Source organism: Gopherus flavomarginatus, chromosome 5 (genome assembly GCF_025201925.1).
Source record: "Gopherus flavomarginatus isolate rGopFla2 chromosome 5, rGopFla2.mat.asm, whole genome shotgun sequence".
NCBI classification, from domain to species: Eukaryota; Metazoa; Chordata; order Testudines; family Testudinidae; genus Gopherus; species Gopherus flavomarginatus.
Genome location: NC_066621.1, coordinates 7,744,040 through 7,888,218, shown reverse-complemented (window position 1 = coordinate 7,888,218; position 144,179 = coordinate 7,744,040). Strand labels below are relative to the sequence as shown.

At 42.7% G+C, this 144,179-nt stretch overlaps 1 protein-coding gene across 1 annotated transcript; it reads left to right on the top strand.

Moving 5' to 3' along the window:
* Positions 1 to 14,637: 14,637 nt before the first annotated feature.
* Positions 14,638 to 16,885, top strand: LOC127051700 (uncharacterized). Its single transcript, XM_050954366.1, has 2 exons — positions 14,638 to 15,281; positions 16,314 to 16,885. Exons 1-2 carry the CDS (start codon positions 14,732 to 14,734, stop codon positions 16,883 to 16,885), a joined length of 1,122 nt encoding a protein of 373 aa, XP_050810323.1. The 5' UTR covers positions 14,638 to 14,731.
* Positions 16,886 to 144,179: the final 127,294 nt, after the last annotated feature.

The following is a 144,179-nucleotide window of genomic DNA, read 5'->3' as shown; positions in this document are numbered from 1 at the left end:
ACCGCGCTGCTGGCATGGCAAGCTGAGGTTGCAGGGGAGGGGGAACAGCAAGGGAGGGGCCCAGGGCGTTTCCCTGGCTGGGAGCTCAAGGATCGGGCAGGATGGACCCACGGGCTGGATGTGCCTGCTAAACCAAGGGTGGTGAGTTCAATCCTTGAGGGGGCCATTTAGGGATCTGGGGCAAAAACCTATCTGGGGATTGGTCCTGCTTTGAGCAGGGGATTGGACTAGATGACCTCCTGAGGTTCCTTCCAACCTGATATGCTATGATTCTATGTGGCCTGTGGGCCATAGTTTGTCCACCTCTGACCTAGCATAAACTTTCAGCAATTACCCTAAAATATCTTTCATGGGAATCCAGGTACACCCATATGTGTGTGTATATATATATATATGGTACATGCCTTGCCTATGAGAGTTTTCTTACCTCTAAATAATGTAACTTGGGCAACCATTAAGGGTAACTGAATACCATTTTATTTAATGTGTTTAGGACACAGATGTAAAATTAAGTATGAAAATAGTTCCATGAGCATATCCTGTCTTGTTACACTGTCTCATATCAAATAATTACCACCAACAGAACCATTTGAAACATAGAGGAACAAATGAAATCTTGTTTTATGCTTGGTTGTAATAACTCCCTCTGTTTTGTGTTCCATAATACAAGTATCTTTCTTGAGCAGACAAGATCTATCAACATTTAAAATTATATAATTTACTTATCCTGTGGGAAAAATGCTAATTAAAATATGACCATTCTGTGCAAGAAATTTAAAGAAAATGCTCAAATAGTAAAAATAGCTTCCTGATGGGAACACATTAAACACTGAATTTAAAGGCTGGTTGGCAGTATCCACTGCCAGCTGCAAAAACATGCAGTATTAAGTTGGGAAACATATCAGTGGCACTTAGGAAGAATATATTAGTAATGCATCCTATTTGTACTTTAAAGTGCATCTAGCCAAAATTCTTCTTTCAGTGTTTGTTAATGAATGAGGCAACATGGTGGTGAGGTAACATTATTGACTTTAGTGGGATTACAGCCGCAATGTTGTTGTTCCATTATGTTAAGCATTATTCTTGTTGAGACAAACTCTATAAATGTTAGCTCTTCTTCTTCTTCAACTGTCTGCGGTATCTCAGAGATTACTACTGCCTCTAGAGAGGATGGAAGACTGTGTTTGTCTCTGAAAATTAAATTGTCAAAACTTTCTGGAAAACATTATAGAGGGAAATTACAAGCACAAGGTTAAGATTTTGTGTTTTAAAAGTTATTAAAGGGAAATATTTGCCAAGTCATCATCAGCGTGAAAATGGATTATTTCCAGACGCTGGACCAATTCCATCCCTATTGTAACTAAGGAGATTTAAAGTAAGTTATAGGTACCAGGATATGGTCCTCCATTCAAGACCACCTGCATAGGATCATAAGAGCATGGTTTTGTATCCCTGTCCATCCTGGCTAATAGCCATTGATGGACCTATCCTCCATGAATTTATCTTGTTCTTTTTTGAACTCTGTTATAATCTTGGCCTTCACAACAATCTCTGGCAAAGAGTTCCACAGGTTGCTTGTGCATTGTTGTAGAATCATAGAATATTAGGGTTGGAAGAGACCTCAGGAGGTCATCTAGTCCAATCCCCTGCTCAAAGCAGGACCAACACCAACTAAGTCATCCCAGCCAAGGCTTTGTCAAGCCAAGCCTTAAAAACCTCTAAGGATGGAGATTCCACCACCTCCCTAGGTAACCCATTCCAGTGCTTCACCATCATCCTAGTGAAAGATATGAAGATATGTGTGAAGATATACTTCCTTTTGTTCATTTTAAACCTGCCGAATAGATTTGGAGGGTGTGAGGGAGATTCCCAAAGCTGAGCCATTCCTTTTAGGTGACAAATCTGAGGAACTGTCCCAGATTGAGGCATCATTAGAAGAAGTTTCTGGAAGAAATTGATAAACTAAACAGTAATAAGTCACCAGGACCAGACGGTATTCACCCAAGAGTTCTGAAGGAACTCAAATGTGAAATTGCAGGACTGCTAACTGTAGTCTGTAACCTATCATTTAAATCAGCTTCTGTACCAGATGACTGGAGGATAGCTAATGTGGCGCCAATTTTTAAAAAGGGCTCCAGAGGTGAGCCCGGCAATTACAGTCTAGTAAGCCTGACCTCAGTACCAGGCAAATTGGTTGAAACTAGAGTAAGGAACAAAATTGTCAAACACATAGATGAACATAATTTGTTGGGGAATAGTCAACATATTTTTTGTAAAGGGATGATATCATACCTCACCAATCTACTAGAATTCTTTGAGGGGGTCAACACGCATTTGGACAAGGGGGATCCAGTGGATATAGTGTAATTAGATTTTCAGAAACCCTTTGACAAAGTTCCTCACCAAAGGCTATTAAATAAAATAAGCAGTCATGGGATGAGAGGGAAGGTCCGCTCATGGATTGGTAACTGGTTAAAAGATAGGAGACAAAGGGTAGGAATAAATGGTCAGTTTTCAGAATGGAGAGAGGTAAATAGTGGTGTTCCCCAAGGGTCTGTACTGGGACCCGTCCTATTCAACATATTCATAAATGATCTGAAAAAAGGGGTAAAAAGTGAGGTGGCAACTTTTGCAGATGATACAAAACTGCTAAAGATAGTTAAGTCCCAGGCAGACTACGAGGAGCTACAAAAGGATCTCTCAAAACTGGATGACTGGTCAACAAAATGGCAGATGAATTTAAATGTTCATAAATGCAAAGTAATATACATTGGAAAACATCATCCCAACTGTACATATAAAATGATAGGGTCTAAATTAGCTATTACCACTTAAGAAAGAGATCTTGGAGTCATTGTGGATAGTTCTCTGAAAACATCCACTCAATGTGCAGCAGCAGTCAAAAAAGCAAACAGAATGCTGGGAATCATTAAGAAAGGGCCCTAGATAATAAAAGAGAAAATATCATATTGCCTCTATATAAACCTATGATACGCCCACATCTTGAATATTGCATGCAGATGTGGTCGCCCCATCTCAAAATAGATATATTGGAATTGGAAAAAGTTCAGAAAAGGGCGGAGAATCAGGTAATGCAGGTCTAGTTCTCCCCTGCTACCCCACCCAAGATGACTGCTGGAAACAACTAAGACTGAATAGGGGGAAAGAACGGGGCTCAGGCTGGAAGGGTGTCTGGCCTATGAAGAAGATTATTAGAACCACATTTAGGGTGAAAACTCACATGTAACCAGTTTCTTTGGTGTATTAAGCTTAGTTTGGGTGCTCTGTTTTATTTTCTTAGGGATTGTCTACACTGGCACTTTACAGCACTGTAACTTACTCACTCAAAAATGTGAAAAATACCCTCCTGAGCGCAGCAAGTTTCAGTGCTGTAAAGTGCCAGTGTAGACAGTGCACCAGGGCTAGGAGCCGCACTCCCAGCGCTGGGATCTATTCCCCTTATGGAGGTAGGTTTTTTATTGCACTGGGAGAGCTTTCTGCCTTGACGACCCAAGCCACATTAAAACGCTGCCGTGGCAGAGCTTTAATGCTGCTAGTGAGGACGTGCCCTTAGCAATCAGCCTTGTTCTGTCTGCTACCTCCTTAACTACTTAAAATACACCTGTTATAGTGAATACATTTATTTCTGGTTTATAATACAGCCCAGTTTATGTGATTTGTAAGTGTGTGTGTGTGTATGTGAGAGAGAGAGAGACAGAGAGAGAGAGAGAAATTGTGCATACCCTCTTCCACATTGAGGGAAGGGTCAAATATAGTATCTTTGGGTCTGTACTCCAAGGGAGGTGGACATCTGAGTGCTGGAGCAAGTCTTTTAAGCTGAGCCTTCCCACAGCTGATCTGCAGCTGGATGTGATCCTGCCTGTGTGTGTGTTAGAGAAGGTTTTCAGAGCCTGGCTCAGCAAGACAGGTAAAAGGGGGCCCAAGCTGGCAGAACAGGTAGACTCAGTGGTATCTCAGCACATCAGGTGACTTCCCTAGGGGTCTGAACTGCCACAGTTGGGTTTTTAATATTTAACCATTTTAAAAATTGTTTTATTATGGTTTTGATTATGTTGTTGTATAACTTTTTTGTGTGCGGTAGGTTGGGCCTTTTTTATAAATGGAAGTATTTGGGGCAACTTTTTAAAACTGTGATTTAAAATGCATGTAGAACAGGAGTCCTTGTGGCACCTTAGAGACTAACAAATTTATTTGAGCATAAGCTTTCGTGGACTACAATTCCTGATGTGAGATTTGTGTCCATTAATTCTTTTGCATAGAGACTGTCCGGTTTGGCCAATGTACATGGCAAAAGGGCATTGCTGGCACATGATGGCATATATCACATTGGTAGATGTGCAGGTGAATGAGCCCCTGATGGTGTGGCTGATGTGATTAGGTCCTATGATGATGTCACTTGAATAGATATGTGGACAGAGTTGGCATCTGGCTTTGTTGCAAGGATAGATTCTTGAGTTAGTGTTTTTGTTCAGTGATGTGTGGTTGCTGGTGAGTATTTACTTCAGGTTGGGGGGTTGTCTGTAAGCGAGGACAGGTCTGTCTCCCAAGAGCTGTGAGAGTGATGGATCATCTTTCAGGATAGGTTGTAGATCTTTGATGGTGCGCTGGAGAGGTTTTAGCTGGGGGCTGAAGGTGACAACTAGTGGTGTTCTGTTATTTTCTTTGTTGGGCCTGTCTTGTAGGAAGTGACTTCTGAGTACTCATCTGGCTCTGTCAATCTGTTTTTCACTTCAGCAGCTGAGTATTGTAGTTTTAAGAATGCTTGATAGAGATCAGGAAGCATAACACTCAAAAACTAGTAGGAGAACCCTTTAACCTATCTGGTCATTCAATGACAGACCTACGGGTGGCAATTTTGCAACAGAAAAGCTTCAAAAACAGACTCCAGCGAGAAACTGCTGAGCTGGAATTGATATGCAAACTAGATACAATCAATTTAGGCTTGAACAGGGACTGGGAATGGCTGAGCCATTACAAACATTGAATCTATCTTCCCTTGTAAGTATTCTTACACTTCTTATCAAACTGTCTGTACTGGGCTATCTTGATTATCATTTCAAAAAAATTTTTTTTCTCTTTCTTAATTGGCCTCTCAGAGTTGGTAAGACAACTCCCACCTTTTCATGCTCTCGGTATACGTATATATATCTCCTCAATATATGTTCCATTCTATACATCCAAAGAAGCGGGCTATAGTCTACGAAAGCTTATGTTCAAATAAATTTGTTAGTCTCTAAGGTGCCACAAGTACTCCTGTTCTTTTTGCGGATACAGACTAACACGGCTACTACTCTGAAACCTGTTAAAATGTATGTGTAGTTTTGCACACATACAAACTCTGGTCCATGTGCGCAAATCCGGACTTGTGTGCATATGTATGTGCATGTATAAATCTGGTTTATCTGCATGCAGTCTCCAGTGCATGTACACTGAGCTGGGTATATGCAAAAGTGCACGTGCAGTTTGTCACATGCTCGTCTGAAAATTCAGCTTTGAGTAATTATTAAACATGGACAGAAACGAGCTTTTACATTGAGATCTGCTTATTTCTGTACACCAGCTTCTCCACATTGGTATGCCAATGTGTCTGACCTCTAGCCTTGAGGGACCACTTCTAGGTATCAAAAGGGAGGCAAGGTTTATTCCCTTTAATTTCTTGGCTTTTCTAATGAGACTAGTAACAAGGATTGTAGTTAGTGTTGGGTGTGGTGTTTATTACACTGTGGACTTTGATTGATTAGGAATTGGCATGAGACGACTAATTCAGTTTACAGAGGCCACATAGTAGCCAATGAAAAATAACACTTTTCAGTCACTCCTAACCTTGTCTAAATTTCAAATTAGTACTCAAAGGGTGAAAGACTCCATTCCCATTGCCTTTCCTTGACTTTTCTAGTCCTCAGTAACTATAGATGATGTTTTGAATTGAAAGTTTAATTTGGAAAGTGGTCCTGTATTTGATGCCTCGACAGGTGGTCTGGTGCTCACACCATTCCGTGTTGTATTTCTGCTGCATTACTTTGGTCCCTTTAGGCCTCAGTGAAGACTGCAAAGGTTCACTAACCTGCATCCACTCCACTGTGGGCTGTAATCTTTTCAGATCTCATGTGTAAAAAGAGTTGGACCTCATCATTATTTTGATTAAAGATTTCTAAGAAAAAGTAGGAGTGGTGGAACACACAACTTTTCTATACTAAAGTGCTATTTTATCTCCTACAGAACCTTTCTCTGCAGGTCTGGCTTTACTTCTCTCCTCACCAACCCTTTCATACAACCATTTCTGATTTATTGATGAATTTACTTTACATGTGTTGATTTCCTTTAAAAATTAAAGAATACTACATGCAATTATTACATTAATGAAATACTGAGAGTAAGGTTTTAACTGCAGAAAATTAGGAAGTCTAAACTTTGGTTTCCCACAGCACCCTTAACCCAACTCGTTGCATGTACAATATCATCTCAAAATTGTCTTTCATTACAAACTCCAGAATTCTGGGCAAGGTAGTGTGGTACACTGTGAAGCAAATAATACAGTATGGAAGTACATAGGAACCACAAATGTTTTCTGTAATCATAAAGGCACATGTAATATAATTCTAAAGTGAAAAGTCCTATTGTGACACATGCACAAGGGAATAGAATTAAGGATTCTGTGGAAATCATAATATTTTCTAATTGTGGTGCAATAAAACTGCAACCTCATATTAATGTTTATGCACTTAGAAGGAAAATACAAACAAAGTTGCTCTCCATAGTTATTTTTTTCTTGGCACAAGTTGCAAAGTTATCTGCCTCCTAAGGACAATGTGTTTTTATTATATAAAAAGGAACATCCTATGGATATGCTCAATGTCTTCAATATATTTTAAAATATTCTGAACTATTTCTGTAAGTACCTGGAATTTCACCATAAGAACGTGAATCAATGCATCACTTAGAAGTTGTTAATGTTCTCATTCTATCTCCATATTCCCAGTTCTCACACTGAACTTTATCAGCTCATTTCCTTTAATTTCCTGTTCTTCAGTTTGGACATGTGCTTTTGTGAGGGTTTACTGAACAGTTGTATATGTTGATGTTGGACTCTGCAAACCCACTGGCAGCTGCAGCTTGCTGATGGAACTGTTAATTTTGACAGTAAATGGATTGTTTTAAACAAATGTATCTCCAAGAAGTCTCAAGGCTGAGAGATGGGATGGTTTAGTGGCTTATCGTGACAGCTTTGCTGTCACAAGGCAATAAACAGAAATGTACACCTTTTTGGTAATCCACTTATGCTTAGGCCTGATCTACACTACGAGGTTAGGTCAAATTTAACCATGTTAGGTCGATTTTATAATGAATGCGCCTACACAACCAATCCCTTTCCACTGACCTAAAGGGCTCTTAAAATCAACTGCTGTACTCCTCCCCGATGAGGGGAATAGTGCTCAAATCGACCTTCGCGGGTCGAATTTGGAGTAGTGTAGATGCAGCGCTGTTCAATTCAATGGTATTGGCCTCTGGGAGCTATCCCAGAGTGCTCCAGTGTGACCACTCTGAACAGCACTTTCAACTCCGATGCACTAGCCAGATACACAGGAAAAGCACCAGGAACTTTTGAATTTCATTTCCTGTTTGATCAGCATGGTAAGCTTAGCAGGACAGGTGACCATGCAGTCCCAGAATTGCAAGCGGGCTCCAGCATGGAGCGAATGGGAGACACTGGACCTGATTTCAGTGTGGGGAGAAGAATCTGTGCAAGCAGAACTCCGATCCAGCAGAAGAAATGCTGATATATATTCCAAAATCGCACAGGGCATGGTGGAGAGAGGTTACACCAGGGATGCACAGCAGAGCCATCTGAAAATTAAAGAGCTCAGGCAAGCCTACCAAAAGACAAAGGAGGTAAATGGTCACTCCAGGTCAGGGCCCCAGACATGTCGCTTCTATGATCAGCTGCATGGCATTCTAGGAGGGGACCCTTTCAGTATCCCAACACTCTCTGTGGACACCTGCAAGGTGGCAGCCTCATGCAACATAGATGAGAATTTTGTTTAGGAGGAGGAGAATGTGCAGCAGGCAAGTGGAGAATTCATTCTCCCCAACAACCAGGAGCCAATACCCTCCCAGGATGTATTGTTCCCCGGCCCTGGAGGCAGAGAAGGCACCTCTGGTAAGTGCACATTTGTAACAATGTACTACAGGGGTTAAAAGCAATTGTGTTTAATGTTTGATTTGCCCTGAACAATTGGGCTGCATTCCTGGCCAGTACAACTAATGGAAAAGTCTGTTAATGTGTCTGGGGATGGAGTGGGAATCCTTCAGGGACATCTCCATGACCTCTCCTGGAGGTTTCTGGGGAGGGCTGCCTTATTTCATCCTCCAGGGTAGGAAATTTTACCACACCAAGTCAGTACCAAGTGGTCTGGAATCATTGCAGCACAAAGCATGGCAGCGAATGGTCCTGGGTTTTGGTTGCATTCATGCAACATTCGGTCTTTATCTTTCTGTGTCAGCCTCAAGAGAGTGATATCATTTATGGTCACCTGATTGAAATGGGGGAAGTTTTGTAAAGGAACAGTAATTCCTTCTGTTTGGTGATCCCCAACACATTAGATCCCAGGCATGCTGGGCTGTTTGCACTTGGCTAAAAGGATCATCCCAGAAAATAGCCATGTAGGGGAGGGAGGTGTGGGTGTGCTGCACATCCAGTCCAAAACCGCAGCCCCTCCTTTTGAATGGCAAACACAACCAGCATTGGTTGCTATGGGAAAGGACGGCGCTGCAGTTTGAAACCATTCCCATGTGTTATGAATGTGGAAGAAGTCAACCCTACATACCATTTGACTTACCATGGCTGCCTGCAAACCGAATTCTGTTGCCCAGCCATGTGTGATGTGTCATCATATTGGCAGGCGCTCAATATAAAAGGAAAAATATGACCTTGTATCTAAAACACGTTTTGTCTGCTGTGAATTGCTTGATTCACTGTGAAAGAGTCTCCCTTTTGTTCTCAGAAATGTCTCTTTTTAAAAGTCTACTTTCCCTTTCTCCCTCACTCCCACAGCTGCAAATGCTTCTATGCTCCCCACAACAACTCCATCCCTGAGGTTATCGCAGATTAGAAGGCGAAAAAAATGCACTCGTGATGACATGTTTTCAGAGTTTATGTAGTCCTCCCACACTGATAGGGCACAGCTGAATGCATGGAGGCATACAGTGGCAGAGGCCAGGAAAGCATTCAGTGAGCATGATTGGAACATGCAGGAGGGGATCTGAGGCTAATAGGGGAGCAAACGGACATGATGAGGTATCTGGTAGAACTGCAGGAAAGATAACTAGAGTTCAGACCACCCCTGCAGCCATTGTGTGACCGCCTGCCCTCATTGCCAAGTTCCATATCCTCCTCACTCAGATGCCCAAGAATGCAGGGAGAGAGGGGGAGAGGATAGAGGCTCCGGGCACCCTGCCACTCAACTCCAGGGGATGGCCCAAGCAACAGAAGGCTGTCATTCAAACAGCTTTGGGATTTGTAGTGTGGCTACAATAAACAATCTGGACTTGTCCTTCCCTCCTCACTCACCCCACCCCGTTATCAACCCTTTTGTACACCTGGTCTTCCTTTTACTAGTGAGCATTGTCAGTGAACTCAAGTTTTTTTAATAAATAAAGAATGAATGGATTCAGAACAATGGAGACTTTATTTCCTGTGCCAGCTGTGGTCAAAGGGGTGGTGGTGGGGATTGGCTTACAGGGAAGTACATTCACCAAAGGGGGCAGCTTTGCATCAAGGACAAGCACACACAACTGTCACACTGTAGCCTGGTCAGTCATGAAACTGTTTTTCAAAGCCTCTCTGATGCACAGTGTGCCTCAGTATCCTCTTATAATTGCCCTGGTGTCTGTCAGTTCAAAATTGGCCACCAGGTGATCTACCTCAACCTCCCACCCCGCCATAAATGTCTCCCCATTACTCTCACAGATATTATGGAGCACACAGCAAGCAACAATAACAATGGGAATATTGGTTGTGCTGAGGTCTAACCTAGTCAGCAAACTGCGCCAGTGCCCTTTTAAACGTCCACAGGAACGTATTATAACTGTTTCCTTAGAAGGAATCTATGGCATGTATTTTTTGTAGTCCACCTATTTATTTAGATATTTCCTTACCAAATCCACTGATGAATACAATTTGTTTCTGGAGGTTACCACTCTTCAGACATATCTGTGGCACTAATTCTTATACTTAACAACCAGTAAGACTTGCACAGTCTTTAAAAAGCTACATTAAAATTCTGGACACCAAACAGTTTAATTACAGCAAAGACGCCTATCAGCATGGTAGCGTTTTAACAGAAGCCCAGCTGGCAGCACATTTTAAAAGTAAGAAACGTGGTGGAGTTTTTCCCTTCCATTTTTTTATATTTTTTGTATTTTGTGGATGTACATGAACGTGAGCCACAGCTGCAATGTATCCATTGAAATAACTTTGTTCAATGTGGCACATATTACATGGAATATAGTGCAAAGTCCACATTAAATTCCTGCATTGAAGATGTCAGCACATCACAGCTTTACTAAGTGTCTGCAATATTGTGCTGCCATTTTCAGCTATCACATGTAAGTCGAATATCCAGATCACTTAGCTTTGTTAACTGGTTAGGTGAAAATGTTAAACCCTAAATAAACTAACAATTTCATATCAGTGAAAATGCCCCAAACTCTACCCTGGATCTAACTGTCAGAAAGAGAATTAACCACCAGCTCACGGGCCTAATTGTGCAAAGTGCTCTTTGGAAGCTGAGGATGCTCAGCACCTTTTCAGAGTCACTCAGAATCTTGCAGATTTAGGCCTTTAAGGCCCAGTTTTCCTTTTATTGAAGCTGCTAGCATAATTCCAATTGACTTCATAGTGGGTGGCAGATTCAAGCCCCAATTCTCCAGCAAGCCAATTACACCAGTTTACAAGCCCTAAACAGCTGAGTTCTGTGTACTCACCAATGTTTTATGTGACTGTAGGTGATGGTGGGCTTAAAATGACCTGTTATTAGCATTTAATTTTCCACATTGAACAATTTCTTTGGGTCTTTTGCTCTGACAAGGATTTAATTCCCTCTTTAGTGACACTTCTAAGCAGTGCCCTCTGTTAATCATTTACAAAAGTTATGACCATCTGATTTAGTTGTTTCTATTTTTCCTCTGATTATTCAGTAAACATTACATGACAGGCCTGTCCGATCTTTTCTAGTGTGCCAAAACCCCTCCTGTTAACTACTCTTTCACTGCCTGCTTGTTTCTGCTGAGGGAAGTAACATATGTTTTAAATATAATGCAACAGTTACCTTGAGAAAAATCAAAAATAGCAGAACAGTACCAGAGAAAGGTTCAGATAAAAGCTGAGTTCCTGGAATCATGGATAAAGCTACAATTTTGTCATGGTTATTATTAGTAAAAGTTGTGCATAGATTAGGCAATAAACAAAAAATCACAAAGCAGTGACCTGTCCCTGACTTTTACTAAAAACATCCCTGACAAAATGGGGAGGGAGGAGGGTTGAGCACCCTGCCCCCCCCCACCTCAGTGGCTTGGAATTGCAGGGACCCTGGTGTCTGGGAGGGGTCCCCCTGCTGCCCTGCGGGGCTGGAGCCCCTGCCGCCTGTGATGGCAGGGAACCTGTGGTGGAACCCTTGCCAGCAGCGGAGGCTGGGGAGCTGTGGTCCCACCCACTGCCTGCGGCTGCTGAGCTGCTCTGGTGTCTGCCAGTAGTGGCAGCTAAGCAGCTGCAGGGGGGACCCCTGCCGACAGCAGTTGGGCAGCTCATGGGTTGCCACTGATGACAGTGGCCAGTCAGTTGCAGGGGGTCCCACAGAGGCTGGGCTGCTTGTGGGGTCTCCAATGTCATGGAGATTCCTGGAAGTCACAGATTCCATGACCTCCGTGACACAATCTTAGCCTTAATCATGGAATAGGAAGGGGGGCAAAATTCAAATAAAGTTGGGAACAGAATTAATTAGATTCTACCTCTCTAGGAGGCTGCTTGTAATATCATACAAAGAGACTGAAACAATTTTTTTACAAATTTTGCCACTGGTTGCAGAGACAATCCATCATTTTATAATGTAAATCTCAAGCACGTGGTGAAGGTCATTTCAGATGTCTGACCCTTTCACTTTTTTTAATTTTCCTTCCGTTAATTGAGTGTAGGTGGTAATCACAGACGTGCCAAAAAATCCCTGATGGGACAACATAATAATTTGGTGATAGCATACAAATGTCAGGTTTCAGCAAATTAATCCCAGGATAGACACCCGGATGTGTGTATACCAAATAATCTAAACTAAAAAATAACACTTTAATCTGCATAACGATGACTTAGTAACAGATGCCAGATAAATCCTCCTTTAACCCCAGGACAAACAATCAGTGTCTATTACACAGAAAACTGAAAAATGCTAAAGACGTTGAATATTTCTAAATCAGTGCTCTAACTTATTTTTATAATCATAATCACACATTACAAAATACTAGATATTCCTTTGAAATACTGATATAGTTCAGGACAGAAACAAAGAAGCAAACAAACTCAGGAACAAGCAACTTTGGATACCGTGAGAGCAAGCTGGTAAGGTTGGTGAGCCTGATGGTGCTTAACCCCTTGCAGGATTAGTGCCTCAATGAGTCAATCCATAATGTTCTCAGTATTTTATTCAGATGCTGTTTCAGGCAAAAGAGAAGGAAATGGTCTGAACAATATTACACATGTGGATGTTGCAAAGATACCAAATTAAGATGTAGATACTTGGTACTGGACTGTAGGTCACTGGTATTTTTTAAATCTCCTTTTTTTACTATGGGTGAAATTCCCTCTGTGCAAAGGCCCGACATAAGGCCTGTGTGCTGTTTAATTCTTCATTCAACCCTCAGAATAAGGCTGAATTTCTGCAGAGAGAGAACTTTCTCCCTGTGTACGCTATTCACTTGCATTTTGTTTTCTACAGTATAATGAATAGTCTATGCTGTCTGTGCATCCATATCCCACTTCTAGGAACTCTCTTCTCAAATTCACAAATTTCAAAGTACAAATTGTTTTCCATGGAAAGGAAATGATGTTTGTAATTATTGCACTGAGCTCACCTGGGATCTGTGGGTTATTTGCTTCATTCCAACCTACTACAATTAATTTAAATTGCTTATTCACAACAAGAATTTTCTTTTAGAAACCTACAAGCACCAGTAAAGTCTTCCATTAAAAATATGGTTGCCTTCATTTCAGGGTATGCATTTCCATAACATGGCAAAATGTCTATTGCAAAATGGTAGGTTATAAAGGCTTGCATAATGAGAAATAAAAATGTTCTTTCTACAAAAACTAAACTGCAGCATAATAGGCCACCTTTTGATGGCCTTTCAACTTCTGATGGACAGTTAATATGTTAGGGCATCTCCTATTAGTAAATAATTCCCATAGTGATGCCCCTGAAGAGAAAGATAAGGTACACTGACAACCCATTGAAAAACTAGAACAAAATGGGATTTCTATCAAGTACCTTAGCAACTCCTGAAATCAATGATCTGCTTCAGCATTTATCCTCAGGTTGTGTCACTTTTAAACATTATTGCTCATTTATTTTATTGGTTCTCAATTTTAAGCTGAATGTCATATGATGCATACTGTCTATACGCTCAAGGAATTAATTTCGGATAAATATTTCTAATAAACACTCTCTGCAGAAAGAAAAAGCAGGAGACCCAAATTTTAACTGCAATGGGATATTATTAGAAACACAAAAAGGAAACTGAATACATTAATTAAAATACCAGACAAAACCATAGCAAAAATTTCCCAGGCCAAAACTCCCAGGAGACATGGACTTAAACTCAACCCAGTCCTTATAGAATTCATACTCAGACCTACAAAATTAATGATAACTTAATGTCCCCAAAAGATGACTTTCTACCCATGACAATTAATAACATTTTGCATTTATATAGTACAAAGTGATTTACACACAGACTTACTAAATAAAAATTAGTTCTGTTGATTTCAGTCTATGTATCTTATGACAATTTACATCAGTCAAAGATCTGCCCCTTAAGAGGCATATTTGCTACACTGATGACTGATTTTCATATCACTAATCTGGGATTTTTTGTTTTATTTTATTTAAGTTTTTCCCTTTGAGGGATTCTTTTAAAATCTTTTGCATCACAGAATTTAGGAGCTTACTCTTTCTGTGTTCTGTTCTTCTGGCAAAGTGTGTGAGCTCTGCAAAATTAATAGCTCCAGAATTTTTCTTTTCCCTTTTCTCCCTTTAATGGAGAACATTGTACTCTTAGGCCTGGTCTACACTACGCTTTTATACCGATTTTAGCAGCGTTAAACCGATTTAACGCTGCACCAGTCCATACAAAGAGGCCCTTTATATCGATATAAAGGGCTCTTTAAACCGGTTTCTGTACTCCTCCCCGACGAGAGGAGTAGTGCTGAAATCGGTATTACCATATCAGATTAGGGTTAGTGTGGCTGCAAATCGACGGTATTGGCCTCCGGGCAGTATCCCACAGTGCACCGTTGTGACCGCTCTGGACAGCAATCTGAACTCGGAGGCACTGGCCAGGTAGACAGGAAAAGCCCAGCTAACTTTTGAATTTTATTTCCTGTTTGGCCAGCGTGGAGAGTTCACCAGCACAGGTGACCACGCAGAGCTCATCAGCACAGGTAACAATGCAGTCTCCTGAGAATCAAAAAAGAGCTCCAGCATGGACCGCACGGGAGGTACTGGATCTGATCGCTATATGGGGAGAGGATTCTGTGCTAACAGAACTCCATTCCAAAAGACGAAATGAAAAAACATTTGAAAAAATTTCCAAGGCTATGATGGAGAAAGGCCACACCAGGGACTCAGTGCAGTGCAGAGTGAAAGGTAAGGAGCTCAGGCAAGCCTACCAGAAAACCAAAGAAGCAAATGGAAGGTCCGGGGCAGGGCCGAAAACATGCTGCTTCTATGCTGAGCTGCATGCAATTCTAGGGGGGTCCGCCACCACTACCCCACCCCTGTCCTTGGATTCCGAGGTAGGGGTGGTAATCTCAGCCATGGCTGAGGATTCTGCGGACGGGGAAGATGAGGAGGAGGAAGAGGAGGACGAGTTTGCAGAGAGCACACAGCACTCCGTTCTCCCCAACAGCCAGGAGCTTTTTCTCACCCAAATGGAATTACCCTCCCAGCCCTCCCAAGCAAGTAGCCCAGACAATGAAGCCATGGAAGTGACCTCTGGTGAGTGTACCTTTGTAAATATAAAACATGGTTTAAAAGCAAGCGTTTTTTAATGATTGATTTGCCCTGAGGACTTGGGATGCATTCGCGGCCAGTACAGTTAATGGAAAAATTTGTTAACATGTCTGGGGATGGAGCGGAAATCCTCCAGGGACATCTCCATGAAACTCTCCTGGAGGTACTCCAAAAACCTTTGCAGAAGGTTTCTGGATAAGGCAGCCTTATTCCTTCCACCATGGTAGGACACTTGACCACGCCATGCATGTAGCAAGTAATCTGGTATCATTGCATGACAAAGCCTAGCTGCGTATGGTCCCGGTGATTGCTGGCATTCAAGCAACATCCGTTCTTTATCTTACTGTGTTATCCTCAGGAGAGTGATATCGTTCATGGTAACCTGGTTGAAATTCAGGAATTTAATTAAGGGGACAGAGATGGCCATTCCTACTGACCTGTTTGCCTGTTGCTTAAAAGAAATCCTTCCTTGCAGGTAGCCAAGTGCGGGGAGGGGAGGGGGGGGTAATGGTGCTGAGCTTTTTCGCGTTTGGCTAGCAGGGATCTTCCCTGCTACCAGCCACGCGGTGGTGGTGGAGGGAAGGAGGGTGATTAGTAGTGATCTTCCATGATACCTGCCACGCGGTGGGGGGAGGGATAAAGCGATTATCCCAGAGAATTGGATGGGGGGGTGGTTTCTGCTGCTGCATGTTAACAGGAAAGAAGCATCACTGAACGGGCTTTGCTTGGTATTTGGGAAAGGAGGGCACTGTGTATATGAAGGCTGCAGAAGCCGAAAGACAAAGACTTACCATGACTGCATGCAAGCTGAATTCTGCTGCCTGGACCTGCATCTGTGAGATCTCTAACACCAGAGCCGCAGGCACTCAATATTAAGATGCAAAATGCGACCTTGTAGTGAATTCACATGTGCTATGTAACGTGAATAGTGTTGTTCACTGTGAAAGAGTATAACCATTGTTCTGTAAAATGTATCTTTTTAAATGCTTCTCTCCCTTTTTTACCTCCCTTGTGCAGCTGCAAATTTTTCAAGCCTCCCTACTCCATCCCGAAGGCTATTTCAGATAAGGCGGAGGAAAAAAAAGACACGAGACGAAATGTTCTTGGAAATCATGGAAGTAACCCGCAATGAAAGAGCTCATCTGAATGAGTGGAAGGACGTGGTATCAAATTACAGGAAAGATGCCAGTGAACGTGAGGAGAAGAGAGACGCTCGAGATAAGAGGTGGCGGCAGGAAGATCAATGGTGGCGGGATGCAACGCTGGAGCTGCTGCGTGATCAAACTGACATCCTCCGACGTCTGTTGGAGCTTCAGGAAGAGCAGCAGGGTCACAGAGTGCCGCTGCAGCCCCTGTGTAACCACCCTCACCACTCACCATGTTCCATGTCTTCCTCACCCAGACGTGTAAGAACGCGTGGGGGAAGGCTTTGTGCACCTGCCCACTCCACCCCTGTGGACAGCCCAACCAAAAGGCTGCCATTACTTTGCAATATTTTTAGTGGCCTTTTCCTTCCCTCCTATCCTCCTCCCAAACCACACCCGGGATACCTTGTCAGTTCTCTCCCTCTTTTTATAATGACTTTTTAATAAAGAATACATGATTTTTAAACAATAGTGACTTTATTTCCTTAAGCAAGCTGTAATCGAAGGGTGAGGGTGGGTTGCTTACAGGGAATGAGTCAATCAAGAGGGAGGTTCATCAAGGGGAAAAAAACACAACAGTCACACCGTACCCTGCCCATGATGAAACTCGTTTTCAAAGCTTCTCTGATGCGCACCGCTTCATGGTGTGCTCTGCTAATTGCCCTGGTGTCTGGCTGTGCGTAATCAGTGGCCAGGTGATTTGCCTCAGCCTCCCACCCCGCCATAAAGGTCTCCCCCTTACTCTCACAGAGATTGTGGAGCACACAGCAAGCAGCAATAACAAAGGGGACATTGGTTTGGCTGAGGTCTGAGCGAGTCAGTAATGTGTGCCAGCGCACCTTTAAACGGCCAAATGCAAATTCTACCACCATTCTGCATTTGCTCAGCCTGTAGTTGAACAGCTCCTGACTACTGTCCAGGCTGCCTGTGTATGGCTTCATGAGCCATGGCATCAAGGGGTAGGCTGGGTCACCCAGGATAACTACAGGCATTTCAACATCCCCAACTGTTATTTTCTGGTCTGGGAAGTAATTCCCTTGCTGCAGCCGTTTAAACAGAGTAGTGTTCCTGAAGACGCGAGCGTCATGAACCCTTCCTGGCCATCCCACATGGATATTGGTGAAACGTCCCTTGTGATCCACCAGCACTTGCAGCACCATTGAAAAGTACCCCTTGCGGTTTACGTACTGGGTGCCATCTATCGCCCCCCCCCACAGTTAGGGAATCCAATTGCAGCAAAGCCATCCACTATGACCTGCACGTTTCCCAGAGTCACAACCTTTCGTAGCAGCAGCTTAATGATTGCTTTGGCTACTTGCATCGCAGCAGCCCCTACAGTAGATTTTCTGACTCCAAATTGATTCCCTACTGACCGGTAGCTGTCTGGTGTTGCGAGCTTCCAGAGGGCTATTGCCACTCGCTTCTCAACTGTGAAGGCTGATCTCATCTTGGTATTATGGCGTTTCAGGGCAGGGGAAAGCAAGTCACAAAGTTCCATGAAAGTGCCCTTACGCATGCGAAAGTTTCGCAGCCACTGCGAATCGTCCCAAACCTGCAAAACTATGCGGTCCCACCAGTCTGTGCTTGTTTCCCGGGCCCAAAATTGGTGTTCAATGGCTAGAACCTGCCCCATTACCAGCAGGATCTCCAAAGTGCAGGGGCCTGCGGTTTGAGAGAATTCTGTATCCATGTCCTCATCACTCTCCTCGCTGCTCTGCCGTAGCCGCCTCCTCCTCACCTGGCTTTGCAGATCCTAGTTCAGCATAGACTGCACGAGAATGCGTGAGGTGTTTACAATGTCCACGATTGCGGTCTTGATCTGAGCAGGGTCCATGCTTGCTGTGCTATGGCATTTGCACAGTTCAGCCAGGAAAAAAGGTGCGAAACGGTTGTCTGCTGCTTTCACGGAGGGAGGGGTGAGGCTGTACCCAGAACCACCGGCGACAATGTTTTTTGCCCCATCAGGCACTGGGATCTCAACCCAGAATTCCAAGGGGCAGGGGAGACTGCGGGAACTATGGAATAGCTACGGGATAGCTACCCACAGTGCAACGCTCTGGAAATCGAGGGTAGCCTCGGTACATGGACGCACACTGCCGAATTAATATGCTTAGTGTGGCCGCGTGCACTCGACTTTATACAATCTGTTTTACAAAACCGGTTTATGTAAAATCGGAATAATCCCATAGTGTAGACATACCCTTAGTAAAACTGTAAGGCAAGTTTTCATACTTTGTGGATGCACCTGCTAAAATTCTGGACAAGTTTCTTTTTCATAGAGACACCATGAGTTTGCGTCAACTGACAAAGCACTGTTCATACTCCATATGATTTATATGTTTATGCATCTGCTTTAAAACCAATTAGCTTCGGTGAAAATTTACTCTTCTGAGGCTCTGAATATAAGGAGATACACTTACTACTTGAACAGGGAATTTCTCGTGTCAGAACAAGATAAGTTTTACTTTAGAGTATCTTTTCTTAACCAAACTATCCCTTTCAGTTTTGTGTTCTGCAAATGTAAAGTTTAAATAAACTCAGATTATTTTAGTGACACAGGTTTATTATGACTTATTCAAATATGATTTGCAATTCCCTGGTATGGTATTTCAGCCATCCGTTGCTACTAATTCTATTTAAACAAACACACGACATTAAACTTGTTAATAGAAGAGGATGGAGGTCTCAGCATACTATGGTCCAAACATAGAAGAGAGTTCTCTAATGGAGATCGAAACACTTTTGTCTAAATCTTCTTCTTCATTTATTTTCAATTAACAGAATGTGTACTAACTTCAGTGTCATGACTAAGAATTTGAGATACTAAATTCCAGTAATAAGAGAACAGGAGCTGGGTTGTGTGGGATGGAAGTAAATATCCTACAATAAGAGGAAAAAACAGTTACTCATCTTTTGTAACTGTAGTTCTTCGAGATGTGTTGCTCATATCTATTCATAGAATTATAGAATATCAGGGTTGGAAGGGACCTCAGGAGGTCATCTAGTCCAACCCCCTGCTCAAAGCAGGACCAATCCCCAACTAAATCATCCCAGCCAGGGATTTGTCAAGCCTGATCTTAAAAACCTCTAAGGAAGGAGATTCCACCACCTCCCTAGGTAACCCATTCCAGTGCTTCACCACCCTCCTAGTGAAAAAGTTTTTCCTAATATTCAACTTAAACCTCCCCCACTGCAACTTGAGACCATTACTCCTTGTTCTGTCATCTGGTGCCACTGAGAACAGTCTAGCTCCATCCTCTTTGGGACCCTCCTTCAGGTAGTTGAAAGCAGCTATCAGATCCCCCCTCTGTAGACTAAACAATCCCAGTTCCCTCAGCCTATCCTCATAAGTCATGTGTTCCAGCCACCTAATCATTTTTGTTGCCCTCCGCTGGACTCTTTCCAATTTTTCCACATCCTTCTTGTAGTGTGGGGCCCAAAACTGGACACAGTACTCCAGATGAGGCCTCACCAATGTTGAATAGAGGGAAATGATCATGTCCCTCGATCTGCTGGCAATGCCCCTAGTTATACAGCCCAAAATGCCATTAGCCTTCTCGGCAACAAGGGCATGCTGTTGATTCATGCAGCTTCTCATCCACTGTAATCCCTAGATCCTTTTTTGCATAGCTGCTGCCTAGTCATTCGGTCCCTAGTCTGTAGCAGTGCATGGGATTCTTCCATCCTAGTTGCAGGATTCTGCACTTCTCCTTGTTGAACAGCATCAGATTTCTTTTAGCCCAATCCTCTAATTTGTCTAGGTCCCCTTGAATCCTATCCCTACCCTCCAGCGTATCTACCACTCCTCCCAGTTTAGTGTCATCTGCAAACTTGCTGAAGATGCAGTACATGCCATCCTCCAGATCATTAATGGAGATATTGAACAAAACTGGCCCCAGGACCGACCCTTGGGGCACTCAGCTTGATACCAGCTGCCAACTAGACATGGAGCCATTGATCACTACCGGTTGAGCCCGATGATCTAGCCAGCTTTCTATCCACCTTATAGTCCATTCATCCAGCCCATACTTCTTTAACTTGCAAGCAAGAATAGTGTGGGAGACCATATCAAAAGCGTTGCTAAACTCAAGGAATATCATATCCACTACTTTCCCCTCATCCACAGAGCCAGTTATCTCCTCATAGAAGGCAGTTACGTTAGTCAGGCATGACTTCCCCTGGGTGAATCCATGCTGACTGTTCCTGATCATTTTCCTCTCCTCTACATGCTTCAGAATTGATTCCTTGAGGATCTGCTCCATGATTTTTCCAGGGACTGAGGTGAGGCTGACTGGCCTGTAGTTTCCTGGATCCTCTTTCCTCCTTTTTTTTAAAGATGGGCACTACATTAGCCTTTTTCCAGTCATCTGGGACCTCCCCTGATCGCCATGAGTTTTCAAAGATAATGGCCAATGGCTCTGCAATCACATCCATCAACTCCTTTAGCACCCTCGGATGCAGTGCATCCGGCACCATGGACTTGTGCTCATCCAGCTTTTCTAAATAGTTCTGAACCACTTCTTTCTCCACAGAGGGTTGGTCACCTCCTCCCCATACTGTGCTGCCCAGTGTAGTAGTCTGGGAACTGACCTTGTTCATGAAGACAGAGGCAAAAAAAGCATTGAGTACATTAGCTTTTTCCACATCCTTTGTCACTGGGTTGCCTCCCTCATTCAGTAAGTTGCCTGAAGAAAGCCTCATCCATCTCATCCTCCTGGTCTGGAGGTCTATAATGACTCCCACCACCACATCACCCTGGTTGCTCACACTTCTAAACTTAATCTAGAGACTCTCAGGTTTTTCTGCAGTTTCGTACCGGAGCTCTGAGCAGTCATACTACTCTCTTACATAGAATGCAACTCCCCCACCTTTTCTGCCCTGCCTGTCCTTCCTGAACAGTTTATATCCATCCATGACATTACTCCAGTCATGTGAGTTATCCCATCAAGTCTCTGTTATTCCAATCACATCATAGTTCCTTGACTGTGCCAGGACTTCCAGTTCTCCCTGCTTGTTACCCAGTCTTCTTGCATTTGTGTATAGGCACTTAAAATAACTTGCTGATCATCCCGCTTTCTCAGTATGAGACAGGAGTCCTCCCCCTTGCGCTCTCCTGCTCGTGCTTCCTCCCGGTATCCCATTTCCCCACTTACCACAGGGCTTTGGTCTCCTTCCCCTGGTAAACCTAGTTTAAAGCTCATCTCACTAGGTTATCCAGCCTGCTTGCGAAGATGCTCTTCCCTTTCTTCGTTAGGTGGATCCTATTCCAGTCAGGTGTGTGTGCGTGCCACATGCACAGCTGTCGGAAACTTTTCTCTAGCAGCTACCCAAATTGTGTTAGGGGGCTCAGAGGTGAGGGTCCGCAGCTCAGACATGTGTCATGCCTAGGTGATAGCCACCAGAAAAGCTACTTTCCAAGAGAGGTAAAGGAGTGAACAAAAAGCTAAAGGCTCAAAAGGAGGGACCACGAGCCGGGAGAGGACTAGGTTAAGGTCTCAGGCCAAGATGGGGCACTTTATGGGGGATGTATCTTCTCCAGACCTTTCAGGAAACGTCCCATGATGGGGTTAGTGAACACCAAATGTCCAGAAACACCTGGGAGAAAAGCCAAGATGGCCGAGAGGTGGACTTTGAGAGAACCAAATGCCAGATTCTGGTCCTTTAGGTACATAAGGTAGTCCAGGATACAAGGAATGGGAGCCTGGGATAGGAGCACCTGCCTTTGGGCACACCAGCTGGAGAATCTCTTCCATTTCACCCTGTATGTGGCCCTAGTAGATGGTTTGCAGCTTTCCAGAAGTACCTGCATCACCGGCCGTGAGTTGGAGAGACTGAAGGTCTGGCTGAAGGAGGCTGCTGTGGTCCTGTGTACTGGGGTCGGGAATGAGAGGTAGCCATATCAGTGACTAGACCGATAAGTCCCTGGCGTTGGGGTACCAGTACTGGTGAGACCAGGCTGGGGCTACCAAAATGATGTCCGCCTTGTCCTTGCAGATTTTGAGGAGCACTTTGTGGATCAGTGAAAATGGTGGGAAAGCGTATAGCAGCTGCCTGGATCATGGGATCATGAACGCATCCACGACTGAGCTTGGGCTGTGGCTCCTGAAGGAGCAAAACGTCGGGCACTTCCTGTTGACCCGTGTGGTAAACAGGTCAATTTGGGGAAACTCTCAACTGCAGAAGGAGTGGATGATGTCCAGGTGAATCGACCACTCGTGTGTGAGGAAACGTATGCTCAGAATGTCTGCCAGCACATTCTGAATGCTCAGCAGGTATGAAGCCCGGAGGAGAATGGAGTGGGCTAGGCAAAATTCCCACAGTAGGAGGGCTTCCTGACAGAGAGGAGATGAGCGGGCTCCACCTTGCTTGTTTATATAAAACATAGCTGTGGTGTTGTCTGTCAACACTGCTACTTACTGGCCCTGTAAGCACATCAGAAAAGCTTGGCAGGTGCGGCAGATCTCCCTGAGTTCTTTGATGTTAATATGTAGAGCGAGTTCCTCTACTGCCATAAGCACTGAGTTGCTGAGGGATGGTCAGCACTGTGTCCAGACTGTCGTGGCCTGGGGGATACACAGAAGCGAGCCACACCTGCAAGAGTCTGAGTCACAGCCTGGCGTGTTGAGCCACGTATGTGCAGGATGCCATATGGCCTAGCAGCCTGAGACACTGTGGTTGTAGGGAAGCTGCAAAGGTTGCTGATTATCTGTGAGAGGGCCAGGTGACACGTCTCTGGCAGGAACGCTCTCACTTGAGTCACATCCAGAATGGCTCCAATGAACTCTATCCTTTGAGTTGAGGTGAGCACTGATTTGCTGACATTGAGTATGAGACCTAATTGGTCAAACATTTCTCTGACTATATTCACCTGTGATTCCACCTGCTGATGGTAGCGGCCCTGGAGGAGCCATTTGTCCAGGTAAGGGTAGACATGTATGTGGCAGCGGTGGAGAAAAGCTGCTACAACCGCCATGCACTTGATGAAGACACATGGTGCTGCACAAAGCCCAAATGGGAGGGCCGTGAGCTGGTAATGCACCTTGTTCACTACGAAGCGGAGGAACTGTTTGTGAGCTGGGGTGATAGATATGTGAAAATAAGCGTCCTTCATATCAAGGGCGGCGTATCAGTCTCCTGGGTCCAGGGAAGGGATGATTGTGCTTAGGGAGACCATGCGGAACTTCAAGCTGACTATGAACTTGTTGAGCTCCTGCAGTTCCAGAATGGGCCTGAGGTCCCCTTTTGCTTTGGGGATGAGGAAGTATCAGGAGTAGAAACGCTTGTTCTGCTCAGCAAACAGACCCTGGCCATCAAAGGGAAGGTCCTGTAGGGTCTGCTGGACCTCTGGGGGAAGGCCAGAGGACTGGAGCCAAGCACTGCACCTCATTGCAATCCCAGACACCAGAGTATGTGCTGCAGAGTCCGCGGCATCAAGGGAGCCTTGGAGGGAAGTCAGGGTGACGACTTTACCCTATTCTGCAATGGCCCCCAACTCTGCTCGTGACTTGGAGGGAAGGAGCTCCTTACATTTGAGGATGAAGGACCAGGAGTTGTAATTGTATCTACTCAGAACGGCAAAGTGCCGAAGTGTCCTGCCTTAGGGTCCCCGGCCCTGATCTGGGTGCCTCAGATGCCCTGATACCCAGTCTGAGCGAAGGGAGGGCAACCTTGAGCGAAATGGCCAAGGGAGAGCGGTGCAAGACTGCACCAGAGAAACATATTCCTCCCATGGGCGGGATGCATGCCGTGAAGTGTAGTGGTGCCGTGATGTTGATCGGTGCCGCAATGCAGAGTGGTGCTGCAGTGGGGAGTGATGATGGGGTGTGGAGTGGTGCCCCGGCATGGAGTGGTGCCACGGCGTAGAGTGGCGCTGCAGCGCAGAGTGGCACCGAGGTGGGAGGCGGTGCCACAAGGTAGAGTGGTGCCGCAATCGAAAACAGTGCCGAGGCCAGGAGTGGCGCCGTGACGGGGAGCGGTGCCTTGAGCAAGAGAGGTGCCGCGTTGGGGAGCAGTGCTGCGATGAGAAGCAGTACCATGACATGGAGCAGTTCAGTCAGCCTGGAAGGTGAACAGCGTGTGGGCTGAGGTTGGTGCTGAGAGTGATGCCACAAGGTCACAGAGCAGGACCACAACTTATCCGCTGATAACCACCTTGAATGGGAGCGGCTCTGAGAGTTGGGGCTCTGGGACCAGTGCCACGAGTCAGACTGGTGACGTGAGTCAGACCAGCATGGGGCATAGGTGGGGTGCCGGGACTTGGAGCGGCGTTGGGACTCAGAGCAGCGTCTGAATGGTGCGGAGATTTAGGTCGGATGGACCCAATATGGCAGGCTTGCCTCTAGATGGTGCCATGCTCTGAGGGAGTGGAGACTTATCCCTCATAGTGGGAGACTTAGGTGCCATCATCTTGATGAGGTGCCTAGTGGCTTCCAAGGTGTCCAGGGTGGAAGGCATCATAACTTCTCCTGCACGCAGCTGCGGTGAGTCCAGGAAAGTAGAGATCCCAGGAGAGACAGGGGCCTGTGTTGGCTGAGCGCGGCCCAAGGGTCTGCCAGCCATAGGCCTGTCCCCTGCTCCATCCCCTTCTGGGGGTGCAGTAGCTAACTCGCTGTGGGGATTTCCCTTTTGCCTGTTTCCTGTGGGCAGCCGGGGAATGAGAGCGGTGCTGGGGAGAACATTTCTGGGGTCCAGGGGACTGGTGGCCCCTAGGTTGGCATGCTGAGTCCTTTTTCAGACCGCAGATGGTACTGCAGCAGGAGTGTTTCGCACTGAGGAGCTAGGGGTCAGGTCCTCCTATGGACGGAGGGCTAATTGCATAAGGAGTTGCTCTAGGCAAATATCCCTCTCCTTCGTGGTGCGAGGCTTGAAAGCCTTATAGACCTTACACTTGTCCTATTGATGGGCTTCTCCCAGACACCAGAGGCAGGAGTCGCGGGGGTCACCCATGGGCATATGCTTAGTGCAGGAACTACAGAGTTTGAAGCCCTAAGATGGCATGCCCCAAGACCCAGCAGGGCACGTGTTGGAGGGGGAGCCCCACCCCAACCTGCTAAGTAATGAGACTACAATTAACAATGAACTAAGAACTGTGAACTATTAACTAACAAAAGGAACTATTTACAGAGAGTAACAGAAGAGCTAGGGATTAGTGGGACACTTGAGTGCAAGAGGCCACTGTTGCAACAACTGGCACGGGCAGTAAGAAGGAACTGAAGGAGGGTTGGGCTGACAGGGTCGTATATAGAGCGCCATACCAGTACCACTCCAGGGGGCTCCACAGCCCGACGGGTAGCTGCTAGGGAAAGGTTTCCGACAGCCGTGCACATGGTGCATGCATACACCTAGCTGGAATTGACATGAGCAAGCACTCGAAGAACTTTTCTTGTGGTAAATTGGATTGGAATCTGTTGCACACAAACGTCCAGTTATCAATTATTTTGCTGTCTCCATATCAAATGAAAGTCTGGCTCATACATTTTCCAAGTTGAATTTCTTGCACCCCCGCTTCTGGGGTTTTCACCTTTTCTATTGCTGTGCGAGCATACAGTTGTGAGAGTCTTTGTCCAGAATCAACAGACATGAATCCAAACCCAGCAGAAAGAGATCAGGGCTCTGAGCAGTACTTAATTAGTCATTTGAGGTATCTAATAAGGCATGTCTGACCTTTGCATTTAAGTATGAAGAAAACATCAAAGAGGATGTCTTGCTTCTCTAGCCTGGAGAATGTGCATTCTAATGTGGGGATAATATTATTTACTGACCTCACAAGACAGTTGTGATGATTGATTATTTAGGGCTAGATTTTGCAATTTCTGCACCGCCCTGGGTTGGGAAAGGTAAAGAGCTCCTCCCAGGACATAGGGGTGTGTGCTGGCTGTACTGCACACACCCCTATGGCACTGAGGAAACGGGTTTGCTCTCTCATGGGCACAAGGACTGACCACAGCAGAAGCTTGCTCAGAGACAGTGCCCAGGCTGAGAGGTTTCTTTTGTACCCCAGTCTAGCCCTGGATATTTTCAGAGCATTATATGTACATGCAGATCTCTCCAGGGGCTGAAGATGTAGTGTCCCTCACATCCCTGGTTAATCTGGATATTTGTCCCTTCCAAAATTCAGCTACACCTGGACCTCAGCAGCTGAGTTCTGTTTCTTCTTCTGCAGGAGTCTGGTACTAACTTGACAATTAATGTAAAGTCTCTCAAATCATCCGATTGTTCTTGTGCAGAGCGTATGATTGCTGTTGTGAGGAGAAATCTATATTGGGAGTGGAAAACTATTCCAAAGGCTCAGCCCAAAATGCTAACCAGACTCTGTCTGCAAGTGAAAGAAATCCACAAATGTATCATATTAGTTGTTTGTTTAAAAAAAAAAAAGATTTTTCAGTCCACACCTATTGTGTTTCTCCTGTTTATTTCCTAATAGACATTTAAGATAAAAATCAAATGGTAAGAACTAGGGAACTTACCTATAAATCATGTAACTGGCCATTGTCTTTCAAAAGTAACTAAATAACAGTCTTTGGCCACGCTTACATTTTTAAAAAGAAAATGTTCTTCCACCAGAGCTGAAGTAACATGCATCTTTTCATAGATGCTTTAATTGCCACAAGGGTCACAGGGTCTTACCATGCTAATGACCCTTACTATTATGCTTAAATCCTTCAGAAATGGATGGGACCACCAAGGAAGTGCTGGAGCATCGTTCCACCCCATTACAGCTCACATCAAGCACTGCATGCTTAAACCTGGCTGCTGTGGCTCTGTCATTATACCCTCTGTGTGCCTAGAGCAGCTGTCTCCATGCTAACATGGGAGTATGCAGGAACCCATGGATGAGTGGCTTACTTTGTTGTACTCCTTGTTTACTTTGGGCATCTCTGCTTGTCAGGTTTCAGAGTGGTAGCCGTGTTAGTCTGTATCAGCAAAAACAATGAGGAGTCCTTGTGGCACCATAGAGACTAACACATTTATTTGGGCATAAGCTTTTGTGGGCTAAAAATCACTTTATCAGATTAGTTGCATCTGATGAAGTGGGTTTGAGCCCACAAAAGCTTATGTCCAAATAAATGTGTTAGTCTCTAAGGTGCCAGAAAGACTCCTTGTTGTTTCTGCTTGTCAGGTACCCTGTTGGGGGATAGTGGGAAGTCCTAGTAGAGAAGTCTGATCATCTTCCTCAGGTGAGAGGAAACTTTTGGAAAGCAGACTGAGGGCTATGATCGGTAGAGGAGGACTGGGGAGGCTGAGAGACCCTTTAAAGCTGGCTCTTTTCCCAATGCAGTCTGCTGACAAAACTCAGAATATGGAAGGCTGATGCAGGAGAGAGGCCTAGAGACGCTGTATATTCCCCTCTGGATTTTAGAGTTTGAGGTTTGAGGCATTTTAAAGGTTATGTCCTGCACTGTAGCTCCCTTGGGATCTGGCTGCCTAGAGGATTGTTTTCCTTCTCACAAGAGGCTGAAGACTGTGTGAATAGTTGAGAATTTTGTAAATGGTCTGGAAGTAAATGGATGCTCCCGTTTTCATGTAAACCTTGGAGTTTTTAACTGCTTTCACTCAGTTGTTTAGCCACTAAGATTCCTGAGCCAGTCTGCCATAGGGGCAACCGGATTGGTTCATATTCATAAAAGCTGGGCTACATGCTAAAATCCGTGCAATGGCAGTTTACCGAACACTACAAATATTCTGGTTTTATTCTTCATTTTAAAGAAAATTTGATAGTTGAAAGACATGTGAGCATGGGGATTGGTCCTGCTTTGAGCAGGGGGTTGGACTAGATGACCTCCTGAGGTCCCTTCCAACCTTGATATTCTATGATTCTATGTAAGTGGGGTGAAATATTTAAAGAAAGGTACTGGAGATGACCCTTGAATTAGCAAGAAAGTGACCCTAATTCCTTTGGAATGTAGAAATAATTTCTTTTTGCCTTGATGCTCAATATAAACTGGCTTGAGTACTAATTTTATTTATTTTCAATACAGGAAAATTAGAGCTGGTTGGAAAATTTTTCTTGACTGGAAATGGCTTTTTAATTTAAGTTATTTTGATGAAATTTCATCTGAAAAAAATCAAAATAAAGTGTTTTAATAATGTTGAAATTGTATGTTAGACAGTGACAGGACATTTTAATTTTTAACTTTAAAATGAATTTTCTAAATGTATGTCCTTTTATAATATTTTTAAAGTAAACTAAGGTCAAAATCAGAACAAAATGTTTCCATCAACCCAAAACAACATTTTTTTTAATTTCATTTGTGGGAAATCTTAAAATTTCTTGTTTCCATGCCATTTCAGAATGAAAAAAATTCAAAATCGCAGAATTCCTCACAAAACATAAAATCCGGTTCCTGTCATTTCTAAATAAAATATATACTCCAATAGTTCCTGATAACACAAATAAATTTGTGAAGTCCTCATCCGCTAATAAGGGCCTTAATAAACCAAAAACTGGCTAAAAGTCAGCTCTTTTGACATTGTTTGAAGCACCTCGCCTGCATTTTACCTAAATTAGAAGGGAATCAGCACTGTCTTTGACTTAGTAGTATATGAAAGAAAAGATACCTAGCGGTCCTTATCCATCCAATGCTTCCTGGTTTTCCCTCTGAAGATGTAGTTCCTGCACCACTATCACATCTAGCCATTCTTTTTCTTACATATTTGATGTTACCACAGTTTTTCCTTTTTAATTAATGATTACGCAGTGTTTCTCAACCGATGAGTTTCAACTCTCAGGGAAGTCAAGAAAGGCAATCTGTGGGTTGAGAGGTGGTGAACATTTTATTACAATGTAAAGCAAAGAAAATCTCATTCCTCAGCTCCCTGTACTTTCTTTCCCCAGTGCAGAGCCTTGTCCATATGAATTAAATTATTTCTGACTGTTTTATGTGTGAAAACTGGTTCTCTTTGTTGACCTTCAACAAATGTTTGTGAAAATAATAAATATAAAAATAAACTGGAGAAAGTGCTAAGAAAGAGTATGTGAACATTATCTGCATAGATTTCAGAGTGGTAGCCGTGTTAGTCTGTATCAGCAAAAAGAATGATGTGTACTTGTGGCACCTTAGAAACTAACTCATGTATTTATTTATTTATTTACTTAGTATTTATTATCTGCATAAAATATTAATGGGATTCTGTTAGCCTTCATCATCTCTAGGAATCTTCTCAACTAATTCAGAAAGAACAGTAGAGAAATATATTTCTGATTAACTGCCATTTCACTTATGGAGGAACATTGTGACTGTGTATGAAAGTTTCAGGGACTTCTTGGCAGAATCTACCTGCAGTGATCCTGAACATGCTAGGGATAGCTTAGCATGCAAATAGTTTCAATGGAACATTAAAGGATGATGGAAACACAGATGAAACAAACTGTGGAAGACCAGCAATGACATGGTTAATCCTGCCCAACACAAAATGCAGAGAAAGATACTCTTGAATCAATGTTTGCCTTTTCTTCCTTAAGGTGTCCACATAATTCTCTGTTAATGTGCCACATAATAATTACTCCTCTGAAAATTGACCTGTCTCTGGCAACTGACCAAGACCTCTAGCAGACTTAACTAATGAGTGGTGTACCATCCTGCATGCTGCAAGTTGAAGGGTAACTTGGTCACATCCTATAATTAACTGGGGAACAAATATTTAATAATGAGCTCTTCAAAATAACAGGCAAGGCTATAAAAAGATCCGATGGCTGGAAGATGAAGTTAGACAAATTCAGACTGGAAAGAAGGCATACATTGTTGACAGTGAGAGTAATTAACCATTAGAATAATTTATCAGGTGTCATGGTGGATTCACCATCACTGACAATTTTTAAATCAAGATTGAGTGTTTTGTAAAAGATATGCTCTACTTCAAAAGGAATTATTTTAGGGAAGTTCTGTGGCCTGTAATCTACAGGAGGTCAGATTAGATAACCAAAATGGTTCCTTCTCGCCTTGGAATTTATGAACTGCAACTGAAATTCAAACCCAGAAACTTTGGGGCCCCCATAGTGAATGGTTGCAAAGGGGCCTCCCTCTGTCATGTGAATGGGGAGCCATGTATTAGCTGTAGGTTTCTCTTTGCATAGCTTAAATGGGAAGAATAGGACATAAAGGGAATAGGCCACAATAAGAGTGAACAAATATGTAATTTATTAGAAATAAATATTTCTTTCTTGTGTCTTTAAGAGTTTTACATACAAAGGAGAAAAAGGTTGCTCATGCCTTTTTCAGCAGTTGTGGCAAGCAGCAACACTATTTAAAATGGGGGTCCAAAAGTACACAGCTCCTGGGCAGCTTTAATTAACTAGCTGGTCTATTAATTTATGTTACTGATAAATTAGGAAAAATATCAAACAAAAATTAGGTAAACTTGTGAAGTGGTTTCAATGAAGAACTCATAGAAATCAGTTCCTTACAGTCAAAAGAGAGGAAACCTTGCTCTCTGATTGGTGTTAAAACAGTCATGTGGCATACTAAAATGTTTGTGCCAGTGGAAAGGGTAGTGCATTCTGGGTGAATTACAGGATAGTCAGATCAAAATTTCAGCTTAATGTTTTCATGAACACTTTCTGTACTCCATTTAGATCTGGAAGGTTACAGGCTGACATAGTTTTGGATTTTTTATGTTGTGATTCTTTCCTCTTAGGATCTATGCCCTAATTGTTCTGGGAAACTTGTGACCTCTGTATTTTTAATTACAAGATATAATTTTTTCCATGGCAACCTATTTTTATGTCACAAATACAGTATCTGTCAAATCATACACATTCCCAATGAAAAGTTGAGGACTTCTACTGGGATACTGTCCAAATAAATAGAAACACCCGGCAGTTCCAGAAACTATAGTATAATGACACACAGCAAAGTAGTATTAAAATACAAGTGTTACCTGCACAGTTTAGGGCTTCCATCCTCTACCCTCCCTGGTCCTGGGGTTCAATGTCCCTCTACAGATTGGCAGGATCTTTTCCGAGTGAAAGAGCCTTTATACAATAATATCCTTCACTTGTATATATTCACTAAGCATGCAATGCTCACCTCTCCCAATAGGGCAGACGAGCTTCTCCCAATGGCCAGTCAGAATTAGATTGTTCCAGGCTTTGGCTTCTGCATGGAATAGTCATGCAGGGTATCGAGTTCTGGCAGCTTTGGACTTGGTCTGGGTCCCAGAGTTAGGTTCCAAAGAATTTCCTTTAGATCCCTGTTTATGTAGTTGAATTTAGGTCCTGCTTATCTGTACCTTAACCAATCATTTTTACTGAAGTATTATTGAACAATTCTTTAACCAATCCTTGCGTGTTCACCCCTACATACAGGAACCAATTCAAATGTGAAATCAGTTATGCAACAGACAGAAACAATTGAAGGTAAAAAAAAGGGAATTATATATTTCTCAACTGAAACTATTGATAAGTGGTTCTGCCGGACAAAGTGTTATCTTGAAAAGCTTTTCTATAAACATCTTAATATCTGTCTCACTGTTGATCTGGTCACTGTTGGTGCTATACTTCTTTAGGGCTGGAATGCTTTCTTAACAACCAGATATTCTGTTGTTTTGTACAGTTTAGATGGGATGTGACTCTGCATTTTTAGCTAATGGCTACTGCTGCTTCTCATTGCAAAAAGGCCTCAGGCAGATGGACCGTTGGTCTGACCTAATATGGCCATTTTTATGTTATGTTCTTGTGGCTCACAGATGGCAGCTCTCCCAAATGAACCAAAAAGGAGCCTCCCCAGGAGGTGACCTAGTTGGAGCTATGCTGACCAAGAAGATGCTTCTTGCAAGAAGCCTGGGAAACAAGCGGGAAGAATTTGAAATCCTGGCACAGTCAAGGAACTATGATATGATTGGGGTAACTCACATGACTGGAGCCCTGTCATGGATGGGTATAAACTGTTCAGAAAGGACAGGTGGGAGACAAAAGATGGAGGAGTTGCACTGCATGTAAGAGAGAAGTATGATTGCTCAGAGCTCCAGCATGAAACAGGAGAACAGCCTGTTAAGAGTCTTTGAGTTAAGTTTAGTAGAGGCAAGAGTAATGTATGGTGGCATCTGCTATAGACCACCAGAGTGGGAGTATGAGGTAGACGAGGCTTTCTTTGGACAACTAACAGAAGTTTCCAAATCACAGGCCCAGGTTCTCATGGGGGGCTTCAATCACCTTGACATCTGCTGGGAGAACAATACAGCAGTGCAGAGACAATCCAGGAAGGTTTTGTAAAGTGTTGGGGACAATTGCCTGGAGCAAGGAGGAACCAACTAGGGGTCATGCTCCACTTGATCTGCTGCTCACAAACAGGAAAGAATTGGTAGGGGAAGAAGAAGTGGGTGGCAGTGTGGGCAGCGGTGACCATGAGATGGTTGAGTTCAGAATCCTGACAAAAGGAAGAAAGGACAGCAGCAGAATATGGACCTTGGACTTCAGAAAAGCAGACTTTGACTCCCTCAGGGAACTGATGGGCAGGATCCCCTGAGAGGCTAATATGAGGAAGAAAGGAGTCTAGGAAAGCTGGCTGTATTTTAAAGAAACCTTATTGAGGGTGCAGAAAGAATAGCAAATATGGCAGGAAACCAGCTTGGCTTAACACAGAAATCTTCAGTGAGCTTAAACACAAAAAGAAAGCTTACAAGAAGTGGAAACTTGGACAGATGACTAGGGAGGAGTATAAAAATATTGCTCGAGCATGCAGGGATGTAATCAGGAAGGGCAAAACACAACTGGACTTGCAGCTAGCAAGGGATGTGAAAGGTAACAAGAAAGGTTTCTACAGGTATGTTAGCAACAAGAAAAGGTCAGGGAAAGTAAGGGACCCTTAAAGAATGGGGAAGACAACCTAGTAACAGATGAGGTGGAAAATGCTGAAGTACTCAACACTTTTTTTGCCTCAGTCTTCACAGACAAGGTCAGCTCCCAGACTGCTGCACGGGGCAGCACAGTGTGGGGAGAAGGTGAGCATCCCTCAGTAGTGAAAGAATAGGTTAAGGACTATTTAGAAAAGTTGGACATGCACAAGTCTATGGGGCCAGATCTAATGCATCCGAGAGTCCTGAGTTGGCTGATGTGACTGCAAAGCCATTGGCCATTATCTTTGAAAACTTGTGGCAATCGAGGGATGATTGGGAAGAGGCAAATATAGTGCCCATCTTTAAAAAAGGGAAGAAGGAGAACCTGGGGAACTACAGACCAGTCAGCCTCAACTCAGTCCCTGGAAAAATCCTGGATTTTGAAGCACTTGGAGGAGAGGAAGTTGATCAGGAACAGTTAACATCGATTCACCAAGCGCAAGTCATGCCTGACCAACCTGATTGCCTTTTATGATGAGACAACTGGCTCTGTGGATAAAGGGAAAGTGGTGGACGTGATATATCTTGACTCTAGCAACGCTTTTGATCTGGTCTCCCACAGTATTCTAGCCAGAAAGTTAAAAAAGTATGGATTGGATGAATGGAGTATAAGGTGGATAGAAAGCTGGCTAGATTGTCAGGCTTAACGGGTCGTGATCAATGGCTCGATGTCTATTTGGCAGCCAGTATCAAGTGGTGTGCCCCAGGGGTTGGTCTCGGGGCCAGTTTTGTTCAACATTTTTATTGACTTGGACAATGGGATGGATTGCGTCCTCACTAAGTTTGCAGATGATACTAGCTGTGGGGGACAGGTAGATAGGCTGGAGGGTAGGGATAGGGTTCAGAGTGACCTAGACAAATTGGAGGATTGGGATAAAAGAAATCTGTTGAAATTCAACAAGGACAAGTGCAGAGTCCTGCACTTAGGATGGAAGAATCCCATGCACTGCTACTGGCTGGGGACCAACTGGCTAAGTGGCATTTCTGCAGAAAAGGACCTGGGGATTACAGTGGACTAGAAGCTGGATATCAGTCAGCAGTGTGCCCTTGTTGCCAAGAAGGCTAACAGCATTTTGGGCTGCATTAGTAGAATTGCCAGCAGATTGAGGGAAGTGATTATTCTCCTCTATTCAGCACTGGTGAGGCCACATCTGGAGTATTGTGTCCAGTTTTGGGCCCCCCACTACAGAAAGGATGTGGACAAATTGGAGAGAGTCCAGCAGAGGGCAACAAAAATGATTAGGGGGCTGGGGCACATGACTTATGAGGAGAGGCTGAGGGAACTGGGATTTGAGTGAGGGGGAATTTGATAGCAGCCTTCAACTACCTGAAGGGAAGTACCAAAGAGGATGGAGCTCGACTGTTTTCAGTGGTGACAGATGATAAAACAAGGAGCAATGGTCTCAAGTTGCAGAGGGGGAGGTTTAGTTTGGATATTAGGAAAAACTATTTCACTAGGAGGGTGATGAAGCACTGGAATGGATTACCTAGGGAGGTGGTGGAATCTCCATCCTTAGAGATTTTTAATGCCCAGTTTGACAAAGTCCTGGCTGGGTGATTTAGGTGGGGTTGGTCCTGCTTTGAGCAGGGGGATGGACTAGATGACCTCCTGAGGTCTCTTCCAACCCCAATCTTCTATGATTCTAGGCTCTTTGCATGTTTCACAAACATTCTGCAGATATTTGCATTTTATCTGTGTAGCATTACATACATAATGAGACTTTTGCAGGCCCATAAGATTTTAAACTTGCTATTAAGTGGATGCCAGAAACAGGATTACACATCAGACTATCTACAGTTCCTAATCCTAAACCCCATAATATTTGCATAATTTTACGTGGATGGATTGATGCTTTAGTTTGGAATAGTCTCAAAAGAATTTACTCTCCAAGAGATCTGCTTCATTGAACAGTGTAGAGAACCTCATTGAACCTAATTCTTGCTTTTGTCTGGAGCAAAGGAACGCCATTCAATGTTGTACTTTGTCACTAAACAGCCTCTTCCTAGAAAGTACCATTGCCTTCTCTGTTCCAGTCTCAGATTCTCCTCTCTGCAGAGTTAAAATAATGATATTCAAAGTTAAAAAGAAAACAGATACCAGGCATGGTAATACTTTGTCATATGGACTTTTTCACTTTGTCCAGAACTCTTATAGTCTGTCCAGCATGGAATCCAGCTGCGCACAGTTACCAAAGGTAATTGATATCCCAATTCAATGGGATAAACTTGCATTATTTCTCTGACAATTGGTGATACCCCCATCCTTCTGAAATTATATTTGTTAGCAAGAACACTTAATAATGGGATGCTCTTGTTAGTTTAGATATGCCTCAAAGGCCATCCGTAAAAAGTGATCTCTGAGTGCCTTGTCTCTGGATTGACTGGCTGGCTTTCTTGCACTGAGATAAAGTACAAAAAGATGGGTCATCTATCACTTCTGAAATAGCACAGGAAGCTAAACTGGTGAGCCTTTTTGGTAGAACTCCACAAATCTGCTTGTGGAAAACAGACTTTCAGTGAAAGTCTATGTTACATGAGATGTTTGACTATTTAAACCTAACAAAGAAAAAAAGTGTAGCAAAAAATTATGAAAAGAAGCTAGAATATACTGACTCAGAATGAAGATATATCACTAACAATGACCGCTGAGATTTTATGCTTTTGAAAGGAGAAATAAAATAGTAGACTGATACATTGAACTTTGAGATTCTTGCTAAAATATTATAAAACATTTGTTTACCTTGGTCACATAGACCTTCCTAAAAGAGAGTTTATTTGTTCCCTACCAGAATAGCACCTAAAATCAACACAGCATTTTGCATAAAAGAAAACAATTTAGATTAGAATATCATAGGAATATATTTCCCATCTTTAATACTGCGATTTATGACAAGTGGACTGGCAGAGAAGGAATGACGATCTCGGTAACATGCTAAGCCTCCTTTGGAGGTATGCTGGATCTTAATTCCTAACTAGATATTTATGAATATGACCAATCAAAATATTGGAGAATTACCGTCTGTGATGTACAGAGATTTCATATAAGCTTTAGACTAAGCTTTAGGCTGTTTTCAACATGGTCTACAAAGATCTTACAGAAGCAACAACAAAAGGTCCTTAACACAGAAGTGTTAAGCACATGTGTTGTATGCATGTTGATGAATAATCTTTGGTTTGAAGTTAGGTCCTGTTAGAGCTCTAAGGCTGGTTTATTGCCAGTATTTCATATGGCTCATTCTTATGACCAAGACCTCAGGCTTTTCCTCCTTAAAACAAGGAGGGAAAAAGTCAAGTGGAATACATAAAGAAAATGAAATTAACAAAGTTGCCAGTATAGACCTTTTTTGTTAAACGATAGAAACATAAATTGAGTTTATGCATTTCAATCTTGTACAGCTGTAATCAAGTCTAAAGAAAGGGCTGTAATATAAAAATTCACAATGGAGTCTTTTTTTCCTTACTGGTTTTAAAGTACCATGGCTAATTCAGAGGAGGGATACATGTATGCAAGAGCTTTCAGAATGCTGATCTGTACTTTTATGAATGTAGAAAATGCTATTCATCTGTATTTAATGAGAAGTGTTCGCTTTTTGAAGTCTATGAGCCCAACTTGCTGTCATGAAAAATTCTAGCCAGGAGCTATGAAACTGTTGCACTGGTTATTTCCTTTCACTGCTTTCTATTTTGTATAGTAAAACAGTTTCTCAGAATAATTAGAAATGATCTGAAGCTAAAATCATGGATTCAAGCTCTGGATCAGGATCCAAACTTAACACTCTGTACTAGCTGATGCAAAATATCAGATCAGAATCCTCCCAATTTGAACCCAGACCGTACCAACCATCAAGGAATTTGGATCAGGATTGGTGTTCACAGCTCAAACCTCCCACTGAAAAGGGCTGACTTCAGAATTCAGATCTAGGATTTGTGGCTGGGCCCATCTCTAACCTTTCAGTTACTTTACTGAGCTATCTTATTCTGTAAATGTTGAATAGACAAAAAAAAGTTAATAATTTTAAATTACTTTTTCCTTATGGCTTAAAATAAGCTGTTAGAAATGGGAAACGATCATTTTCTGGTTCTTTCTTTTATTGAGTAAGAGAGATTGGTTTGCTGCTCACGAGCATCAGGTTATTGCCATTTTACAAAACAAAAAAGCAACATTGAAGCATTTGATTTATTAAAACATCTTAACTGTTTACATGGATTTCGCAAACAGATACTGCATTTAAAGAAGCAAAAAAAAAAATCAAATTCTGATCATACTAGCAAAGATAGTGTCTCTAAACCTACAAACCAGAGTATACTATTGGTGGTTATAGATTTGTAAACTGTTGTGTGAAGAACTCCTGAAAAAAAGATGCATACTAACTCAGCCTCAAGGTAAAATACCATTCTTGTCCTGTCGCAGAGGGGTCCTCTGTGCCTTAACACTGCTACCACTCATCTGGTCCTGAAGGTGGGCAATGCCACATTTTTATCTCTGTCGCTGGTGAGAAGCTGAGCTCAAGACCTCTGTTTTCCCATGTTACTGGTAGTTCATTTGATTGTCACAGTGGGATGTCCCCTCTGTAAAGATTTTCACACCATTTTGGTTTTCCTCTTTGATGTTTATTATGCCACTATCCAAGACATTGGTAAAAAAAGCTCCATCTCTTAAAAAAAAATTATATCATGTCATTAAGGGAAATTCAGTAAAGCATTTCCTGTTCCAGACTGGAGTCTCCTGAAAAACATTCCATCCTTGACATTTTATAAAACTAAAGGGCTAGAGGAAGCAAATAATCAGGAGTAATGGCATCATGTCTGTAAAATCTCTTCTGTACAAAAGGAGCTGATTCAGAGCACTGCTAGGTGCAATGCAAATACAGATCTTTTCCTGTCGCTGGTTGCCAGATCATCAGAAGAATTTTTACTTGTTTTCTTCCCCTTGGAACATTAAATGGGGGAAATGGAAAAAACTCTAGTTTCAGGGCATGATTCTTCCTTTCCTGGCACCTTGTGTCACCATTTACACCTATCCAAAGTTGGTATAAAATGCTGCTAAACTGGAATGGTTATGTTTTATATCCACTTTGCACAGGTGTAGATGATAACACAAGGTGCCAGGCAGGAAAGTCAAGCCTGAGATATGATCTGAAAGTTCAGATCAAATGAAAGATCCTTTAGGAGCAGTTCCATGTGAACATAGCACAATGAGCCAAAGATATTTCCCATGTACAACCCAATTTCCCTTAATTAAGGTGATTCTATGAAATACGGTGATGGCTTACATCATCACAAGGTGTAAGAGTATACAAAGCTGACTATAAAGAACATCCAATTCTAGAAATGCAGAACACACTGTACACGATATATAGAATCTCTTTGCAATAAAAAATGGCTTATAACGTATTCAGGAGCAACATTTAAACAGAAGTTTTACTTAAAATAATAACATCTAGAGATAAAAAGACCTATTGGGACACACAATCCATTTTCCTGCCTCTTGTGTTTTCTATTGCCTAATATTCATCATCCGAAAAGACAATTCTACCGTCAATTCTATTCTATTTAGGATCTCATGCCATGGCTATTGCTGTGGTAGCTGAGCACCAATCTAACAGAGTTTGCTGTCAGAAAGGCTGTTCTGACATTCAATTTAAATTTTCCATTTCTTAGTTTAATCCAGTTCCTCCTCCTACAGTCACAATCCTTTTACTTATGCTAAATAATTCATCTTTTACATGAATATTTAAATTGTTTAGATATTTGTATGTCATATGTTACCGTATCCCCCAGTAGTTGTCACGTAACTGAGCTATAAATATTTAACACTCAATCTTTCTTTGTAAATTGGTGCTCAGACCCTGGTCATTTTTATTGCTCTCTGCTCTCTCCCCAGTTTGTCTGTCTTTCTGATAATCAGGTGCTCATCATCTCTGAATGCAATATTCCAGGTGCAGTTGCCACAGAATTGTTTACAGAGGAATGATTGCCTCTCTGCCAGTGCATATGCCGCCCAAATTTACACTGATCTTCTTTGCTGATAAAGGTCAGGCAATAAGTTAACTGCAGAGTCTGAACTGAAACCAGAAATTGACTCTACAGGGAAGCAATGTTTCCGGTGGTTGGTTCAGGAAACACAGTATTGTTAGAGATATGGGACTGGAAGGGCCTTCTGGGTCATTGAATCCAGTCCCCTGCTATCTCAGGCAACTGCATCATATCAGCCTGTTCATAAATTTATTAAGCTCCATTTTATCACTCCTTTGATGGTTAGAAACATTTTTCTAATTTCCAGCCCAAATTTATTCATGGCTAGTTTATCTTTATTTGTTCTTGCGCCCACATTGTCCTTCACTTAAATAGCACATCTCTCTCCCTAGTGTTTACGGTGTCATGTGTTTACAGAGAGCAGTCATATCCCGTCAGCCTTTGTTTTGTTAGGCTAAATAAGCCAAGCTCTTTTAGTCTCCTCTCATAAAATAGCTTCTCCATTTCCCTGATCATCCCAGTTGCCATTCTCTGCACCTGTTCCATTTTGAATTCTTCTTTCTTGAATATGCATGACCAGAATTGTACATAGTATTCCAGATGAGGTTTTACAAATCCCTTGTACAATGTCATTAATACTTCCCTGTCTCTACTGGAAATACCTTGCCGAATGCATCCTATGATCACAATTGCTTTTTTTTTTTTTTTTTTTTTACAGCTGCATCACATTGGTGATGATAGTCATCCTGCAGTAGACTAATTGTAGTGAGGCAGAGGGGTGGATGGGCACAGCTAACCCTGCCCTGCCACCTCTGCAGGATGTGCAGGGAAGGGCAGGCAGTATATGAGCAGGACCCTGCAGCTCATTTGAGGCTGGACCAGGGAAGAAGGCAGACATCCCTCCCAGGGAGCTGAGCCCTCAGCCCTAGGAGATTGAAGACCTCAGGGAGAGACTGGAGGAACGGTCACCCGACTGAGACTGAGTCAGGTCCCAGCAGCAAAGGAGCAGCACCAGCAGGAGCTGGTAGGAGGTAGCCCAAGGAAACAAGACTTTGGTCTGGTTGTGCTGCCAGGACACGAGGCAGCGACTGCATGTTTCCCACTTTTTCCACGTGGTGGGATCACCAGTCACTTCTAGGGCCCTGAGTTGGGACCTGGTGGAGCAGGGTGGGCCTGGGGTCCACCTACCCCCAGCCTCGTAAGCGGGGCTGGTTGCATGCTAACCTTTAGACTGTTTATTTGTTCAGCCCTCAGCTTAGAAGGCCAGAGCCATAGACGCTTATTGGTTGCTCCAGCCAGGAGGCCAGAGCCTGAGACTGTTTGTTTGCTGAGGTCCACCCTAGAAGGCCTGAGATATAGACCGCTTGTTAATGTGCTGAACCCTCGCCCAGAAAGTTGAACTGTTAATTGCACAGTTGTGCAACCGCAAGTGAGGCTGCCAATCACTTCACCTGGCGGGTGTATCGATCCCCCGATATTGACACAGGGATATAGCCCTAGCCCGGTGGCTCAAAAAGCTTACACTAATACACCCAGGTATTTCTCCTCCTCTTGTTGTTTCCAACTGATGAGCCCCCAGTTTATAGCAGAAATTCTTGTTATTAGTCCCTATGTGCATGACCTTGTGCTTTGTAATAGTAAATTTCATCCCGTTAATATTATTCCAGTGCTCTAGGTCATTCATTTCTTCTGTATGATACTCTAATTCTCTTCTGTATTGACAGTGCCTCCCAATTTTGTGTCATCAGCAAACGTTATTAGCATACTCCTCCTTTTTCTGCCAAGGTCATAAATAGAAATATTAAATACGATTGTTCCCAAGACAGATGCTTGGGGAACTCCACTAGTAATCTCCTTCCTGACTAATAGTTCTCTTTTCAGAACATGTCATCTCCTTTTTAGCCAGCTTTTTATCCACCTTACAATTCCGGTGCTAAGTCCCATCTTCTCCCTTTTAACTAATAATTTCCCACATGGTACCATATCATATGCTGTACTGAAGATCTACTGCATTTCCCTTGTCTAAGAAATCATTTATCTTATCAAAGAAAGATATCTCATTAGTCTGGCACAATCTACCTTTGATAAACCTATGTTGCATTTTATACCCTTCTCTTTTTACCTCCCCGTCTTTAATTATTTTGTCCTTCGGAACTTGTTCTAAAATTTTGCATACTATTAAAATTCAGCTAATGGGGTTGTAGTTGCCTGGATCATTTTTTCCCTTTCTTAAATACAGGTGTGACATTTGCAATTCTCTAATCATATGGCATCACCTCTGATTTGATATATTTATTAAAAATACTTGCTATTGGACTTGCAATTTCATGTGTCAGTTCTTTCACTATTCTGGGATGGAAATTATCCAGTCCCTTGAACTGAACACATTGGTTTCCAAATCAGATGTGGTAATTCCCTTGAGCCATCCTGCCTTTGCCCTCATGTACTACATTATAATTCTTCTTGAAGTCTGAGGCAAAATATTCATTTAGTTTTGAGGCCGTGCCAAGATTATCCTTAATCTCTACCCCCTTTGCACTGCATACCAGCCCCACTTCTCTTCTTGTTCTCATTTTATTTATATTTCTGCAGAATCTTTTACTATGTGTTTGAATTTCCTTTGCAAGATCTAACTTGGTTTGACTTTTGGCTGAGCCCTATACTTTTGACCTCCAAGTCAAGACATAGCTTTCTTTGATCAATCCCTTCTTCCATTCCTTGTAGGGGCTCTGCTTACTTCTAATATGCTTTTTTGAGGTGATTATTCACCCAGTGAGGTCTAGAGCTCTTCCCTACAAGTTTTTTTTTCCCCTCATGCTTGGAATGCAAATTTTGGATGACTTTTGCAGTGGGTGTGATATAAATGTGGATTTTAAGAGATGAGTCTAGCCATTTCCCTGGTTATTTAAAATCGTTAACCTGCCCCTTTTTAAACCTAACAATCTCATTTCCAGTGTATTAAATGACTCAAGAGTTAGACAGGATTTCACCATATTTAATATGGTACAGGAGCCAATAAACATATTTTTGTTTTAGGAGCCAAATAGTCATAGAAAACTGGGATTCGGTGTATTAATGTTAGGCTATATATTAGATATAATTTGGCAAAAAGATTATTCTCTATAAAACAGTTTAAGAGCATTTCATCTGTGTGTGCATCTGTGCAGGACAAGCTGTCCAGAGCCTGAATAAATGGTATAAACACCAATAAAGCAAGTACAGAGTCCTGTGGTTCTTCTGCTATACATATGGTAACTAAGCCACATCTTGAGTTTCGATGGCAAATTGTTCCTTTCTGTATATGCCCAGAAAGATACCATGGTTCATAAGTCAATTAACTGCATGTTCCCTATAGTAAATTAAAATTTTGTGTAACAAACTGAGGAGTTACTAAACCAAAGGCCTTCACCAAAACTGCTTTTAAACAGCTTACTTAATATTTTGATATTCACTGTATGTAAATATTTTAAAACTGGTTAAAAAAAGTAATGATCTAAAATAATAATGTCTGGGAATTTTTCAGAGAGCCAGCCCACTGGGGTTTTGTTTTAAATTAGCAGTTTGGAATGAATCAACATACGGTGTTTTATTTTTTATTTTTTAATTTCCTTGTGTACCTAAGAGTTAAATATTTATCTTTGACAGAGGCTTTCTTTCTGCTAAACTGCTCAGGAAGAGCTGTCTTCTCTACAGCATTAGGGCTTCTCTCTGCTCTGTGATAGAGCATACGCATGTATTGTCATATACCATGAGAAATCCAGTTTGGAGCACACTTCTATAGTGATAGTTACTGATCTTCAAAGATATGAAGAAAATCATTGTTTATCACCGAACCATCACTTTCAATGCCTATTGCTGTTTGGTCATGTCTTTCCCGTCCAGCAATGAGCATTTTTTCAGGTGCTAGTATAAAAGTGCTGTGGAAGTCCTTGGTGAAGTTCAGAGTTTTGACTGTATATACCCAGACTTTTGATTGACTAGACTAACTAAATCTGCCTTTAGATCCATAATCAATCAGTGTAGCTAGGTCAAAGTGTCTGGTCAAGCTGAAAGGGGAAAATAGTTTAATGTTTTTATTAAGAAGTGCTCTTAAAAGTTTTGCTGCATCCTTATCCAGTTGTCTGAAGCACTTTCACTAGGAGATTGATGGAAAGTTTCCATGTGATTGAAATACTTCCTAAAATAATATCAGATTCCACTCTGTTGTGCCAAATGTGCTTTTCATCAATGCCAGCCCTGTCTCGTTGCATAGCATGAGGTGACAGAGTAAAACCAATTAGCTTTTCCAACGTATAATGTAGAGTTACACCTACTTGCAAACTTTATAAGAATTGCTGCTACATTCCATAGTGAATGACTCTTCAAGTTCTTTTCTTTGACTTCATATAATTTCAGTGTATTATTTAAACAGTGGTTTAGGGTTACTTTTTAAAATTCTTTGCATAAATCACATCACTATATTAAAGTGCCTCACCAAAAATACAGATTGACTCAGGAATAGAATCCAGAAACTGTTGACACTGTCTGCACATTTTGACAACTTTAGGATTAGCTCATTAATATCAGAGCACAAGTTGACATGTGAGAAGTCTATGCTGTATTCTTTCTTATACTTTTTGTCCAAACGCCCTCAAAACCACCCCCTTGAAAACCTGCCATGAACCAAACTGGATTATCTTTTGAAAACTAGTGCAAAAAAGCAAGAATTTAAAAAAAGATTAATTACTTTTCCGGACATATTTCAAAGCAACAAATTATAGTGCCTCTTCCCTGACTGCCGTGCCTGAGCAGATGTGTCTCATTAGTTGGATGCAAGAGAGGAGAGAGGCCTGGGTGTGTGGGTCACTCACAGGATAACTATGAGCCACCAGTGTGATGTGGCTATGAAAAAGCCTAATGTGATCCCAAGATGTAGTAAGTGAGGCATTTCCAATAGACACAGAGACATACTAGTGCCACTGCTTATACTGCTTACAATTCTGGTCACCCATGTTTGAGAAGTATGAATTTAAATGGGAACAGTTGCAGATAAATTCTTCTAGAATGATCCGGCGGAACGGAGTCCTATCTAATGAGAGGAAAAGCTTGGCTTATTTATCCTACAGAAGAGATAGCTGAAAGGGGATATGATTGTCTATAAATCCATTGGGGCATAAATACCAGAGAGGGTGAAGAGCTATATAAGCTAATGGACAATGTTGACACAAGAACAAATGGCAATAAACTGGCCATGAACAAATTCAGGCTGGAAATTAGAAGAGGGTTTCTAACCATCAGAGGGGTGAGGTTCTGGAACAACCTCCCAATAAGAGTTGTGGGAGCAAACAGGTCAATTGGTTTTAATAGAGAGATGGACAAATTCATAAATATGATTTTTATGATGGGGTTGCTTGTGATGGTAGGTGGCTGGGCTCAGGAGCCCTGGGGCTCACTCACAGTTTATATTTTATGTTCCTAAAAGCTAATGCTTCAGGGTACCAGCTAGCCACCATCAGCAGTCAGGAATTGATCTCCCTCCCCACAGTGTATTCTGGGGTGATTGTTTTGTAGTTTTTTTTAATCTCTATTTTCTGAAGCCTCAGAGATGGCCACTCCTGGAGATGGGACATTGGAAATAGAGGGCCAGGTGTGCTTTACTGGCTGCTTCTTGTTCACATGCTCAGGATCAACTGATTGTCATATGCAGGGTTGGGAAGGAATTTTCCCCCAGTGAGATTGGCAGGGACCAAGAGGTTTTTTGCCTTCCTCTACAGCATGTGGGTGGTGGTCACTTTATCTGGGGGTCTCTCACATAATCATTTCACTGCCATTGCGGGGGTCTCAAGCCAAGGATGCTGGAAGCTCCCTAGAAGGAGGGGGGGCCATCGGCACCTGAACCATGGCCCCACCCCTGCTCTCTCTATCACCCGAGTCCCCGCCTCCACTTCACCTCTTCCCTGAGGCTTCACTCCCCATTCACTCACCCTTAAGGCAGGTAAAAAATGATGTGCCCATGGCCCTCTGGTGCCCCCTGTTCTGTTACCCCTGCCTCAGGCACTGGTGCACCTCAGTACCTCCTATTCTCTGCCTCTGGCACATATCAAGTCTCCTGCTGACTGTAATAGTTTGGTCTAGTTTCAGTTGTTGGGTTAGTATGCCGCTGCTGGGACACTGCTCCCCAGCTGGGAGCTCCAGAGCGAGGAAAGCTTCAGACCCTGCTCTCCAGTGGGAGCTTGAGGGCCGGATTCTAACGACTGGCAGGCTGGATCCGGCCCGTAGTTTGCCCACCTCTGAGCTAAGGCAACAAGCTGCACTATTCCTCTGAAGATTGGAGTTGGCCCCACCCAATGTCAGCAATTCTGGGTCCTGGTTCGGTGGGAAGATCACTTGCCTTTCCTCAGACTCAGTCTCTCTCCTGTGCCCCTTCCCTTGCAAGTACTTTCCCAAACCAGAGTGGAGGTTACTCATAGTTCCTTCACTGCAGGCCCACCTCAGTCAGCTCTAAACACAGCAATCGTCTTTGCCCTGGCTCCAGTGAAGCTACCAACAGCCTCTGAAGCTCCCTGCTCTATCAAAGTCCCAACAGCAGCTTCTGGCTTCCTAGCAGCAGCTCCTGGTATGGACAGAGCTCCATACCAGCAATCTGGCTCCTCTCCCAAAATTGACCCCACCACCGCCTGCTCTCCCTGCACTGCCTGGAGGAGGACGTCTCTCGCTCTTTCCCCAAGGCATTATGGGAGTTGTGGTCTCTAAGGCTAGATTGCAGCACACGGGATCTTCCCAAATGGAACACTCCCAAGGAAGTCAAAGCCCCTCTAGTAAAGGGGGACTACAAATATATGATGCTAACTGCTTGATAGCATTTCGATATTATGTAAGGGGGCTATTGCTCCCTACTGATAGGTATTGGCTTTTTGGTTGCCCAAAGAGGAGCCAGGATCCTGAGACTGACAGTCCCCAGGACCAGTGGGGAAAGGTCAGCTCTCCAAGTCATCCAGCTTGATGGGACAGGCAGATCAATGAAGGAGTCAAGAGCTCAGGGCCCGTCCTCTTTGTGAACTGGGGCTGCCAGGGTGAGTGCTCAGGGCTGGAGCCCCAGAGGGCTGGAGACAGGGCTGAGGGCCGGAGCTGGAGCAATCTGGAGCTTGAGGTAGTGCAGACAAGCAGTGCTGGTGGGGAGTCGCAGGCCAGAGCCAGGATGGTGGGTGCCCGCCAAACCACAGGTACTGCTGGAGCCGAGAGCGGCGAGTGGCAGGGAAGAGCGAGAGGGGCCGGTGGCAGTGAGGGCTGGACTTGGAGGGGGGAGGTGACCCTGACAGGCTGGGAGGGACAATGCTGGGGGGAAGGGTCTTGCCACCTGGAGCATGTGGCTGCCACCAGAGCATTGTCTGACTCAGGGTATCACTAGGATTGCCAGTCCTCCAGGATTGTCCTGGAGTATCCAGAAATTAAAGATTAATCTTTAATTAGATTATGTGGTGTGAGAAAACCTCCAGGAATACGTCCAACCAAAATTGGCAACCCTAGGTATTGCCACAGCACTGCCAGGGTCTGGGAAGGGGCCTGGAAAGTATGAGGGAGATACTGCAAATTTTCCTTGCATCCCAGAGCATCCCCGTGCCCATTGCGTGGGTCCCTGAATCCTTTCCCTTTCTTAGTTTTTCCCTATTTTTTTTATGATTGCTGTTTAATAGCCTGTATGTGGTTTAAACTCAGCGTAGTGACCACTGAGTTGGAAGTGGCCAGTGAGGAGAGAGCATCCTGGAGTGGGGACCCCGTAGTCTCTGTCCTGATTGACCCACAATGAGACTGGGATTTAATGCTCGACCCAGCCCTATCTGGGTTATAAGGACTGTGCTGCACAGAGGAAAGAGGAGTTCTCAAGGTCAGGCAGGCATCTGGGTAAAGGGAGTTGTGGGGAAGGACTCAAATCCTTTTGCCATCCAATTCCACCAGGGCAGTACAGAAACCAGGATAATTCAGCATAATAGTGGGACCATTTTTCTGCTTACTGTTATCTTGTGCATGTGTGTGGCAGCATGTACTACCCCTTTAAGGAACAGTCTGGATCTTACAGCCAAGTCAGCCTTAGGGCTGGGCTATCTAAACAGGAAAAGGAAGCAGAGCAAGAGACAGAGGAGATCAGAAGCCAAGCTGACTGCTACAGGTTTCAGGCCCCGGGTCGCTAGCGTCCCCTGGGCCTTTGGGACTTTGTGTTTTTTTACTATGAGTTTGGTTGCTCCAACTCAAGGCTCTGAGATAACCTTGTTCATAAACCCTTAAATGGCTCCTCCCCTGATCTACTGCCTACGGGAAAGGGAGAAGACCAACTTGCCTGTCACCTAGAGCAATAACAGGACTAGGAACTCTGCTGGCTGGAGTTGATTTCGGGGCCGCCTTAAAAGGGACATGGATTTTTTTGGTTAGTTTGGTTTTGGCCTCCCTCTTCCTAGATCCTGTACAATATGTTCATGTCTTTTGGAAGGTAGTTTTGACAGAAAATCGAAATAATAAACCCATTCTTTAAATATAGTGCCATTCTTTAGAAATGAGCAGAACAAAGATGAAAATATGCTTTGGCCTTGTCCAACTTAACTTAAATCTTTGGAGCTGATACTATAATATGTCTGAGTGCTTCAGGCACAAGAATGATATGCACTATATTTGATATGTATGCACAAGGCAGCTGTTTATCTTTGTTCCTGTCATCAGCTAACTTGCAACATGACACCCAGCCTCTGACAATTCTGTACAATGGGGTTGTGTTTCTGTATGTCCAGAATAGGCAAAGAACCCTATAGAAATGCAAAACAAGGCAAACGTATTCCAGACTGAGCAATATGATTAACAGTCATATTCTTAGTAAATAGTATTGATTTGCTATAATGAAGTTTCTCCAAGTGTTGTACATGATGCATGAAATGGAGGACTGTCAGTCTCTGCACACTGGATGATGCAATTCTGTGTATATATATACACAAACACATACTATGCATATGGTCATATTTTACTTTCATTGTGAACATCACAACCTGTTCATGTGATGTAAAGATTTACAGTGCTGTGCTCTGCTAAAGATCCCATATATCCCTCATGATCTCATGGTCACCCTGATGTGCAGGGGACAATCTGGGGGTGGTTTTCTAGCTCTATGCCTAAAGTCTGGGTGCTGGACAAACACAACATCTTATTTTCAGAGTAGGCTTAGAAGTAGGACTGGGAGATGAGTGTACGTAAAAACCACATCTTTGTCTTAAACAGACCCTTACATCTTGTTTTAGGGCAGGGCTCACTTTTGCTCTTGTGAGAAAGGAAGATCTGCTTTACTGATCTACCATCTAAGAATAATGGAACCAATAGAGTCCCCCTTTCTCATAATTCAAGAGCAGAAAGCATACATGAAACAGGCGATAAGCTTAAATCTGATAACATTAAATATTTTTTACTCAATGTACAATTAACCATTAGATATCATTAGGCCAAGAGCTTCACATAAAGAATCAGCCATTTATACCGATAATGAAAACATTCTGAGTTATTTTACAGAGGATAATATACAAGAGGTATACACTCGCAAGCTTCAGGACAATAGTCTACCTCTAACTTACTGAGGTTCACAATAAACTTCTCTTAAGGGCAGGTTATTCCATAATTGCCTATTATTGTATAGCTTGCACCTTCCTTTGAAGTATCTGGCACTGGCTACTGCCAGGAGACTGGACTCATTGGACCCCTAGTCAGTTGGTTGATCTGGGGTGACAGACACATGGATCAGTGTGGTTAGATCCTCACCTGCAGGAAAGGGGCATATTTTTGTACAAGCTGAAGAAGGCATTTCCTGACACAGACACAGAACAGCAATTTTCATATCTCGGATCCATCTGAGGAAGAATGTTATTCAGCCAATGAACTGTTCTCTTAAGTTCCTGGTGGTTCCATATTGTAACAATCCCTTGTTCGTGATCATGTGCTATCTTCCCTTTGTTGTCCTCAGCATACAGCATCTCCTTAGCATACAGATGGGAGCAGCAATAGAACTGAGCAGGAATACAGCTGGAGCATTGACAGCACCAGTCACAATCTGAGTTCAGCTAATCATGTGGCTGAGTCAGAAGGAAATGAAGTTTCATCACTATCACCAGAACATCCACACATCCCAGACAGTGGAACCATTTTAGGGATGTAGATAGCCTTGTTGTTTTAAGTTGTTTTCAGTTGGGCATAGTAGATGTTCTTACTGTGAGGATTTTTCCATCTACTTCACAGATAAGATTGCTCAGATTCATACCAGAGTGGTAGCCTCTGTGGTGACTAGTCTGTGAGGGTGAAGTGGGAAACAAAACTAGCATGTTTTCTCCTGGGGTTTTGGTCAGTCTCACTCACTAAGTTTCTAGAGGTACTCATGGAGCAAAAGGCCCGTGCCTGAGAGTTAGACTCATGCCCTTCTTTGTGTGCAATCATTTGGTTTATTTATGCTTTCCCTATAGGATCGGAAGGTGCTGGCATCTCTCAAATAAGTGAAAATTAGGCCTTTGCTTGAGGAACTATCTCTCATAGACTCATAGACTCATAGACTCTAGGACTGGAAGGGACCTCGAGAGGTCATCGAGTCCAGTCCCCTGCCCTCATGGCAGGACCAAATACTGTCTAGACCATCCCTAATAGACATTTATCTAACCTACTCTTAAATATCTCCAGAGATGGAGATTCCACAACTTCCCTAGGCAATCTATTCCAGTGTTTAACTACCCTGACAGTTAGGAACTTTTTCCTAATGTCCAACTTAAATCTCCCTTGCTGCAGTTTAAGCCCATTGCTTCTTGTTCTATCATTGGAGGCTAAGGTGAACAAGTTTTCTCCCTCCTCCTGATGACACCCTTTTAGATACCTGAAAACTGCTATCATGTCCCCTCTCAGTCTTCTCTTTTCCAAACTAAACAAACCCAATTCCTTCAGCCTTCCTTCATAGGTCATGTTCTCAAGACCTTTAATCATTCTTGTTGCTCTTCTCTGGACCCTCTCCAATTTCTCCACATCTTTCTTGAAATGCGGTGCCCAGAATTGGACACAATACTCCAGTTGAGGCCTAACCAGCGCAGAGTAAAGCGGAAGAATGACTTCTCGTGTCTTGTTTACAACACACCTGTTAATGCATCCCAGAATCATGTTTGCTTTTTTTGCAACAGTGTCACACTGTTGACTCATATTAAGCTTGTCGTCTACTATGACCCCTATATCTCTTTCTGCCATACTCCTTCCTAGACAGTCTCTTCCCATTCTGTATGTGTGAAACTGATTGTTCCTTCCTAAGGGGAGCACTTTGCATTTATCTTTATTGAACTTCATCCTGTTTACCTCAGACCATTTCTCCAATTTGTCCAGATCATTTTGAATTTTGACCCTGTCCTCCAAAGCAGTTGCAATCCCTCCCAGTTTGGTATCGTCTGCAAACTTAATAAGCGTACTTTCTATGCCAACATCTAAATCGTTGATGAAGATATTGAACAGAGCCGGTCCCAAAACAGACCCCTGCGGAACCCCACTTGTTATACCTTTCCAGCAGGATTGGGAGCCATTAATAACTACTCTCTGAGTACGGTTATCCAGCCAGTTATGCACCTACTTTATAGTAGCCCCATCTAAATTATACTTTCCTAGTTTATCTATAAGAATATCATGCGAGACCGTATCAAATGCCTTACTAAAGTCTAGGTATATCACATCCACCGCTTCTCCCTTATCCACAAGGCTCGTTATCCTATCAAAGAATGTTATCAGATTGGTTTGACACGATTTGATCTTTACAAATCCATGCTGGCTATTCCCTATCACCTTACCACCTTCCAAGTGTTTGTAGATGATTTCTTTAATTACCTGCTCCATTATCTTCCCTGGCACAGAAGTTAAACTAACTGGTCTGTAGTTTCCTGGGTTGTTTTTATTTCCCTTTTTATAGATGGGCACTATATTTGCCCCCTTCCAGTCTTCTGGAATCTCCCCCGTCTCCCATGATTTCCCAAAGATAATAGCTAGAGGCTCAGATACCTCCTCTATTAACTCCTTGAGTATTCTAGGATGCATTTCATCAGGCCCTGGTGACTTGCAGGCATCTAACTTTTCTAAGTGATTTTTTACTTGCTCTTTTTTTATTTTATCTTCTAAACCTACCCTCTTCCCGTAAGCATTCACTATACTAGACATTCCTTCAGACTTCTCAGTGAAGACCGAAACAAAGAAGTCATTAAGCATCTCTACCATTTCCAAGTCTCCCATTACTGTTTCCCCCTCCTCACTGAGCAGTGGGCCTACCCTGTCCTTGGTCTTCCTCTTGCTTCTAATGTATTGATAAGAGACTTATAATAATTATCACTCTGTCTCATGAGATTTATGAGTAGGCCATGGTGAAAGTACATTGGGAGTCCATGGAATCCTTGGATTTCCTTGGTCTCTTTTAGTCTAGTTTTTAGGCCTGTGGCTGGTTGTTTACTGCACTAGTCTTACTGGTGATTAATCTTCTCCTAGGAGATTCATATAAATGCCACTAATGCAGAAGTATCTTGAAGTATAGTGGAAAAGTGAGAACTAATGTTAGTATCTGAAGGCAGAGCTTGTTTAAAGGTTTTTTAAAAAATAAGTTGTTTTACATATATTTCCAGGGCACAATCTCTTTGCAGGTGTTTAATATATCAAACATTTAAATTTAATTTATATTGACTCAATTTAAAATATTACTGTATGTGAAATATTTAATTATTTTTTAAATGTTTTCCTTTTTCGCTTTTATGTTTACATTTTGTTAATACACCTCTACTTCGATATAACGCTGTCCTTGGCAGCCCTGCCCCCCCCACCCCCGGAGCACTGCTTTACCGTGTTATATCTGAATTCGTGTTATATCAGGTGGGGTTATATCGAGGTAGCGGTGTATAAAGCTCTGAATTTTATTCTTTAATCAGGAACTACAGTAATGGTTATTAGTATTCTGTTTTAGACTCCAGTTCACGTCTCAGTATTATCTTGGATTTTGTTGGCAATACATCAAAGGGTTCTGCAATGGGGTGTACACTCCATCCTGGCTCTGAAAGGATTAATGTAAGCATGAGAGGTCAATTAAACCACTTGGCTGCACCTGGAGGGTGGGCCATACCTAATCAAAGATTAGTCCCAGCTGGGAGAGTAGTAGGATGAGGGGGCAGGAAGTTAGTATAAAGAAAAGAAGTTTGGAGCAGATGGGGGCTGCAGCGAGAAACTCTGTGGTCACTCTATTGGTAGTAGGAAGTGAAGAGACCTGCAAAGGAACAGGCAAAAGGAAACTCCAGATAAAGGCTTTGTAGGAAGAAATCCAGGAAGGTGGCAACGAGGAGTCTTGTGGTGTGAATCTTGATTGCTTGTACTAAGATCCCTGGACCGGAATCCAATGTAGAAGGAAGGCTAGATTCCCTACCAGCCACTGGTAGGGCGGTGTGAAACCCCTGAGAAAGGGTGGACTACTGGAAGTGCTGAGAAAAGGGTGTACAGAACAGAGAGAGGCAGACTGGATGGAGGTAATGGACATTTGTAGTTGTTGGATTTTCTGTTACCCTGGAAGGGATGGGACTCAGTGCGACCTGGCTGAAGAACTGAGTCACAAGAAGAGGTGGACCACCAGTGGACTGAAGTGATTCTCCAGGACATGCTAGAGGAGGAGAGCTGGCTGTGCTATGCCCAGCCACAAGGGGGCACTCCAGTGGTGAGTCCATTCTTCTGCTGTTTCCTTTTAGATTAGAGAGGTTTTTTTTTTACCTGAAAATCCCCTTTAATAGTTTGATTATGAAATGACTAACAATCCAAGCTGGAGCAGATAGAATTGTCTAGGAAATTATCTGTCCCTTGCACGTCTGGGACTATATGCAGTGAGGATTGGTTGGCTTGTAGTAAACCCATATTGGGCAAACTCTTATGTTTGTAAGTTACCTTAAGGTTACTCATGTGTATGTTCATAGGATTGCACTCCTTGTCCAGTTAATACAACCACTTAAGTGTAATGTATGTCCAATTTAGTATAACGAAGTATAATATACAGTAAAAACACAAGTTATTGGGATTGCATGCAAATCATTAAGTATCAAAACGTACACAATTAGTGAACAGTGCAGAAAAGACTAATCAAAATGAACGAATTATATACAAGTGAGGTCTTTGTCAATGTATTCATCCTGATCATAACAAACCTACACCATACGTGTCCATATTGCTAACAATTTTTCAGTCAGTGCTATGTTCATTAAGCATTAAATACATGATGAGACAGGAAAACTGAAAAGTGTTCTTTGTCCACAGTTCAAACTTGTCTGAACAGTCAACAAGGGTAGTGACTGAGGGGAACCCAGCATGGTCTGTTTTCAGAACTGTATTTAATATATTCTATGGCTGTCATGTTTGACTTTGTAACTGAAAAGCTGCCAATAATTTCCCCTAAACACTTTAATATTCCTTGAAGAGACACTTTTTAATAGCAGTCCCCAGTCTTTAACTCATGAAAAATGTCTAGGGTATCATCAGCAGTCTTAATTACTAAAGTCACAGATCAACACTCTTCTTTCAGTGAGGACTTGACGGCCTGTTCTTTTTCAAGTTTCCATTAACTACCGGTAATAACACCCTTCCCCCCCGCCCCCCGCCTACGCGGTACTGAGCCTCCCACTGAGTCGCATGCATAGACCCACCCCATATTTTAAACTTTTTTCTATGACCCTAAGAAGACCCGTATAGTCTCATCTAGTACTTTTCTTATGTTTATTTCTTTCATTTGTCCTATTTCACAAACTCCATCAATAATAATGATGATACTTATGACACATAATAGTCTACGTATTCAAGGCACTTTGCAGACACTACATGATTATTTAGTAACAGAGGTGTGCTGGGCCTCTTCCTGTTTTTCACTGGTGAACAAATATACTAAGGATTACGGTTGAACAGCTGTTGTAACAGAACCACTAAAGGCCAGGATATTCCTGCAGTCTTTCTTCATGCTAGAAAATACTCCCTTGCGTTGTTTGATGTTTCACAACTGGGGGACCTGCAGCTTTTGAATATGCCATTGCCCCTTTGGCCATTTAGTAACCACAATTAGGTGCAGGCTAGCTTCCATGTGAAGCAGAAATGAGTGACGCAGAATCAGGATATTTTCTTAGTGTTTTTTTTTTAAGAAAAGCACACCCGTCCTGTTTGAACAGCAGCAGGAACAAAATAAACTGGCAGCCCTCTTTTGTAGGAGGAACTCCAGATAAGGCACTCCTTCCCCAAGTAGCAGCACCTTTTTGCCCCTTTTTTACTCCAGGGACCAACACAGATTCCTTTTGCTCGCTCACTCCAATGGCTGAACTCACACCCTTGTTTCTTCCCCTGGCCCCTGCATTTGGAAGCTGAAAAACCCTGTTAGCTTCATACTTTTTTTGCTGCCATTTAGTATCCAGAGATGAGAGTGGATCAATTAACCTCTCAATAGTTCTTAATGACTTTCTGGGTGGTTACATACACTGCACCTACTCTTTCTAAAGAGAATTTCTCTGTGAGCGACCACCTCAGTGGCCCCTAGTGGACAAGCCATTAAAATAGTACTGTATTTCAGGGCCGGCTCCAGGGGTTTTGCTGCCCCAAGCAGTCAAAAAAAAAAAAAAGCTGCAATGGCTATGGTGATCTGCGGCAATTCAGCAGGAGGTCCTTCACTCCAAGCGGGAGTGAGGGACCCACCGCTGAATACCTGAACGTGCCTCCCCGCTCTGGAGTGGCCATCCCAAGCACCTGCTTGCTAAGATGGTGCCTGGAGCTGGTCCTGCTGTATTTATATGTTACAGACCTCTCTTGGATAAACCAGTGGTCAGAATTATGTATCCCATTTTAATGATCAAGAGGAGGCCACTGAATAAGTAACTTCACTATAATTGTCACTGAGTGGCAGTGTGCATTGAAGAAGGAAATCCTGCTAGATGAATATCAGCATTTCTAATTTTCTGCTAGTATCAGCATCCTTTAGCTTAGTGTCTTAAAAATAAGTGCATTTACTATCCTCAAAAACAGTTCCAGCTCCCTTTATGTTCCCCTCTTGACTCAAACCTTCTAGGTGTCTTTGCTGCACGTAACCTGATATTGTCCTCAAACTTTGATCTTTCTTTCTCCTGCCAAACAATATCTCTAAATCTGCCGTTCATCACCTTCACCCTATTGCTCATGAATGCTCTGTCCAGATTCCGACTACTATTTCTTCAGCTAGATTTTGATCGGACTGTTGCAACTCCCTCCTCTGTGCTTCCCTGGACTCCATCAAGTGTACAATGCGGTCTGCCATCTTAGACATACCAAGAAGCCTGATAGTCAGACAACTGCACTAGCTCCACATTGATAGCAGGATCCAGTTCAAAACCCTTCATGGCATGTATCAAGCCTATCTTATGGGACATGCCTCTTTCTGCTCCCCTCCTTGCGCCTCTACTTACCTAGACTCAGACCCTTCTCTGTTCTTGCATGTAATAATGACACTCTTACTGGGACATTTTTCTCTGCAATTTCTGCCTCACCAGCTCTCTCTTGCAAGTCTCATCTAAAAACATATATTTCCTCCTTTGCCTCTACTTCTTAAGTTTGCTCTTCCCATGGTATTATTTAACTCTACAATTATGTTTTATTCTGGCTTCTGTAACTCCTTGCAAACTCTGGCTGCCTGAAGGCCAGCTAAATTGACAGCATGCATGTTGTGAGCATGTGCCGCTAAGGGAACCTGCACATGCACCAGACCTGTCACGATACTCTTCTGCCTTCCACCCTACTCCCCGAAAAACAATCTGGGAATTCCCCCTGAAACCTCAGTGTAACCCTACCATGCTCAGGCAGAGGAAACTGATGAAGTCACAGACTAGTGGCACCATTGTCCAGCAGAGGCCACTTGTTTCACCTTAAGGAATAGTAGTTCAATAGTAAATTTTGATTCATGTGACCCTCTTAGTCACTAGACAGGCTCCTGCCCCATGTGCAAGTATAGTGAAAATTTCCGTTTGTTTTTTATTTTCCCCTGAGTCACTTTGAAGCTTGTTTTCCTTTCAGAATATTCTTGGGCATATTTTCTAAAGTCACTGAAAGTATTTAAAAGTTCAGAACTGCTTCATCAATGGCATATTTGGAAAGTGGCCGTGAAGACTAGTTTTTCTATTCACAGCTAAGTATTTCTCTATTTTTCTTTCCTTGGGAATTTCTGTGCTGAATACTATTAAAATGTAGATTCTGTCAGGTTCTTTAGAGAAATAAATGGCATTTTTAAATTTTGCATACTATATCATAAACAGTCTCTTCCATCTTGTACTCAAAACTCAAGGAGTTTGGTCTGAACTGTATCAGTGCCCATCCCCAGAGAGCACTCTCAACAAATTCTCATGGCAAATAGAAAATAACATTCCTAATAGGACAATTTTTCTACTTTAATAAACATAGATAAAAATAAAATCATGCTTGAACATTCCATTTTGCACAAAGTCTTCAAAATTTGACCACTAATGTTCTCATTCTGACCCCCACCCCCGTAGTCCTTGAGAGTCCCTAGGTTTTCACTGTCAAAGGTATCATTCACATTTAAGTCTCAAAGCATGATTCAGTGTGAATTCTTCACTATTAAAGATCAACATATTAAGAGTCTAACAGTGTTCTATTTTAAAATCTGCAGGCTTTATCCAGTTTTGTTCCCTCCCTTGCCTCAGAAGAGAGCAGCACTGGGGTTATAGGTGGAACGTTTAAAATGATGCAAAATTAAAATAATGAAAATTAGACTTTTTATCCTTTCAGAAAGGGAGCATGATGAGACAAAGGCAAAGTCTGCCTTTAATGCAAAGGGTTCACAGACCTAAGAGGAAGAGGAGCCAGTGCAGTTCTGCTGTACAGAGAGGAAGCAGGTTTCAGGGGGTCTTCACTCCCTGCTCGTGCCATGGAGCTCTGCTTGAGGACAACTGAGGTAGGGGTGGTCTGGGCCAAGAATGAGGATCCATTAACCACATACCCCTATAATGATCGTGAGGATCCTGAGGAGCTAATTGCTCCAAGATATCACTGAAGCCAAAAGACTGATAGGATTTAAAATAGGATCAGACACTATGGAGAGTGAGAACATCCAATGACAGTAATGTAGTAGTGGCCAACATCCAGGACACTGGACTAGATGGACCATGCTAATCCACCATGGCTTTGCAGGTGACTATGGCAGATTCCTATATTCCTATAAAGACAGTCTTCAATAGGTCACAGATGTTTGTATGTTCCTTCTTTTGATGATTATCAATACAACACTGACCACTTCTTTGCTATGTGCTCCTTTTCCTGATTATTTATGAAAATTAAATACAGTGGGCCTGACAGCCTATTAGAGATTTCAAGGACAAGTGGTTTCTGAGTTCTCACAGAATTTAACAATTTCTTCAGAGAAAGAAAAGTTCATTAATGATAACCACACTACTATTCATCAGTGATCTTCATACCTATTTCTAAAGACTACACTTTGGGAACTGTTGTGTGTCCTTGTGCAGCCTGCAGTCAGGCCAATCCTTGTAGCTTGTGTTAGAGCTTGTACTTGCATGAACAGAGAGCAACACTGCCTGAAGTCCAAAGGTGCAAACAATTTGATGTTTATTGGGTGAACTTCCAGCAAGCTTAAATCCAAGTTCTTTTTTCCTTATTTTTGAATCCCAACTTACTTCCTGTTTGCCCCTAATTTATCTAGTGATATTCTCAGCTATACCTTAACCAGTTGTTTTACTGAAATTTACCTAACCAATCCTAACGTAATTCTCTAACCAATTATATCCCACTACCCTAATTAACTTACACCTAGCAAAATTAATTATACAGCAGACAGAAACAATTAGAGAACTAGACAGATTAACAATAGAGAGTTGGGGACCGTAAAGATAAAATGTACAGAAATGAGGGTTTCACAACCATAACTATTGAGAAGTGATTTCTTGCCAGACAGGATGCTATCAAACTAAGTTTCCTTTTACATCTTCTAGGCTCTTCCCTTTATCTGGAGCTGATAGGTCGTATCATCTTCCTAACAGCCCCAGATTGCCTTATTTCAATATGACTAGTTTGGAATGTGAGGATGTGACCATATGCTTCCCAGTTTATGGTTGTCTCTGCTGCTTAGCCAAAAGCCTTAGTCTAAGAACCAGGCCTCAGACTATCCTAGTGAGAGAAGGTCCTTACAAAGGCCGACTGTGATTCTGATTCTTTCTTTTATACCTCTCTGACTGGCTAAATGATAAACATATACCTACATTCTTAAAGTATAGGCCTTTATAGACAGGCCTGAATATCTATATCCTAACAGCTTGTATATCAGAATTAATTAGGTGTTGATTTTTGCTCTCTCTTCAGGTGACAAATAAAAAGTTCACCACATGTAGTAATACTTTCTGACTGAAAAAACAAAAAAGGTCAAATAACGGCTTCTCTCTGGTTAGAAAAATAGCAAAGTTACCTTCTGCCAAAATATGCTTACAAAAGCCCAACACAAATCTGTGTGACAGTTTAGTTTATCTTTTTCTAGTGTTGCACACCAGAGTTAATTTTAATCATAAAGCTCAGAAGGTGAGAAATAGAGAAGTACTTAGACTAACATTTTGATTAATCTGGGGGATCAGCCCAACACTGCTTAGAGATTTCAGGCTAAATCCTACCCCACAAAAAAGAATCCCCACAGAGGATTGGGAATCAGCAGTGTTGGATAAAGTGCCGCCTATGACTAGCACCTGGCTAGCTCATTGTGGTCCAAGAAAATGCATGTGGAGGGGACTTCATTACAGCTTCTGTCTGCTGGAGCAGCATGAATTCCCTTAATGTCACTTAAGGTTAGTGATTGCTGCTGATGGCGGCATATGCATTAGTTGGCTAGGAGCAGCAAGGGCACCTCTTTCTTCAGGCCATGCCCAGGACATGTGAACTGGTTCACCTCCTAGTACATACTCTTGAGCAATACAGAGAGTTCCTGTGCAGGTCCGTGAATAGAAACAGGAAGAGGCTCCCCATGCTGTCTTTCTCATCTCTCCATGTACACAATAGTGGAGGGCATGATCTGGCTCACAAATTTGACTTTTAAATTAAGATCTGCAGTCTGCTAAAATCTTTCCCTATATCACTTCTGACTTGGAATAAATTGTGTTTAGGACTTGGTAATCTGGGAATTTTGTCCCACTTCTGAGAATTTCCTAATTTGAAATTGTTTCTTTCTGCTTACTGAATAGGTAAAGTTTACGATGTTGGCCTTTGGCAGATGTATTAAATGGCACCAAAATGTTAAAAGTGGCTTCCCAGAACTGCTTAGGTGTCAAAAAAAGCATTTTTGGTATATTCTGTTGTATTCTATTCAGGTTCTTGCACCACACCCAATACCTTGTCCTCTGAGGTATGACGGTGACATTTCCCTTGCATACACAAATTCTAACACACATGCTTCAGGATCAGACAGTGCTTACAAGTTTAAGTTCCGTTTTCAACCCCTGCAAACCAAGAGTTGGCCTTGTATAGCTGATTAAATCAGCAGATTTTTATGTAGATCATCGTACTGATATATAACTGAACATCACTGCTGCACAGGAAATACTCTCAGTGGGGCTTGTTAGCTATATAAGTCTCTCAGAGGCATTTGTGATGTGACAAACAATCCTATGAACTCAGTTTTTATACATTGCATAACAGCACCATCTAAGAGGGATGAAAGTAGTTCAGGAAAACTAAACTCTCAGGGGACTATTCCTCAAAATGCAAACCCAACACTTGTACACTGATCCACTTTTCTGAATCTTTGGAAGATAGGGCTTACCCACCTCTAGGTGAGGGCTTCCAGCTCCCCATTCTGGGATAGCAGAACCCAGAAATGCTGCTTCAAACCTCTTTAAACTTTTCAGCACTCTAGAGCTGGTATATCCAAGAGAATTTAAAAATTCCTGGTCTTATGTAACACCTCATCCTTGTCTCTCCTTGGTGCTAAAATAAATTCAAGATGAGCTCCAGGAGGCGGGACATTTAAGGAATTGGGGTAACAAACTGTCTGGGGATTGGTCCTGCTTTGAGCAGCGGGTTGGACTAGATGACCTCCTGAGGTCCCTTCCAACCCTGATATTTTATGACTCTTGGATTATGTTAACTCAGACATCGTTAATTGTTTAAAATAAAACAAAAGCCCGCCTGTATATTTTTGGAATCAGGCTTCCACCCAGCTGCCTCTGCTCTGAAAGCCCCTGTGATCCCTCTCCCCAGAATACCCAGTCTCGTTCCTCTCACACATCCATATGACTAGATATCCCCATTCCCATCTATTCTGCTAGCCCGAAAACAGAAATACCCCAAGCTTGATACCTTTACGTTCACTCACTCAGCTGTCCCTGCGTAGGTCAGAACCAAGTGTGTTGTGCACAGTACAGTCACCTTCTTTTTGATGGAATCAGATACAGTAACATCTGTATTTGAATGCTTCATTCATATTAATAAAGAGCTTTAGATTAATTGAAACAATTTAATGTCTGTTTAAATAAAATAAAAGTAAGTCAAGTGTTTATATCTGTATATGAATATTATATACTTCTGCTTCATACCCATTATCAAAATGAGCTTTTGACATGTTCCCAAAGATATGGTAAAGGAATTGCTAAAAACACAGAAAGAAGCAGAAATAAATCTTATTCTCTTTAGAGTAATATCACTGGAACATTGACTACTCCTGTGCTTCCCAGTAGGCTCTTATCTACTTGCAGAATTTATTACAGGAAGAAAATGTCCTGTAAACAGCCAGTTTTAGTTTCTTTTTTCTTATTCCAAGGTGTTGACAGATGCTGTGAATTTCTGAAGCTGATATTATTCTGGCAAACAAATGACAGTGTTTTTACAGAGCAAAGTTAATATGTTCACATAACATAAGTGCTCTTTTTAGCACAGGGATATTTGGGTGTGAGTGCAGGAGTTTCATTAGAAGCTGAACATCTATTTTTAATTCATTCCAGTTGTCTGTATTGATTTCATAAACTCTACATAAGCATAATATAAACTGTGTACAAGTTAGAACAAAGTACTTTTACAAAAAAAATCTATTTTAAAATATTCAAGACACTAGACTACCTCCTACCCCATAGAAATGACAAAATAAATTCAACTCTTGTATGCCTCTGTCATAGTTTCAAGGTAATCACACCTGTTTTCCCCCCTCTGTAGTCCACTCTAAGAGTTCCAAGTAAGGTCTCAGCTCTCCAGCTGTCACCTGTCTCTTGGCAGACACTTGTCCCTCTCACTTCTTATTGGGGTAAAATGGAGGGCAGGGCGGGAGAGTTGAGGCTGCACAGATCCTTGCCTTACCCTGTGATATCCCCAGAAAGCCAGTCTGCCTACAGGCCAGCACCTGTGCTTTGCTTTTTGTCCACAGGCTATGAACACGGTGTTGCCAGCAGTTACAAGTCACCACACAGCTCCTTCTAAGCAAGCACACTTATTCTTAAGGCAAAAGCATTACAGAGAAAACATAATAAAAACAATAAACAGATTTTAAACACACACTAAACATACCAGGAACCACCCATCAGTCTTATGGGGCCCAAGTAGACCAAAGTCTTTCCATCCCTTCTTCAAGGTTGGGCCTCCCTTGGACAGAAGGTCCTCTCCATTCTGTTAGAGTAGAATGAAGGACCCAAATCAGTTTAAATGCAGTCTGTCTATGACGAAAGACCTTTCTTTGTCTGTTGATCTCTTGGGAAAAAAAAAGTTTGAATCAGTATATGCAAGCCTTCCCAGGTGCTGTTACCTCTCTGGAGGTACTTATAACCTAAGTGATTCACCTAATCCCACTCCTTTTCGCCCCCCCCAGTTCTGGTTCCTGGAGGTGTTGTGATAACTTCCCGCTGGAGTTACATACACTCTCTAGCCCAATATAATACATAAACTTAATACAATATGGTCCCCAAAGATATAGCATGGGATTGTCGTATCTGTCACAGACTTCAATGAGGTTGTACCCACTGGCACTAGCAGGGCGGGCTCCAGGCCACAGCGTGCCAAGCCCGTGCTTGGGGCGGCATGCCGTGGGGGGTGCTTTGCTGGTTGCCGGGAGGGTGGCAGGCGGCTTCAGTGGACCTCCCGCAGGTGTTCCTGCGGAGGGTCCGCTGGTCCCGTGGCTCTGGTGGAGCATCCGCAGGCACACCTGCGGGAGGTCCACCAGAGCCGCGGGACCGGTGAGCAGCAGAGCGCCCCCTGCGGCGTGCCGCCGTGCTTGGGGCGATTAAATGGCTAGAGCCTGCCCTGGGCACTAGGACTGTATTCAGTAGTCTTTCAATTAACACAAACCAGTGTGAGATCTGGAAGGTCCCCCTGCAGTCCAGTGTATGATCATCAACTGTCGTCTATGGAACCATTGTTCCTTAGCCAAATAAGAAATGTAACTCTGATGGGGTGGCTGACCTTTCCAAAATGTGCTTTGATAAATCTCATCCTTTATCATGAATCATGACTAAGGTCCTTTGTCTCCAATTTGGCTATGCAATGTGCTGTCTCACCAGACCAGCTATTTGTCTTGGCTGGTTTGTGATGAATTCAAAGATTTAAATAATTCCAGGGGCCATGAATCAGAAAATAAACTATTCATCCAACTCCCAATTTCCTGTTTTCTAGTGCCCAGAGCTACAGAGCATTCAGTCAAGACAGGAACAGTCTCACCAAATGGGGATTCCATAGAACAGAACAAAGCCATCATGCTAGTAGCACCCCTACTTAAATAGCTTCTATCCAAGTCAAAAGCCATACCAGAAGTGATGCTACCTGCACAGCAGTTAAAGTGTGCTAAAATACTCTGAGAAATCAGACTGAACTTATGCCTAGTTTAATGGATACAGTAAATAATTAGCTACATACATCACATGCACTGTCACTGTTGTATATCTCTTGCCCCATAGACTCTGAAAATGCATTCTTTGCCCTGTAGGATTGTTTACATTGCAAGCTGGATGTCTGCAAGGCAATAGCTCTTACTGCTTTAGTGCCCTCTGGCATTCGATCCCCACTTCCTTGGCCCCACAAGAGCCTGTCTCTGTCTGAGTCTTCTGTGACCTGGCCCTCTGCCATAACAAAGCTCTAACTGTGAATCCTACTAGATATCTCAACTATAATAATTCCTCTGCCCCTCTTGGACTATGCTGAAGTCTACAGCTTTTGCCCATACTCCTTGGCCCTGCAAAGTTCCTCCTTGGCTGCCTCTTCCTCAGCAGGATTTCCCCAATGCCTAGAGTGATCAGATGTCCCATTTTTAAAGGGACAGTTTCGTGTTTTGGGACTTTTTCTTATATAGGCGTCCATTACCCCCTACCCCCTGTCCTGTTTTTTCGCAGTTGCTATCTGGTAACCCTACCAATGCTTCCCTTCCTTAGAGGCTCCAGCAGTTTACCTCATGCATCTCCTTATAGGCCCTATCTCAGGGCTGCCCCTCAGGAGCCTAACCTGCTCCCTGCATGTCTTTTCCAGCCTGACTTACCCAGGTCATTCCCAGAGAGGGTACTCTCCCCGTTTCTCACTCCTGGGTTTCTCTCCCTGACTGAATTCATGGCTCTATTTAAGCAGTCCTCCCTCTGATTCCCACACAACTGGGATCAGTCATCACTCAGCTGGGATTACTAATTATCACTAAGGCTATGTGTACATTGTAATTAAATACCCATGACTGGCCCGTGTCACCTGATTTGGGCTCACAGGGTTTTGGCTATTGGGCTGTTTCATTGTGGCTTAAAGGTTTGGCCTCAGGGTGGAGACCTGGGTTCCCATAGCCCAGTCTCCAGCCCAAGTCTGAACATCTAAGCCTTAATTCCACAGCCCTGTAGCCCGAGCCCCGGAAGCCTGAGTCAGCTGACATGGGCCAGCCGGGGGGTGTTTAATTGCAGTGTAGGATATAGCCTTATCGGAGATCTAGCAACTTAGGGTAAGGGATAGCAGCTAAGTCACAGTCAAGGATGAGCCCCGCTTGCTTTAAAGGACTAGCCAGCCTGTGATAATATATCAGAATTACCTTTTTCTTTGTCTTGTAAAACAGAGGTCTTTTGGGGGTGGAATAGAGTTCACCAATGTGAGAATGCCCTCTTCTTCATGTCCCTGGTTCTTGGAAGGGATTTGTTCCAAAGCAGACAGCCAGGTTAAGAATTTGTTACTTTCAAGACACCTTGTGCCATGATACAGAAATTTTTTTTTTAGTAACACAGAATCTGTCCAGGGTGCACACCCTAATGTAGTGTAATGTTTTCTTTGAGGTAGTAGCATTCTGAGGAATAACAGTCTCAAAAATAACAGGAGTACTTGTGGCACCTTAGAGACTAACACATTTATTTCAGCACAAGCTTTCGTGGGCTACAGCTCACTTCTTCTGATGCAAGCTTATGCTGAAATAAATGTGTTAGTCTCTAAGGTGCCACAAGTACTCCTGTTCTTTTTGCGGATACAGACTAACATGGCTGCTACTCTGAAAGTCTCAAAAATATAATACTAAGGCCCATTCCCTCAAAGGTATTTAGTTGCCTAACCTCCACTGAAATCAACAGGAAATATACTGAGGATCTGGGCCTTAGATACTGCAATAGGCACTATAGAAAAACCTAAGATAGCTAGATAATAAATCTAAAAACTGGTATTGCAGGGCTTTGACTCTCATAGAAATACAGAGAGGTTGCAGAACATATTTATGTTTATTACACCAGGTCTAATAATAAATAACATTCTGTGTTGCTCTCCTTTTCTGGTTTGTGTGGTTTTATTTCACTTGTTAACTCAATTCCCCTATTGGTACGACTGGATTTCTTTACAAGGGGTCTAACTTAATTTGAGCTGAGTATATAGAATTGCACACCACAGTGAGATAAGACTATTATAAATGTGCTAGTAAACTTGAGATCTGCACATTACATTAAACAGCCCCAGGGGATTTCTCCCACACTTTGGCTTCACATAAAAGAAATTCTGACTTAGTTTACACCAATATAAGCAGGGTTTCCCCATATTTATATGAATGTAAGTAGTTCCCAATTATAGAATCTGACTGTGAGTCACTACCCAATACAAAATATTATCCATGTTTCTAACTTCTAATAATTTATCAAATGCATTAGTTTCCTGATCCAATAAACATTTGAACAATGCTAAGTACAGATTACCTTCTGTTCACTTGTATCCATGTGTTCGAGGAGAATTCCAGCAGTTAATTGCCCACTTCAGGAAAATAAGCCATGTCCAGTAAACCTGTATGTAATATAGCTTCAATGCGTAACCCAAATATGAGTCATGTGATGTGACAGTGAAATAATAGTATACGTTGTGGTGGCCACAGGAACTAAAATATAGTAAATGGAAATCTATACCTATGAGTACTAATCATTTTCTATTATGTTGAAAAAAATTGGCAGTGGGTATACCATATTATGGTATTTATTCTAGTATCATTTTGTTATGGCAAGTGTAACCAGATGCTATTAAACACGGTCTTTGGGGTTCTTTTTCTTAGCATCCAAGCAAGTGTTCAGTCTTGAGAAGACACACCTCTCCAATGAGGGAGGCATAGGCCCCCACTTCTCCTCTTTCACTTGGGTGCTCGACCCGGCCCTGCCCCCACTCCATCCCTTCCATGAGGTCCTGCCCCTGTCCTGTCTATTCCCACCCCTTCCTCACCCCCATTCCAACTCTTTCCTCAAATCTTCGCCCTGGCCCCGCCTCTTCACTGCCTCCTCTCCATGTTCCCGCTCCTCCCCCACTTCCCGGAACATGCTAATGCCACCAAACAGCTGTTTGGTGGTGACTAGGCAGGAAGCACTGGGAGGTAGGTAGAGAAGCAGGGAAGTGGCACGCTTTGTGGGGGGAAGGGGGAGGCGGGGGAGAGGTTAGAGGAGCATGGCTGCCGGTGGGTTCAGCCACCCACTAATTTTTCCCTTTGGGTGCTCCATCCCCGGAGCACCCATGGAGTTGGCACCTATGGAGGGAGGAAAATCCCAGAGCTTGGGCTCGAGCCCAAGCCCAAACATCTGCACCACATTTTTACAGCCCTGCAGCCTGGGCACTGTGTTCCTGAATCAGCTGACCTGGGCCAGCTGCAGATGTTTAACTGAAGTGTAGATAAAAGCAGAGTCTGAGTTTCTGAGCAGTCTCAGTGCAGAGCTTAATTCCCTGTGTCCTGGGGCCCAGGAATCTGTGTGCATAGGCGCTGACTCCATGGGTGCCCTGGGGCTGGGGCACCCGCCAGCAGCTCCCTACCCCAGCTCACCTCCGCCTCCTCCCCTGAGCGCGCCTTCCCCACCTCTCCCAGAGCTTGCCACCGCGAAACAGCTGTTTTGCAGCATAACAAGCTGTGGGAGGGAGGGGGGAGGAATGGGAATGTGGCGCTCTCCAGAGGAGATGGGGAAGAGGCGGGGCCAGGGCAGGGATTTGGGAAAGGGGTCCAATAGGGGCAGGAAGGGGATGGAGTAAGGGGGGGGACTTTGGGGAAGGGGTTGGAATGGGGGTGGGGCAGGGGTGGAATCAGGGTGGGGCTGAGGCTGGGGCGGGACGCAAGCACCCACCAACACCAGGAGAAGTTGCCGCATGTGTCTGTGTGGAGATAGTGAGGCAGAGAAGCTGGCCAGCACCATCCTTCACATTTGAAGAGCAGTGGCAGCAAGTAGGCCCGGTAAGAAGAGGGGTTTCTGCTGGATGGCAAGGGGAAGGCCTGAGGGGCTCCATGTCCCAGGTGGTGGGGTAAGCTTTGCATATATCTGCAACCTGGGAGGGCTCTGCTGCATGGTGAAGGTGGGCCTTTTGCCAAGTTGAGGATTCGGCTGCTGCCTCATGCAGGAGCCTTTCTGACTGGTGGCAAGGATAGCTTTCGGTTCACTGGAGAGCTCTGGTGAGGTTCTGCTGTTTGGCAGGGGACTTTGGCGAGTTGGGTGTTGCCCCATGGAGGGGCCTTTTGGCCAACGGTGGCCAGAGTTCTTCTTCGAGTGCTTGCTCATATCGATTCCAATTAGGTATGTGCACACTGCGTGCATAGTTTCTAGAAGGTTTTTCCCCTAGCAGCACCCATCGGGTCAGCTGTGGAGCCACCTGGAGTCATGCCTTTGTGGCGCCACATATAGGGCCCTGTCAACCCACGGCCTTTCTGGTTCCTTCTTACTGCCGCTGATCGTTTCAGCTCTCATCTTCACAAGCGATCCTTTAGCTCAGTATCTCTGTAAATAGTTAAAAGACAGTTTTAAAAAGCTGTTTGTAGTTAGGTATCTGAACTTGTTTCTCCCTCCCCCTGTTTCCCCATCCCTCTCCCGGGCCCAGGGCACGCCTTGGACCCAGGGGTCTAAACTGTGTGGGGTTGCCAAAAGCCTATGCCCAAGGGCAACCCACATATGGCTTGTCTAAAGTGTCTGGGGGAGTCCCATCAAATGGACAGGTGTAAGATCTATAGGAGTTTTTGCCCTCATGTGAAGAAAGAGAGGGATCACAGGTTAAAGCTGCTGCTAATGGAAGCAGCCCTGCACCCTCAGTCCAAGTTGAGCTCCATGGACACGGAACTGGGCTCTTCGGCATCGGTGCGCAGCTCACAGGCTTCGATCCAGGAGGTGCCGAGGAATGATTTGGATCAGAGACTCTCAGCACCGGCATTCTCTGGCACTGAAGACCACAGCACGGAAGCAATCACGGCACCAGTCACAGTCTCCCTTGCCAAGGAAGAAGCATAGGAAGACAGATAGGGGGCACTCCTCCTCCCAAGCAGCAGAACGGGAGCTGCCCAAGAGAGGGCGTTCTGTGCAGGACCACAACTCCACCTCTGCTCAACAGCCGATACCGTCGACTCCAGACCCATGAGAGGGACCGCTGAGTCTGGTGGCACCGGAGGAGACCCAGATAGAGGATTTAGACCTTCCTTCCACATCTGAGATTTACTTGGCAGCCTAGGCCCTGATAACTCTGACAGGTCTGCACTCTCCTGATCACGGTGAAAGTGCACTGACTCCGGGGTTCTGGGCAACATAGAAGTCACCTGTGAAGTCCAGGGGCAAGCCAGCTATGACTCAGCGTAGATCTCCATCTCCCTGGCACCAACAGGCATGGAGCTGCCATGGTCTCCACGTGCATACTCCTCAGAGTCCGAATCGGAGAGAGACTCTTATGTGTCCCAGAGAAGCCAGCACCATAACCACCGACACTTGCAGACTGCGTGGATGATGCAGACCTTCCCCCCGACCCATGCATTGGCCAGCAAACTGGCAGGTACGAGCCCATATGCTGGCACAGTGGCCCTTCTGGACCCCATGGACTTACCATCTGTCCCAAGAATCCATCTCAGGATGCTCCTGGGTCACCTCCAAGAGAAGGACTGCGTCCAGGGCCAGGGATCTCTCAAGCATCGGCAACTGCTACTGCCAGTAGCATCACCATCGGAACCATGCCTGACACAGACAGCAGGACCGCTATGGCATCTGGCACTGCATTGCCACAGGTGCTACAGTCAGCACCGCGGAAGGTGCTGCAGCCAGCGCCACAACCGATATCAAGACTGGCACTGAGGCGGACTCCGATTTGTGGTTGGAGCCACAGCGGTTTGAGGAACTGGATGGGCAGGAGGGACCCTCCCTAGTTTGGGATTCCTCATCATCGTCACCAGATGAGGCGGTGGCAGAAACATCCTCAGGGCCTCCTCCTTAGACAGCAGACCCCACCTTGAACTCCTGAGGTGGGTTGCTCAGAATCTCAGGATACAGATGGAAGAGGTCACAGATTCGTCAGACCCAATGGTGGACATTTTATCCCTGACTTATCAGGGTGGTTCTTCCCTTGATTAAAACTATTCAGGAGAACACAAAGGCCCTCTGGCAAATGCCAGCCTTTCTGGCCTCTACAGCTAAAGAGGTCAAGAGGAAGTACCTTGTGCCCTCCAAGGGCTATGGATATTTGTTCACCCACCCCCTGCCAGACTCGTTGGTGGTTGCAGCTGTCAATGAGAGGGAGAGGCAAGGTCAGCAAGGGCCTACCCCTCAAGGTAAGGATGCAAAGAAGCTGGACCTCTTCGGGAGGAAGATCTACTCCACCAGAGGGCTTCATCTTCGGATTTCAAGCCAGCAGGCAATCCTTAGCCAATATAATTTTAAGTCATGGGACACAATGTCCAAATTTTCGAACCTTGTCCCACCAGACTCTAAGCCTGAATTCTCACCTCTCATGGAAGAGGGCAAGACGGTCGCTAGGACATCACTGCAAGCGGCGTTAGACTCGGTGGACTCTGCAACATGAGTTATGTCCTCGGGCATCATAATGTGCCATTCCTCATGGCTGCAGGCTGCAGGGAGTGCCAACAGACCATCCAGGGTCTCCCATTCAAGGGCACAACATTATTTTCAGAGAAAACAGACTCAAGACTCCACAGTTTGAAAGACTCCTGAGCCACCCTGAGATCACTGGGGCTGCACACTCCTTCCACCCAGCGTAGACAATTTAGGCCTCAGCCCACGTCGTGACCATACCAGGAGCAGTCTCAACAGGATCAGAACCACAGGCAACACAGAAATCAAAACTGCCGTCGCCAACCCCAACCCCCGAACAACCAGGAATCTGGGTTGTCCAGGCAACTGCTGGGCCCTAGGCAGACATTTTGAAGATGTGCCTCAGGGTATTATACCAACCTACCAACCAAATCCTTCTTTTCCCTTTTCATCACGTCTGTCCCATTTCTACCAGGCTTGGTTCCAAATCACCTCAGACAGTTGGGTCCTCTGCACGGTAGTAATGGGATATTCTCTCCAATTCTCTCCCCCCCTTGCCATCCCCCTTCCCTGTCCCTCTTCAGAGCCCCTTCTTATGAGCAACTCCTCATCCAGGAGGACAAGCCCTCCTATCTGCAGGAGCTGAGGAGGAGGTTCAGCTGGAGCTTAGGGGAAAGGGGTTTTACTCCTGGTATTTCCTAATAGTGAAAGCAAAGGGGGGCCTCAGACTCATCTTGGGCCTGTTCAATCTCAAAAGGTTCATGAAGAAACTAAAGTTTCATATGGTCTCTTTGGCTACTATTGTCCCTTCCCTGGATCCAGGAGATTGATATGCTGCCCTTGAGTTGAAGGACACATATTTCCACATTTCCATAATCCCACCCCCACATAATCCATAATCCCACAAACCTTAGGTGTTTCCTAAGGTTTGTAGTTGGGGGCATCCACTACCAATTCGCAGTGTTGTAATTTGGCCCATCATCGGCACCTCGGATGTTCACTAAATGCATGTTGTTTGTGGCCACCTTTCTGCGGAAAAGGCAAGTTCAGGAATTCCCATACCTAGACAACTAGCTAGTCAAGGGCTGTTACAGGACACAAGTGGATCAACAGGTCACCCTCATAATATCCACCTTCAATGCATTGGGCCTCCTCCAAAACACTCAAAAGTCAACACTCACCCTTACTCAGAGAATAGAGTTCATAGGAGCAGTAGATTCGAGATAGGCCAGAACGTTCCTACCTCAGTCCTGCTTCCAGACCATTCGTGATGTCATACAGGACCTCAGTCGATTCCCTGTAACCACAATAAGGAGTTGCTTGAAACTCCTAGGACACATGGTATCTTGCACGTATGTCTTGCAACATGCGAGGCTCAGACTCGGACCTCTCCAGGCTTGGTTAGCATCTGTCTATCAACTGAGAAGACATAACCTAGACAAGGTAGTTACCCTTCCACTGAGAGTTCTTGAGTCTCTTCAGTGGTGGGTGTCACGGACTGTGGGGGAGTCCGGTCCTCCACCCCTCTTCCTGGGACCCACAGTGACTTTTAGCCAGCCAGTAAAACAAAAGGTTTATTGGACAACAGGAACACAGGTTACAGCAGAGCTTGGAGGCACAGTCAGGACCCCTCCATCGAGTCCTTCTGGGCTTTCAGGGTGCTTGGATCCTAGCTAGGATACCCTGAATTCCACCCCACAGCCCCAAACCCAAACTCAAAACTGCTTCCCTCCTGCTACTCCCTTCCTTTGTCCTCCTTCTCGGGCAAAGGTGTTGACCTTTCCCCTCCCTTACCTAGCTCAGGTTACCGGCTCTGGTACCGTCCATCCCCTAAAGTCCTCCCCTGCTCTCCCATTCCCCACACAGACAGCCCCTACTCCATTACAGTGTGTCGACCCACACTAGTGTGTGCAGCACTCGTGTTTTCCAAATCTCACCCCTTGCTATGTCTGAGCACCGATTTCTCGGCTATGAGGTGTGGAGTGCACTTTGGGGAGCACAGAACTCAGGGCCTTTTGTCTCTGGAGGAACTGATGCTTCACATCAAAGTTGGGGAGCTCAAGGCTGTCTGTCTGGCATATCAGACTTTTCAGCCTCTCCTGGAGAGGAAATGCATATCAATCCTGACAGACAATACAACGGCAATGTTTTATATCAACAGACGAGGGGAGCACGCTCCTCTACCCTATATCAGGAAGCCCTCAAGCTCTGGGAGTTCTGCATAGCACACTCGATACTCACAGAAGTGTCCTATCTCCCTGGGTCTCAGAACAACCTAACAAGCCATCTCAGCAGGTCTTTTCACAATCATGAGTGGTCTATTCACCCGGACGTAATGAGCAGTATCTTCCAATGGTGGGGGGTTCCCCAGATTGATTTGTTCACCACAAGGGGCAACAGGAAGTGCCTGCAATTCTGCTCCTTCCTGAACCACAGCCTGGGCTCGCTGACAGATGTGTTTCTTCTTCCATGGAAGGACTACCTCTTCTATGCATTTCCTCCTATTCCTTCGGTTCACAAGGTCCTCCTCAAGATCTGGAGCAACGTAACCTTGGTGATCCTGGTGGTACTGGCCTAGCCACGTCAGCATTGATACACCATGCTACTGGAGCTTTCAGTGGATATTCCAGTCACTCTCCCGTTAGTTCCAGACTTCAACATCATGGCCATCTTCAATATCCCAATCTCAAATCTCCATACCTTACAGCTTGGAAGCTGCATGGTTAAACCCGCTCGAGCTCTTATGCTCAGATGCCATTAGGGAAGTTCTTTTGGGTAGCAGAAAAGCATCAACCAGAGCTACTTACCTAGCCAATTGGAAAAGATTTGTGATTTGATGCTTGTAGAGCCGTATTCCTCCAACACAATTGTCGGTTCCGTTTATCTTGGACTACTTCCTAAAGTTGAAACAGCAGGACTTGGCTACTCCTCAGTAAAGGCTGACCTGGCTGCCATCTCATCTTTTCACCCAGGAGAACATGGCTGCTTCATCCTCACTAACCAAATGGTGCAATGGTTTCTCAAAGGGTTGGACAGACTGTATCCTTAGATCTGGCAGCCCACTCCGGCTTGGGACCTTAACCTGGTATTCTCAAGGCTTATGAGGGGCCCTCGTCTGAGCCCCTAGCAACAATCTTACTACTCTATCTCTCTATAAGGTGGCTTTCTCGGTCACAATAATGTCATCCAGGAGGGTGTCTGAGCTCAAGGCCCTCACATCCGACCCTCCATATACCACTTTTTGCAAGGACAAGGTGCAACTGCGACCTCACCTGGCGTTCCTCCTGAAAGCAGTCTCAAATTTTCACTCCAACCAAAACCTATTCCTTCCAGTCTTTTTCCCAAAGCCTCATGTCAATAGCCAGGAGCAAAGGCACCACTCCCAGGATGTGCAGCGTGCACTGGCCTATTATTTTGAACAAACTAAGCCATTCCACAAGTCGAACCAGTTGTTTTTTGGGGTGGCAGACAGGATGAAGAGCCTCCCGGTGTCCACACAAAGGATATAGTTGTGGATCACGTCCTGTGTCCGGGCATGTTACAACCTGGCAAAGGTCCCTGCCCCCACTCCAACCGCACACTTCACCAGACCTCAGACATTGTTGGCAGCTTTCCTGGTCCAGGTCTTGATCCAGGAGATATGTAGGATGGCAATGTGGTCCTCGGTTCACACCTCTACTTCCCATTACACTATCACCCAGCATGCCAGGGATGATGAAGTGTTCAGCAGGGCTGAGCGTCAGTCAGCAATTCCATGAACTCTGACCCCACTGTGACGGGTTGGACCCTTTGGGAAGTCACCTGATGTGCTGACAGTCTACCTCTTCTGCCAGCATGGGCCCCCTTTTACCTGTCTTGCTGAGCCAGGCTCTTATAACTTCCTCTAACACACACACAGGCAGAGCCACATCCAGACGCAGATCAGCTGCGGGAAGGCTCAACTTAAGGGACTTGCTTCAACACTCAGATATCCACCTCCCTTGGAGTACAGACTCAAAGATATATTATATTCGCCTCTTCCCTCAATATGGAAGAGGGTATGAACAATTTCTCACCCCCCCCCCCAGTTAGAAATCACATAAACTGGGTTGTATTATAAATCAGAAATAAATGTATTAACTATAACAGGTGTATTTTAAGTAGTTAGCAGACAGAACAAGGCTGATTACTAAGAAAATAGAGCTCTCAAACTAAGCTTAATACACCAAAGAAACTGGTTACACGTGAGTTCTCACCCTAAATATGGTTCTAATAATCTTCACAGGCCAGATGCCCTTCCAGCTTGTGCCCAGTTTTTCCCCCCATTCCATCTAAGAGCACGTCTACACTGGCAAAGTTACAGCACTGGCAGTTACAGCGCCAATCAGAGAAGGAAAACTGCTGTTGTGTGTTCACACTGACAGTTGCCTGCCCAATAGCGTGTTCACACTGATGGCACTTGCAGTGCTATTTGGAGCTGTGTACTCAGGGCAGCTTTCTCACAGAGCACCTTTTTGTCTTTTGCTACTAAGACTTGTGGGAAAGCAGAAGGGTTCGCAGGGCATCCTGGGTCCAGTTCCAGTCCCCTGAGATGCATTGCTTCCCATCCCAGCAATCTCTGTGCTTCCATCCACATTTGGTGCCATCTCTCAATGGTTTGTGTATTGTGCACCTCTTTCGGGCTGCAGGAATGGATCCTGAACTGCTGACCAGTAAGCTGCTTGCTCTGACTAACACGTCACAAGTGGCAGTGGAGTTATTCCTTAAACTGCAAAGGCAAGAGGAGTGTGAGCTTGATCTTTCTGTATATAGCTTAGCCCAGACTAGGAAAGGAGTGGAAAAGGATCTCTCCTGTGGCAGAAATGAGGAAGTAGCCTTGTGAGGAGAATTTAGGATCAGAGCTGATGTTTGCTTCATTGTCTGATACCAAACCTGAAGCTTGTGGAAGAATGAGGACCGAAGTTTCCCTTTATACCTGAGGGCCTAGCAGCGGTTATTGCTGCTACACCTCAGGGAGGGGCCAAGAGTGACAAACCCTTGAGGGATGGCTGTGATGCAGGGAAAAATTAGATGAAGGTTTGGAACTTTAGTTTATTCTGGAAAGGGTGGAGTTTTTGATTTAGCCCTCTGGCAAAACCACTGAGTCGCCAGGGGAGACCTAGGCAGTGGATGCACTCCAGAGTGACCAGATAGCAAGTGTGAAAAATTGGGACGGGGGTGGGGAGTAATAGATGCTTATATAAGACAAAGCCCCAAATATTGGGACTGTCCCTATAAAGTTGGGACATCTGGTCACCCAGTGAAGAGCTAAGTTACTGCATATGTGCACTTGTGCCCCAAAATAGCATTTTAAAATATCATGCTTCATGGAGAACACAAGAAAGGAAGGAGAGAAACTGGAAACCAGGGAAGAAAGGAAGGCAGGAAGAGGGTGGTGGAGCCTGTATGAAGTAAGAAGATATTCAACAATTAATCCCTAGACCCAATAATGTATTAATTCATATACCAACTATTTCATGGTTCTGTGAAACCTAAACAGTCTATTAAGGTCTTATAAGTTTTATTTTCTTTAGGGCCAACTTCATTCAAGTAATTAATTTAGGAGACTGACATATTTGATTTTCTTTTTAAGCAAAACAGTGAATGAGCATGTAGTTAATAATAATAATTATATATTTATTGTTTGGTACAGTAGACAAAAATGAACAGCACCTCCCCAAGAACGTGTAATGTGAAGGACAGGCATGACACTCTGCGGATGGGGGTATAGCTCACCCAAACCAAGAATTATAATTTATGTCTTATGGGATTGTGGTAGAAGTGAGGTTTTAGAGGGTATAAAAGTATCCATGTCAAAGTATTCTATGAAGTTTAAGACTTACACAGTTGAAATCCCTATTTGGATAACATCTCTTTCCCCTGCCATATGGCAGTATGGAAAGGGTTCCTTCTCCTAAATATAGTGATGATAGTTAAAATAAGGAAGGGATTTAGTCTTCACACAAAATACTGAAGAAACACCTTATCTAATGATGATTTCACAAGAGATCTGTACACTAATATTGTTTTCACAGTAGGTTGTCTTGGTTTAAACACATGCCAGAATTGGTACTTTGTTATTAGGTGGCCTAAACTAGTTATGCAGTGCTAACTTCTTCTTTGAGGGATGTCCCTGTGGGTGCTCCACTTCAGGTCAAGGTGCGTCCCTGCGCCTTCGATCTGAGATTTCTACAGCAGTACCCCTACAGGCCACGTACGCGCTGTGCCTGCCTCTCGAGCTGTCAGTGTGTGAATAGCATGTGCACGGCCCGGGCTATGCAGTTCCTTCTCTACCAGCTAGAGATGCAGTTCAGCAGTGCTCTTTGAGATTAGCTAGTTAGTTTGTTTCTCAGTTTAGTTAGATAGTTTTTGGTCATTGGAGTTACTATTTAGATGAGATACATTAACGATTACATTTATTTCTTTAAAAAACAACAACCCTGTGGTTACAGACATGGCTGGCTCCCCAGCCTTCAAGAGATACGCCTCCTGAAATGATGCCATCTCCATCTCAGATGGTCATTCGCAGTGTGTACACTGTTTGGGGGAGTCTCATGTACCCCAAAAATGCGTCCACTGTGCCAAACTGGGAGCACAGACCCGCAAGGACAGGCAGCTCAGACTTAAAATGCTCCTCCTGGAAAACTCTCTCAGACCTGCATCTGACCCTGGCCAGCAAACCACTATGACACCCTCCAGAGGCAAAACCAAAGCAAAAAACCAGCCGGCTTCTTCCCGCTTCTGGGGCCGCTCCTTGGGAAAGAAGTTAAAACCGGTTCTCCTGTCACTGGTAACTTCTGCTCCACGGCTCAGTACCTTTAACTTGACAGGCACCTCAGGCACCGACCGTGAGTCGGCTGCCCCACTACCTGGTATCAAGGCTCAGGACTTACAGCTGCCTGCCTCTTTCAGCTGTCCTTTGGCCACCTCCGTCACTACGGTGCTCAGAGCTGCTATGGTGCCGAGAACACAAGCGGTGACTGTGGCACCATCCTTTGATCATATGGCGCCACTTTTGCAGCCGACGCTTTCAGCGCCAAGCCTCCTGAGGTCTCCAGCCCTTACAGTCCCTACCTCAGGGCACCTACTCCTCTCAGGCAGCTTGCATTCCTAATCATTTTTGCTCTTTTCTGTACCTTTTCCAATTCCAATACATCTTTTTTGAAATGGGGTGACCAAATCTGCACACAATATTCAAGATGTGGGTGTACCATGGACTTATACAGAGGCAATATGATATTTTCTGTCTTATTATCTATCCCTTTCTTAATGATTCCCAACATTCTGTTAGCTTTTTAGACTGCCGCTGCACACTGAGTGAATGTTTTCAGAGAATTATCCACATTAATTTCAAGATCTCTTCCTTGAGTGGAAACAGCTAATTTAGACCCCATCATTTTAGAGATACAGCTGGGATTATTTTCACAGAATCATAAAATCATGGAAGATTAGGGTTGGATGAGACCTCAGGAGGTCATCTAGTCCAACCCCTTGCTCAAAGCAGGACCAACACCAACTAAATCATCCCAGCCAGGGCTTTGTCAAGGTAGACCTTAACCTCTAAGGATGGAGATTCCACCACCTCCCTAGGTAACCCATTCCAGTGCTTCACCACCCTCCTAGTGAAATAGTGTTTCCTAATATCCAACCTAGACCTCCCACACTACAACTTGAGACCATTGCTTCTTGTTCTGTCATCTGCCACCACTGAGAACAGCTGAGCTCCATATTCTTTGGAACCCCCTTCAGGTAGTTGAAGGCTGCTATCAAATCCCTGCTCACTCTTCTCTTCTACAGACTAAACAAGCTCAGTTCCCTTAGCCTCTCCTTGTAAGTCATTGCCCCAGCCCCCTGGTCATTTTCGTTGCCCTCCGCTGGACTCTCTCCAATTTGTCCACATCCTTTCTGTAGTGGGGGGCCCAAAACTGGACACAGTACTCCGGATGTGGCCTCACCAGTGCCGAATAGAGGGGAATAATCACTTCTCTGGATCTGCTAGCAGTGCTCCTACTAGTGCAGCCCAATGTGCCATTAGCCTTCTTGGCAACAAGGGCACACTGCTGACTCATATCCAGCTTCTCATCCATTGTAATCCCCAGGTCCTTTTCTGGAGAACTGCCACATGGGATTCTTCCATCCTAAGTGCAGGACTCTGCACTTGTCCTTGTTGAACCTCATCAGATTTCTTTTGGCCCAATCCTCCAATTTGTCTAGATCACTCTTGACCCTATCCCTACCCTCCAGTGTATTTACCTCTCCCCCCATCTTAGTGTCATCTGTGAACTTGCTGAGGGTGCAGTCTATCCCATCGTCTGGATTATTAATAAAGATGTTGAATAAAACCAGCCCCAGGACCAACCCCTGGGGCACTCCGCTTGATACTGGCTGCCAAATAGACATCGAGCCGTTGATCACAACCTGTTGAGCCCGACAATCTAGCCAACTTTCTATCCACCTTATAGTCCATTCATCCAATCCATACTTTTTTAACTTGCTGGCAAGAATATAGTGGGAGACCATATCAAAAGCTTTGCTAAAGTCAAGATATATCACGTCTACCGCTTTCCCCATATCCACAGAGCCAGTTATTTCATCACATAAAGCAATCAGGTTGGTCAGGCATGACTTGCGCTTGGTGAATCCATGTTGACTATTCCTGATCACCTTCTTCTCCTCCAAGAACTTCAAAATGGCTTCCTTGAGGACCTGCTCCATGATTTTTCCAGGGACTGAGGTGAGGCTGACTGGTCTGTAGTTCCCCAGGTTCTCCTTCTTCCCTTTTTTAAAGATGGGCACTATATTTGCCTTTTTCCAATCATCCCAGACCTCCCTCCATCGTCACGAATTTTCAAAGATAATGGCCAATGGCTCTGCAGTCACATCAGCCAATTCCCTCAACACCCTTGGATGCATTCGTTTGGGACCCATGGACTTGTGCATGTCCAGCTTTTCTAAATAGTCTGTAACCTGTTCTTTCACTCACCTCCTCCCTATACCGTGCTGCCCAGTGCAGCAGTCTGGGTGGGAGCTGACCTTGTCTGTGAAGACTGAGGCAAAAAAAGCATTGAGTACTTCAGCATTTTCCACATCATTGGTTATTAGGTTGCCTCCCCCATTCTTTAAGGGTCCCACACTTTCACTGACCTTTTTCTTGTTGCTAACATACCCGTAGAAACCCTTCTTGTTACCCTTCACATCCCTTGCTAGCTGCAATTCCAGTTGTGTTTTGCTCTTCCTGATTACACCTCTGTGTGCTCGAGCAATATTTTTATACTCCTCCCTAGTCATCTTGTAAGCATCCTTTTTGTGTTTAAGCTCACAAAAGATTTCACTGTTAAGACAAGCTGGTCACCTGCCCATATTTGCTATTCCTTCTGCACATTGTGATGCTTTGTTCCTCCGCCATTAATAAGACTTCTTTAAAATACAGCCAGCTTTCCTGGCTTCTTTAAAATACATTTTCCAATGTGCATTACTTTGTAGTTATCATCATTGAATTTCATCTGCCATTTTGTTGCTCAGTCATCCAGTTTTGTGAGATTCCTTTGTAACTCTTCACAGTCTGCTTTGGACTTCACTATCTTGGATAGTTTTGTATCATCTGCAAATTTTGCCATCTTTCTGTTTACCCCTTTTTCCAGATCGTTTATGAATATGTTCAATAGGACTGGTCCCAGTACAGACCTCTGGGGGACACCACTATTTACCTCTTTCCATTCTGCTTACTTTGCTTAAGAGCCTTTGGTTAGGGACTGTCATGTAGTGTGGGGGAGTCAGGGCCCTGCACCCCCCACTTCCTGCAATCCATGACTCTCAGCCAGCCAGTAAAACAGGAGGTTTATTAGATGACAGGAACACAGTCCAAAACAGGGCCTGTAGGTACAGGCAACAGGTCCCCCTCAGTCAGCTCCATCTTGGGGGGCAAGAAGCCCAGACCCTGGTGCCCTCCCTCCATTTCCCCAGCCATCTCCAAACTGAAGCTCCCCCCAGTCCCTCCTTTGTCTCTTTCCTGGGCAAGGAGACCACCTGATCTGTTTGTTCTCCAACACCTTCAGATGGCACCTTCAGATGGGAAGGGGCCCAGGCCACCAGTTGCCAGGAGACAGGGTGTCAGCCATTCTCTGTGCAGACCCTTGCACACCCCTGCCCTCTAGGGCTCTGCAACAATCACACACCCTTATTCCACCACCTAAATACTTAAGAAATACATAGGGGAACTGAGGCACCCACACACTACTCAGAGAAAACATTAAGAGCATTCCCACTTTGCCAAACCAGGTCAATACTCCCTACTCCTACTCCATCACAGGGACCTTGTCAAAGACTTTTTGAAAATCTAAGCACACTATATCCACTAGATCACCCTTGTCTACATGCTTGTTGACCCCCAAAAAGAATTCTAATATATTGATGAAGCATGATTTCCATTTACAAAAACCATGTTGACTCTTCCCTGACAAATCATATTCATCTATGTGTCCTGTCTGACAATTCTGTTCTTTACGATAGTTTCAACCAGTTTGTCTGGTACTGAAGTCAGGCTTACCAGCCTGTAATTACCGGAATTGCCTCTGGAGCCTTTTTTAAAAATTGGCGTCACATTAGCTATCCTCTAGTCATCTGATACAAAAGCTGATTTAAATGATAGATTACAGACTACAATTAGTAGTTCTGCAATTTTACATTTCTGTGCCTTCAGAACTCTTGGGTGAATAGTGACTGGTCCTGGTGACTTGTTACTGTTTAGTTATCAATTTGTTCCAAATCCTCCCCTCATGACACCTCAATCTGGGACAGTTCCTCTGATTTGTCATCTAAAAGGAATGGCTCAGGTCTGGGAATCTCCCTCACATCTTCAGCCCTGAAGACCGATGCAAAGAATTCATTTTGTTTTTCCGCAATGGCTTTATCATCCTTGTGTGCTCCTTTACCATCTTGATCGTCCAGTAGTCCCACTGATTGTTTAGCAGGCTTCCTGTTTCTGATGTACTTATGTCATAAACAGATAGTTAAGGGTTAATGTCTCTTTTACCTGTAAAGGGTTAACAAACAGGGACCCAAACACCTGACCAGAGAACCAATCAGGAAACAAGATACTTTCAAATCTGGGTGGAGGGAAGCCTTTGTTTGTGGGTTTTGGGTTTGTGCGTTGTTCTCTCGGGGTCCTGGACGGGACTAGAGGTGCAACCAGGTTTCTGCCAATCTCCCTGCTATCGTCTTGTATCTATTCAGAATAGTTAGTAAGTAAAACGGTGGTTATAGTCTTTTAACTTGTTTTTCTTATTTGCAGATGTGTACTTGCTGGAAGTAGCTTAAATTGAGTTTCTGCTGGAGAAAGCTTCTTTCTATTGTCTATAAGCTATAAAAACCCTTTATATTTACCATCTTGATTACAGAGACAATTTTTATGTTTTTCCTTCTTTATTAAAGTTTTCCTCTTTTTTCTAGAATCTAATTGATTTTTTTTGGTTATCTTTTGTAAGACTCCAGGGGAAGGAGTCTGCACTCACCAGGGAAATGGTGGGAGAAAGGAAAGGGAGGAGGGAAGAAAAACCTGCTCTCTGCATTTATCTCTGTATCTCTCTCCAGGGAAGAAGGGAGGGGGAAGGGGTGATTCAAGGAGTTGAATCACGGTGGTCTCCTAGTGTACCCAGGGCGGGAAAGAGCTGGGAGGAAGAAAAGGAGGGGGGAGGGAATGGTTTATTTCCCTTTGTTGTGAGACTCAAGGAGTTTGGGTCTTGGGGCCCCCAGGGAAGGTTTGGGGAGACCAGAGTTTATCAGGTATTCAGAATCCTGATTGGTGGCAGCCTATCAGATCTAAACTGGTAATTAAGCTTAGGGGAATTCATGCTAGTACCCATATTTTGGACACTAAGGTCCAGACTTGGGAATTATACTATGACAACTTACAAAAAATTGCTGTTACTTTTTGAGTCTTTGACTAGCTGTTCTTCAAATTGTTTTTTGGCCTTCCTAATTATATTTTTATGCTTCACTTGCCAGAGTGCCTGGACTTATCTGAACAATTATTTGAGCTTATTGTCGGTGTGGAAATAGATTTAAGGGAAAGGACACTTCAAGCATGCATAAGAGTTTCAGAGTCATTCTTGAGAGGACAGTTGATTATTTTTCTGGGCTGTGGAAGAAAAATATGACTTATTGTGAGAGCGGTTTATCAATTATGGATGCTACAGTAACATCAATGAAAAACTGAAGTTCCTGATAAATCCCCTTTCTTAAAGAATTATCTGCTCAGACATTTTTTTTTCTGTTTTAACTGTCTAATGAAGACTTAAAAAAGACTGTAACATGGTCTCTTTTCCAGAGTGTAACTATTTCTTTGTTGGAAGTTGGCACCTTGACTGAAGAGGTGACATAGTGGGCCAGAGTCTGCTCTCGGATACACCTGTGAAACTCATTGATTTAAATGGGGTTGTTCAGGCACAAATAAGAGTAAAATTTGACATGGTGGTTGTTCATTAGGCAGAGCTCTTTGACTTGGGGTTTTTACTTACCAAAAGAGTATGGGTGTTAGTCCAGATTGAGTGAAGGTGCGAACCTTACTTAATTAAGTGTGAGTGGAATGTGTCCAAGTGAGTCAAATGCCTTTATATCCAGAGGTCAATTCCTTGGACACCTCTGTTTGCCATCTTCAGCAACAAATTAAATTACCAGATGTAACAATGGTGGGTAATGTTTCTTACACATAAAAAAACTTGTACATTAGTTTGAAACATTACAAAGCATTGAGAGAGGTACTGAAATGAAACTCATCAATTTAATAATATAGAAAACAAAATTGTAAGAGCATATGCTGTGTTCAGAAAGATAGAAAATAAATCCCACACAGTAAGAAACAAAACAAAAAAAAAACCCACCTGTGCATATTCATCTTAGAATAACCAGAGTCTCAGTGACTGAAAATTGGCTTAAAATTTCAGATTTGTTTTTTGTTTTTTTTTGTTTTTTTCCAGTTTACACTGTCTAGGCTGTTACCTCTTCCATACAGGATCTTGTAGTTTACAAATGTGGGGGAAGGAGAGGAATGGACAAGCCATTCTCAACAGATGAAGTAAAAGATATCACAAAATTGTCTGCTTTGCATTAGGATTAGCTTTCTTGTGGTGCTATATCCTGAATCTGTCCCTTGTTACAGAAATGAGAAGAGCAGTGCCTATGTGGATGGAATTCACAATGGCTATGTATTTCATCATGTTTATTCGCTCTGTGTCTAATGAAGTACATTATTGTGTCTAGATCTGTGATCTTCTGGAGCACTGACATGGTTTCTGAGATTGGTGCCATCATTTTTAACCTCTGCCCATCATTAAGTCCTTAAAGAAGTGGAAACAAAGAAGCCAAGAATGCAAAATTCTACACTTCAGATTTCTTAAAAAGTGGCTGTTGAGGCTTTCACAATATGTTCCATATTCTTAGCAGTTGTTTTAAGTTTTGTTAGTTTTATTCTAGAAATGCGTCTTCACTATGGAGAAAATTCAATTGAGGTTTCCGCTTCACAAGAAACAATACTATCACAAAAGAAATGTTTGCCCAGATAACTGCTGGAGGATATGGACCAAGTAGAAGCAAATGTTAAGCCAGTAATAGCTTGCTGTGATGTCAGGTTTTTTGGGTGAAACTGAATCTGGTGATTCTTATCACTTTTTCCCTCTTACTACCATGTCAGAATGGCTCTGTAAACTGAATTATGTGGTAAATGTGGGTTTTTTGTTTTGTTTTGTTTTCCGTATTTGAGGGATACCACAGGGCTGGTTACTCAAGGAGTGAAACCACAAGAAAAAGGAATTCAGAGTCTCCTGGTTCCTTTTAGGTCAGTGGAAGAAACACACAGAATCAGTGTGGGCGGGAAGTGGCTTTCTCTAACGAAATGAAAGAGAAACTCTTGATTGAGTAATAAAGCTCAGTAAATGTGAGGTTGTTTTGTCCTCATGGGGAAAGAGGGGTATTGGATTTGTTCATTGATTGCTTTGTATCTGTGCATGTTTCTTGGTGAGCATTCCATCCACCGGCGATAGTCTTCTCTGTAAACAAGCAATGTACTTCCAAATAATTGAGCAACAGTATTTTATAATCAATGAACTATGTATAGTGGAGAGCCTATAACAGAGAAAATATGATGCCATATGATGCAAAACCCTTATCTTAAAAAATGATCAAACAATTTACATTCAACTGGACATAAAATGAAAAGACTATAAAAGTTCTGTAAATGCTCTAAAAATTAACTTAATAAGGATTAAGAACGAACAAAAATCTTGGATCAAATAGTTTGGAAGAGAATAGCTCCAAACACTAATATAAAATCTGCTGGAGTTGCATATAAAATAACTAAAAAACTATTAAGCTCAGAAACAATAAAAGATTAGGATAGAGATTGAATTCTCGGACTGGTCTGAATATAGTTGGGAATATTGGTTTGGACTCATCTACACTGTGGATAGAAAAGCTTCTCTTTTTTTTTCTTTGTGCCTTAGATCCAGTGGATCATGATAAAAACAAAAAGATGACAATTTACCGTTTTATAAGAAAAGGCTATCAATGCAGCCTGACGTAAATAAGGAAATGCTACTCATTTTTTTTTCCGTTTCTGACTTCATGACTACATAGCACCATCTAGAGGCTTGAGAGGCATTGATAGTTCCTTTGCCAGATCTGTCATTCAGCCTAAAACATAATTTTCACAAATTTACAGGCCAGTTTTATTTGAAAGCATTGAATATCTACATTGCCAAAGCCATTGGTATCTTAGAAATACAAGATAGATGAGAAACCTCCCACATGTAGACAGATTTTAATCATGATGTGTGTGTATTTCCTTTAGCCTTTTTGTCTCATGTTAGTTTAATATTTAATGGAGATTCTCAGCTGTTCATATACTTCTAATATTACAGCAAATTTCTCTAATCCTTGGACCTTAGTTCGTCGTGTGCCACTGACACATCAGGCAGTCCAGTTCCTCCATTGATTAAGGTCGGTTGCCAGTTGTTCTGTGTCTTCCCAGGTGATGCCAGTGCACTTGATATCCTCTGTCACTGTCTTCTGCCAGTTATTCCTTGGCCTTCCTCATTTTTTCTTTCCTCCCTCAGGTAGCATGTCTCCCATCTTCCATAAGGTGTACATGTCCCAACCACCTGAGCCTTCATTTGATATTTTTTAATGTCTTGCTCTGTCAGCTCTCTTATTCTCTTTCCATCCTCCTGAGCCATCTGTAATGGGCAGCCTCCAGTCTGGTTTTGTTAGCCAAGTCACTGCTCTGTACAGTACCATGGTTAGTACAATTGCATGGTATCAGCTGACCTTCAATCTGGTATGGAGACCTCTGTTTTAATCAGATGCTGCTTTTCCTGATCTCACATGAATATCTGTATCATGGCCACCTTCAAATGTCATCACACTCCCCAGATAGCAAAACTGCTCCGTGTGTTTGATTTCTTTTCCATCCATGTACACCTTTGCATTTGTTGTCCAACTGTCTATTTTCATAATCTTGGGTTTTCTCTCTATTTACTTTCAATTCAATTTTTGCTACTTCTTGTTCACCTCTAATGGAAGGGCAATCATTCCATTACACATCATACTTACAAAAACAATGTCCTTGGCAAAGTCAAGGTTGTGTAACTCATCTCTGCTAACCTATTTCACCCTCTCCACGATGCCTTTTGTTGCCCATTTCATCACCCAGCCTATTACTTGTGCAAAGAAGATTGGTGATAACACACACCCTTGAAAAACTCCAGTCACAATATCAAATCTCCACTCAGGTCTGCATTCGATCTTACTGCACATGTACTTCCATCATATAAACTCGTTATTATGTTGATCAGTTTGGTATCCCATAGCTTCTAGCAATGTTCCATAGGGTCTCTCTGTGAACACTCTAGAACGCTTTCTAGATTAAGATGGGGTTTTGCCAAGTAGTATCTTTTTCAAAGGTCTGTCAAACAGCGAATATTTGTTTGCAATATGATATACCTGTTCTCTTGAAATACTGCATTCACTGCCTTCTTGATTCTATTCAGTATGATGTTAACTGGGATTGATAGTAGCACAATGTCTCTCCAGTTAGTGCACTGCATAAGATCACTCTTTTTTTTTTTTTTGCAATGCCACGATGATACTATCTTTCCAATCTTGTGGCACTTGTTATTTCACCCATACTTCATTAGAGTTTTGTTAGCTGCTCAGCCAGAATTTTGCTTTCTGCATTTAGTATCTCTGCTTCCATTGTGTCAACTCCTGGAGCTCCTGCCTGCTTGAGGCCTTTGAAATTAAAGCAAATTGTTGGTCTCTTTTATTTGTAACTCATCACTTGCATTTCTCTTGAATCTATGCATGATCATTGGCTCTGGACACATTAATATGCAATGGAAATGTTCTTTCTATCGCCTGTCTTGTTGTTTGAGTGTATTCAACATCTGTCCATCATAGTCCCTAATGGCTTTTATTCTTCTATAGTGCTGTCTTAAATCTCCTGTCTATGCTGCTGCTTCTGCCTCTGCAGCTGTTACCTGGGGTTCTTTCAACCCAAAGCTCTTGGTAACTTTTATTCTGTGTGAGGTGGTATCAGGAAATAAATCAGGGGAGACATAGCCGTCCCATCGATACATGGGTGGCACAAACAGGACAGCACAAGAGTGCTTTCACTTAAAGCTAAACTTTACTAGTCTCAAGCATTTACACGTGTTCACAACAGATTAGTAAAATACCCCCAATCCTTGATAATTACTTGCATCTCTTCTTTATTTCTTTGTCCTTTTCTCTGTGCCTTGCATCCACCTCTGATTTTGCCTGTACCTTGCACTGTTCCTTTTTTGCTTTAGAGCTTTCCGCTCATCAATTGCTGCCCATATTCCAGATGTATTACGTGCCTCTTTCTTCTGAACTGGTAATGGTGAATGGCTCTTGAATCTGTGTGACAGACACCCTAAAGATAGGAGTAAGTCTCTTTCAACCTAAGAGGCTTCACAAGATCACCAGACAATGCAAATGTCAACCAGATAGACCATGTGCGTGTATATCTAAGAGATGCGGATCTTCTCTGAGGGATGTCATTGTTGGCAGAGGAACAGATCAGGTGTTCTCAAACTTCATTGCCCTGCGACCCCCTTCTGACAACAAAAATTACTACATGACCCCAGGAGGCGGACTGACGCCTGAGCCAGCCTGAGCCCTGCTGTCCTGGGGGATGAGGGGACAAAGCCCAAGGGCTTCAGCCACAGGCAGGGGGCCTGTAACCCAGATACCAGCAAGTCTAAGCAAGGAAAATAGGGTCGCGACCACAGTTGTCAACTTTCACATGGTAAATAAGCACCTCGACTTTCACAATAAGCCAAAAATCAATCCCATTTCAAAAGAAGGCCAGAACAAGCCAATCCCTAAGAATCCTAACACTCTATGTGACTAGATCCCCTCAGTGTGCAGTCTGGGACTGTGGAGGGCCTGCTGTGCACCCTGACTCTCTCTCCCCTTCCTTGCCCCTGCTTGTGAGGAGCTGATTAAAAAAAAAAAGCAACAAGCTACAACAAGCTACAAGCCATAAACTAGCCAACAAGCAACTCACAAACCAATTAAGCCAAAAACAAGCCCAATTTTTTTTCACTGGTTTGGCATGTCTGGTCATGACCCGCTTCGGGGTCCCCACTCACAGTTTGAGAACTGCTGACTTAGATCATTATTAGGGCCCTACCAAATTCATGGTCCATTTTGGTCAATTTCATGGTCATAGGATTTTTAAAATGTAGATTTAATGATTTCAGCTCTTTAAATCTGAAATTTCATGGTGTGGTAATTGTAGGAGTCCTGACCCAAAAAGGAGTTATATGGGGGTCGCAAGGTTGTTATAGGAAGGGTTGCTGTCAGTGTTCCCTCTAACTTTTCTCACACGTGCAGAATTAATTTTGTTATGTGCACCAATATGGAGGGGATGGCACATCACCTCCATATTGGTGCACATAGAATCACAGAACATTAGGCTTGGAGGAGACCTCAGGAGGTCATCTAGTCCAATCCCCTGCTCAGAGCAGGACCATCACCAACTAAATCATCCCAGCCAAGTCTTTGTCAAGGCAGGCCTTAAAAACTTCTAAGTATGGAGAAATTTATGTGGCAGGGGTGGGGACAAGGGGTTTGGAGTGTGGGAGGGGGTGTCACGGAGTGTGGGGGAGCCCGGGCCCTGCACCCCTCACTTCCTGTGATTCACTGTGACTCTCAGCCAGCCAGTAAAACAGAAGGTTTATTAGATGACAGGAACACAGTCCAAAACAGAGCTTGTAGGTACAGAAAACAGGACCCCTCAGTCATGTCCATCTTGGGGGGTAGGGAGCCCAGACACGGTGCTGGGCCTCCCTCCATTTCCCCAGCCAGCTCCAAACTTCCTCCCTCCAGCCCTTCCTCTGGCCTTTGTCTCTTTCCCCAGACCAGGAGGCCAGCTGATCTCTTTGTTTTCCAACACCTTTAGTGGCACTGTGCAGAGGAGGAGCCCAGGCCATCAGTTGCCAAAAGACAGGGTGTTGGCCGTTCTCTCTGCAGACAGCATCACACTGGTCCTTTAGGGTTCTGCAATGATCACACACCCTTATCCCAACACCTAGATACTTAAGAAATGCATAGGGGAAACCGAGGCACCCACACAGTATTCAGAGAAAACACTAAGAACATTCCCACTTTGTCACAGGAGGTTTAGTGCTGGAGCAGAGGGTTGGGGTGTAGTAGGGGTGAAGACTCCGGCTGAGGGTGCAGGCTCTGGAGTGAGGCTGAGAATTAGGGGCTCAGGGCTGGGGCAGGGTTGGAGTGCAGGGGGGTGAGAGCTCTGACTGGGGATGTGGGCTCTGGAGTGGGGCGATTGATCAGGGGTTTGGGGTGCAAGCTGACCTGGGGCTGCAGCAGGGAGAGATGACTCCTCCCTGGTCTCTCTCCCCGCAGCAGCACTTGGGCTGGAGAGGAGAAGCACCTCTCCCCTCTGTGGCAGCTCCAGGGCTGGGGCCACTGGATAGGGGCCTCTCCCCCAGCCATGGCACCTCTGGGCTGGGGCCAGCAGGGAGAGGTGCCTCTCCCGACCGCAGCAGGTCCAGGGCTGGGGAAGAGACATCTCTCCCCACCGCAGCCCTGAGCACCTGCGTAGGGCTTAAGAGGCTGTGGCTGTGCAGTTTGAGGGAACTTAGGTTGCGGTGCTGTTACCCTATGTTCTGCGCTGCTGCTGGCGGCAGTGCTGCCACCAGATTTGGGCAGCTGCAGAGCGGCAGCTGCTGGCCAGGAGCCCAGCTCTGAATGTAGACCTGCCGCCAGCAGCAGCACAGAAGTAAGGATGGCATGGGATGGTATTGCCACCCTTACTTCTGCATTGCTGGCTTCAGAGATGGGCCTTTGGTCAGCAGCCGCCACTCTCTGGCTGCCCAGCTCTGAAGGCAGCAGTGCAGAAGTAAGGGTGGCAAGGGAAGGTATTGCCACTCTTACTTCTGCACTGCTGCTGGCAGGGTGCTGCCTTCAGGCCTGGGCATCCAGCCAACAGCTGCCACTCTCTGGCTGCCAAGCTCTGAAGGCAGAGCAGAAGTAAGGGTGGCAATACTGCGACCCCCTTAAAATAACCTTGTGACCACCCCTGCAATTCCCTTTTGGGTCAGGACCCCCAATTTGAGAAACGCTGGTCTCCCCCGTGAAATTTGTATAGGGTAAAAGCACACAGAGAACAGATTTCATGGGAGGAGACCAGACTTCACGGTCTGTGACATGTTTTTCATGGCTGTGAATTTGGTACAGTCCTAAGCATTATGTTTTTAGTGGTCACTTTACAACTTCAAAAAGATCATGAGGATGGACAAAAAGAATAGCAATAAAGAAGTTCAATGACAAAGAAATGCAGATCGGATTCCAGATTCCACTTGGCAACCATTCTGGTGTTTTACTGGACCAAGCTGATGAAAATGTGGAGGACAAGTGGTCAAACGGGAAGAAGATGGTAGTTGAGACAGCAGAGGAAATAGTGGGCCACTGACTATCTCTCCTTATTATATATTACTTTAAAATGTAGAACAATGTCTTGTATTCTCTAAGTTAGCGCTACATTCTGTAACTGTCATAAACAGATAGCTAAGGGTTAATGTCTCTTTCACCTGAAGCACCTGACCAGAGGACCAATCAGGAAACCGGATTTTTTCAACTTTGGGTGGAGGGAAGTTTGTGTCTTTTGTCTTTTGTCAGTGTTCCTGCTTTCTCTGAGCTTTGGAGAAGTAGTTTCTTTTTTCTAGTCTTCTGTTTCTAAGTGTAAGGACAAAGAGATCAGATAGTAAGTTCTATGGTTTCTTTTCTTTGGTATTTGCATGAATATAAGTGCTGGAGTGCTTTGATTTGTATTCTTTTTGAATAAGGCTGTTTATTCAATATTCTTTTAAGCAATTGACCCTGTATTGTATCATCTTAATACAGAGAGACATTTGGATGTATTTTTCTTTCTTTTTATATAAAGCTTTCTTTTAAGACCTGTTGGAGTTTTTCTTTACTTCAGGGAAATTGAGTCTGTACTCACCAGGGAATTGGTGGGAGGAAGAAGTCAAGGGGAGATCTGTGTGTTGGATTGCTAGCCTGATTTTGCATTCCCTCTGGGGGAATAGGAAAGTACTTTTTGTTTTCAGGATTGGGAACAGAGAGGGGGAGTCTCTCTGTGTAGTTTCACAGAGCTTGTGTCTGTGTATCTCTCCAGGAGCACCTGGAGGGGGGAAGGGAAAAAGGATTATTTCCCTTTGTTGTGAGACTCAAGGGATTTGGGTCTTGGGGTCCCCAGGGAAGGTTTTTCAGAGGGACCAGAGTGCCCCAAAACACTCTAATTTTTTGGGTGGTGGCAGCAGGTACCAGGTCCAAGCAGGTAACTAAGCTTGGAGGTTTTCATGCTAACCCCCATATTTTGGACGCTAAGGTCCAAATCTGGGACTAAGGTTATAACAGTAACATGCTACTTGTCTGAAATTATTCAGAATTAGGACTGAGTGAACGAGTCATAGTAAATAACCTACTAATTTTCTGTTCAAGCTATACATAAACAGACTTATTAAGGATGTGATTGTTTTTGAAATTGTATGGCAAGCATTGTGTGTGAAAATATTTCACTTCAAGGTTGTTTGCAAACTATTAATTTTAACCATATTTTTGACTATCATTTGTGGTGTGTCACTTGCATGGTTTTGTGCCCAGTTTGAAAGACTGAAACTGCTATAAACTAGAAGTGGAATATTAAAGCAGGGGTTCTCAAATTGGGAGTCCGGACTCCTCAGGGCGTCATGAGGTTATTACATGGGGGGGTCGCGAGCTGTCAGCCTCCACTCCAAACCCCACTTTTCCTCCAGCATTTATAATGGTATTAAATATATTAAAAAGTATTTTTAAGTTATAAGGGGGGTTCACACTCAGAGGCTTGCTATGTGAAAGAGGTCACCAGTACAAAAGTACGAGAACCACTGGATTAAAGGACATCAAGATGGCTATACAAAAACTTCTGGCCCAGTGACTACTGACATTCATGATGGCAATTCAGTATGCTGTGTTCATTATTATTGTGTCTGAACACCTCAATTAATAATTGTAATAATAATTAATGCATAGCAATAGGAAATAATATTGGAACACTGTCAGTTTTAAAAATCAAGGGACACATCCTCAGTTGGTGTAAGTTGGCAAACCTTTATTGACTTCCAGCTGAAGATCTGATCCAATTTCCTAGGAAAGGAAATTTGTTTTATGTTACAAATAACACTTAAGATAATAAACATGGTGAAAAAAAATTGTAGCATAACTCTTCAATATTCTATTCTTTATTTTAGCTTTGACAATGAAAATAGATTATCTAGTGTCATTTTTTTTGTCAATATCACTATTTATGTCTTATGCAGTAACACAAGACTGCAATGTTTGAGTTACTCTGTAGGGGAATATTTTTATTAAATGTTTCTATTGAAACTTTAAGAAAACAGTCATAGAAACATTTTGAAAACATAGAGAGACATGGTTATTGGTCCCAATGCTTGTAAAAGCTTATTCTCTCCACACACACCCCATCCAAAACCTAGAGTTCAGATAAAAATTGACTTGAGAGAGTTCTTTTAAATGTTTGCGTAGGCAGAGGATTGTGTTTTGCTGCTTCAGTTCTCGCTTAGCCTCTGATTAATCAGTTTCTTCTGTTGGCTTCACCCTGTTGTCTTTGATTTTCTGAGCCTATAATACTTTTTATATCTGACTTTATCCCATTTTGGGATACGAATTTATGCTTGAAAAGCAACAGCAAGTGACAGCTGCATGGGGGAAGGCTAATGCTTAAAGAATTAGTTTCAAGTTCAGTGAAATCTGCAATTTTTACTATTATAGATTTTAACCTTTTGAATTGAATTCTTAAGTCACTAATTTTCATTTTTTAAAAAAAAGCACATTCTGACTTTTGAAAGGCCTGGAAGACTTTCCATTTCAGAAAGAATGAACAATATTTACAAGTAAAGGGACATTTTTGCCAAGTCTCTGTTGGCTTAATTTTTACTTATTACAATACAATTCTTAGAGGTCTTTATTTAGTTTCCTTTTGCTAAGTTACAAAAGAATGTATTTTTAAATAAATTGGGAACAACTCTTGGGTTTTGTTCAATACCTTTCTTTGTATATTTTGTCAATATTATTTAACAGAATTAGACCTGTAATGTCCTTTAAATCTTAGTAACCATATGTTATTAATTAAATGATATCAAACTTGTTCATCATAAGATCTGAAAAGTCAATGAAATTAAATCTTTTAAGATGATAAAAGAACATAAAATGCAATGCTTTGACCTCAAGGACAGAAGTGAGGTAGATTTTTATATTTGCTAGCTAACTACAGTTACGGAATTAGTTTTTGCAGTTTCCCAGCAAATGTGATTTGGAAAGTATAGGAATCATAATTGTACCAACTGAAGTTGAAAGGAAAAACATGTAAACTATTTAGTCAGTATACCCAGGCTTCATTTGTGAAGAATATAAGAACATAAGACTGGAAGTTTATGCAGGCATATGTCCAGTGCCAGCCCTAAGTGTTTTGCTATGCAGAATGGAAACATTTTTGGCAGCCCTTGCTCCCCATTCCTGCCACCCCTCACTGCAAGCAAAAAGAAAAAAGAAAAGTAGGGCTGTTAAGAGATTAAAAAGATGAATCGCGTGATTATAAAAATTAATCACGATTAATTGTGCTATTAATTGCACGGTTAAACAATAATAGAATACCATTTATTTAAATATTTTTGATATTTTCTACATTTTCAAATATGTTGATTTCAATTACAACACAGAATACAAAATTTACAGTGCTCACTTTATATTTTTGATTACAAATATTTACACTATAAAAAACAAAAGAAAAAGTATTTTTCAGTTCACCTATTACAAGTACTGTAGTGCAATCTCTTTATCGTGAAAGTTGAACTTACATATGTAGAATTATGTACAGTAACTCCTCGCTTAACGTTGTAGTTATGTTCCTGAAAAATGCAACTTTAAGCGAAACAATGTTCAGCGAATCCAATTTCCCCATAAGAATTAATATAAATGGGGGGGTTAGGTTCCAGGAAATTTTTTTTCAGGAGACAAAAGACTATTGTAGATAGATAGATACACACATACACACACAGTTTAAGTTTTAAACAAACAATTGAAACCTATACTCAGCAATGACGATTGTGAAGTTTGGTTGAGATGGTGAAATCAGAGGGTGGAAGAGGGTGGGATATTTCCCAGGGAATGCCTTACTGCTAAATGATGAATTGGCACTGGGCTGAGTCCTCAAGGGTTAACACGTTGTTATTAATGTAGCCTCACACTTTACACGGCAGCACAAATGGAGGGAGGGGAGACAGCATGGCAGACAGAGACACACACCCTGTGTGTGAGAGAGAGAGATGCACATTTCCCCTTTAAGTACGCTGACCCCACTCTAAGTACATTGCCTTTTTAAGTAGATCAGCAAGTTGAGACAGCAACTGCTGCTAGCAAGCTTCCTCCGTCCTGAGCCCTGTCATGTTCCCCACCCCGCTCTATGGAGATGGGATAAGCAGGGGGCAGGAGCAGGGGGATATTAGCCCCACACACACAGCAAGCAGGAGGCTCCTGGGAGCAGAGGGCAGGAGCAGCATATGGCAGTTGTGGGAGGGACAGCTGAACTGCCAGCAATTGATAGCCTGTTGGGTGGCTGCTGCGCAGGGAACTTAGGGGAGCAGGGAGCTGACAGGGGGATGCCAGTCCACCCTGATTCCAGCCTCCCACCAGCTAGCTCCAACGGGCTGATCTTTCTGCAAGCAGTGGACAAAGCAGACGGCTGCCAAACAATGTTATAAGAGAGCATTGCGCAACTTCAAATGAGCATGTTCTCTATTTGATCAGCAACATAACAATGAAACAATGTTAACCGGGATGACTTTAAGTGAGGAGTTACTGTACTAAAAAATAACTGCATTAAAAAAGAAAACAATGTAAAACTTTAGACCCTACAAGTCCACTAAGTCCTATTTTTGTTAGGCCAATTGCTCAGACAAACAAGTTCATTTACATTTGCAGGAGATAATGTTGCCTGCTTCTTGTTTACAATGCCACCTGAAAGTAGGGTGACCAGATGTCCCAATTTTAAAGGGACAGTCCTGATTTTGGGGGCTTTTTCTTATATAGGCACCTATTACCTTCCACTGCCTGTCCCGATTTTTTACACTTGCTATCTGGTCACCCTACCTGAAAGTGAGAAGAGGTGTTTGCATGGCACTGTTGTAGCCAGCGTTGTGAGATACTTAGTCCTGCCTTGAGTGCAGGGGACTGGACTAGATGACCTCTCAAGATCCCTTCCAGGTCTATGATTCTATATTTACGTGCAAGATGCGCTGAAGATTCATGTGGCCCTTCATGCTTCAATCACCATTCCAGAGGACATGTGTCCATGCTGATGATGCATTCTGCTTGAAAATGATCCAAAGCAGTGCGGATCGATGCATGTTCATTTCAATCATCTGAGACAGAGGCCACCAGCAGAATGTTGATTTTCTTTTTTGGTGGTTCAGGTTCTGTAGTTTGTGCATCTGAGTGTTGCTCTTTTAAGACTTCTGAAAGCATGCTCCACACCTCATCACTCTCAGATTTTGGACAGCACTTCAGATTCTTAAACCTTGAGTCAAGTGCTGTAGCTATTTTTAGAAATCTCACATTAGTACCTTCTTTGTGTTTTGTCAAATCTGCTGTGAAAGTGTTCTTAAAACGAACATGTGCTGGGTCATCATGTGAGACTGCTATAACATGAAATATATGGCAGAATGTGAGTAAAACAGAGCAGGAGACAAACAATTATTCCCCCAGGAATTCAGTCACAAATTTAATTAAAAAGTTATTTTTTAATAAGCATCATCAGCATGGAAGCATGTCCTCTGGAATGGTGGCTGAAGCATGAAGGGGCATATGAATGTTTGTTTAGCATATCTGGCATGTAAATACCTTGAAATGCTGTGAGAACACCTGTTCTCACTTTCAGGTGACATTGTAAACAACAAGCGGGCAGTATTATCTCCTGTAAATGTAAATAAACTTGTTTGTCTTAGCGATTGGCTGAACAAGAAGTAGGACTGAGTGGACTTGTAGGCATTAAAGTTTTACATAGTTTTGTTTTTGAGTGCAGTTATGTAACCAAAACAAAATCTACTTTCATGAATTGCACTTTCATGATTAAGAGATTGCACTACAATACTTGTAAGAGGTGAATTGAAAAGTACTATTTCTTTTACTTATCTTTTTTACAGTGCAAATTAATCGACAGTGCTAAAAAAAGCAATCACTCCTGATTTGGTCAACCCTGCATTCATCAATAACAGTAAAACTAGTTGAAATAATAAATAAAAGATAATGATAAAACACTCAGAAAAACGTATGAGAGTGACTAACATGCATGGCTTCTGTGAAGAAAATTCATTCCTTTTTAATCTCGTAGAAGTCTCTGTGAACAGGTCAACAAAATAGTGGATAAAGAACGAGATGAGTTTTTTTTGTCTTTTAAAAACTTTGCGAGGCGTAGTCCAGATAAGGAAACTAGGTAGTCATGGGGTGAGAGGTAATGTTCTGTCATTGATCAGAAACTTGCTAAGAAAACAAAGAGTAGGACTAAATGGTCAATTTTCAATCTGGCAATAGAGTGACAGTGAGGTGTTCCAAGGTTTCATCCTCAGGGGTCTATGCTTTAACATCAAGGACAGATTGTGGTCGCCTTTCTTAGTGTCCAGTTCTTTACACAGGAAAGGGGTGGTTGGGAATTTTGATTATAAATGAATCAGCTCTCTTACTGGGTCTAACTTAAGTTCCATGTGCCTCTTGGATGTAGCCAGACAACAAGCAAAAAGATTCCAAATTGGACATGTTTTACTGCAGGGTAGAGAGGATAATGTTCTTGGCTTTTTGTGTCATATTACAAGTTTATGGAATGACTTAAAGTTGTGGGCATTTGTTTTGAATATAAAATATGTGTTATATCTTTATTTCTGACCTCTAGTGGTAATGATATTGTATTAACACATTTTTTCATTTAATTTTATAAATTATATGATGATGGAATTCTTTAGTATGCCCCATATTATAATAACTTATTGTTTTCTTATTTCTACATTTAAAATAGCAGTTCTTGTCTACAAAATTGAATTCTGACTACCTTAAGTGTAATCTTTATGCTATTTAGTATTATCATTCATCATAGCTGAGGCATACTGCTGATGTCTGGGAAGAATTAGAACTGGTAATTACTAAAAGCTAATATGTATCATTGTAGCATGGTGCTTACCCTGCTCCTGCCCTGAAGGGCCTAAAACAGCCCTGGGTGAAGGTTGTGGCTGGGAGCGACTAAGCTGGGCTGATTGGGAAGTGGCTGCAGCTGGGCCATGCCTCAATCAGGCCACAGCTGGCCTGTATAAAGAGGCTGGGAGCCAAAAGTTCAGAATTCTCTCTCTGTTCGTAGAGGGAGAAGGGCTAGGCTAGGCTGCAGGGAGCTAGACACAAGATATCTGAGTGAAGCAGGGCTGGGGAGCTCCAGCCTGGAAAGAGCCAGGCTGCAGCCTAGCATTGGGTTAAAAGGTACTGGGGATTGCAGAGGGCAGCCCAAGGGAAGGCCAAGGCAGCAGGCCCAAACCCTCCTTGCCACTGATAAGTAGGCTGATACTGCAGTCTGCCCCATGGCATGGGGCTAGACAATGACTGGTAGTAGCCATATACTGAGGCAAGATGGGGATAGAGGGCGGGGGTTTCCCAGGTAGGGAAGACCCTGACAGAAAGGAGTTACTGCCAGGGGGCAGCGCCCCATGTAGAAGGGCACTAGGTCCAAGGAGGGACACAGGGGCCAGAGGACAGGCAGATCACTGGCCTGCAGAGGGTGCTCCAGAGCTGGAATGAGCTAATTCCCAGGAGTCACCAGCAGGAGGTGCTGCAAGGGGTGAGTCGACCTGTCTACAATCAGCATCAGGCTTTCTAAAAACCTCTCCAGCATTTACTTTAAGAGTTCATTAAAACAAGAAAGGAAATGGTGCATTGTCAGCCATTTTCTGCTAATTTCCAAGCTGTTAACAATAAACATAGCATTCACATTAAATGTGAAACTCTCATGTCATAAATTCCCATGATAGCTATTGAAATCTATCACCAAAGGTTTTATTTCTTTGACTATTTTAGTACTTAATTGCCTGAGGTGTGCACAGAACTCCTTTTAAAAAGTGTTACACTCAAAATTAATTACATCTGCTTTGTTGGAACAAGTTTGGAACTAGCAGGCTTTTGACTTCGGTACAGCTGGAGAAACCCAAGCCTGTATAAATACTGTACTTAGGAGCAAAGCAGTGCGTGGTTTCCTATTTCCTTTTAACAGAAAACCAACCTGAGCTTTTTCACCTTCATGGTTTACATCTGCAGAGGCATCTTATTAATTTACACATGGAGAGAAACACACCATTTAAGGTTGTTGCTTCTTAATCAGAAAAGGGAGGGATAGCTCAGTGGTTTGAGCATTGGCTTGCTAAACCCAGGGTTATGAGCTCAATCCTTGAGGGGGTCATTTGGGGATTGGTCCTGCATTGAGCAGGGGGTTGGATAAGATGACCTTCTGAGGTCCCTTCCAACCCTAATAATCTATGATTCTAAGGAACAGTATAATAAGAATACATTGTTAGCTGTGTTGTTCCCAGGAAATTATCCAGACAAGGTGGATGAGGCAGAAAATTTTATTGACCAACTTCTGCTGGTGAAAGACATGCATTTGAGCTTACACAGAATCTTCTCTCTCTAATAAGAATAATAATTCTTGGCTATTAGGAAACATTTCTCTGTAGACCACACAGCACTTTACAACACCAAATAAGCATCATTATCCTCATTCTGCAGACTAGAGTCTGATCTTCACTAGACGGAGGGACAGTTGAGAAATAAATTAATGTAATACATCTTTGAGAAGTAGAATTCACCTTGGAGAAGACAAACCATGTTTCCAGTGTCACTCTGGGTTATCCCGTGAGGGGTAGTGCAATGGGAGAGCATCTCTAAGTTCTGCTGGGTATTTAACAGGAGGCAGTGGTAGCAGTGAGAATGCCTGGGGAAAAGTAATTGCTAGAGCAGCCAAAGAATGCAGTGTGCCATCCATCTCTGGGGCTATATTGGCTTCCCGCAGACACACACACACACACACATATATATATATACATACTGACCCCCTCTGGTGGAGGGGGACTTTGCTCCTTAGTAAGCCCTTAACAGACTGTCTGTCTGTGCAGTTGCTGTGCCAGGGTCTCACTGCCCTAAGACACCTTCAGGATGTGCAGGGAAGGGATTGGTGCTTGGGGGGATACCTGAGGCTGACTGAGGACTGCAGTACACTGGGATGGGGTATAGTTGGTATGTTAGGATTAACATCTCTTTTTCTGTAGTTACAATGAGCATTGTTTAAGAATGAGGGGAACCATTGTCTATAGTCACTTGATTTACTGGACTGTGGGTTATTTTTGTTTCAGTTTGATACAGGACTGTTATGCTCTATAATTATAAACTAATGAGCTGGGACAGATCTGCATTGAATCTGGCCCTCAGTAATAACTGTTCAGAGGAAAACTTCTTCCAAAACTGTGGGCAAGTGAGGATACTATTTTTTGTACTGTTTATCTTATTTATAATATCTGAGTATTTTACTACAACAGAGGGGAAATGTCTCTTGTTTAGTCTAACTGTGTATTTTTCAAATTCACTTTCATACAAATACATTTTAATAGGTAGAATGTTTTTTAAAAAGCTATCTCAACTGTAACAATAGCATTGTTACCCTAATGCTATTATCATGGATGCTTGCCATTAGTAATTTAAAAAAAAAATTACAGTACCAGAAAGAAACTGTAATTGGAATTATCATTCTGGAATAGCTGATTACATTGGTTTAGCTGGCACATGATACAATGATTTGAGCTATAGTGAATATTATATTTACTTATTTGCCCTTGATCAACAGATCTCCGTTGAATACAAATATGTAAATTACAGTAAACATGAAATATAAATTTAAGAATGTGTCACTGCAAAATAGCAGAGGAAAGGCAAAAGATATTCAAAAGATAAAATAATTGGGTGGTAGTGACCAAGGAAATGTAGTCACAACTTAATTATCCTCTTATGGCTACTTGATGGGAACTTGTAGGACTGTTTTTATTAGATGTATTGTATGAACTTCCTTTCTCTATGATTATAAAAGGATGAGAACCTTGACAAATGATTTACATCAGAAAAGCTACGACTGGACTGTGAATGAGATGAAACATTTTACAACATTCAGTTCACATGTGGCTTTTGACTATACTTTACAGTTATTCTCTAGAGGGCTTTCAATTCCTTTTTGTGCCTCGTTCATAATTACCAGTTGAACAATTAGTGTAATTCCCCATCCTCTGCAGGTCTGTAAATGATGGCCTTTGAGTGATACGGCACGCTAGTATGTACTGTATACAGAGAGTAAATAGACACAACGTACAGCATAGAACTAAAGTTGTCGTCAGTTAAACACAAGCATCCTTAAACTTGTGGAAACATGCTGCTCATTAGAATTTTTTAAAAAACGTAGATTAGATGAAAACTTAAAATGGTTTTACTCTGCCATTCACAGTTAAGACATTAGCACTCACTTATGCAATATAGGTAGTATTTTAAATATTATTCATCATTGGAATGCGTGTGTTTCAACCCCATCACCATGAGTCACACTTGTCTGTGGAGTTCTGTGGAGACTGGGGAGGAAGGAGCGAATCCTTGGTTGCACGGTGTTGAATGGCATCACATCTATTCTGAGCCCCTATTGTGGCCCTGATGTAGTAGCCCTGCCCCACTCCATGGGGGACTTTGACTAGTGAATCCATGTAGACAAAGCCTGTTCCTTGGTTGGTCTACTTCTACCCCATCCTGCAAACTTTGCTATGTAGAGGGTCCCTTCAGAATTTAAAGTTATGGCATGCAGCACCCATGTGCTAATTCCCCAGATCCTGTCACAGCGCCTCACCATGTTTGCTCCCTAGCTGCAGGGGAGGCAGCAGGAATTGTCCACCAAAAAAAATGGACACATATACAGAATGTTGATCTCAAGGCAGAAAGAGAGATGATTAAGGAAAGAAAAGACAAATAAATGAGCCATTTTTAACCTTCATACCCGGGTCTATCTAGCTGCTCACTGCTTCTCCTTCCCTAGTTTCCACAACCACTCTACAGAAGGTCTGAATATATCAAGTAACTTTACGTTAAAAGACAGATTTGAAATGTTGTCTGCTTCTTCACAGGCAGAATATGGAGATATTTGACTATGGAGCTTTAACCAATCAAGAGCAATCCTGTTTGTTAATAAGCAGAGTTGGATTAGTAACCAATAATTTTACTGAGTCGTATAGGCATTCAGTATTCTAGTTATAACCAGAACATTTTTTATTGATCTGAATATATCAATTGTAGGGTTTTACACTACTGTCCATTATCATAATATCTGAGCCCGGGTGCTCAGTGAATAAATAAGTGCTACTAATAAAATCATGCCTAACAGTGAGAAGGACATTTCAGTTTAAAACCTTCTTTTCAATTGTTCGTAACTTTCTCAAATATTTTTCCTTTTGGACTGAAACTTCATATGCTTGGCCTTTGTTCTGGAAAACCCATTTAAATGAAAAAATCGTAAGACACAAGTTTTCTCATTATTATTATTAATAACATGATTAGCTAAAGTAAGTTAAAATGTCTTAGGTCTAAAATTACACACGTTTGTTTTTCTTTTTTAAATTTGAACATCAGTAATTAAGTTCTTAGAGCTAGATATAAATGTAAGGAGATGACTGATGTACAGTAGGGTGCATCAGTTGAGATATTTACAACAATTTTCCTCAACTGTGAAAGCACACTTAGACCCAGATCCTGCAAATATGTACAAGAGCAGCTGTCAGTGTAGCCAGCTCTCACACAATGCTATCAGGAATCTTGTGGTGTTTCACGTCTTTCATAAAAACCACAGCCTCTGGAGTCATTTCATTATGCCTGCATCCATTTAATTTTTTTAAAAAAAGTTTCTAGCCCTCCAGCTTGGGGTGAAAAACTAGAAAATATGAACTGTAGAAGTTCTATAAACAGAACACCTAATTTATTATTTTTTAAATTTTCATTATTTTTTTTCAGTTTCACTCATACTTCTTTGAATCCCATAGTTGGCAATACTCAATTTTCCATGTGTGTAGTCCCATTAGTTTGGTAGGCTACTAACGTATATAAAGTTACACATGCTGAGAATTTGCAAAACTGGGATTTAAATAATGTATCTTGCAGTAGCACATAGGAGCCCCAATCATGGATTAGGGCCTCATTGTAATAGGTGCTCTGCAGACATTTAATAAGAAAACAGTCTCTGTCCCAAAGAGGTTTAAGTTCTAGCTTATGATGAGACAAGAGGTGTGAAAAAATTGAAAAGGGGAAGATGCAGGGACAAGATCCCACTCTCAGCGACCACATGCACGCATGCCATTCTGTAAAAGCTTTCCATTTGCCACCAGAGTTCAGACACCAGAGCTGTTATTTTAATTTATATTTTTAAATCCTGTATCACCATGAAATGTTGCACAGATAATGGTGAGTGCTTCTCAATTCCAAGTGTGCAGTTAATTTTATTAGGCAGATGTCTCTGAAAGTATAAATACAAACAAGTGCATGCCATAGCCACTGAAAATAGGAAGTGCCTTTGTGTTGTCTAGTTTTGAAAAACAGGCACTTGTATTTCTCAGCTAGTGGTGTTTGTGTGCATCAAGTGTAAAGCTACTCATGGATACTGAACTTTTAACTTCATTGTCATGGAACCTTCCTGGGTTAAACAACTTTCCATGTGGGATTGATCTGAACGACTGTAAATATATTACAAGAAATATATACATATTTACATCTAACCATTCTTATGGGGGTGACACCTTAAGGCTTTTGGCAATGGATTGAGGAGAGAGAGTGGTTGTCTCCCATTCTGATTGAGGGGGAGGGTTATGGACAGATTACATTCTTAACCGCAGAAGGCCTAGCACCTCAAAATTAGATAGGAAACGCAAGGATATTTGTGAGGAAATTCTAGGGAGGCAATTTACTGTGGCTACATTTCAACTAAATTCTTCAAACAGCTATTAAGTGAGATTTGAATGCTTGTTAAAGGTCATGAAATCTTCCCGCCTCATTCCCTCCCTCATAAATTGAAATCTCTCTCATATACACTTCAATGAAAGCTTTGTTTGGACTTCAGTATCCAGCAGCGACCTTTTGGTTGGTGGAAAATTCTATGATAGGATGCCTAGATATTCTATCTGTCTGTCATCTTCATAGAATATTTATTTTACTACATGATTGTCTATCAGTTCTAGAAATATGGTTTATTAACACCTGGGTCATATAGTCCATTGAAATTATTCAGATTAATTACACCATTGCATATTTTAAAAATAAACACGGGCTATCAAAATTATCTTTCCTGGTAACATGGCTCCCCCTCCAGCTTCCTTCATCTGTGAAGAAATCATGTGTGCTGTTACTGCCAGACCTAACTACTTGATTTGTTTGATAACGTTAACTCTTTGAAATGCTTAATGACCAACCTTTGTTAGCTCCTACGCATCCCAGTGCATAAGGATTTACATGGGTTACTCTAATGCTAATGGGAGCTGGGTCGATTTTTCTGTAACATTTGACAATTCAGCATTAAATTCTTCATACATACAATCAGATTGAAGCTCAAGCCACGCACTGTAGAGGTGCAGTAAAATATGTTAATAAAGTGGGAAAATTGAGGCAGAGAAGTTAAGTGTCTTTCCCAAGGCCGCAGTGAGGCATTGGCAAAGCAGGGATGTGCAGTTCCTGTGTTCCAAACCTGCTTTAATTCCATAGAGCAGATTTGGAAATTATGACTGGCAGACAATTTTACCTCCACGGAGGGGGGTGTATTAACAGGACTTTATCATTTTGATAATTCCTTTATTAACCTGCATCACCTCTTCAGAATATATATTTTACAAGAAAGCAGTTTTAGAAGTTTTGGACATTATGTAATTGTAAAGTATCTTAGGATCGAAGTGCAGTTCTGGTTACCAAAAACAAACAAGAAAATTAATTCAGCAACTCCCAAGAGAAAAGAGTGGAGTGACTGATTGACATTCGGAACCATATAGCATACCTAATCAGACCTACTAGTTGGCCTGAGATTGATAGGAAAAGTGAAGCCCCACAGCAAGGTCTAGGCCATCACACCCATGTAAATCCCTGCACATAGGAAAGTAAGTTTGTCAAACACTGTGTTCTCCATGTTAATATCACATGCTTTGTACAGAATTCCTTCGTGCTCAACTTTTTCAGAGGAAGAAACAGGAGGATGTAATGTGGAGAGCCTTTCACATCAGGATATACTATGGTTTTCTCACAAACACCCTATTTGTAATAAATAGTGAATCAAAACTGGATGCAGTTAGCAAAGTGCAAATTAGTGTGGTGAGCTGCCTAATCTACTGCAAATATAGACTGTATAGGTAACAACATGGCTGGACAAATACTCATTCTTTTATTGCTGACAGGCTTGTAGATTCAGTGATTCAGAGAGAAATGCTTTCTTTTGGTGTCTAAATAGGTGATGAAAACACTTACCACCTGGGGTTCATTTATGCAAAAAAACAGATATGATCACAATATCCTCATGCAAAGTGAGAAGTGATATGGCAAATTGCATTAACTAGCACTTCTCAAAGGGAGGGATTCTGTCTAAACAAAAGTTTTACAAATATCAAATGTGTCTGCTATGAAACAAAGGAACTTTGCCCTAATTGCACAGGATTTCAGTGACTGTTTTGGTGAAATTTGATATGAATTATTTTAATGAGTGTGAAGCCTCCAGTACTGAGGATTGTTTTCATAACCAACTAAATAAATGAAGCCCAAAATGTAAGAACCATCCTAGTCTTTATCGATAGCTATCTTTTTTGATGGCTGGGGTGGAAATCATTATTTTAAAGCACAGAAGGCCATGCCTCTGCCTCCATAATGTTCTGAGGTTTGGCAAATTCCTCCCTCAGTCAGAGCTTCCTAACATCTTACTGTTCTTAGGCTCATTCGTTGTCTCACATTCCTCTTACCATGAGCCATTCTTGTGTTGCTCTTTCTAAATGTTTCAATACTGTGTAACTGTCTTCCCCTTTTTTTAGTTTTTCTGATGTTTCATCAGTAAAAACTCCACTTTTCCTTTTAATGTAGTTACTCCTTCAGGTTTGATATCTCTTCTTGTAATCCCATATCTATTTGGCTTTTGAGTTTGATCTTATTGCTATGTCCTTCTGTTATACTTAATCAGTGCTTTGGATCAAAGGCATTAAATTAACAAATTGTAATGCAATTTTAACTCTTTCAAATTGCCCATTTAATGTTTACTTTTAATTGCCAAAGCAAGGGTCAAATTCACCACAGGTATCTGCAAGCACAACTTCCTGGCCTTTGGTGGAGCTGTTGCCACTTACACCAGTGGTGAATTCTACAAGGGCAGAAAGGCTGGACTCAGTACCTCATGCTTTCCTGGTACAGATTGAGGCAAGATGGCAGTTCTTCCAAGTCACAGTTTTCCTATACTCCAGTGAATTATCAGTAAGGCTGTCTTAGTCATAGGTATTTTTAGTAAAAGTCATGGACAGGTCAGGGGCTGTAAAAAAAAAAAAAAAAAAAAATTCACAGGCCCTTGACCTGTCCATGACTTTTACTAAAAATACTTGCTCTGACTAAAACTTGGGTGGGGGGCTGCAGGTGCTCTGGGGGGAGGGCAGCCTGGGACCCCCGCTGATGCTGGGGGAGAGAGGTCTGGGCTGTGGCGTGTGACTCAGGACTTCTGCTGGGGCGGTGGGGGGATGGAGGGGGAGTGGCAGGGCTAGCAAGGGCTTCCTATCCAGTTCTGCATCCCTGAAGTCCTAGGCAGCAGAGGCAGGGGCTAGAGCAGGGACTTCGCTGCTCCCACCACAAGTGTCAGCTGCTGCAGTTCCCATTGGCCAGGAATCACAGCCCCTATCCCAGCTCCCTCCACCTAAATGCCGGTGGCAACCGGGGTGGCTGAAGATCTGGTCGCTGCCAAAGAAAATGGCGACCCTCCAAATCCTAGTGCCCTTGGCAACCACCTAGGTCGCCTAAATGGTTGCACCGGCCCTGCATATCTGAGGTAGAAGCCAAACTCGAACAGCTTAATGGGACTAAATCGGGGGGCCCAGATAATCTTCTTCCAAGAATATTACAGGAACTGCCACATGAAATTGCAAGCCCATTAGCAAGAATTTTTAATGAATCTGTAAACTCAGTGATTGTACCATATGACTGGAGAATTGCTAACATAGTTCCTATCTTTAAGAAAGGAAAAAGTGATCTGGGTAACTACAGGCCTGTTAGTTTGACATTTGTAGTATGCAAGGTCTTGGAAAAATTTTTGAAGGAGAAAGTATTTAAGTTCATGAGGTCAATGGTAATTGGGACAAAATACAACATGGTTTTACAAAAGGTAGATTGTGCAAAACCAACCTGATCTTCTTTGAAAAGGTAACAAATTATTTAGACAAAGGAAAGACAGTGGATCTAATTTACCTCGAATTCAGTAAGGCATTTGATACAGTTCCATATGGGGAATTATTAGCTAAATTGGAAAAGATGGGGATCAATATGAAAATTGAAAGCTGGATAAGAAACTATTTCAAGGGGAGACTACAATGGGTCATACTGAAAGGTGAACTGTCAGGGTGGAGGGAGATTACTAGTGGAGTTCATCATGGATCTGTTTTGGGACCAATCTTATTTAATCTTTTTATTACTGACCTTGGCACAAAAAGTGGGAACGTGCTAATAGTTTGCGGATGACACAAAGCTGGGAGGTATTGCCAATACAGAGAAGGACCGGGATATCATACAGGAAGATCTGGATGACCTTGTAAACTGGAGTAAAAGTAATAGGATGAAACTGAATAGTGAAAAGTGCAAGATCATGCATATAGGGATTAATAACAAGAATTTTTGTTATAAGCTGGGGATGCATCAGTTGGAAGTAACAGGAGGATAAGGACCTCGGAGTATTGATTGATCACAGGATGACTATGAGTCGCCAATGTGATATGGCTGTGAAAAAAGCTAATGCAGTCTTGGGATGCATCAGACAAGGTATTTCCAGTAGAGATAAGGTGTTAGTACCATTATACAAGGCACTCATGAGACCGCATCTGGAATACCGTGTGCAGTTCTGGTCTCATGTTTAAGAAGGATGAATTCAAACTGGAACAGGTACAGAGAAGGGCTACTAGGATGATCCGAAGAATGGAAAACCTGTCTTATGAAAGGCGACTCAAAGAGCTTGGCTTGTTTAGCCTAAGCAAAAGAAGGCTGAGGTGATCAATTGTTCTCAGTGTCCAGTGAAAGAAGGACAAGAAGTAATGGGCTTAATCTGCAGCAAGGGAGATCTAGATTAGATATTAGGGAAAAACTTTTTCTAACTATGAGAGTAGTTAAGTTCTGTCACAGGCTTCCAAGGGAAGCTGCTTACATTCCCATTGTTGGAGGTTTCTAAGAACAGGCTGAGCAAACACCAGTCAGAGAAGGTCTAGGTTTACTTGGCCTGAGCACAGGGGCCCAGACTAGATGGTTTTTGAAGGTCCCTACATTTCTGTGATTATAATGTCAAGATGTTTCCATACATGCATAGTTATATTAAAGTATTTTTACTCGATAATGAATAATACAGAATATTAATACAAAAACAAGTAGTAACTAACCAAACCAAAGGCCTTTCTCTGCATGAAAAGAGCACATCCACCAAAATATCCAAAAAATCCCCCATCTCAGCCCCCTCCCTACAAGTCCTTCAAAATCCCAATAAAAATCTAGACTGTAAAATCCTTCCAAAATGGATGAGTTTGCAGCATGCCCAAAATGTCAACTAATCTGGGTTATTTCAGACCATGGAGAAGAAAGTAAATTGCAAATCCTGGGAGTTCTTGCTAAAAATACCCTGCCAACAGTTCCTTTTCCTATATGGCAAGGGAGGTCCAGTTTGAGTGCGTCCACTGATTTTTCTGACAAGAGTAAGCTACTTAAGTCTTAATGGACAGTTTCCCCTCTGGAAATTCTGTTTCATTCAGCCCCTTAAGTATGTGCTTTAGCACCCAGGGCAAGCAAGTATATTTGTGCTCCCTACCTTTTTTCCCCTTCATTTTTCTACCCCTGCAGCTTTTTGCCCTCCCTGGGAAGCTGCCCCACTGGCCCCATCAGTTTACAATCCTGGTTGCATTATAGCAATGAAGCACCTGTATAATCGCTAATGATACTGAGGAATTAATACGTGATGATTTTATTCTTTTTTTAAAATAAGTATTTTTCAGGAGATTTCAAAAACATCTGGGCAGGCTTCCTGAGTCCCAGGCTCCCCATTGACCCTAGTCAATGACCAAGGTCAGTGGTCTATGGCCACATATGCTCTGCACATGACCTGCTTAGCTGCTCACATTTGCCTATGCAAACCACAGGCTGTCTCCACAGTCATTATCTGTAAAGCACCATACACATTGATACTGCATATATAAATTATAGAGGAGGCTGATCCAAATTCTGAGCCCCCATCAAAATTCAGGATGTCTAGAAAACGGGGTTTAATCCAATAAAATATTAAATAAGAGAGTTTCCGTAGCCATGGTGTCAGCTGATTGAATGTGCTTCCATCCCACTGCACTGGTAACCCTTTGTTAGATAGTTTGAAAATGATTTCCTGAGAGTCACCTTTTCTTATTCTTGCGAAGTTGCTTTGGCAAAATTCCAGAGAAAAGGCATCCTTGTTTAAAAAAGCCTGTTCTCTTCATGTTCTTATACCATGTGCTTCACTGTGGTATCTGAGTGCCTAAAGTTAACGTTTTGACACAGCAGATACATATATATCTTTCAATATATTACCACTAAATACAATATTATCCTACTGGAATATACTATATGGCCCATTTGTTTTTTCTCTCCTAATTTCCTATGTCCTCAGCCATGTGCCTTCCTAATAAATTGTTTCATATATAAATACAAAACAGCAGGCTTAGCATAATTATCTGTATTATGCAGTATTTCATTTATTTTAACATATATATAAATATAAAAATAACAAACTACATAAACGTCTCATAATATATTAACCATTTGCTACCTAACCTAACAATACTTGAAACATTTAATAATATATAATATGAATGGTTAAACTATAAATCAATTATTTGTATTACAAAATTTACAAACAGAATTTGTTTATTATAATCCAATGATTAAAAAATTAATCGTAATTAATAGAGATTTTAAAAAATCCCAATTAATGGTAGTTTTAATCACATTGTGAAACAATAATAGAATACCATTTAAATAGTTTTGATGTTTTCTACATTTTCAAATGTACTGATTTCTGTTACAACACAAAGTGTACAGTGCTCACTTTTATATGATTTTTATTACAAATATTTGCACTGGAAAAAAGATAAGCAAAACAAATAGTACTTTTCATGTCACCTTTTACAGCTACTGTAGTGCAATCTCTTAATTGTGACAGTGCAACATACAAATATCGATTATATTTTAACATAACTGTACTCAAAAATAAAAACTATGTAAAACTTTAAAGCCTACAAGTCCACTTAGTCCTACTTCTTGGTCAGCCAGTTGCTAAGACAAACACGTTTGTTTACATTTACAGGAGATAATGCTGATCGCTTCTTATTTACAGTGTCACCTGAAAGTGAGAACAGGTTTTTTTGCAGGCACTGTTGTAGCCGACATTGGAAGATATTTATGTGCCAAGTATGCTAAACATTTGTTTGCTCCTTCATGCTTCGACCACCATTCCACCATTGAGTTAATCATGTGAACTAACTGTGATTAATTGACAGCCCTAAATCCAACTATTTAAAAATTACTAAAATAAGATAAAAACTAAAGCAAAATTTAGAGGAGGGGGATACAGACAGGGAGGGAAGGAAGTGGGTAGAAAGGTGGGAGAATGTGATGTGGGGGAAGGCATACATTTAATATGATTATTTAGATACTTCCAGGAAAGCCTCCCATATATCTGAGGATTTTTCTTGGGTATTTCTGTTACGGTATGCATTTCTTTTCATGGTGGCCAAGATTAAAATCTCTGTGCTCCAGTCTTCAATTGTTGGTTGCATTTTTGGAAGTATCTGCATTTTTGTAGTTCTAGTCTTTTAGCAATTATTGATGCTCTTCTAAGCCGAAGTTTTTCACATTTATTCAGCTTCCAGTTAACATCCATTTGGTTTAAAATTATTAACTTATAACACAATTTTATTTGCTAGGGAAAAAAACCTTATCGATTAAGCTCTGCCCAAAATATGTGGGTATAGGAGCATTCCAAGAGCATATGGGCTAAGCTAGGACCTGCTGAATCACAGCGCCCACATTTGTCTGACTTAGTGGCACCTATTTTGAACAGAAGGGTGTCCAATGCATGCTCCATGTGATTTTTCCACTGGATTAGTCTTAAACAGAGGTCCAAGGAACAGTTCAGGGCTAAAACTTGTTTCCATTGGTTAGCAAACAATTGCCCTAGTTTCTCCTCCCATTTCTTTTTTAGGATATCCATTTTCAATTCAAATTTGCTGGTCAGATGTGCATATAGCATTGCCATAGGTCTTGGCAATCAGGTAATATTTGGAGAAATGAAAGCAGTTCAAGTGGGTTGAGGCAATACAGGCATTGGGGCCAGATGGGAGATGACATGTTTAAATTGGACAAATTGACACTCCTTCTTTCTCTCTAGATTGAACCTTTATTTTAATATTGTGAAATGGAGGGAAGGTATCATTTTCAGTAAACTGACTGATTGGTTGGAATTCCTTTCATAATACAATCCAGCCAAATGATGGAGTTGCCTGCTACGTGGAGTTTCTAATTACCCCAGATAGAGGCCTTGGTGTGTAGAAGAAGGTAATTTTTAACTTTAATAGACATGGTATGCCAAGCATTTCTGGCTGCCACAATAGTTCATAATTGTTCATTAAGGAATCAGTAGTAATCAAACTGTGTAAGGAAATTCTAGGTTTGTTACCAGCACTCCTCAAGCAGGACCTGAACATGTACAATTTTTGGTAAAATGTAAGGGAGGAAAATGGATAGGAAGGGAATTCAGGGGGAAAAAAAGGATCCTGGGAAGGGTTTTAGTTACGTTTGTTTTTCCTCAAAGGGGGAGAACATGCCTGCCATCTATTTAAATCATTTGCCAACTGCATAATTAACAGGGCTAGGTTAACCTGAACTAAGTTTTTAATTTCGTTAGAGAACAGGATGTCAAGATATCTGAGGTTTGTCTTGCCATCTAAATGTCCGAGTAGGAGAGCTACTTCCAACTACATCCAATAAGATCTTAATTGCTTCTAATTTATCCCAATTTATCTTGTAGCCAGAGAATTACCAAAGTTATTTATTTGTATGTAGGATATTTGTAATAGATTGATCTGGATTTTCAATAAACAAGAGGATGTCATCTGCATATAGAAGGATTTTTGTCTCTGATTTGATCCCTTGAATACTTTGGTGTTCCCTAAAATTTTTATTGCAAGTGGTTATAATGCTAGATTGAACTGGAGCAGGGAGAGGATGCATCCCTCTCTAGGTCCCTGAAAGGTAAGGAGATATTGTGCTATCTGTTAGGGTATGAGTGTTGGGATTGGAATACAACAGCTTTATCCATGAAGTAAAGGATTTCCCCCAACCCAAATTTATTCAGGGTAAGAAACAGATGTTGCCAGCTCACTCTGTGAAAGGTTTTCTGTGCTTTGAGTGAAATAATTGAATGGGTGACATAAGTTTTTAAGTACAGTAGAACCTCAGAGTTACAGACACCAGAGTTACGAACTGACTGGTCAACCACACACCTCATTTGGAACGAGAAGTATGCAATCAGGCAGCAGCGGGGGTGGCGGGGAGCAAATACAGTACACTATTGTTAAACATAAAATAGTAAAAAAAAAGGGAAAATTTTAAAGATTTGACAAGGTAAGAAAATTGTTTCTGTGCTTGTTTCATTAAAATGAAGATAGTTAAAAGAACCATTTTTCTTCTGCATAGTAAAGTTTCTAAGCTGTATTGAATCACTGTTCAGTTATAAACTTTTAAAAAAACAACCATAATGTTGTATTCAGAGTTATGAACAACCTCCATTCCCGAGTTGTTTGCAACTCTGAGCTTCTACTGTACATAAAAGGTGGTTACAAGGAGAAGTGAGAAAAATGGTTCTTGTTAACCTGTGAGGATAAGACAAGAAGCAATGGGCTTAAATTGCAGCAAGAGGGTAGGCTGCACATTAGGAAAATCTTCCTAACTGTCATGGTAGTTAAGTGCTGGAATAAATTGCCTAGGGAGGCTGTGGAACCAACATCATTGGAGACTTTTAGGAGCAGGTTGGACAAACACCTGTCAGGAATGGTCTAGATAATACCTAGTCCTGCCTGGAGTGCAGGGGACTGGACTAGAAGATCTCTCGGGGTGCCTTCCAGTCCAATGATTCTATGGTGAATTTCCCCTCTACTGTTTGCTGCTAGACTGAGAGCTGAACCCCAACACTGCAGTGACTGATCTGGTAAAGTTGTTTTAATTCATCCTATCTTCTGCAACAGGTCTTTGCTGTAGAGAGGTCAGATACCTTTCAGCTTCTGTTGCTCTCACAAAACTAAATATCTTGCCTTCCTTAGCTTTGACAGTAGCAGAGAAGAAAATGAAGTAGTCCAAATCCAATCCTTTGGCAAGTACTCCTGATCTATTGAATTTATCCTTCTTTTCCACCATGTCCTAGGTGTAATCTGGGAAAATTCATCAGCCTGTGTCCCTTCCATGTTAGATTTTTCCAGTGTATGGGCTTTTTAAAGAATAAGTTCCTTAATACTATATTTTCAGTGTCTTACAATTATGGCCCAGGGCTTTGGTGCAAGAGATTAGAGGGCTCTTTCGATATCTAAGTTCTGATCGGGGAGAGACAAAAGCTCTGGCAGCATGGTAGATGAAAATTCCTCCGCTTCCTGTCTTCCATCCCCTATGGGAGATCCACAATTCTCAGATTGTCCTTCCTTTGGTCTTCTGTCTAGATTATTAAGCACTTCTCCTGCAGTGCTTTAATATTCCTTTCTGTTGCTCTGAGGTTATAGTCTTAGTACTCACTGTGTCTTCTAGGAAGTCTATTCTGTTCTCAGCTTCCTGTAGTCTTGATGCCAAGCCTTGCAAATTAGCTTGGTGTGTGCTAGTATTATTTTTGATCTGTTATATCTTCAGACATTTTACTCAAGATAGTCTGCCTATTTGGGATTTGTTTTAGCCAGTCCTTAATTTCATCTAATCTCAGAGGGGCAGCCTTTTCCTGGTCAGCCATTTTAGCTACAAGAGGGCTGTCCAACAGCTTCTGCTTTTTAGGGTTTTGTTGAGAGTGTGAAGGTGGAGAGGCATCCGTAATGGTATTAAATTAAAAGAAGAGTTGTAGACTAGTAGCTGATGAATATTAGATGGAAAAACAGTGATTCAGTTGCCGATGGTTATGTATTTTAGAAGGTGGGGAAGGGATGCAGCCACCATCCCCCTAGTGACTCCTGGAAGTCCAACAGTATGTAATTTTAAAAAACATATACTTCAATATATTTTTGTAACTAGGTTTTAAAATGCTGCTCATTTTTATTGCATTACTCATTTCCCATCAACATATCACATGATTTTTTTTACCATTTTAGACTTATCATTTTGCTGCATATTACTGTTTTACCCTCAATAGAGTCTAAAAGAATTTGAATATGATTATTCGCTGGCATGGTAAATAGACTGCTTCCATTTTACCATATTCAGTCAAAGATAAAGAAATTATAACTGCAGAATCGCCTGACCCATTTTTAGTCCATAGGTCATGTGTCCTGTCGTATATTCCCTACAGGGATAAATGTTCTTATTTCAACGAAGAGAATCGTGATCTTGCTTTTCAAACTATCTTTGTCTGTCTACTCAGCCTGTTCAATGAATAATCCTAGGTCTAAGATGTTTTCATATTGAATCATAAACAGACAAAAGCTTTTGTTTTGTAAACTGTACATTATACATTAATTCTTTAGGGATATGGTTGTAATGGTGAAGAAAAATTGTCCTATATTCTAACCCAGTACTTAAAAAATTATCTCAAATTGGAAACCTATTTTATTTACAGACACATATACAAGATATTATGAGAGTTAATAGTTAAACGAGAATGGAGGACAAGCTTTAGACTTCACAAAAGAAAGTGAATGATAACCTTCATAATATGTCACAGATACATTACTTTGTCAGCTGCTGAGAGACAAAACAGAGCCAATAGAGCCAAATGAGTCAGAGCGATCTGCTTTTATTGCAGCAGATGTGAAATATCTGGGTATATTGTTTTGTTAATGCTGTTATATTAAAACTATACTGAAAAAGTCACTCTTTATTTTGTTGCCAGTGCAAAAAAGGTGTGTTCTTAACTCCGGTTAGCTAACCTGGGTTAAAGTAGCAATGAACATATGGCAATTCAGCTTTTAAGTTAGCACCTCAAGTTAAAACCTATGCACATCCTGGCATTGAACTCAAGTTACTAACCTGAGTTAAAAGCCAAGTTGCCATGTCTTGCCTGTTACTATAACCCAAGTTAGCAAACTTTTTTGCAGTGAAGATATAGCCTTAGCTGATGTGTGTTCGCTTTACCCCTCTGCTCCTGTTAGCCAGATATAGCTGTAGTAGGTAATTCCCATGGTATTTTGCATATCATGTATTATTTATATAAGCATTCAGATATTGCCTCTTCTGCATGATGTTGGGGTGTGAATCCATATCCACAGATTTACTTACTCAGAGAAACTATCCTTCATTGCACCTAATAAAATAATATCATGAATATTTTGCATTTCCAGGGAGGAGGGATTGCTATATGATTAGGGAACAGGATGGCGGTTCAGAAGGCCTGGGTTCTATTAATTCTGCCATGGATTCCTCTTTGGACGTGGGGGAAAATCACTTGAGTGCCCTGTACTTCAGTTTCTTCATCTATATAATGAGGATGTTATTAGCCTGCCTCACAATGCTCTTGTGTAGTTAAATAAACTGATATTTCTTTATTAAGCAAGTTGAGATCCTCAGATTGAAGGTGCTATGTAAGCATGACATATAGTTATTAGGAAAATAGGAATTATTATACCAGGTTAGAACATAGTCCATAGAGTCCAATACCTGGTCCAAAACAGTGACCAGTACTGAATGACACAGAAGAAGGGGCATGAAACCAAACTAGAGGGAACTGTGGTCTGATCCTGTACGACAATTTCTGTGTTCCTATGTTTATGAAGTAGCATCGTCTAGAGGCATGAATTAGAGTTGGGGGACAGGGTGAGGGAATCCTGTGGTTTTCCCCAACTGGTAGAGATGACAAGCCCCTGTAGATTCTTCAAATTCTATGATTGCTATTAAGACCAAGGAGTGGTGGCGGGGGGTGCTTTAAAGGGCTTCAAAAAGTAGACCTGCACAATTGCTCTGCACAGACACACGTTTGCAATATACTATACCAATCTTCACAACACTGTCTACTAATTGACACTATTTAAACTTCAAACAAACATATTATGCAATGTTGTACAGATGCCAAACTTAGTTGCATCCAGCCTATCCCGAAAGCCTGAAGCAAATTAACTATTTATCTTCCTGTCCACAGTGCTGACATACAGAATGCAACTTATTCAGTGCTAACATTCTGAAAAAAGCAGCTAACTGCTGTACAAATCTATAAATGGATGTCAGCTGACTGTTCTGTCTGAAGTGGGCCTATGATATTCACCCAAATAAGGCACATCTATTTAACATGGGCTAGCTCAGTACGACCCCTAAATGTTGAAACATCAAGTTATATCTATATTGCTTCAAGGATCATCCCCGAGTTGATTTCTGAGACTAAGGAGCTGAAGCTGATTGAAACAGAAAGATGTGTGCTCTTACATTGTTTAAAAGCGGGCAGGATGGTCTCTGGCAGATGTGCAGGAGTAAAGCTAATATTAGCCAAAGTTCTGAAGGGGAACAAGAGAGGCTTTTACTATTCGTGTTCTCTTTATGGGTCCTCCCTGATGAAGAACATAAGAACGGCCCTACTGGGTCAGACCAAAGGTCCATCTAGCCCAGTATCCTGTCTTCTGACATTGGCCAAGATGTGGGCATATCATGGATTTATATAGCAGCAACATATTTTCTGTCCTATTACCTATCTATCCCTGTCTTATTGATTCCCAGCATTGTTTGCTTTTTTGACTGCCGCTGCACACTGAGTGGATGTTTTCAGAGAACTATCCACAATGATTCCAAGATCTTTCTTGAGTGGTAACAGTTAATTTAGACCCCATCATTTTATATGTATAGTTGGGATTATGAAGGATACTTCTGTGAAAGTAGAGAAAGAACTGACAGGGATTTGAAGGGGATCTCAATGCATGACAGTCTCTGTTAGCAAGAGTCAGGCTAGCTGTAACCCTAATAACGCAAGATTTGTAGAAGCGAGGATTGTGTGAGGTGAGTGGGAAAGAACTTTGTGAAAAGTTGTTGCAACCCTGTGTCGATAAATATGGAATGTAGACTAGAGTCTAAATAGAAGTGAGAAAAATAAGATATCAAGATCTATGTATAAACAAAATGCAGCTGATGCTTTTTGTTGTATGTAACAAAAGGTATAAATGCTTGCTGTAATTGTTTACCTGGAGAGAGACCTGTCTAGGAGGGGGAAACCCTGTGTCCTAGTGCACTCTCTCCCTCTATGCAATTGCTTGAGAAATAAAGTGTCTGACTTTGCTGCACCCAACCAGAGAGTGAGAACTGTGTTTTTCTCTGACAGGTCCATCACTGGCTAATAGCCAGGATGGCAGGAATGGTGTCCCTAGCCTCTGTTTGCTGGAAGCTGTGAATGAGCGACAGGGGATGGATCACTTGATGATGACCTGTTCTGTTCATTTCCTCTGGGGCACCTGGCAGTGGCCACTGTCGGAAGACAGGATACTAGACTAGATGGACCTTTGGTCTGATCCAGTAGGGCCATTCTTATGACTAGACATTCACCTGAGAGGCTAAGATCTCTATTCAAATCCCTTCTCCCTCAGGTGCAAGGGAGACTTGAACTGGAGTTCTCCTACCTCTCATGTGAGAAGTATAGCCATTGGGCTAAAAGGTATGAGGGAAGTCCTCTTCTTCTTAACCTCTCCCTGTTGCTGAGAGAGACATCTTCCTGCAGCCTGGATTTAGGTTCCTATCTCGCTGAAAGGGGATAGGGCTTAGGATACACAATTCTTCATGGCATCTTCCATTGGCCAGTTTAGGCAGGAAGCTGCCTACCATTCTGGCTTCTATGAATCCCATTCTCAAGACAAGCAATGCAGATTTATTAATTGGTTCACCATTTAATCAATGGGAAGTGGACATACACCAATCTTTGCAAAGCTGAGCAGATCTGCCACATACTTTGTACAAACTCACTGTTAAAGATAAACAGTAAAACAGATTTATTGACTATAAAAGGTAGATTTTAAGTGATAGGCAAAAAGTCAGAATTAGTTACCAAAAGAAATAAAATATAAGCACACAGTCTAAACTGTCAACCCTATTAGACTGGGCAACATCTAGATTAAGCACTTTTTCTCACCCCACTGCATACTGAAGTCCTTGATATACCAGTTTGGTCCAGGTTTAAGGAACAATCTCCTCTGTTGGAGTCTTGTCGTCTTCTCAGTGTCTTAGTTACTTGCAGCGTGGTTGAGGGCAGAAGAAGGATCTCAACACATGGCCACTCTGTCTATCTGTTTTATACCCTCAGTCCATGTGCTTGGAAAACATAAGTCCAGGCATGTCTGGGATCATTGAGTCTTCAGACAAAGTTGAGTAATTCCCCTGCTGTGGCCTCGTGCAGGTGAGTCATTGCAATGTAGCTCCCTTGCTGGACAATGGTTGTTGATGGATTGATTGATACCGCCAGCCGGGTGTTGGTTACATTCCTTGCTGTTGCCTCTTTAGCTGTAATATCTGGCTGATTCCCCAATTTACAGCATGTTTTAGTGACAACCATACAACACGATTCTCATAACTTCATATGCATTAATGATCTACATATATGGATAGAGAAATGACTTTCAGCAGATCACAACCTTTCCCCTAATACCTTACAGGGCATGCTTTATATGTAAGTTCACAATTATATACAGATGAGGAATAGGGGTGGTTACAGCGTGGTCCCCCAAGGTACAGAATGTCAGTGTGTACCCCATGGAAGAATGCACACTAGTCCTGCAGGCCATCATGACATAGGAAAGCAAGCTGTCTCAAGTCTATTGACTGGCATCTACAAAGGATGACAACATAGCTGCCAGCGTACAGTTTAGATGTTTCACTAGCCCATCTGATGAGAGGCAGCAGGTCGGAACAAGGTGTGCTATTCTGGCAGACAAACTGTTCAACATCTACCTTAGCAACACTCAGTCCTTGAGCAGGCAGTGGATGAGCCTCTGCCCACATGGAGAAGTAGCCTACTATCACAAGGAGGTACTGACTGTCTCGTTTAGTGACAGGTACTGGTCCCAGAATATCCATAGCTACCCTCTGTAGAGTGTGGCTCATTTGAGTAATAATCAGTGGTACAGTGTATGTGGACTTTCAGAGAGCCGTTGATGATGGTCCTCACCAAAGGCTCTCAAGCAAACTAAGCAGTCCTGGCAGAAGAGGGAAGGTCCTCTCATGGGTTAGTAACTGGTTGAAAGATAGGAAACAAAGAATAGGAATAAATGGTCAGTCTTTCACAGCAGAGTGGGGTAAATAACAGGGTCTTCCAAGGATCTGTCCTCAGACTAATGCTGCTCAACATATTAATAAATGACCTGGAAAAATGGGTAAACAATGAGGTGGCAAAGTTTGCAGGTGATAAAAAATTATTCAGGATAGTAAATCCAAAGCTGACCAGAAAGAGTTACAAAGGGATCTCAACACTGGGTGGCTGGGCAAAAACAAGGGCATATGAAATTCAATGTTGATAAATCCAAAGTAATGCAAATTGGGGAAGAAAAACAATCCCAGCTATACATACAAAATGATGGGTTCTAAAGTAGCAGTTACCACTCAAGAAAGAGATCTTGGAGTCAGTGTGAATAGTTCTCTGAAGACATCTACTCAATGTCCACTGGCAGTCAGAAAAGCTAAAAGAATGGTCAGAACCATTAGGAAAGGGATAGATAATAGAACAGAAAATATCATAATCCCCCTATATATATAAAATTTCCATGGTGCATCCAGACTTTGAATACTGCATGCAGTTCTGGTCTCCCTATCTCACAACAGGTATCTTAGAATTGGAAAAGGTGCAGAGAAAAGCAACAAAATTATTAAGCTATGGAACAGCTTCAATAAGAAGAGATTAAAGAGTTGGACTCTTCAGCTTGGAAAAAAGACAACTAAGGGAGGATATGCTAGAGGTTTATAAAATCATGATTGCTGTGGAGAAAGCGAATAAGAAAGTGTTAGTTACCCTTTCACAACGCAGGAACCAAGGAATGACTCAATGAAATTTATGAGCAGCAAGTTTAAAGGAGACATAAGGAAATACTTCTTCATAGAACTCATAGTCAAGAGATGGTGTGAAAGTCAAAAGTATAACTGAGTTCATAAAAGAACTGGATGAGTTCATGGAGAATAGGTCCATCAATGGCTGTTAGCCAAGATGGTAAGGGACGCAACTGCATGCTCTGCATGTCCCAAAACTTCTGACCACCAGTAGCTCTGACTGGACAACAGGGGATGGATCACTTGATAAATTGCCCTTTTCTGTTCATTTCCTCGGAAGTATTTGATACCAGCCACTGTTAGAAGACTGGTTACTGGGCTAGATGGACCACTGGACTGACCCAGTATTGCCATTCTTATGTTTAACTAGAGGTGCTCTGGGTGTAGTATGAGCTGTCTCATGGGCTCCACAGAGCTAGCAAAACTTTACCCTGCCCATAACAGACCTGTGCCATCCAGGCCAGCTGTACTGACTTTGAACCATTCAGGTAAGCTGGTCTAACCTCAAATGTGCCCCAGTCTTGCTGCTTCAAAATCTCAGGTCTCCTCGGAACCACAAGTTGAGTGTCAGTGGCCATGCTCCCCACTGCTTCTGGGTGCCTGCATCTTTACTACCATGTACTATAGTGAGAATCTGTAACAGAGAGGGAAATTATTAGGGCTGTCAAGCGATTAAAAACATTAATCACGATTAAAAGAAGTAATTGTGATAATCACACAATTAAAAAATTTATCATGATTAATTGCACTGTTAGAAATAATGGAATACCATTTATTTAAATATTTTTGGATGTTTTCTACATTTTCAAATATATTGATTTCAATTACAGCACAGAATAAAAAGTGTACACTGCTTACTTTATTTTTGATTACAAATATTTGCATTGTAAAAAAACAAAAGAAATAGTATATTTCAATCACCTAATACAAGTACTGTAGTGCAATCTTTTTATAACGAAAGTTGAACTTACAAATGTAGAATTATGTACAAAAAATAACTGCATTCAGAAATAAAACAATGTAAAACTTTAGAATCTACAAGTACACTCAGTCCTGTTTCAGCCAATAGCTCAGACAATCAAGTTCGGTTACAATTTGCAGGAGATAATGCTGCCCATATCTTGTTTACAGTGTCACCTGAAAGTGAAAACAGGCATTCACCTGCATTGTTGTAGCCGGCATTGCAAGATGTGTCAGATGTGCTAAAGATTCATATGTCCCTTCATGCTTCAATTGCAATTCCAGAAGACATGCATCCATGCTGATAATGGGTTCTTCTTGATAACGGTCCAAAGCAGAGTTGACCGACGCATGTTCATTTTCATCATCTGAGTCAGATGCCACTAACAGAAGGTTTATTTTCTTTTTTGGTGCTTCAGGTTCTGTTGTTTTCGCATCAGAGTGTTGCATGCTACACATCTCATTCCTCAGAGATTTTGGAAGGCACTTCAGATTCTTAAACCTTGGTACCTTCTTTGCATTTTGTCAAATCTGCTGTGAAAGTGTTTTTAAAATGAACATGGGCTGGGTCATCATCCAGGACTGCTATAATATGAAATATATGGCAGAATGTGAGTGAACCAGAACAGGAGACATACAATTCTCCCCCAAGGAGTTCAGTCACAAATTTAATTAACACATTATTTTTTAACGAGCGTCATCAGCATGGAAGCTTGCCCTCTGGAATGGTAGCTGAAGCATGAAGAGACATATGAATGTTTAGCATATCTGGCACATAAATACCTTGCAATGCCTGCTGCAAAAGAGCCATGCGAACAGTTGTTCTCACTTTCAGGTGACATTGTAAAGAAGATGGGGTCAGCAGTATCTCCCGTAAATGTAAACAAACTTGTTTGTCTTAGCAATTGGCTGAACAAGAAGTAGGACTCAGTGGATTTGTTTTACATTGTTTTTGGTTTTGAGTGCAGTTATGTGACAAGAAAAAATCTACATCTGTAAGTTACACTTTCACGATAAAGAGATTGCACTACTGTACTTGTATGAGGTAAATTGAAAAATACTATGTTTATCACTTTTACAGTGCAAATATTTGTAGTAAAAAATAAAGTGAGCACTGTACACTTTGTATTCTGTGTTGTAATAGAAATCAATATTTTTGAAAAAATAGAAAAACTTCCAAAAATATGTAAGAAATTTCAATTGGTATTCTATTGTTAACAGTGCAATTAATCGCGATTAATTTTTTAATCAGTTAATATTTTTAATTGCTTACGTTAAACTGCAATTAATCGATAGGATAGTATTTCTAGGACTCTCTCTCAAGAAGATTGTGAGATTAAATTAACTCCTGTTCCAAAGACTATGAATCATTTTGAAGGCCCTCTGCAGTGACAGCAGGGAGGGGGGTTGGGGAAGAGTCTGTCAGCCTCACTGCAAAACTTCTACCTAAAGATGAAGGAATGTTAGGGATAATGCAACTCTGCTTATTCTAATACAGTTCCTTGTTCGGTGTTAGAAGCAAGGGACTCTTTCTGTGTTTTATTTTTTTCCAAAGTGTCATGACATGGAATACTTCCTTATTATCAGGAAATCTTCCATTAGGTTGGTTGAAAACATATGTATTAGCTAGACATGACAGCAGCATAGTTAACCTGCATTAATTTATGAAAACTTTAACCAATAATGCACTTTCAACTAGAATCCACGAGGTGGAACAAGGAAATTAATCCTAATATAGTTTAGCAAGTTTCCTTTCAGAATAAATGGAGAGATTTAATTATCACTTTTCCAACTTCCAGACTTCACAATTGCATTACCAGATTTTATAATTTGGACAAATGACTTCAGCATGCAGATCACACTGGAACTCGGTCTGATCTTGTGGACTCTGACTGTAAGGCAGCTGAAAGCATAACACTCCGTGTTTCCTTATTAACTCTCCTATTGGCATCATATACACGCTGAAAGAGGTGATGGCGGAAGTGAGGTGACGAGAACCCTGCATGAGAGATAGTTGAGCTTAGCTTACAAACTGGCACTGGAGCTCAAGACCCTATGCTGCTGTCTTAGTCTCAGTCCTATATGAGTCAGTTCATTTATTCTGTTGACTTTCCTTTCAGTTTATTTATTTAATTTTAAAAATTAATACAAAATGATATCTAAAGTTCTCCTTTGGATTGAGCATAGACCTGTCATCACAGATTATAACAGTTGATTCAGAAACAAATAACAAACCACAGATACACGATGTTGGGAAATCTGTTAACTTTTCCAAACTCCTAACAGGGATGTTATCTGTTACTAAAACCCCTCCCCATACCCCCCCTCTCCACATTTGTGTGCACACACACCTTTCTCTTGCACAAAATTTATCAAATGCAAATCAAAGGGATCATACAAGTATCATCCAAGCAAGGGGTGGATTGTATTTGAACAAAAGCTCATGAATCTTTTCATCAATATTCTTCCAACTCGAATAGAGAGTGTGGTTGCCAGGTGTGGAATATGCAGAGAAGAGCTGTTCACTGACTTCAGGGTGATGATTAGAAGCACAAACTCCATGCAGAGGTCAAGTGGAAGCCACTCAACGAACTGAAATAGGAGAGAGACATGTCTAAATAGCTACTAAGGTTAGACATTTTTAAATCAGCAGGTCCAGATAACTTGCATCCAAGAGTTTTAAAAGAACTGGCTGAGGCACTCGCTGGACCATTAATGTTGATTTTCAGTAAGTCTTGGAGCACTGGGGAAGTTCCAGAAAACTGGACAAAAGCTAATGTGCCAATTTTAAAAAAAGTAAATGGGATGACCTGGGTAATTATAGACCTCTCAATCTGATGTCCATCCCAGGCAAGATATGTGACTTGATTAATAAAGAATGTAATGTAATGAATGCAAATCAATATGGTCTTATGGAAAATAGATCCTGTCAAACAAACTGATTTGTAATCTCTTAAAAAAATAAGTTTGGTTGATAAAGGTAATAGTTTACCAAGTGTAAGGCATTTGACTTGGTACCACACAACATTTTGATTAAAAAACTAGAACAATATACAACTAACATGGCACATTAAATGGATTAAAAACTGGGTAATGGATAGGTCTCAAAATGTAACTGTAACTGGGGAATCATCATCAAGTGGGTGTGTTTCCAGAGGGGTCCTGCAAGGATTGGTTCTTGGCTCTATTCTAGTTCACATTTTTAACAATGACCTGGAGGAAAACATTAAAAATCATCACTGCTAAAGTTTGCAGATGACAACAAAAATTAGGGGAGTGGTAAATAATTAAGAAGACAGGTAATTCATTCAGAGTGATCAGGATCTCTTGGTAAACTAGGTGCAAGCAGATGATACACATTTTAATACAGATAAATGTAAATGTATAAATCTAGGAGCAAAGAATGGAAACCATACTTACATAGTGGGGGGCTCTAATCTGGGAAGCAGTGGCTCTCCAAAAGATTTGGGAGTCGACCTGCATAATGGTCTGAACACGAGCTCGCAGTGCGAGACTGTGGCCAAAAGGGCTAATGTGACCATGGTATTCATTAACAGGAGAATCTCGAATAGGAACAGAGAGGTTATTTTACCTCAGTATTTGGCAGTGGTGTGAGCACTGCTGGAATACTGTGTCCAGTTCTGGTGCCCACAATTCAAGAAGAATGTTGATAATATAGAGAGAAGACCATGAGAATGACTAAAGATTAGAAAGCCTGGCTTATATAGATAGATAGATTTAAGGAAATCGATTTCTTTATCTTAACAAGGAGATGGTTGAGTAACTTGATTCCAGTCTATAAATACCTATGTGGGGAATAAATATTTAATATTTGTGTGCTCTTCAGTATAGCACACAAAGGTATAACATGATCCAGTGACTGAGAATTGAAGTTGGATAAATTCAGACAGGAAATAAATTGTAAATTTTTAAGTGTGAGTAATTAACCATTGGAACAACTTACCAAGCATCATGATGGATTCTCTGTCATTGACAGTTTTAAAATCAAGCTTAGATGTTTTTCTAGATTTTTTTAATAAATTCTCTGGTCTGTTATATGGGAGATTAGATTAGAGGATCATACTGGTCCCTTCTGCCCTTAGAATTTATGGATCTATGTAGTGTGAGAGCAGATGGTTCTTCTCCCTATAGAAATTGCTCATATTTTCATGTATCAGAGGGGTAGCCGTGTTAGTCTGGATCTGTAAAAGCAGCAAAGAGTCCTGTGGCACTTTATAGACTAACAGATGTATTGGAGCATGAGCTTTCGTTGGTGAATTCCCACTTTATCAGACACTTATAGTGGAAATTTCCAGAGGCAGGTATAAATATTCAAACAAGACTCAATCTAGAGATAATGAGGTTAGTTCAGTCAGGGAGGATGAGGCCCTCTTCTAGCAGTTGAGGTGTGAACACCAAGGGAGGAGAAACTGCTTTTGTAGTTGGCAAGCCATTCACAATCTTTGTTTAATCCTGAGCTGATGGTGTCAAATTTGCAAATGAACTGAAGCTCAGCAGTTTCTCTTTGAAGTCTGGTCCTGAAGTTTTTTTTGCTGTCGGATGGCCACCTTTAAATCTGCTATTGCGGTTGAAGTGTTCTCCTACTGGTTATTGTATATTGCCATTCCTAATATCTGACTTGTGTCCATGTCATAAACAGATAAGTAAGAGTTAATAGAACAAAAGTGCTTCATATCTCTGTTGCCTGGAAAGGGTTAACAAGAACAGTGAGCCTGGCTGTCACCTGACTAGAGGACCAATCAGAGGACAGGGTACTTTCAAATCTTGAGGGAGGGAAGTTTTGTGTGTGCTGTTATGTTTGGTTGTTGTTCACTCTGGGGGCTCACAGGGACCAGATATGCAACCAGGTTTCTCTCCAATCTCTCCAATACAGGCTCTTATAAGTTCAGACTAGTGAGTACTAGGTAGATAAAGCAAGTTAGGCTTATGGTTGTTTTCTTTATTTGCAAATGTGTATTTGGTTGGAAGGAGTTCAAATTGGTATTTTGCTGAAAAGATTTTAATTTGTACTTGTATACTTTTAGGCTGGGAAGGTATTCCCAGTGCCTATAGCTGAAAGACCCTGTACCTATTCTGTTTTTTAAATTTACAAAGATAATTTTTACTGTTTTTCCTTCTTTAATTAAAAGTTTCTTGTTTAAGAACCTGATTGTTTTTTTTATTCTGGTGTGAGACCCCAGGGGACGGGGTCTGGATCCACCAGGGAATTGGTGGGGAGAAAGGAAGGAAGGGGGAGAGAGGTTAATTTCTCTGTGTTAGGATTATTTTCTCTCTCAGGGAGAATCTGGGAGGGGGAGAGAGAAGGAGGGGGGAAGGTAAATTTTCCTCTCTGTTTAAAGATTCAAGGAGTTTGAATCACAGTGATCTTCCAGGGTAACCCAGGGAGGGGAAGCCTGGGAGAGGCAATGGTGAGGGAAAGGGTTTACTTTCCTTGTGTTAAGATCCAGAGGGACTGGGTCTTGGGGGTCCCTGGGCAAGGTTTTGGGGGGACCAGAGTGTACCAGGCACTGGAATTTCTGGTTGGTGGCAGTGCTACAAGTACTAAAGTGGTAATTGAGCTTAGAGGAATTCATGCTGGTACCCCATCTTTTGGACGCTAAGGTTCAGAGCGGGAATTATACCATGACAGTCAATCTATCCTTTTATGTAGGGACTGTTCAGTTTGGCTGATGTACATAGCAGAGAGGCATTGCTGGCACATGATGGCATATATAACATTGGTGGACGTGCAGGTGAATGAACCGGTGATGCTGTAGCTCATCTGGTTAGGTCCTGTGATGTTGTTGCTGGTGTAGATATGTGGGCAGAGTTGGTATCAAAGTTTGTTACATGGATTGGTTCCTGAGTTAGACTTACTATGGTGCGGCGTGTGTGGTTGCTGGTGAGAATATGGTTAAGGTTGGCGGGTTATCTATGGGTGAGGACTGGCCTGCCTCCCAAAGTCTGTGAAAGTGAGGTATCATTGTCCAGGATGGGTTGCAGATCACTGATGATGCATTGGAGAGGTTTAAACTGAGGACTGTAGAGATAGCCAGTGGAGTTCTGTTGGTTAGTCAGATATTAGGAATGGCAATATACAAGAACCTGTAGGAGAACACTTCAATCTCCCTGGACACACAATAGCAGATTCAAAGGTGGCCATCCAACAGCAAAAAAACTTCAGGACCAGACTTCAAAGAGAAACTGCTGAGCTTCAGTTCATTTGCAAATTTGACACCATCAGCTCAGGATTAAACAGACTGTGAATGGCTGTCCAACTACAAAAGCAGTTTCTCCTCCCTTGGTGTTCACACCTCAACTGCTAGAAGAGGGTCTCATCCTCCCAGAGTGAACTAACCTCATTCTCTCTAGACTGACACTTACCTGTATATTTATACCTGTCTCTGGAAATTTCCATTACATGTGTCTGATGAAGTGAGTATTCACTCATGAAAGCTCATGCTCCAGTACATCTGTTAGTCTATAAGGTGCCACAGGACTCTTTGTTGCTTTTCACATTTTCATGTTACCACTAACCTCAGCTCAGAGTAAATCACTTTCTTCTGTGCCTTTGTCATTGTACTTGTCTTGTCAGAGTTAGGTAGCAGTGATACTATCGCTAAAGAAAGAGACTGCATACATGTAAAAGAAACCACCACAATTTTCATTGGAAAGGAAACAATCAGGTCTTATTTCCCTCTTCTCCTGGGTTACCGTCTACCAAAATTTAGAGCTTTTTACAGAGACCATATTTTGACTGTTACCCCAGCCATTGTATCATGATTACATGGAGAATTTAGGGGGCTCACTCTTCATGGAGAAACGGAAAATATCTCCTAATTCATAATAAACTGGAATGAAAGTCTTTCCCAAGCTGTATGGGAGTATAGAGGGTTTTATTCCACATTTTGCCATCCCCTAATGTCACCATTGAATAACATCATTATGCTCATTGTCTTCTAATTGTTGGAACTAATTTGTCCAGATTTATGCTCTCTGTTCAATTAATCAAATGCAATTTAATCTCCTAACACTACAAGCTTTATCAGTAGTCACAAAATAACCCCTGAAGAACCCCAAGAGACAAAAATTCTTGTTGAGTTTAGCGGTTGAGGCTGGATGTCTGTGCTTGATGAAAAATGAAGTAATTGTTTGGGGGAAAAGCCTCCAGAAAATTGCTGTTTCTTTCTGAATTCTTTGTCCTTCATTGGACACATTATCCGGTTGTAATTTGGCTTTTATTTTTACATCAATCACAACGCTTTTTTTGTGCCTTTGGTAAAGCTGAAGATTTGAAAATTTCCCCAACGCCTGCTCTATAAAATCTTGTACAGTTAAAAAATACAAAATTGATCTAATCTTTTCCTGAGCTGAATTGTGGGCTCTTACCCAGTGCAAAAATGCATGCAGATAGTAAGATGCCTGTTTATCATGATGTTACATACAAATAAGCTTCATAGATACATATTCTTTGCAATTTTTTCATTATATTCAGTACATTACAGAGGGATAACCCCCAATGTTTCTAGCTGCATAAATATAGACAATCTTTCTTCTCTTTTTGTAAATAAGGAACCTTTAACTGAATGACTTTACATTTTTATCAGATACATTTAATTTCAGGAATCATTGCGTTACCTAACTAAGAAAAATGTCAGAAAATTTTGCAATTAAATATTTTATTAAACTTCTTGTCAAAACAGTCACTTCTGGACTAAAGCTGCTTTTGGAAAAACTCATTCCATTTTTTAAAAATTGTAAATGGCTGAAAATATGAATTAGAACCAAAATGTCATCTAAGCCTGATTCATGGTATTGCTAGCTCTTTAATACCATGTGACACTGTATAGAATATGCGGGACTCTTTATGATATTGTTGACAGCCATATTATAAAATTGCAATTAATTTAACGGAAATGTGAGGTGTCCGGGAAAATGTTACAATTGACCAAGTATGATGATTTTGTTTGTATCACCTTTGTGTTCTGAGTTATAGATATGTAGGTTTTATCTGTATTTCCAAACTTGTTCTGTGTTTCTGGGTGACACCCACAGGCAGATTGACTAGCCCATTAAGTACTAGCACTGACTAGCCCATTAAGTACTGGTGCTGGTGCACTGTGTGTACTGGCACATTACAGCGCTGAAACTTGGAGAATGTATTTCTCATGAAGCAGCAGTGATACCCAGTGACTAGTAAGGGTTATAGACAAATTGTGTTCCCCATGGAGCAGCAGTGACACCCAATGGCCAGTCAGGATGATGTACAGAAGGTGGGTCCCTTGGCACAGCAGTGACACCGATTGGCCACTTAGGGTAATGCACAGAAGGTGTTTCTCTTGGAGCAGCAGTGACACCCAGTGGCCAATACGGGTAATGCACAGATCATGTTTCCCTTGGCACAGCAGTGACACCTGGTGGCCAGTTAGGGGTAATGCACAGAAGGTGTTTCTTTTGGAGCAGCAGTGACACCCAGTGGCCAGCCGGAGAAATGCACAGTGTGTTGCTCGTGAAGCAGCAGTGACACCTGGTGGCAGTCAGGGTAATGCAGAGAGTGTGTTTCCCTTGGAGCAGTGACACCCCGTGGCCAATCAGGATAATGCACACAACATGTTTCCCTTGGCACAGCAGTGACACCTGGTGGCCAGTCAGGGTAATGCACAGAAGGTTTCTCCCATGAAGCAGCAGTACCATCCAGTGGCCAGTCAGGGTAATGCAGAGAGCATGGCTCCCTTGGCACAGCAGTGGCAACCAATGGTCAGTCAGGGTAATGCACAAATTGTGTTTCCCATGGAGATCAGTGACACCAGGTGGCCAATCAGGATAATGCAGAGAGTATGTCTCCCTTGGACGAGCAGTGACATCCAGTGGCCAATAAGGGTAATGCACAGATCATGTGTCCCTTGGCAAAGCAATGTCACCTGGTGGCCAGTAGGGGTAATGTACAGAAGGTGTTTCTATGGAGGAGCAGTGACACCCAGTGGCTAATCAGGGAAATGCACAGTGTATCTCCCATGAAGCAGCAGTGACACCTGGTTGCCAGTCAGGGTAATGCAGAGTATTTATCTTACAGCTATCCACCGGGGCCTCTTAACAATTCAGATCCCCTTCACTGTCCAACTGCAGGTCACTTCCCCAGTGGCTTATGGAGGGGACCCAGGTCTGCCCACTACTCTGGGTCCCAGCCCAGGGACTCTAAGAATAGCAGCCATGTGCTGCCGTGTCCCTTTAACTACACTGCTTTCAGTTCCCTGTGCCACTTCTCCATGGCCCAAGCCTTTACCAATGCTTCACCCTTACCTCAGGGCTCTTCTACGTTCAGTTCCAGCAGCCAGCCAGGAGCTCTTCCTCACTCCCCCATCCCTGCCAGCTCTGAGCTGTCCATGGTGCTGCAGTCCTTCAGTCTGCTAGGAGCAACAGTTTCACTCCTCAGGCCCTGAGCAGCAACTGACTCTGGTGTCAATGAGTCCTAAAGAGGAGCTTAGGGATAATGGAAGGATGACAAATGGGATGAAGATATGGAGGTAGATATTACCACATCCAAGGTAGAAGCCAAATATGAACAGCTTAATAGCAGGGAGTGAATTCAATATCTGCCCTTGGAGTACATGTATTTTATCCTCCTTTCGAACAGCTCAAGTTAGTAAACACACCAAAATGTGGCATACTTAAAATAGCTATATAAATAAAAACAAAATAATGACCTTTAAGTAAAAGCATAAAAAATATGCACTAGAGGCCCAATTTAATAACCTCCTCCTATCATAGACCACTAAATCTTCAGGGAAAGCTGCTCTCAAAAAAATGAAGCATCTGACAAAACACTAGCATGCTACAGACTTTTCCAGTTCACAAAACTATCCCTCTTGCATGTGTAGTATCTGCACACAGAACTCAGCCTTAAGATGCTAAACAAATGTATGAGTCAACTAGAAATAGTCATGCTGTCATTGCAAATATTAATACAATATTTTCTGATACTGGAAAAGAGAGCATAAGGCATTCACTCAGACTTACACAATTTCTATGGGATATCAACTCTTACTTTGATTAATACTTCACACACAGAGAACAGTAAAATAGGTAATAAAGTGACCCAGACAGCAAACAAAACCACAGACAAGTTACAACACTGAAAATAAGAAGGGAAGTAAAACATTAAGTGAGTATTATTATGGGCATATTAAATGGGTGTTTATGACTCACACTCTGTAAGTGCAACAGAGCCCTGGAGAAACAGGCAAAAATCCCTTGGTTTCACACTGTGTGTGTTACCAGCTCAAAAACTGAGAGTAGGCTTATTAAGTTTTTACAAGCCCCGTAAGTAAGCGGAGCACATTGACACATGGCTTTGGAGTTTGCAGACAGATCCCTGCTTCCAAGAGCTTGCAAACAAGCTCTCCAAACCTAGAGTGGCTTGCTGTTTATGAGTCAATTGGAGTACTCTGAAGAGCCAGAACTATACTAGAGAGCAAAGATCTGCCATTATTTATTTCCAGTACCTCTCCCCAAACAAGACAAGTGAATCCAGACAAGTGATTTCCATTAGGTTTTAGAATTTGTTTGGGTAGAGGCATCTCTCCCCTGCCACCGTAGCCAGTGGCAGATTTAGAGTTAGTGGGGCCCTGTGCTCAGCTTCATTTTTGGGGTCCTCCCCCTAGGTACCCGGCCAAGAAAAAGAACATCCTCTCTTATCTCCCTCCTGCTTTTCATTCTTTATTTTCATTTACTGCCTATTACTCATAATACAGGAGAAGGATGAAGAAAAAAGTGAGGCACCTTAATGCAGTGACACTGGGTGGTCACTCAGGGTAATGCACAGTTGCTCCATGAGGGAAATGCTTTGTGCATTCCCACAAGAGCCCACCCAGTGTCACTGTTGCTCATTGAGGGAAATGCTTTGTGCATTCCCACAAGAGCTCATCCACTGTCACTGTTGCTCATTGAGGGAAATGCTTTGTGCATTCCCACAAGAGCCCACCCACTGCCACTGTTGATCCACAAGGGAAATGCTTTGTGCATTCATAGACTCATAGGTCAGAAGGGACAAATATGATCATCTAGTCTGACCTCCTGCACAAGGCAGGCCACAGAACCCTACCCATCCACTTTTATAACAACCCCTAACCCAGGACTGAGTTATTGAAATCCTCAAAATTGGTTTGAAGACCTCAAGCTGCAGAGAATCCAACAGCAAGTGACCCATGCCCCATGCTGCAGGGGAAGGCGAAAAACCTCCAGGGCCCCTGCCAATCTGCCCTGGAGGAAAATTCCTTCCCGACCCCAAATATGGCGATCAGCTAAACCCTGAGCATGTGGGCAAGACTCACCAGCTAGCACCCAAGAAGGAATTCTCTGCAGTAACTCAGTTCCCATCCCATCCAACATCTCCCCGCAGACCATTGAGCAGACCTATCTGGTGATAATCCAAGATCAATTGCCCAAATTAACTATCCTATCATAACATCCCCTCCATATACTTATCAAGCTTAGTCTTAAAGCCAGAGAAGTCTTTTGCCCCCACTACTTCCCTCGGAAGGCTGTTCCAGAACTTCACTCCCCTAATGGTTAGAAACCTTCGTCTAATTTCAAGTCTAAACTTCCTTATATCCAGTTTGTACCCATTCGTCCTCGTGCCTACATTAGTACTAAACTTAAATAATTCCTCTCCCTCCCTAACGTTAACCCCCCTGATATATTTATATAGAGCAAGCATATCCCCCCGCAGCCTTCTTTTGGCCAGGCTAAACAAGCCAAGCTCTTTGAGTCTCCTTTCATAAGGCAGGTTTTCCATTCCTTGGATCATCCTAGTAGCCCGTCTCTGGACCTGTTCCAGTTTGAATTCATCCTTCTTGAACATGGGACACCAGAACTGCACACAATATTCCAGATGGGGTCTCACCAGCGCCTTATATAATGGTACTAACACCTCCTTATCCTTGCTGGAAATACCTCGCCTGATGCATCCTAAAATCGCATTTGCTTTTTTAACAGCCGTATCACATTGGCAGCTCATAGTCATCCTGCTATCAACCAATACCGCAAGGTCCTTCTCCTCCTCTGTCGCTTCCAACTGATGCGTCCCCAACGTATATCTAAAATTCTTATTATTAATCCCTAAGTGCATGATCTTGCACTTTTCACTATTGTATTTCATCCTATTACTATTACTCCAGTTTACAAGGTGGTCCAGATCTTCCTGAATAGTATCCCTGTCCTTCTCCGTGTTAGCAATACCCCCCAGCTTTGTGTCCTCCGCAAACTTTATTAGCACATTTCCGCTCTTTGTGCCAAGGTCAGTAATAAAAAGGTTAAATAAGATCGGTCCCAAAACCGATCCTTGAGGGACTCCACTAGTGACCTCCTTCCAGCCTGACAGTTCACCCTTCAATATGACCCGCTGGAGTCTCCCCTTTAACCAGTTCCTTATCCACCTTACAACTTTCATATTCATCCCCATCTTTTCCAATTTAACTAACAGTTCCCCATGTGGAACCGTGTCAAACGCCTTACTGAAATGGAGGTAAATTATATCTACCGCATTTCCTTTATCTAAGTAATCCGTCACCTTCTCAAAGAAGGAGATCAGATTGGTTTGGCACGATCTACCTTTAGTAAATCCATGTTGCAATTCGTCCCAATTACCATTGACCTCCATGTCCTTAACTACTTTCTCCCTTAAAATTTTTTCCAAGACCTTACATACTGCAGACGTCAAGCTAACAGGCCTATAATTACCCGGATCACTTTTATTCCCTTTCTTAAAAATAGGAACTACGTTAGCAATCCTCCAGTCGTACGGCACAACCCCCGAGTTTATCGAGTGCTTAAAAATTCTTGCTAACGGGCTCGCAATTTCACGCGCCAGTTCCTTTAATATCCTCGGATGGAGATTGTCCGGGCCCTCCGATTTTGTCCCATTAAGCTGTTCAAGTTTGGCCTCTACTTCAGTTGCGGTAATATCCACTTCCATATCCACATTCCTGTTTATCATCCCTCCATCATCGCTAAACTCCTCACTAGTCTTATTAAAAACTGAGGCAAACCACTTATTTAGATATTGGGCCATGCCTAGGTTATCCTTAACCTCCATTCCATCCTCAGTGTATAGCGGCCCCACTTCTTCTTTCTTTGTTTTCTTCTTATTTATGTGGCTGTAGAACCTTTTACTATTGGTTTTGATTCCCTTTGCAAGGTCCAGTTCAATGCGGCTTTTAGCCTTCCTCACTTTATCCCTACATGTTCTGACCTCAGCAAGGTAGCTTCCCTTGCTAATCCTGCCTTTCTTCCACTCCCTGTACACTTTCTGCTTTTTTCTAATCCCCTCTCTGAGTTGCTTGCTCATCCAGCTTGGCCTACAACTCCTGCCCATGGTTTTTTCCCCTTTCTTGGGATGCAGGCTTCCGACAATTTACGCAGCTGCGACTTAAAGTAATTCCAGGCCTCCTCCGCATTTAAAACCACAAGTTCCTCCGTCCAATCCACTTCCCTAACTAATTTCCTTAACTCTTTAAAATTAGCCCTCGAGAAGTCGAAAACCCTGCAGCTGACCACCCAGAATCACTCTTCCTACATGTGGGAAATGCTTTGTGCATTCCCCCCCGTCTGGCACCCAGTGTCACTGTTGCTTCATTAAATAAATGCTGTGTGCATTCCCCTGAATCGACCATCCAGTGTCACTGTTGCTCCACGAGAGAAATGGTATATGCATTCTCTTGACTGGCCACCCAGTGTCACTGTTGCTTTATGAGAGAAATGTTGTGTGCATTACCCGGAATGGCTGCTTGGTGTCACTGTTGCTTCATGAGAGAAACACTTTTTGTGCATTACCCTGAGTGGCCACCCGGTTCCACTGTTGCTCCACCAAGGACATTTTGGTGGATTATCCCGAGTGGCTGCCAGGTGTCACTTTTGCTGCATGAGGGAAATGCTCTGTGGATTCCACTGACTGGCCACCCGGTGTCACTGTACATTCCCCGAGTGGCTGCCCAGAGTCAGAGTTCCTTTTTAAGGAAATGTTCTGTGATTATCTTGGGTGGCCACGCAGTGTCACTGTTGTTCTATGGGGAAAATCCTCTGGGCATAACCCTGCCCTTCCACCAGGTGTTACTGTTGCTCCAGGGCAGCTGCGCCCTGAGTTGCCTCTAAGGGTATGTCTATACTGGCACTGAACAACAAATCTTTTGTCTTTCAGAGGTGTTAACCTCCCCCCACCCCCACGCCTTCCGAAAGACACAAGTTTTGCCACTACAAGTGCCAGCGTGAACTGCGTGTTGCTGGCAGGAGTGCTCTCCCACTGACAATGCAAACACCGCTCATTGGGGGTGGAAGGTTTTTTGTCAGCAGGAGAGCCGACAAACAGCAGCTACATTTCATGAGTTTTAGCGGCATGGCTGAAGCCTAATATAAATGCACGGTAGAGGCGGAGTACAAATGGCTGCTTCCCTTTAGGTGAGGCTTGGTTTCTCATAAAACTTTTCCTCCATGTTCTGGATGTGGGAAGATAATTTCCCTATTTTGGGAGCAGCTGTGGGATTACCACCAGGGGAAGAGACAATAGTCTCCTCTGCACAGCGACTCTTGTGGGTGCAGATGCAATGGGCTGCTTAACAGACGAATGTAAGAATGGCAATACTGGGTCAGACCAAAGTTCACCTAGCCCAGTATCCTGTCTTCTGACAGTGGCTAATGCCAGGAGCTTCAGAGGGAATGAATAGAACAGATTATTGAGAAGTGATTTATCCTCTCTTGCCCATTCCCAGCTTCTGGCAAACAGAGGATAAGGACACCATCCCTGCCCATCCTGGCTAATAGCCATTGATGGGCCTATCCTCCGTGAATGTACCTAGTTCTTTTTGAACCCTGTTATAGTCTTGGGTTTCACAACATTCTCTGGCCAGCAATTCCACAAGTTTAGTGTGCACTGTGTGCTTTTTAATTGTAGCTATAAAGGTGTAATGGGAGATGAGAGAAGAACCACCTACACAACAGTGCAGATTCCGATGATAACTTTTATTTTTCCCTCTTGTGTGGTGGTTGGTACCAAGCGGAAAGAAGTCAAGCTTAAGAGCCCACCCTTTTTGTGAGATGGAAAGCGCGTGAGAGCCATGACACAGTAAGCATTGTTGATTCCAGGCTATGGTGATGCCGTCCAGCTGGAAGCGGAGCAGCCATCACTGTCAGTGAGATTAGTGTCTGGTTTGGTGAGGACCCCACCTGGCTCCAGGCAGGGATGCTCCGTTAGCTAGGGCTATGGTTGTAAGAAGTTTCCTGACTAGCTGTGGCTATGAAGCAGACAAGGGCCCTATTAACAGGGGCTACTCATTTCTCTGGTCAGGAGCGGTGTGTCCTCTGCAACAGAAAGCTGGATCCAGGAGGATGACTCCAGCTGGTGAGTTTCTTGCCTTCCTCACAAGTTTCTGTCTCTTCTCTAGTGTGTTGATCAACTCTCTCTCTCTCCTTGTGCCATCTCCCTTCATAGGACACAGGCATGTTTGCTAGATGTGCATCCCCAGAGGCTTGGTTTCAGGAGCTGTGATAACTGAAGTGGGAGGGGTAGCTCCCTTATGAACACCCAGCTAACCAGTTAGCTGTAAAATTCTTCTTGGTGTCTGTTCTCTGCTTGCTTTACCTGTAAAGGGTTAACAAGCCCACAGGTTAAAGAAAAGGAGTGGGCACCTGACCAAAAGAGCCAATGGGAAGGTAGAACTTTTAAAAATTGGAAAAGAAACTTTCCCTTTGTCTGTTGTTCTCTGGAGAAGGAGACACAGAGCAGCAATGCTATAAGCAGGAATGTTGTGTAAAGCTTGAATCAGGTATGAAAATTCATCGGATCATACCTAGAATTACTTATTTGAACCCCCCAAAATATGTAAGTAAGTTAGGAATGTTTAGCTAGATGTGATCAGGTTTATTTCTTTATTTGGCTTGTGGACTCCTCTGTGCTAACCCCAGAGGCTTTTTTGTTTGCTTGTAACCTTAAAGCTGAACCCCCAAGAAAGCTATTCTTGGTGCTTAATTTTTGGAATTTCTCTTTTAAAATCTAGCAAAAACCAAAGTTCCAGATGTATTTTCTTCTTAAAAAAGGTAAATTTTATTAACAACTGGATTGGGTTTTTGGTGTCCTAAGAGGTTTGTGCATGTTGTTGGATTAGCTGGTAGCAACAGCTAATTTCCTTTGTTTTCTTTTTCAGCTCTTCCCCGGAGGGTGTGGTGAAAGGGATTGAGGATATCCCACAAGTTGGAATTCCCAAGTGCTCCTCCCTGGGTCCAAAGGGTTTTTTTTTTTTTGAGTGGTGGCAGCATTTACCAAGCCAAGGTCAGAAAAAAGCTGTAACATTGGGAGTTTAACACAAGCCTGGAGTGGCCAGTATTAATTTTTTCAATCTTTGCGGGGCCCCCACCTTCTGTACTCAAAGTGACAGAGTGGGCATTCAGCCTTGACAGGAGTCATGAACAAGTAGGAGGGAATGAAAATCATGCTGGGTAGTGGTAGGGTGTATATGGTGCTGTATGGAATCTGGGGGACACTTTAGGATATTATTAATACTAATATTGTAAAATTGCAATGAGTTGCGCCAGATAGGCCGTGTACGGTGATGGGGTTCCGTCACAGAGACCCCCTTGGGGACTGTCGCCTGATGGGCTGAAACTACCTCTGAGCCCGTTTTCCCTGTCAGCTTGCCTTGTTGAGCCAGACACACAACTCCACTCCAACGCAGACCCAGGATCTGAGCCACGTCCCCAAAGCTGCAGGCTTTAACTGAAAACCACTCAGCAGATACTCATCTCCAGCACCCAGATGCCCAGCTCCCAATGGGATCCAAACCCCAAATAAATCCATTTTACTCTGTATAAAGCTTATACAGGGTAAACTCATAAATTGTCCACCCTCTATAACAGTGATAGAGAGAGACGCACAGCTGTTTGCTCCCCCAGGTATTAATTACTTACTCTAGGTTAATTAATAAACAAAAGTGATCTTATCGAGTATAAAAAGTAGGATTTAAGTGTTTCCAGTAATAACAGACAGAACAAAGTAAGTTACTAAGTAAAAAAATCAAAATACATAAGGCTAACTTAATACACTAAGGATTTAGTTACAAATACTAACTTCTCACACTAGATGTTATCTCAGGGGCAGTCCTTTTCAGACCAATGTTGTAGTTTATGGCCTGGGTCTAGAAATTACTCACACCCCCGTAGTTACTGTCTTTTGTCCCAGTTTCTTTCGGGCATCTCTTTGGGGTGGAGAGGCCATCTCCTGAGCCAGCTGAAGACAAAATGGAGAGGCTTCCAGGGCCTTTTATATTCTCTCTCTTGTGGGCGGAAATGCCTTTATTCTGTGCAAAATTACAGCAACAAGATGGAGTCTGTAGCCAGCTGGGCAGGTCACATGTCCATGAATGTTTCAGCTTTTTGCAGGCCAATGCCATTGTTTACTTGTTAGTCTGAATGTTCCAAGGAAAGCTCAGATGTGGATTGGGGTCTCCTGAGGTCGATTGTTAAGTCCTTCCAGTACTTGAATGGCACCTTCACAATATGTTGGCCAAACCTCCCTTATGTGTTTCCTACAGAAAACACTTCAAATACAAGCATGGAGCCAACGCTCATAACTTCAGATATAAAAATGATACATGCATACAAATAGGATGAATATATTCAGTAGATCATAATGTTTGCAAAGATAGGCTGCGTGGCATATCTAGCACAACCTATTCCAGTGATGTCATTTTTACATTCATAAGCATATTTCCATAAACATATAGAGTGCAACATCACCTACGGTATCTGCAAAAATGTTATCATTTGCCAAATATGATAATCTTGTTTATATGTTTATATCACCTTTGTATTATGAGTTATGGTTATGTATGTATGTCTGTATTTCAAACTTGTGCTCTGCTTCTGGGTGACACGCCCGGACGGTTTAGCATCAGCACTGCCTAGCCTGCTTGATGGACCATCAAAAGGGTCAGGAGCTACATCTTATGACTCAGCAAGGCATGCAGGGGACATGCCTATGGACAGAAATCTAAGGCTTCCAGGTAATGTGCTGGGCAGCTTGTGTTTGGAACAGAGGAAATACAAGCCGCATGGCAAAGGAATATAAAAGGACAGTTGCAACCTTCTCCATTTTGTCTTCAGTCCTACTTCTTACCTCTGGAAGAACTTTGCCACAAACTGAAGCTCTGAACAAAGGACTGAATGTCCCATCCGAGCTGTGGATGTATTCCAGAGGGACTTCAAGCTGGCAAACTCACCAGTACTGCTAAGAACCTGATACAGGGACTTACAATCTTTATATGTATGTGACTGCTTCACCATTTAACATCTCTCTTCTTGTTCTTTCTTTTTTTTTTACAATAAACCTTTAGTTTTATACACTAAAGGATTGTCTGGCAGTGTGGTATTTTGGGTAAGAGCCAAACCTGGTAACGTGGCTGGCCCTTTGGGGTCAGAACATTTTGTATATGTGAGTAAAGTTTTAAAATAACTTCTATCTCTGCGGGACCTAGACGCTGACTGGGAGCATGAGAACTGGAATGCAAGAAAGAGGCTGTGTGATTTCTCTTTTGCTTCTTGATAACCAGATCAGGGGATCAGAAGCACAGTTTGTGACTAGTTGGGGAGTTGAACTTCAGTGTTACTTGCAAGACTGGAGGGTATTTGCTCTCCTTTTTGCAGCTTGCTCGGACCTTGGCATTTCCAGTGAGGACTGCCACAGGCACACTGGGTCATGATGCTTGTCGGTGTTGACTCGGTTTCTGTTCGAGTGGGGCTGATGTAGATGGCATGGGAGAAGGAGGAGGGCAAGATTTCACACACAAATAGAGTTTTGTGTAGTGATGGCTCTTGCTTGGCTTTATTAGCTGTGCTTGCAGAGGAATCATCCAGGAGCCCCAGCCAGAGGAGAAGCTGGCACAAGTGGACCTGAGCAGCCTGGACATCGTTGTAAGCAGAGATGAACAGTTCTCAGCTTTCTGCCTTATGCATCAGTGGCTGTGAGTAGGTGGTCAGTGCTTTGAATGCCTCATTTGTTCTCCCTCTAGTTTTCTTCAGAGGCAGTGAGCCTTGTCATTGGGCATGGGGCTTTGTGGGATTACAGCTGGGGAAGGGACAATAGTCTGCTATGCAGAGTATTTAGGGTGCAGGTGCAATGGGCTGCTTTCTAGTTGTAGTTCTAAAGGTGTAATGGGAGGAGGCTTGAGGGTGAAGCCCTGGTATGTGGTAGATGCGAGAAGAAGAGCCTACGTGAAGTTGCTTACTGAGATGCTAACTTGTTTGCTTTTCCCCCTTATAGTGGGTTTAGTACCGAGAGAAAAGAAGTGGAGGATCAGAGTCCACTCCCCTCATGCTCCGAGCATTGTTGATGTCAGGCAAGAGCCATCCAGCTGGGAGCAGAGCAGATGTCACCGTCAGTGAGATAAGGATCTGGTTTGGGGAGGGCTCTGGTCACAGCTTACTTGTGGCCAACAGCCAAGTGACACATATTTGAGTGGAAGAAAGAGATGCTCACCTGTGCTGGCCTAGATTCCATGTGTTTTCTCCTTCTCTTTTCAGTTTCTGATGACATTGGGTATATAAGAGAATGGCCAACCTCTAGGGGACACTCAGAGAAGGAGCAGCCACCCTGAGTTTATCTGTGGGGATGGAAACCAGACAGTGATGTGCTGAGTAAGAGGAAATGGAAATTTGCTTGAGGAGTTGCAGGTTAAGGTTTCCTGGCACCCTGGGTCAGAGGAAGTGGAGGCCGCTTCCCATCCCTTCTGCCTGTGGGTCCACCCCCCTTCACGCCCCTTTGGCATGTGGCCACGCCCACAGCCCTGCCTCTTTCTGTTCCTTCCCTGGGGCTCACCTCTGTCCCACCCAGCATCCCTTTTATTCCATCCCCCGCACTGCAGTCCCACAAGAACCCACAAGAAGGGTTTCTTCAGGTATGTTAGCAACAAGAAGAATCAAGGAAAGTGTGGGCCCCTTACTGAATGAGGGAGGCAACCTAGTGACAGAGGATGTGGAAAAAGCGAATGTATTCAATGCTTTTTTTGCCTATGTCTTCACGAACAAGGTCAGCTCCCAGTCTACTGCATTGGGCAGCACAGCATGGGGAGGAGGTGACCAGCCCCCTGTGGAGAAAGAAGTGGTTCGGGACTATTTAGAAAAACTGGACGAGCACAAGTCCATGGTGCCGGATGCACTGCATCCGAGAGTGCTAAAGGAGTTGACAGATGTGATTGCAGAGCCATTGACCATTATGTTTGAAAACTCATGGTGATCAGGGGAGGTCTTGGATGACTGGAAAAAGGCTAGTGTAGTGCCTATCCTTAAAAAAAGGGAAGAAGGAGGATCCGGGGAACTGCAGGCCAGTCAGCCTCACCTCAGTCCCTGGAAAAATCATGGAGCAGGTCCTCAAGGAATCAATTCTGAACCACTTAGAGGAGAGGAAAGTGATCAGGAACAGTCAGCATGGATTTAGCAAGGACAAGTCATGCCTGACTAACCTAACTGCCTTTCACGATGAGATAACTGGCTCTGTGGATGAGGGGAAAGCCGTGGACGTGTTATTCCTTGAGTTTAGCAAAGCTTTTGATATGGTCTCCCACAATATTCTTGTTGGCAAGTTAAAGAAGTATGGGTTGGATGAATGGACTATAAGGTGGATAGAAAGCTGGCTAGATCGTCGGGCTCAACGGGTAGTGATCAATGGCTCCATGTCTAGTTGGCAGCCGGTATCAAGCAGAGTGCCCCAAGGGTTGGTCCTGGGGCCGGTTTTGTTCAATAACTTCATTAATGATCTGAAGGATGGTATGGACTGCACCTTCAGCAAGTTTGCAGATGACACTAAACTGGGAGGAGTGGTAGATATGCTGGAGGGTAGGGATAGGATACAGATGGACCTAGACAACATGGAGGCTTGGGCCAAAAGAAATCTGATGAAGTTCAAAAAAGACAAGTGCAGAGTCCTGCATTTAAGAAGGAAGAATCCCATTCACTGTTACAGACTAGGGACCAAATGGCTAGGCAGCAGTTCTGCAGAAAAGGGTTACAGTAGATGAGAAGCTGGATATGAGTCAACAGTGTGCCCTTGTTGCCAAGAAGGCTAACAGCATTTTGGGCTGTATAAGTAGGAGCATTGCCAGCAGATCGAGGGACATGATCATTTTCCTCTATTCGGCATTGGTGAGGTCTCATCTGGAGTACTGTGTTCAGTTTTTGTGCCCCACGCTACAAGAAGTCTTGGCACATCAGTTGTCAGTTCCCAAGGGAGTTTCTGTGATCCAACCCATCACATGGTGGTTTAGCTTGGATATTAGGAAAAACTTTTTCACTAGGAGGGTGGTGAAGCACTGGAATGGGTTACCTAGGGAGGTGGTGGAATCTCCATCCTCAGAGGTTTTTAAGGTCAGGCTTGACAAAGCCCTGGCTGGGATGATTTAGTTGGAGTTGGTCCTGCTTTGAAAAAGGGGTTGGACTAGATGACCTCCTGAGGTCCCTTCCAACCCTGATACTCTATGATTCTAACCCCTTTTGCTCCTTTCTGCCCTCCTCCGCGGTGGCCCCAAGACCAGAGAAGCTTTGTCCCTGTTCCATGGCCCCAGGGTGCTGCCAGGGTTGGGGGCAGCTGCGGGGTGGGGGTCGCTTCCACTGCCCAGTGGTGCTGCTGGAGAGCAGGGTTGCAGCATTGGAACTTTCAGCCTGTCAGCCAGAGCTCTGGGCTTCTGCCACCTAGCAGCAGATTCTATTTCTTTCCTTCTTCTTGGCAGTAGCTGCTCTTCAGCAGCTGGAAAACACTCCTAGGAATTACCATATTGAGGTCAATGAGAGCCTGTAAAATGCTCAAATTCTTGAATCTTTGCTGTGACTTTTGTGGATTTAAAATTTGATCCTAAATACTAATAAATCTGTGACATAAAGTGTTTGGGTCTTTTGAACTCTTATGAATTGTGACCTTGCTGCCTTGTGAGTCATTACCTAGCCAAAAACTTATAGAGCTGCACAGACAAAGAAACTGTTGGGCCCGATCCCCAGCTGGTATAAGTCAGTGTAGCTCCATCTAGGTAAAAGGAGCCAGATCCCCAGATGGTGCAAATCAGCATATCTCTATTAAAGTCAATCGGCCAGACTCCCTAGCTGGACTAAACTGATGTTATTTTAGGCGTTACAGCAATAAAAATAATAATTGATAATAAGTCTATACCACTATGCCAACTTACATCAGCTCGGGATTTGGCCCAATTAACTTTTAAAGTGAGAAGTCTCAAGATCCAAAAATAACTTGGTTTGCTTCCTGTTCTAATCCCTTGTAACTATGATCACAGACTGTCCATGAAATCCTTTGACAACACTTATAGTGGGTGTAATTAAAAGTAGCCTTTAACATGGTCCCAGTGTGATGCAACTTGTGAATAAGTTACAACCACAAATCTAATCCCAGTTTTCAGCCGCAAGGTTATGTGGACACGAAAGACACCTCAAACTTTGTTTCTCAGTAGGAAGCTGATGCAATATGAAGTTTAATTGCTTTCCAAGTGCTGCTGGAATTGGAGTTTAGTCTCCAGGTGCATGAATTTCTATGTAAGTTACTTTACCTATTTCTGCTTCTGCTTAGTCCTCAGGAGATAAACGACTGCCAGAAGAAGAGAGTGGGTTGGACAGAGTGAGGCAGGGAAGCTGCCCACGAAAGTCAGGGTCTGCCAGCAAGGACAGAAATAGCCATTGCTCCAATCTGAGCTCAGCGGGACCTTGGTATGAAAATTTTGCTGAGAGCTGACGGCTTAACGTCCTCCCCATATCCCTAAGCGGGTCATTAGTGACGTACAGACTGCACAGAGGGACCCTAAGAATAGAGGACGAGGTTTATACATCAGCAGACAGCGCTGCTCTGGCTGGCCAATGTCATAGTTTAAATAGCTCTCTATCAGTCAGGTTTCCCATGCTGTACACACCGAAGGACTTTCTCTTCTGAGCAGGTGAAAGCAGTGGAAAGTAAAGCAAACCTCACTTGGGAAAGCTTTGGCAATGCATCCAGTGTAAGTGTTCCATCTGTTTGTCTGTGTGTCTGCCTGTCTGTATGTCTGTCTGTCTGGTGTCCATCGCCTAGCATAAATACAAGGATTAGTTGGCGCTTTATTACTCTTCTGCTAGGGCCATAGTCTAAGTCGTGTTTCCTGGGTTTCTTTCTCTCACAGATAAATTAAAGCACAGAGGGCCAGATTTTTAAAGGTATTTAGGTGCCTAACTCCCATGGAAATCAGTGGGAGTTAGGCACATAAATACATTTAGAGATATGTCCCTAAGCCCATTGATGTTAATGGGAAACAGAAAAAGCAGAAAGCCTACAAGGAGTGGAAAAAGGGTGGGATTAGCAAGGAAAGCTATCTTAGTGAGGTCAGAACATGTAGGGTTAAAGTGAGAAAGGCTAAAAGCCAAGTAGAGTTGAACCTTGCAAAGGGAATTAAAACCAATAGTAAAAGGTTCTATAGCCATATAAATAAGAAGAAAACAAAGAGAGAAGAAGTGGGACCGCTTAACACTGAGAATGGAATGGAGGTTAAGGATAACCTAGGCATGGCCCAATATCTAAACAAATACTTTGCCTCAGTCTTTAATAAGGCTAATGAGGAGCTTAGGGATAATGGAAGGATGACAAATGGGAATGAGGATATGGAGGTGGATATTACCACATCTGAGGTAGAAGCCAAACTTGAACAGCTTAATGGGACAAAATCAGAGGGCCCAGATTATCTTCATCCAAGAATATTAAAGGAACTGGCACATGAAATTGCAAGCCCGTTAGCAAGAATTTTTAATGAATCAGTAAACTCAGAGGTTGTACTGTACGACTGGAGAATTGCTAACATAGTTCCTATTTTTAAGAAAGGGAAAAAAAGTGATCCAAGTAACTATAGGCCTGTTAGTTTGACATCTGTAGTATGTAAGGTCTTGGAAAAAATTTTGAAGGAGAAAGTAGTTAAGGACATTGAGGTCAATGGTAATTGGGACAAATTACAACATGGTTTTACTAAAGGTAGATGGTGCCAAACCAACCTGATCTCCTTCTTTGAGAAGGTAACAGATTATTTAGACAAAGGAAATGCAGTAGATCTAATTTACCTCGATTTCAGTAAGGCATTTGACACGGTTCCACATGGGGAATTATTAGTTAAATTAAAAAAGATGGGAATTAATATAAAAATTGAAAGGTGGATAAGGAACTGGTTAAAGGGGAGACTCCAACGGGTTGTACTGAAGGGTGAACTGTCAGGCTGGAAGGAGGTTACTAGTGGAGTTCCTCAAGGATCAGTTTTGGGACCAATCTTATTTAACCTTTTTATTACTGACCTTGGCACAAAAAGCGGGAATGTGCTAATAAAGTTTGCAGATGACACAAAGCTGGGAGGTATTGCTAACACAGAGAAGGACCGGGATATCATACAGGAAGATCTAGATGACCTTGTAAACTGGAGTAATAGTAATAGGATGAAATTTAATAGTGAAAAGTGCAAGGTCATGCATTTAGGGATTAATAATAAGAATTTTAG

Excerpts from the sequence above, each read along its gene's own strand:
- LOC127051700 (XM_050954366.1), top strand. The coding sequence starts at position 14,732 with ATGCAGTCTCCTGAGAATCAAAAAAGAGCTCCAGCATGGACCGCACGG. Across the intron at positions 15,282-16,313 it reads AGCCATGGAAGTGACCTCTG|CTGCAAATTTTTCAAGCCTC; the intron begins GTGAGTGTACCT and ends TCCCTTGTGCAG.